At 33.2% G+C, this 117,937-nt stretch overlaps 16 protein-coding genes, 2 long non-coding RNA genes, 2 other non-coding genes and 1 pseudogene across 23 annotated transcripts; 8 read left to right on the top strand and 13 right to left on the bottom strand.

Moving 5' to 3' along the window:
• Positions 1 to 916: 916 nt before the first annotated feature.
• On the bottom strand, positions 917 to 9,170 carry LOC108808281 (uncharacterized). The gene is made up of 18 exons (XM_056987292.1): positions 9,056 to 9,170; positions 8,753 to 8,855; positions 8,533 to 8,657; positions 8,343 to 8,447; positions 7,011 to 7,229; positions 6,864 to 6,931; positions 6,650 to 6,755; positions 6,263 to 6,496; positions 6,008 to 6,094; positions 5,459 to 5,897; positions 4,849 to 5,362; positions 4,437 to 4,791; positions 3,650 to 4,298; positions 3,302 to 3,561; positions 2,906 to 3,241; positions 1,753 to 2,823; positions 1,020 to 1,643; positions 917 to 939 (listed from the first exon to the last, which is right to left on the bottom strand). The coding sequence occupies exons 1-18, from the start codon at positions 9,168 to 9,170 to the stop codon at positions 917 to 919; spliced, it is 5,433 nt and encodes a 1,810-aa protein (XP_056843272.1).
• Positions 9,171 to 10,361: 1,191 nt separating this feature from the next.
• On the bottom strand, positions 10,362 to 13,098 carry LOC108809729 (replication factor A protein 1-like). The gene is made up of 11 exons (XM_018581884.2): positions 12,946 to 13,098; positions 12,580 to 12,847; positions 12,374 to 12,470; positions 12,165 to 12,289; positions 11,990 to 12,074; positions 11,758 to 11,893; positions 11,466 to 11,662; positions 11,242 to 11,365; positions 10,985 to 11,161; positions 10,846 to 10,899; positions 10,362 to 10,765 (listed from the first exon to the last, which is right to left on the bottom strand). The coding sequence occupies exons 1-11, from the start codon at positions 13,081 to 13,083 to the stop codon at positions 10,712 to 10,714; spliced, it is 1,455 nt and encodes a 484-aa protein (XP_018437386.1). The 5' UTR covers positions 13,084 to 13,098; the 3' UTR covers positions 10,362 to 10,711.
• Positions 13,099 to 17,388: 4,290 nt separating this feature from the next.
• Positions 17,389 to 18,710, top strand: LOC108809214 (uncharacterized). Its single transcript, XM_018581359.2, has 5 exons — positions 17,389 to 17,631; positions 17,714 to 17,852; positions 17,950 to 18,072; positions 18,162 to 18,252; positions 18,353 to 18,710. Exons 1-5 carry the CDS (start codon positions 17,549 to 17,551, stop codon positions 18,493 to 18,495), a joined length of 579 nt encoding a protein of 192 aa, XP_018436861.1. The 5' UTR covers positions 17,389 to 17,548; the 3' UTR covers positions 18,496 to 18,710.
• Positions 18,711 to 22,400: 3,690 nt separating this feature from the next.
• On the top strand, positions 22,401 to 29,999 carry LOC108805898 (uncharacterized). 2 transcript variants are annotated; one of them, XM_018577885.2, is made up of 7 exons: positions 22,401 to 23,045; positions 23,245 to 23,386; positions 23,465 to 23,576; positions 23,990 to 24,032; positions 28,879 to 29,164; positions 29,243 to 29,377; positions 29,463 to 29,999. In XM_018577885.2, exons 1-5 carry the CDS (start codon positions 22,839 to 22,841, stop codon positions 29,149 to 29,151), a joined length of 777 nt encoding a protein of 258 aa, XP_018433387.1. In that variant the 5' UTR covers positions 22,401 to 22,838; the 3' UTR covers positions 29,152 to 29,164; positions 29,243 to 29,377; positions 29,463 to 29,999. The 2 variants fall into 2 exon arrangements, with proteins under 2 accessions (XP_018433387.1, XP_018433388.1); XM_018577886.2 differs by having other exon boundaries at positions 22,402 to 23,045; positions 29,269 to 29,377.
• A 773-nt stretch (positions 30,000 to 30,772) lies between these two features.
• Positions 30,773 to 31,168, top strand: LOC130495781 (agamous-like MADS-box protein AGL103; the record flags this gene model as incomplete). Its single annotated transcript, XM_056987291.1, has 1 exon — positions 30,773 to 31,168. A coding segment is annotated over one exon (396 nt), but the record flags the coding sequence as incomplete, so codon positions are not given.
• A 2,236-nt stretch (positions 31,169 to 33,404) lies between these two features.
• Positions 33,405 to 35,623, top strand: LOC108806106 (increased DNA methylation 3). Of its 2 annotated transcripts, none has more exons than XM_018578135.2 (3): positions 33,405 to 33,589; positions 33,947 to 35,068; positions 35,139 to 35,623. In XM_018578135.2, the coding sequence occupies exons 2-3, from the start codon at positions 33,955 to 33,957 to the stop codon at positions 35,384 to 35,386; spliced, it is 1,362 nt and encodes a 453-aa protein (XP_018433637.1). In that variant the 5' UTR covers positions 33,405 to 33,589; positions 33,947 to 33,954; the 3' UTR covers positions 35,387 to 35,623. The 2 variants fall into 2 exon arrangements, with proteins under 2 accessions (XP_018433637.1, XP_056843809.1); XM_056987829.1 differs by lacking the exon at positions 33,405 to 33,589 and adding an exon at positions 33,616 to 33,863.
• LOC108806108 (cysteine protease XCP2) lies at positions 35,550 to 36,608 on the bottom strand (the record flags this gene model as incomplete). The annotated part of the gene is made up of 2 exons (XM_018578139.2): positions 35,550 to 36,021; positions 36,104 to 36,608. Coding segments are annotated over 2 exons (906 nt in total), but the record flags the coding sequence as incomplete, so codon positions are not given.
• Positions 36,609 to 38,332: 1,724 nt separating this feature from the next.
• On the top strand, positions 38,333 to 38,404 carry TRNAW-CCA (transfer RNA tryptophan (anticodon CCA)). The gene has a single exon. It is a non-coding gene; the product is annotated as a tRNA-Trp (tRNA).
• Positions 38,405 to 41,868: 3,464 nt separating this feature from the next.
• On the bottom strand, positions 41,869 to 42,701 carry LOC108806107 (RING-H2 finger protein ATL80). Its single transcript, XM_018578138.2, has one exon. The coding sequence runs from the start codon at positions 42,625 to 42,627 to the stop codon at positions 42,028 to 42,030; it is 600 nt and encodes a 199-aa protein (XP_018433640.1). The 5' UTR covers positions 42,628 to 42,701; the 3' UTR covers positions 41,869 to 42,027.
• A 5,458-nt stretch (positions 42,702 to 48,159) lies between these two features.
• TRNAK-UUU (transfer RNA lysine (anticodon UUU)) lies at positions 48,160 to 48,231 on the bottom strand. The gene has a single exon. It is a non-coding gene; the product is annotated as a tRNA-Lys (tRNA).
• A 7,320-nt stretch (positions 48,232 to 55,551) lies between these two features.
• On the bottom strand, positions 55,552 to 59,256 carry LOC108812893 (U-box domain-containing protein 44). Of its 2 annotated transcripts, none has more exons than XM_018585279.2 (4): positions 59,076 to 59,256; positions 58,110 to 58,670; positions 57,390 to 57,699; positions 55,552 to 57,306 (listed from the first exon to the last, which is right to left on the bottom strand). In XM_018585279.2, the coding sequence occupies exons 2-4, from the start codon at positions 58,644 to 58,646 to the stop codon at positions 55,748 to 55,750; spliced, it is 2,406 nt and encodes an 801-aa protein (XP_018440781.1). In that variant the 5' UTR covers positions 58,647 to 58,670; positions 59,076 to 59,256; the 3' UTR covers positions 55,552 to 55,747. The 2 variants fall into 2 exon arrangements, with proteins under 2 accessions (XP_018440781.1, XP_018440780.1); XM_018585278.2 differs by having other exon boundaries at positions 58,997 to 59,255.
• Positions 59,257 to 61,602: 2,346 nt separating this feature from the next.
• Positions 61,603 to 63,084, bottom strand: LOC108838327 (putative WUSCHEL-related homeobox 10). Its single transcript, XM_018611280.2, has 2 exons — positions 62,590 to 63,084; positions 61,603 to 62,153 (listed from the first exon to the last, which is right to left on the bottom strand). The coding sequence occupies exons 1-2, from the start codon at positions 62,744 to 62,746 to the stop codon at positions 61,639 to 61,641; spliced, it is 672 nt and encodes a 223-aa protein (XP_018466782.2). The 5' UTR covers positions 62,747 to 63,084; the 3' UTR covers positions 61,603 to 61,638.
• Positions 63,085 to 63,711: 627 nt separating this feature from the next.
• On the bottom strand, positions 63,712 to 65,176 carry LOC108834073 (high mobility group B protein 3). Its single transcript, XM_056989661.1, has 8 exons — positions 65,028 to 65,176; positions 64,870 to 64,922; positions 64,668 to 64,769; positions 64,510 to 64,567; positions 64,390 to 64,434; positions 64,223 to 64,303; positions 64,056 to 64,145; positions 63,712 to 63,921 (listed from the first exon to the last, which is right to left on the bottom strand). Exons 2-8 carry the CDS (start codon positions 64,908 to 64,910, stop codon positions 63,907 to 63,909), a joined length of 432 nt encoding a protein of 143 aa, XP_056845641.1. The 5' UTR covers positions 64,911 to 64,922; positions 65,028 to 65,176; the 3' UTR covers positions 63,712 to 63,906.
• A 1,917-nt stretch (positions 65,177 to 67,093) lies between these two features.
• On the bottom strand, positions 67,094 to 69,006 carry LOC108834071 (high mobility group B protein 2). Its single transcript, XM_018607435.2, has 8 exons — positions 68,846 to 69,006; positions 68,500 to 68,548; positions 68,307 to 68,411; positions 67,974 to 68,031; positions 67,825 to 67,869; positions 67,653 to 67,733; positions 67,473 to 67,559; positions 67,094 to 67,370 (listed from the first exon to the last, which is right to left on the bottom strand). Exons 2-8 carry the CDS (start codon positions 68,538 to 68,540, stop codon positions 67,353 to 67,355), a joined length of 435 nt encoding a protein of 144 aa, XP_018462937.1. The 5' UTR covers positions 68,541 to 68,548; positions 68,846 to 69,006; the 3' UTR covers positions 67,094 to 67,352.
• A 5,746-nt stretch (positions 69,007 to 74,752) lies between these two features.
• LOC108834072 (DJ-1 protein homolog E) lies at positions 74,753 to 83,206 on the bottom strand. The gene is made up of 3 exons (XM_056989380.1): positions 82,502 to 83,206; positions 75,157 to 75,522; positions 74,753 to 74,994 (listed from the first exon to the last, which is right to left on the bottom strand). Exons 1-3 carry the CDS (start codon positions 83,150 to 83,152, stop codon positions 74,815 to 74,817), a joined length of 1,197 nt encoding a protein of 398 aa, XP_056845360.1. The 5' UTR covers positions 83,153 to 83,206; the 3' UTR covers positions 74,753 to 74,814.
• On the bottom strand, positions 79,712 to 81,719 carry LOC130496832 (uncharacterized; annotated as a pseudogene).
• A 6,121-nt stretch (positions 83,207 to 89,327) lies between the features above and the next one.
• On the bottom strand, positions 89,328 to 90,230 carry LOC130496115 (uncharacterized). The gene is made up of 2 exons (XR_008935144.1): positions 90,057 to 90,230; positions 89,328 to 89,892 (listed from the first exon to the last, which is right to left on the bottom strand). It is a non-coding gene; the product is annotated as an uncharacterized LOC130496115 (long non-coding RNA).
• A 9,358-nt stretch (positions 90,231 to 99,588) lies between these two features.
• LOC130496489 (uncharacterized) lies at positions 99,589 to 100,000 on the top strand. Its single transcript, XR_008935627.1, has 3 exons — positions 99,589 to 99,686; positions 99,767 to 99,891; positions 99,963 to 100,000. It is a non-coding gene; the product is annotated as an uncharacterized LOC130496489 (long non-coding RNA).
• An 11-nt stretch (positions 100,001 to 100,011) lies between these two features.
• LOC130496488 (uncharacterized) lies at positions 100,012 to 101,355 on the top strand. Its single transcript, XM_056988571.1, has 6 exons — positions 100,012 to 100,047; positions 100,132 to 100,267; positions 100,350 to 100,528; positions 100,643 to 100,754; positions 100,836 to 101,012; positions 101,093 to 101,355. Exons 3-6 carry the CDS (start codon positions 100,443 to 100,445, stop codon positions 101,252 to 101,254), a joined length of 537 nt encoding a protein of 178 aa, XP_056844551.1. The 5' UTR covers positions 100,012 to 100,047; positions 100,132 to 100,267; positions 100,350 to 100,442; the 3' UTR covers positions 101,255 to 101,355.
• Positions 101,356 to 106,667: 5,312 nt separating this feature from the next.
• On the bottom strand, positions 106,668 to 107,270 carry LOC108845101 (F-box protein At2g35280-like). The gene has a single exon (XM_018618368.2). The coding sequence runs from the start codon at positions 107,268 to 107,270 to the stop codon at positions 106,668 to 106,670; it is 603 nt and encodes a 200-aa protein (XP_018473870.2).
• Positions 107,271 to 108,337: 1,067 nt separating this feature from the next.
• LOC130495780 (uncharacterized) lies at positions 108,338 to 116,574 on the top strand. Its single transcript, XM_056987290.1, has 15 exons — positions 108,338 to 108,444; positions 108,529 to 108,652; positions 110,178 to 110,277; positions 110,932 to 111,009; positions 111,142 to 111,219; positions 111,313 to 111,492; positions 111,580 to 111,967; positions 112,126 to 113,057; positions 113,184 to 113,733; positions 113,971 to 114,626; positions 114,703 to 115,655; positions 115,770 to 115,776; positions 115,858 to 116,330; positions 116,439 to 116,443; positions 116,526 to 116,574. The coding sequence occupies exons 1-15, from the start codon at positions 108,338 to 108,340 to the stop codon at positions 116,572 to 116,574; spliced, it is 4,680 nt and encodes a 1,559-aa protein (XP_056843270.1).
• The last annotated feature ends 1,363 nt before the right edge of the window (positions 116,575 to 117,937 follow it).

Here is a 117,937-nt window from a genome sequence, read left to right as displayed (position 1 = left end):
GTTCAAATTGACAAAATTGTAAGTCATTAAATATCTACTATATTTAAAAGGAATGGTATGAATATAATTTATATTTGATAATAAAAGTAAACAGGTCCAGTTATACTTTTTTTATGACCCTTTATAAATCTTAAAGCGAGAATAATTTGAGTATATATAAAAACTTTCTAACTTATGATTTCAGGCAATGCAAATGATTACCAGCTCGTTGTATTAAAATAAGATAAGTATATACTTCTGCACAAGCTAATTTTTTTTTACTGTTTATGAGGTAAATTTGTCTAAGGTTCAGTAAACAATCTACTTACATGAGGTCACTCTATTACAATTACAGGATGTTGCTGAATCAAAACGACAGATTGTTGGTTGCTTGCAGTGCATGGAATTTTCCTCCAAGTACAACGGCATACAATTGGTAGCAAGTTTCAACAGGTCAGTTTAAAATATCTCGAAGAAGTAGAAATATATAGACATATTCATAATAATAATAGAAGTTTATAGAAATTCTTTAAGTTGAAATAGATAGAAATGCTTTAAGTTGATAGACAAAGATTTGTAGATAAAAAATTTGAGAAAATGCTGAAATATATAGAAATGCTTTAAGTTGATAGACACATATTTGCTACCAATTGTAGAAAAAAAAATAAGAACAACCTGAAATTGATAGAAACGCTTAAAGTTGATAGAAAAAGATTTGCTGACTGTGTATGCATAAACCATATTGCTGCTTCATGATCATGCTCACCAGAAGCTTTCTGCAAATCAAACGGTGGTTACAAAAAAATAGGAATAACTTTTGCAATACATGATTACGTAGAAGAATAAAATAAATTTCTGCAATCAATGGCTTCTCTAAGCCATTTTCAGTGTTGATTATATTGATTGACGGAGGTCTTACTTTCTCAATGGCTTCAAGTTATTCAATGTCTCGTTCATAATCTGCATATGCATATTATATTATCAAATTAGGAGAATCATTTAAGGTAGAATTAGTAAAAAACACCAAAGTAACTTCATACCTCCAATAGAACAGACATCGCATTCCACCCCTGCTTGATCTCGATTTTCAAACAGATTCTGGAAAACCTCCTTGAATACTACATTCATTGTTGAGAGTTGAGATTTTCCATCTTTGTCAGTAATCAAAATCTTCAATCCCTTTCTCGACTTGACCCTAGATACCGCCACGTACAATTGTCCATGTGAAAAAACAGGTCTAGGTAGATAGAGTCCAACATTGGCTAACGTTTGGCCCTGGCTCTTATTGATGGTCATAGCAAATGCAACTTTTAAAGGAAACTGTCTGCGCCTCATTTTGAAAGGAAGCTTAGAGTCTGTGGGCGTAATCAGAATGCGGTGTAACCACACCTTCTCACCAACTCGAGTTCCAGTAATTACTTTCGCTCCAATCAGATGATCCGCCAATTGAGTAATCTGTAGCCGTGTCCCATTACATAAACCTTCGGACGGATCGATATTTCTTAATATCATAACCGGTGTACCAATCCTAAGTCTTAGTGCATGATTAGGTAAACCTGATGTTTTGATACTGTTAAGAAATTCTGGAGAGAAGACAGAATCATCTTTGGAGTTCGTATCAGTTGGATCAATACTATCAGAGCTCAAATAAATCCTCTCTTCACCTAAAAAAATAAATCAAAAAATATGTTAATATAGGAGTAAACACGATAGAAAAAACAAACTTCCAACAAAAATTATCTTTCCTGCGACATAAATAAGCTCGAGAATTACCTTCCAGACGATCAAGCATATAATTGTTAATAACATCAACATCTTCATTGGTAGGAGACAATATAGCTCTTTCCTGGAAGAACAGTGGATCCTTGGAATCTTTGAAATCGTTGCCATATACTGCTGAGACGATTCCCTCAATAGGATCTTTGCAACTTGTAACCAGCAGATCTTTAGGAATATCAATCATAGTTTCTCCATTGTTTGGCTCATTAATCTTTCCATCACCTAGTTTCAAAATCCACTGTGAAAATTCTTTTATCTCCTCAGCTTCTCGACAATCAGGCTCAGAAAAGAGCCTCATGTTCCTTGTTAGCTCTAAGACTTTGCAATGGTTCCATAAATATGATGAATTGATAGAGGCCTTCACAATATCAGCTCGATTTCCTTGAGGAATAACTGGTAGTATTTGTCTGAAATCGCCACCGAAAACGACAACCTTCCCACCAAATGGTCTTTCATCAGTAGTCCTCATAATGTCACATATAGTACGATCAAGGGCTTCAAAGCAATGTTTACTCATCATAGGTGCCTCGTCCCAAATAATAAGTGATGCCCTTTTTACTAATTCGGCCTGATCACTACCAGGTTGTATATTGCACGTGGAGAACTGGTCTGGGTTAATAGGAATCCCAAACCGGGAATGTGCTGTCCTCCCCCCTGGTAGCAACAAAGAGGCAATACCGCTAGATGCAACATTAAGAACCACATCACCCTTTGAACGAATTGCAGCTGAAAGAATATTCCACAAAAAAGTTTTCCCTGTTCCTCCAAAACCGTAGACAAAAAATACTCCACCTTTACAACTCTGGACAGATCCTAGAATCTCATCATAAACAGATCTTTGCTCATCAGTCAATTGTCTTATCCACTGGTCGTGCCTAGCTCGTAGTTCATCTCTTGGATAGTTGAGCTCCTCTTGTAAAAGCATGTTGTCTACCAGTGATTCATCGACAAATACAGGTTTGGGCATTGTAGACCATTTATGCAGTGAACCATTCTTCGAACGCAATATCTTTTCAATTAGTACCAACGTTGCATTGAGAATTTCATCTTCACTCAAAATAAGACCTAACAAACAGGAAAAACAAATTGTTAAGAGATAATATTAGTGTAGATGGAAAAACGAAAAACGTGGGATAGAAAGACTAACCAGGATTTCGACGCTTCTTACGCTCATTAAATATGATATCTTCTGATAATATATCTTTCGTAGCATCCCACACTGATCTGGGCATAGATAAACAATCAGATAACAGCATCTTTACAAATAAGTGGCGCACAGATCCAGCAGAAGCGTAAAAACTACATTCTTTTAATCCCTCAATGTACTCTTTATCATCATCCAACAAACCAAGTGCATAACATGCATCCTCAAAGCTTGGTAAAACAATCCCGTTTACTGTCTTGATATCATCATAGGATCTAGGACCTTTTATCTTGTTAAGTAATACTCTAAGATAATATAGTTGGCCAGAACCTGGAGAAACTGGAGACAACCTTCCAATTGCAAAACCTTTCTTTCTTGGATTCCAAACCTTCAGCTTACTATCATATACAAACTTGGTGGGAAGTTCTGCATATGTCAACTCTCTAGCTTCAGGGTACATCTTACAACAATCAAACCAAGCCAAGAACATGGTCTTGGAGAGATGTGCTCGAGCCAATACACTTTCCACTGTATCACCCTCTTTGTAAACGACAGGCTGTTCTCCCTCAAGATGAAAAGTAAGGTACTCAACTGGTGTAGAACGGTATTGTGTCGGATATGCTAGAATCCTCCATGTTGATTCACAGGCTGATAAGTACCTATAAATAAAGAAGAAAGGAACATTCAAGGTTCATTATCATAGAATCATCCACAAAATATTTCCCAGATATGAATTAGTTTCAATACCTAGCATCGAAGTACTTCTTAATTTCATCAATAGTTGGTTCCACTCCCTCTGCAGCTGCCATATCGCCTTCTACTGCTACTGTGGGTCCTTCTGCAGCTGAGGCGTTAGTAGAAGTGTCTCCTACAGTAGTAGCCTCAACATTAGCCTTCTGAGTAATCGTGCCTGTGATACGGTCTTGACCCTTGTTAATGTACTTAAATAAGTACTTAATAGATCTTGACTGATTACACCATTCCACATTAATATGTGCATTGTACATTAGTGACAGCTCTTTGTTGTAGGGAACCACATAACGATTATCAATCTGAATGCCTCTCTTCTCAACAAAGGATCCATTATCTCGTCTCCTATAAACAGGATAGCCCTGAGAATCCACTGTAGTCTTCTCCACATTTTTTCTGGGAAAAAATTTAGTACACTTCCAATCTTGCATACACGGAGAATCTCTATTAACCTTTCCACATGGTCCATGAATCATCATGTCTTTCACAACTTCATATAATCTTGGTTCTTGAGCTTTGTCTGGAATTTCAGCAGATATGATCCGATCAATATCTTCAGCATTTGGAAACTTGTGCTTGGAGTCCATGAACAATAAAATATGAGCATGTGGAAGTCCTCTTTTCTGAAACTCGATAGTATAAATGGCTGTAAAAGAAGCATATTTAAAACACAAAATTACTCACACCTCAATCAGCAATTAGAAAACTATGAGCTTTCTTTCAAAACCATAAAATAAAACAACTTTTTTAAATAATAAAAGCGAGGGTGTTAGTTTAAACGTACCAGACACTGTCTTCCCGAGCAAATTTTTCTTTGTCAGATCATCCATCAAACTATCTAGCTTAATTTTAAAAAGTCTACAACACAACTCTGGTCGGTCCTCAGGTTTAAGGTTGTACTTCTCAAGATACCTCATCAGCTCAGGCCATTTAGGATTACATGTGAAGGTTATAAAGAGATCTGGAAATCCAAAATATTTGCATATTGACATTGCATCCAAATACATTTTGTGCATGTACCTTGGACCACCAGTAAATGACGAAGGAATAATGATACGGTTACCATCAATAGACACGTTAGAATTGCCATCATTTGCAGCAGCCACGAACTTGCTAAACTTCAACGTCCTTAAATTTGACTGATTCTTTCGAATATACCTAAGACGATGGCTTTCTATCATAGTATAAGCATCCACCAGAAACTGTTGGAGTAAACGGCGTGAAAGTAGAAGAGCCTGAGAACCAACTTCACGAACCATTATCCGATAAGCAAAAAACTCCCTCATACTTATATTTGGTTTTTTATTTCTGATGACTCCCGTGAAACCATTTTTGATACCTAACCGATATCCATCTTCTCCGTAAGGAAATATGAGTGGGTATTGAAGTGGAAGATAGCAAGGATGCAACTCACTGATCCTTTTCAGCTTTCCAGAATTCTTTTGCAAAATAATATCACGTTTGTCCATATTTTCGTGGAAATCTCCAACCACTAATGCAGCAACTTCAGAAGAAGTAGGTAGATTATAAACACGACCATCTCTAACTCGAGTGTTGATAAGTTTCAGAGATAATTCTTCAACTTCTGAATCATCATTGAACCTGTCCATATTATTCCTGAACGTCTTCACATGAATATTTGAGGCTCTTAGCATGTTCATCAGCGCTTCAACCAGATCTTCTCTAATCTTACTTTTCTCAGCACTCCCACTGGCCATAAATCAATAACCATCATTAACACACCCGAATCAACAAAATTCAAATAACATAGCCAGAAATATATAACGAAAAAGCTGTGTAATGTACCTCAAAGCAGATATCCGATTCTGAACTTCGTTTTCTGTATCATGGATATATAACTGGGAGAACTTAGCAGATTCATTCGGTTTAGGTTTCACACTACCAATCAAATGGAAATTCTCCCCATGTAGCTTAAAAACCTTAGGACCTTTACCCAGATTAACAGAATTATCAATCTTACCTCCGAGAGACGTAAAGGAAAACATCATATTAAAAGGTCTAATATTTTGTTGGTAATGCTTGCTAATAGCATCATCCTTTGTTAGCAGACCCATTAAAAGTTCTGGTGGTTCTTGTAGAAGTGGAAGCTTGATTTTTCCTCGCATACAGCACATGGTAAACACTGGAATACTTGCATGCCTGCTCTTACTAACACGTTCATTATACCAAAAAAGAGCTCCACATTTTGGACATTCGTGTGTTAGATCACCATCATCTTTATAATCTACACAATAAATAAGACAATTACACAACGGAACACATATATTGTGTCAATATGGATCTTCTTTCTTGTAGAACGAAGTGAATTTGCTGTAATAAAAACACCAAACGAACCTTTTTCTCTTTGTTCGTTACTTGAAACAATAGGTCTCGAGTTTAAGTCTGTAGCCAGGATAGTGTTCTTTGAACGACCTAAAATCTCTGTTGGATGACACATTTAATAACCAAAAAACAAACATTTTAGACTGAATTCGTATAATCCCTTTAATTTGCGGTTCAAAATCAATTGTAGATTAAATCAAATAACTTATTAAACAGTCGATATGCATATAGTATTCCTTATTTGAGCCGAATTCATTAAACACGTACCATTATCTTTAGTGGGATTACTGGAGATTATAGCTTTAGTTGGCTTTTGCGGAATTTGCTTCGTCAAGCGTGTCAACATCTCTGAAAAAGCTCTTTCAGCTTTCGATACCAGCAAGAATTTTTTATGGGCATCACTTTCTCTAACTTCTGAGTCGTTTTCCTCGCTTGTATCGGAATCAGAAAGAAACTCTCCACCTTCATTACTTGAACAATCCCATAAATCATCCCCACTATCTGAAATTACAATAAGATATTAACACGCGTAATAAGCTCAAAACTTTATAACTGTAAACATTAACGTGAATAAAATTTCTAAAATAACATGTAATAACAATAGGAACACCACTGATGTCATTGAAACTATAGATTATATAGCTAAGAAGTAACCTGATGAATCAGAGTCCAGAGGTATGGGTGTAGATGTAAGAACTGTATCGATAATAGAGACAGCTCCTGAGGATTCAACACCAGTATAACTTCTTTTGAGGGTAGGCTGAAATGTTAAACTGGAATAACTGTAGCTTGCCTGAGAACTGTTATTCTCGGAGTTTGTAATCTCCTTATAATTAGAAAGAGTGATATTCCGCGAGTGTTTTTTTACACTGGACGAACTTCCCCCGAGCGATATTTCGCAGCGTTTCCTCTTATTTTTGGCAGATTGAGGTTGATCTATATTGTCGAAAACATTAATAATGATGTTAATAACATTAGAGAGGTCAAAACTCACGGTATAGTAAGTTGGTTTAACCTTCAAATTGGCTGTTTTTTTCTGTTATTGTGTCTGCTACAATCTCCGATTGAGTAACCTCTGTGATTCCTGAATCCATTTTATTACGTTTGTGAAGCAATTTGAGACGCCTTTCTGTTCTTGCATCTTTTGTGACATTGGGTCTGAAATTTGTTATGTCATGTAAAACATTTGGGATCCCGACTCCACTCACGCTTATGTCTTCACGCATGCTTATACCTTCATGAATAAAAAATTGCAACCAAAATCAATCCAAAAAATAACATAATCAACAACGCAAAATAAAAGTCACATTACATGAATACCTTGCTTTCTTCTCTTTGCATCTGTATTAGGTTCTGCATTCTCGTACTTTTTTTTCTTATTAGTTGTGTTCATATTGACGAACTTGATTTCTGTTCTTCCAGAATTATTAAAAGTTTCTAGCCAAGCTAAGGCATTACTATTGACTAATTGTATTGACTATATGGTCATAAGGAGTTTACGGAAACTAATATTATTTGATTAGGCTCTGTCATGGTAAGCATGTTAATTAGGCTTGTATTATAGGAAACTCCACATCGACTTCCTTATTAAGAATATTAACTATATCTAATTAATGATACTAATTGACTTCCATTTTACTGCACTCAAATCAGCATTTTTCATTTTGTGATTAACATGCTTAAAAATGGTGTTTCTGTCAGACTCAGATAAGGAAGTCGCATAAACCATCATGATGGATTCTACAACTTGTTCTTTGCCTGAGAATAATGCAAGGAGGAGTAAAGGTGATGTGTATCCATGCCTCTTTAATCACTTCCCAAGTTCTCTATTGTTTTTTTATAGTATTCCTGTCTTTGTTATGTCAAATTGATAATAGAAACCTTAAAAGTTTGAAATGACGAAGAAGATGATTTATGCTACTGAATCCGGCTCAAACAATGGACTTAACCTCACAGGTAAATCCCCGTGGCTTCATAACCACCTAAAGCTCTCATTTTAGTTTCTGAATATTCGTGAATAAATAGACGTTGACAGTAAGTAATAACAGTACTTAAAACGTGGAGGCTTCATATTAATATAAAAATTCAAAACACATAACACAAATCAACGGAAACACAACATAAGATCAAAAACCAAAGTTCAAAGACGAAAACAACTTGAAAGCACTTTAATAATAAAAAGTGAAGCCTCTACTTATAAATTCTCCAAACACAATCCTGAAAATCCGAGTAAGTTCCTTCAGTTTCAATATGGGTTCCTTGGAATCCTGAAAAGTAATAGATAACAGAGTATATATAATTTAGTGAACAAATCCTATACACGATCATACTTCCATTTTTAAGAAACCTGTAATCCTAAAGTACCTCATACGAAACGCCTGGATTTCGGGAATTTCGGGCTCAATCAAGATTTTTGAAAACTCTTCAAGGTTAGTGACATGTTTGATTCGACCTAAGTATAATAACCAATGGTATTTATCAATAGCAGTGAACATTTTAACAAAAAAAAATAGTTTACTCTAACCAACTGCAGTTACCTTCACCCCATTCAATACACCAGAAATTCAGAACACATAGTTTTACGGCAGTAACAGAAGAGTTCCATTTTTGATAAAACTCTATAGCCTTATTTCCATAAGCCACACACTTTAATTCATCAAACCTAAATTTAGAGCAAAGAAATAGATAAAACAGGTGAAAGTAATATATGAGCTAAAAACTAAAGTATACAGAATGTGAGTAACGTCATAAACTTACTCAATGTCGATCAAAGAGAAAGTTATTTTATGGTTTATCCCACCAGTAGCTTCATCTTGAAATGGCACAAGATCGCCAACCCCAACCAAAGCTCCATACAGATCTGAAAACAAATTTTAAAAAATGGAAATTTTACTTAAGTAAGAATATTGCTGAATACATCAAAATCAATTGATATAAATGAGAAAATAAAACCGAAAATGCTCATACCTATACAGTACTTCGGATGTGCAAACCCACGTAAGACATTGCGAAACCTTTGAAAACAATAGTAGTTGCAATGTGTTTTAGGTTGAATTTTACCAATCAACGAAGAAGCTGACATCTCAATTTGGTATTTGTGCCTGCTCAACCTTGTCAAAGCAGAAGCAGGAACCACTTTGAAATTCTTGATTTCAAACCAATCACCTTCATCCATGGAGATATTTGATGATTCCAAATTTTCATATAGAGTAGCTTGTATTGTAGATCCCTGTTTAAAAATAATAAAATATATTAGTTAGATCAAGGTAATCAGAGCAGTCCAATAAAATATATAGATTGTTAGATCAAGGTAATCGGAGCAGAATTATAAAACGAATACTAAATGTCATACTATATATATAGCAATACAAAAATTATAACTGCTTTGTGAAAGTTCGCTTACTTTCTGATCGACAAAAACCATATCTGATTTTTTTAACAGTGTACGAACAGTAATGGTACACCGCTTGCTTACAACGGTAACACACACTGCAGGTGCACGGATGGAGGGATTCAATTGATGGAGGAAAGTGTTAACAAACATGGTTCGAGGTATGAGCATACGCTTAGAACACATTTTTTCGTTCATTTCTCTTAGACTGAAAAGAGATTGAGTGAGTACGCAATAGGATATATATATATGATCAACTTAGCATGCTCTCCGTAAAACCTAATTTTATCAACTCGGCTAAATGACATTTATGATAAATATTACAGAAGATTTTGTTTCTATACATGTAATATTTATATTGCCTGTTTTGTTGTAAAAATTCAAAGTCCATAATCATGTCAAAGTATATATAGTTAATGTTTGGATCCTAAGACTTCTTTTTAGCTAATTATCGTATTGTTGCATGATATCTCTTTCCTTTTGTGGCACGCACATTCAATTATTAGCTAGATAATAATAAAATGACAGATTCCATCATAATTAATTGTGTATCTCTACTATGATTCTACATTAATTTTAGAATATAGCAAAAAAAAATATTGATACAGTTAACTCCTTTCTTATTACAGGATTTTTAGTTATAGTTACAGAACCAGAATTGAGATTACTGATATCTTTTTTATAGTCTTTCTGTCAAACGGCTGTTCATATTGATTTCATCTGATTCATAATTTCAGATGACGGAGAAGATGGTTTATGCTATTGTAACAGTTAACTCATTTTTTGTTACAGGATTTCAGATTGATAATATTTTCTTCATACGTTTTTATAGTCTTTCTGTCAAACGGCTGTTCATATATTCTAATAGAAACCTTCATAATTTCAGATGACGAAGAAGATGGTTTATGCTATTGAATTCGACTCAAAGTAATGACTTTCCCTCACAGGTAAATCCCCTAACTTAATAACCACCTGTGTGATTTATGATTGTTTCTGAATAGTCGTGAATAAATAGACATTGACAAAATAATAGTATAAAAAACGTAGAGGCTTCATATTAATATAAAAATGAAACAACAAAAAACAGAACTCAACGAAAACATTAATAGATAATAAAAAAAAAATTGAAAGACGAAAAGCAACTTCAAAGCACTTAAGTCATAGATGGTGAAGCCTCTACTCATAAATTTCCAAACACACTTTTTAGCCACTTTTTTCAATCTTCTCCTTCTTGATCTTGATGTTACACGCTCCCCTGGTAACAGAAGTCTGATCAAACACATCCTCCAAGTTAATGACGGGAGTTCTAGCCCGCTTGGGAGGTGTCAGCTCAGTAGACTCGGCATGCTGGGATGACCCCCATGTAACATCAAGGACCCCTACAATCAACAAATATTAAACATCACAACTTCTAGGATTTTAATTATCAAGATATGTATAACATGTTAACTGAATCAACCTCTGGTGCATCAGACAAAGCTGAAAATGTCCCTCCCAATGTGTTCTGACTTTCCTGCCATTAGTACAAAAATTGATATTAATAACAATAAAAAACAATAACATTAAAATGAAGAAAGAGCCGCAAGTAGAATTCTAACCGCTGGTGATCCAATGGCGTCGAACTCATTAATCAATCCAATGTTTGTCATGATTTTGAGAACTTTGAAAGTGGGATGCTTATATAAATAATTCTCCCTTTCAATACCAATCTTGAAAAGAAAAGTTTTCCCAACTAAATCTTGTAAAACAGGAGGCAACACTTCAGGATCCTGGATCTTTAAATGCAAATACAGACAATTAAGTTAAAAAATGTGAAGAAACTTTGCAGAAAATATTATTAATAAAAGACTCCTACCTCATCGGTAATGGGACCAGTTAGCTCTACGCATGGTTTATGCAGTAGTTGCAAGGCGAGATTATCGAACAGCAAGAACTTGGTGTTATTGGTACTGTCAAGTACCACCAAATGCAACTTGTACCTAAGAGTAAAAACATGAAAAAATAAGCATTGCCAATTATTCCGGGAAAGGAAATTGAAATTAACTACGCAAATTAAATATATATAATCCAAGTAAATACCTAGGCAACAGTTGAGGATGGTTATCTTTGCATTTGAGACAGTAATAATTATGACCATCAACAATATCCTCCTCGCCATCTTCAATGTCATTTGGCACTGTCAACACCTTCTTCGCACACACCTTGCAACTTAGGTAGTACCAACCCATGTCAGAATCAATGGCCGCAATTGAAGCCATTACAATACACTTCCCCACCTACACAATAATTTATATTATCTCAAATTTAAATTCACAAATATCACTTCTAAATAATTCAGCAATATTGAGTATAATATTTATTTTTTTAAAACCTGTTTGGCTTCCAAAACCTGGGAAATAGTTTTCCTAGGTGTATGAAAAAAGAAGTCTTCCTTTTCCTTAACACTGGGCACCACTGTTGATGATTTGGACTCAACAATGGCTAAAGCCAAATCATCTTTTGGTAAACTAGAATGTGACCCAATACAATAAATAGTAAGACAGTAATGTATTCATAAAAAAATATGCAACGTTAAATAAACAAAATGTAAATCATAAACTCACAAACTCCGGAATGCCTCGACCTCCTCCATTTGTGGATTTAACGCCACAGTAGAGACATTATAGGCATTTGAGATACTGCGGTACTCTGTGTCAAGAACAACTAAAATAAAAATCTGCAGACAACGTATGTATGTTTATAGAGAAGGAAAATTAAAGAAAAAGCATCTCTCTTTACCTTTCCAGACTTTTATCTTTCCAAATCGCAACACACAAACAATGGACTCCTCATTGCGCAACTGAATTGCATTGCTAACATCATCAGCAAACTTTCCCCATAAAACCAATGGGAGACGGTCATCACTACAAAATAGAAAATAATATTATAATACTGGTACATGTAAATTAAACACATCATTCTAAATCGAATAAAAGAAAAGAACTTACTTTTCATTTTGTAGTTCAACAGTAATCTTCTGTGTGTCTTTTCCATTCACAGGCACTATTTCCATTTGCGTAACTTCAACAATCTGGCCGATAACATCTATGAAAAAAGAACATCACATATCAATTTTTTGAGCAAGTGTTATCGTACCAACCAAGTAACTGAACCAACTCTGGAAATATAAACTGAGATTTATAAAAACACGTACCAACCAAGAGACTATCATCGAGTACACCACTGAGTACATCACGAAAGTTAACTGGATTCAAACCAGTTAAGTTGTGAGGAAACTCCTCACAAATACGTACACGGGTCGTAGGAAGGAACACGATCTTGAATGGATGATTGGTGGTTCGATAAGAACCATTGGAATGGGTAACCGTAAAATTGATGAGAACTTTCGTCTCACCCTCCTGCAGCACAGGATCGAATCTCCCCACCAGTTCCTTTTTCACAGTTCCAGCAATCTTGTCCCCCTAAATAAAAGTACAATATGTATTTAGAACATCAGACGATATGGAAGTCACAACAAATATTTAAGTAGAAACAATATTTTCAGTATAATTGAACTTACTCTCGCATCAACAAACACCATTTCGATTGTCTCGCCACCCGCCGCAGAATATTGTTTCCAAAGGCGGACAATCTTGACTTGAACCTTCCACATGTTCTTGAAGGGCTTCAGCTCAGAGATCAAGTTCATTGCAGCCATAGTATGAAAAGTAGGTTTTGTGTAGAATGAGTGATAGAAATGAGGTACACATTGTTCTTTTATATATAGGTGTAAGAGTCAATCTCTGTAATTAATATACGATCTATCAATTATGATAGTATATTTTACTTGTCAATCACTTATGAGAAAGTAATAATAGAATGTGTAATCAACATTTATTAGACACAATCAAATAACACGTGATTGTCTCAATATTACCAAACCCGTGTGTAAACGCTCTATAAATTTACGTGAGAAAGAGGCATGGATACATATTAATCAATTTTGAGGAAGTGATAATTAAGGCGTGATTAACAAAAAAATCCCCTAACCCCAAGTAATAATCCTACATGATTGAGTTGATATTAAAACCATATATACGATTGATTTTCTAATTAATGTTATGTGAAAGTGATAATTAAGGCATTATTACATTTATTGCCCTGTAGAGCATACAATATACATGATTGCAAAAGAATATTGGTTCTGATAAAATATCTCGAAAAAAATAATTAGATTAGTCTTTGAGATTTAATAATTACATGTTGACTTTCATAATATCATATGTAGGTTGATTTTCATGACATTAGTAATGGTTTTTATTATATGATTCAGTTGCCTATACAATAAATCATAAAATATTCATGTTGATTTGTATTGCAGGCAGAAAATAATATATAGGATGGAGAGCGTTTTGCAGAATGATTATGGAGTTAATCGTGGCGAAGATGCGATGTGTATTTATGATGCAGGTGGACCATGTTCCAATAGAAAATTGAATGCAATGTGCATTTATGTTGCATATGTATCAATACATATGTTTCGTTCATAAAATGTTGGTCTAATAATAGTGGCATCTTTTGTAAATATCCTAGTAAGAAGAGGGTAAAAGTTTAAGGAGACTGAGACGCATTGTGAGACTGCCACGTAAGGGTGGCATGCCTGTAATTAAACTACACTTTTAAGGTTATGTCTTTAAAATGTTTCTGGATTAATAGTAAGGGGATTTGTTCCAATTGCAACTTCTAAATGCTAAACCTTAAATCGTAATTACTAAACCCTAAATCTAAATATAAACTATAATCATGTGATTGAATGACAGTAAAATGAATAGATAAAGTAGAAAACTTTTCAATAAAGAATGTATTTTATATCACCAAAATAGTATAGAACTCTAATCCAATATAGACAACTTATAAATACTAAACTAAAACCCAACTTTTAAATACTAAACCCTAAATTGTTACCGTTAAACCCTAAACACTAAACCCAACGATACATGATAGGGTTATTAAACCCAAACCTCAACACCCACCTACAAAATACTAAACCTAAATTCTAATCATTAAACCCTTACCTAAATATAAACTCTAAATCCAAATATAAACCCTAAACCAAATAAAATGTATCAAAATAACTAATATAGTACATTTTAGTGAAATTATGAAATATCTATGATTGCATGAAAAAATTTAATTCTGATTCCAACCATATCCTCTCATCTTCTAAATTCCAAATACTAAACCCTAAGCTCTAATCCCTAAACTCTAACCCAAAATGAACCCTAAAGCCAAATATCAAAATCTAAAGAATACATAATATTATGCAATTTTAGATTATATCATATAATATTAAACTATACAATATAGATCATAGTACAATTTTTATTGGTTAAAAATATGTATAGATAGTTAGGATTTAAGAAAATTACAAACTATATATCTAAACAAAATAGAACACCTTTTAGTAACCGTCAAATAGAATTAAACACAATAAAATAATATAGTAACAAAAGATATTACATGTTACTAAAGAAAGTTAAAATATATGATGTGATTCAAAAAGAGCTAGGACTTACTTCGAACAGTTAATAATTAAGAATTTTTATTTTTCTTCTCTCATGAGATTTCACCGGTTGGTTTTCAGGACAAAACGATATTATTACATAAAATAAAATGTGTGTATAGAAAAAGAAGCACAGTTTTACCTTATTATATTTTTTTCATGTCAAACAGCCTAATTTCCCTATAATTAATAAGATGTAACTTTATTTTATTGTTCCTATCAATTTGGAGAGCTTGGTGTTGCAAATATACTTTTGTTTGCTGTAATTAGTGTGTACAATAATTTTCTTACAAACGACAATGTTGGCCACGACTTAAGAGGAGCTACTAAAAATCAATTATATGAGTGATCTCCACTAGATTTTATAATATAAATAAAAAATCACGGATCAACCTTTTTGACAAATGCCTAATCCCGTTCTCACAGCTATCGCGACTTGTGATCTGCCGCTACCCCATCCACCAATTTTAAAAGCATTAATAATCATAAGGATGGGGAATAAAACAAATCAAATTTCTTTTAGTGTATCTTTCATTATATTCTACTCGTAAAAAAATCTTTAAAATTTTTGGAGACCAAAGCCGATGTTTTATCGGAATGTGCCCAGATCCAGCCGTGCACATATGTGAAGAAAATTACAAACTGGTTTTACGAAAACCTATTAAACTATAGAAATGATAGACTATATATTTTAATTTGTCATCAAGATATAAAAGTGCACATATGTGAAGAAAATTACAAACTGGTTTTACGAAAACCTATTAAACTATAGAAATGATAGACTATATATTTTAATTTGTCATCAAGATATAAATCTTTTGAATTACAAAAAGTTAATTGATTTGTTTTAGTTATATGAGATTAATATATAGTGAATATTAAAGGTGATTTATTGATTATAATTAACAATTTAGTTTTTTTCTGTTTTTGATCAAATTTAGTTAACTACTATATTTTGAGGCGGAAATTTTTTATAAATTTTTAAAAATAAAAATATAGATTTGTATTGATGTTTTAATTTTGTTTGTAGTTCAATTGCTTTTAAAAATTTTATGATAAACACGATATATGTTCGTAATAATGGTTTGAGATTAGATTATTTGATTTTGCTTTTTATTTGGTTTATGACAAATGTTAGTGATGACTTGTGCGCAGATATTGTTTTCTAATTATTCTATATATTTGGTGGTATATAATATACATATATAATATTTTAATGTAATTTACATGTATACAATACATGTCCGTATATATATTGAATTGTGATGGGATTATAAGTATGATGTACATGGTTATTTGTTTTATAAAAAAATTTAGAATTTTGTATATGATATGTTTTTCTTTTAGTTTTAGATGTTTTGGTTGTAAATTAATATTTTTAAAACTCGATAATTTTCAACCTAATATACCCAAATGATAATTAAATCAATTGTAAAAACAACAAAACCGACACGATATAACATATCAACAATCATATATCCAATTAAAGTATATAATATATTAATATAAACTATACATATGATTTATAAATTAATTAAAATTATAAGTAAATGTCAATAAATTATTATAATATATTTATTTAGAAAATATTTATATCCGTGCATGAGCACGGGAAAATCAGCTAGTATTTTTAAAACTCGATAATTTTCAATATTATTTTTAAATATTAATTATTAAATATTATTTATTTACAGTATTAAATTCCACTATGTATATTAATATATATGACAAATTCCTATCCTAATTATTGTAGTTGTTAAAAAAGATTAAATATATATGAACCAAAATTTTATGGATTTACTTAGAATATAAAAAGAGTTGAGCTAACTAATTAGTTTTGGATAAAGCACATGTATTAGTAGAATACAATTTAACATATAAAAGATTCAATGGGAGGTCGTGTATAGATAATTTAATTTAGTTTACTTATAAGAGATTAGATACTTGTTTAATTCAAGTTGGCTGGTTTGGTTTGTAAAAGAAGCGAAATATATGTAATGATTAGATTATAGTATATTAAACTAAATGATGTATAAATTATACACTTTTCTAACAAATTTTAAATAGTCCAAAAATTAATGACTATTTTTATGGTAGATAGGATTTTATTCTAATAGAGTAGATTTAGTATGGACGCAGGCTGCAATGCAACATGGCCAAGTTGCCAATTCGGAGCCTACATGTCTGCGTGACCGTTTTAGACTTTCTGAGTTGGTGTCGAAGGTTTTGGACCCATAACTAGGCCCCACACAACGAGGACAAAAATTTATTAGTAATCGCCCACGTGGTAGGGACACTGACGTGATGATGCTCGTCACTGGCGGTCAAGATATGTTCGTTACTTTCATTTTGTCTAAGCTTTTAAATAATAAGATTGGAATTAGAATCTAGCCCATTAGCAAGTGTAGGCCCAACTAAGAGACATAAGCCCATTAAGAGCATCGGCTCTTAACACAGCTTGCAGAGATCAACCTCCGAAGTCGCCGGAATCGCATCGGCTTTTGTTCCGTTGCTTAAAACACACAGCTTGCAGAGATCGATTGAGAACACGAAGCTGACGCTTTTAACGGTTCTAATCGGATCGATTCTTTCTTTCAGGAGTTGAGCCATCGCTCGAAGGATGCTCGATAGAGAAAAATGCTATTTGATCTTCTGTCTTATCTTCTTCATGATTGGTGTGCCTTGCTGCAGCCATGAAAGCTTGTTAGTGTTCTTAGAATTTACTCTTTTACTTCTTTTTATTGGTACAATAGAAATGATGTAATTATTATTATTATTTTTTTAGGTTTGATGGAAAAACTTTGTATGCTGGGAAGGAATTATGGAAGGAGACACTGCCATTGCAATCTGGTTCTCGAGTTTACAGATTAGAAGGTCTTAAATCAAATTCTTGGTATGAAGTCAAGATCTCGTACCCAGCTTCTGTATGTCACAATCTTGTTCTTGCTTCTTCTGGTAGCTTTTTTCCTTTTTTTGGTGTGATTGATTGTTGAAATTCTAATTATCTGTTAATGGTTAAAGATCCCAGCTCTGTTCTCTCTGCAACTATTGAGGGACGGTGAAATGGGTTTGAAGCTTAATCATATGAGGAGATTGCTAAACACTGAGAAGTTGATCTTCAAATCCCAAAGTCTTGAAAATAAGGTATTTGCATCTTCAGTCAGTGTGTTCTTTAACTTGGAAAGAAGCATGACACCAAGTCCTTTTTGTTTTTTTTTTGTTTTCTGATGTAGGAGGGATTGTATGTGTTGGTGACGGTTGAGCCTGAAGGAATCGTAGCTATACCTAATTTCAAAGAACGGTCTTTCATCATTTACAACATAGGCAAGCTTATTGTTCTTACTTAGTATCTCATCAATCTTCTTTTCTATTTCAACATAAAAGCTTATAGTGAGTCAATTGGTTCACTCTCTCTTGGTGACAGTTTGTGAAGAACAGCTGTTAGGCATCGCATACTCATGCTGGTCAGTGGTCCTTTTAGTAGTATTGTGTCTCGTGGTTGCCCTGATTCTTCCCCGGTTTCTCCCATCTCATCTTCTGATCAAAGATGGAGATCGTGACCGTTAATAATATCAAGAGGTAGCCTACGGTTTAATATCTTCTCTCTCTTTACATATGTTTTGTTACTCTGTTAGCTTCTTGATGCTTATTCATCCAACTCGGTTTGGATTTAGTTGTATTATATTGGGTATGAGGTAGGTATTTTGGATATGTATGTTTTCGGAAGATTATTTCGACATGTTTTTTGAGTAATTCTGTTTATCCAACTTATCTGTATAGTCTACAGACATGTATGTCTGAGAGAGTTGCGACAACTAGATGCCAAACGAGGTCAAAGGGTTTTAAAATCGAAGGCTTCACTATCAAGATAACATATACTATAATTAAAATCATAGGATGCCATGTTATTAGCAGCAGTTGGCATAAAAGTAGTTAAGGATAACTTGAATGTTACTCTAACAAACGCATATGGATATAATGCTGATTTGTTTTTGGTATAGCTTCTGTTTTGTCCAGAGATAGGCCAAGCCATTCAAGTTTGTATATATTTTTCATGCAGTAGGCTAAAACATGGGATCCATCCATTAACCTTTTACCCAAGTGGTTTGGGGGTGAAACTTGATCCACACCATCCAAAATTTATAAATGGAGATTCAAAATTCAACCACCGTTTAATGATTTGGCTATAGACTTCACTAGACAGAATCCTCTCTCACTTTCTTAAGTAATTTGACATTTTTCATCAAGAATTCTAATTATTGACCAAAAAAATTAAAATAAAGAAGTCTAATTTAGTTAGTTCATACATATATTTTACAATTATCTAGATGTGAAAAAGACACATAACCAGTGCCCAGGAAAGTCCTTTTTCTCAACTTACATGATTTTATGGTATATAATATAGTTGAGTAGGGTCGATGGTACTGCTCATAAGGCTTATCCATTTCAGTTGCTATCCAGCATTCCCAAGATTAAAAAGTACTCAAGTATAACACTGTGTATCATAAACCCTTTATCACAAAAAAAAAAATCATTGTGTATATCTTTTTGGTATTCTATATTATTATTTATGAATTGATTCTGCTTATTTGTCATGTTCTCTGTGATTTTAAATAATTTTGCTTATTTTTCATGTTTTTATTAGTTTTTATATGAATTATTAATTTGAGAAGTGAATTTGTTTATCCGTGATCTTCTCCATAATTTTAGTGGATTCGCTTATAAAATAAGTCATGAATTTAATTGATATTATTATTTAAATTTATATATATATAGTATATATATATAATAATTAATTAACATTAACTTGTTCTATCGATATATATATATATATATATACTATTATTTTAAAAATATATTTTAATATATAGTTATCATGATATTTAAGAAAGTTAATTAATAAATATATACTATGATTTTTGAAGTGATTTTTCTTATTTGTCATGTTCTCCACTATTTTAGATAATTTTACTTATTTTCTTATTTTATTAGTTTTTATATGAATTATTAATTTGAGAATTGAATTTGCTTATTTTTCATATTCTCCATAATTTTAGTTAATTTTCTTGTTTGTTACCTTCTCCATAATTTTAGTGAATTTACTCATTTATCATCTTCTCCATACTTTTAGTGAATTTGCTTATAGGATAAGTCATTATTATTATTACAATTATTATTTAAATTTTACTTTAATATATATATATATATATATATATATATATATATTATCATGATATTTAAAATAATTAATTAACATTGATCCATTCTACCGATATATATACTATTATTTTAGAAATTTATTTTAATATATAATTATTATTATATTAAATACAATTAATATATATATTAACAATTAGATATCAACAAAATATACTACTTGTCATTTTCTCTATAATTTTAGTGAATTTTTTACTTGTCATCTTCTTCATGATTATAGGATAAATGATTAATTTAATTAATATTATTATTTACCTATAATATTAACAAGTGATCTATCTATCTATACTATTATTTGCAAAGTGATTTTTCGCAATGGAGCTCCCACGTTAAAAGTTAGATTGGTTAATATCGGTATTACCCTTAATGAATTTTATATATAATTGAGCTAAAAAATAAAAAAACGAAAATTAATTTATTTGATTAGATAATTGATTAAAATTAATAATAGTAAGATTTATCCAAAATCTAAAAATATTCTAAAATATAAATATAAATCCTATATGTATGTTGTGTTGTTATCTGAATTTTTATTAAAATATAAAGTTGAAAAAACATAAAGTATATAACTAAATATTAATCAAATAAAATTTAATATAATTGAAAAGAGAATATCAAGTGACTTTTAAGATTTATTTCTATATAATAAATATGTCTACAAAGAAATTTTCATAAATTATAATTAATATGTAAGAATTTTCAAACGAAATAAAATAATAATTCATAGGCTTTTAGTTAGTAACACATATATTAATGAGTAATTATAAAATATTTAGTAATTATGATTTAATATGATAAAACCCAAACATAAAAACGAATTTAAGCTTTATGAAATCAGATAACTCATTAAAACTGATATAATAATTTTTTTTCAAAAATATAAAAGATAATTCATATACATATTTTGTTATTATCCAAGAATATATTTAATAAAGATTAAACAATTATATATATATATACTATCATCTAAAAAGAATATCTTTCAATCATAAATAAAATTAGTTGCAAAAATATATAGTTAAAAATATTTCTACTATATATATGAAAACTTTCAAAAAATTAACGCAATAATGAATATATATTTTAATAAATAAATTCCATATATAAATAATTTGATATTCTGTAGAAAAGCATAAAGATCATAAACAATAATTTATCATGATATTTAGTTAGTAATTGTAAAATGATTAGGCCCGCTTGAGCGGGTACAACACCAAGTATAACAATATTTATCGATAATATCATAATTATGCTTATTTTATATTTAATTTATAATTTTAATGAATAATATTTCAGTCAGTTTCTTTGGATTATTACTGGAAGTATTGATTCAAGTACATATTGTTAAAAATGTATATATAAGTATACTAATATATTTTAATAAATTGGTTTCTTCGATTTATTCGGTTTGATCTGTTAATATATTGAACCATATCCAATACACTGTGTTTTCTTAAAAATAACATATATTTGGTTTTTTCGTACTACCAAATCTCTATTTTTTTTTCTATTTCTTTTCAATTCTGTTTTAAATGGTTCAGTTTTATCAGACTGAATATCTTTAAACTATTGTTATTTTGTTGATGTTTTATAGGCTCTGACTATTTATATCTTTTCAGTGTTAGTGTATTTATTTTCTGTCCAAATACAATAAGTTTTAAATTTCAAACTCAAGTTTCCTAATTTAATTATTAATATTGAAAACGTTATGTTTCAAAATCTACATCTCATAAATAAAGCTAGGTAACAAAATAGCATAATTTAATACATTGATTATCAATATAAAAATTAAAGTTTATAATGTTAATTTGAAAAGAAAATCTAATTCAATAAAAGTGATAAAAACAAACATTAGAATAAAAAAATGTACGGTACATATGCATATATTAGTCGGCACAAAATACGGAAAATAAACTAGTTGTATGTGTTTCAAAAAAAAAACTAGTTGTATTAATCTGAAAGAAAAAAAAATAATAATACGATTTTACACAATAAACTCAGAAATTAAGATACATGGAAACATACGTTATTTCGCGGCAACTTTACAGTTTACACATTGCAGAATATGCTATAACCGACAAATTCAAGAGGGAACACATACTCTGTTCTGTAGTTATAACTTATAACTTACAACACTAATTATATGATTAAAAAAAAGATAAACTGAGCGGGACCCATTCTTACGTTATTTCGCGGCAACTCTGTTCTCTGTTGCGAACAATACATGAATCAAATAATTACGCATCATCGTCATCATAACCGACTTCTTCTTTGTCATTCATCATCAATGTACGCCCCCTTCCCCTTCATCTCTTCTTCCTGGCCTATGTTACAAAAGTTTAAAACCCCTTTTCCCTAACTTCTTTCTAATTTTCTGTTACTTTTTTCCCGGGAAATTTTATCTCTCTCTCTTTGTCTTTTTTTTTTTTTTTTTTTGAACTTTAATCTCTCTCTTTGTCATGATCATTACTTGTTAGGTTTCGTTGGGGCCGACCTCGTTTTTTTCTTCTTTTTTTTCCTCTCCTTCTTCTCTTAGTAAACCCTAAAATATCCTCTTTCAATTCCATATGTTCTGTCTCTTCTTCCTCTTTTACTAAAGGTTTAATCATTCAAAACTATGTCTAGGTTTTACTGTGTCAACTTTTAGTAGCATCACTCAGAAAAACAAAGTTGCTGTTTCTTAAGCTCGAATCATGGCGTATCATTCGATGCCTAGGTCTGGTTTACAGTACTTGTATTCTCCTTTTGGTGATACAACCTACACCAAGGTCTTCGTTGGTGGCCTTGCTTGGGAGACTCAAAGCGAGACTCTTCGGTGCCATTTCGAACCTTATGGTGAAATCCTCGAAGCGGTCGTTATTTACGATAAGAACACTGCTCGATCCAAAGGTTACGGCTTTGTAAGTCTTCTTCTATCTTTTTTCTCATCTTATTCATTTTTGCTTTGGTAATATACCATTTTTAAATGCCTTGTTTTGCTGAAACCTCTCTGGCCATCTTTGCTAATTTGTATATTCTATGATCAGAAGAATCATCTTCATCTAGTTAACTTTAATGACTCAGCGCTCTGTACTATTGATTTATTTGGAGGATAATTAGGTGATATTCCGAGATCCAGAGGCTGCTAGGAGAGCTTGCGTTGACCCAACACCTATTATAGATGGAAGAAGTGCGAATTGTAATCTAGCTTCCCTTGGCAGACCTCCCCTGCAATATGCGTTGCTACCTAATAATATTCCTGGTCAGTCCTGCTTCAGGAGGATTCATCTGCTTTACTGAGAACTTTATACTACTTTTTGTTTTTTTGTTTCTTTGTTAGGACGGATAAGACCTGCTTCTCCATATGTTGGAAGTGTGTACAGTCCTTGCGTCCATCCGTATCAGCAACCACCGGCTTATAGCTACCAGCAAGGAATGATGTATCCTTATGGGTGAGCTACCTGCTTATTATACAGTGTGTTACATAATCACCTTACTTGCTAGTGCATTTTACAATTGTGCGACATTGTGTTCAGTCACTTTGATCAAGTGGGATTTACTGATCACAGCATGGACAATCAGTTAGAGATTCTAAGGGGCTGGGGTGTGATAGTTAGCTGCTCATGGATTCTATTTGGACTTTGATAAGGCCAAAGTGATCCGAAGTTCAGGAGTGTGCATTTTGTAATGGACATTTAGGCTTATTTTCTCCTAGTTTAGTATTAATCTTTTCGTATCATGATGCATTTTAGCCATGGTTGTATACTTTCTCCTCTTCATTCTTTATATTCTCTTTTGAGTGTCTAGCAAAGACTTTACTCACCCTTGTTTCTAATTATTTTTTGTTTTTTTGGTGTTCTCTCAGGGTTTCACCATATGGACCTGAGTACATGTACTCACAGTCTCAGGTAAGTATTGTGATAATGATGTATATTATTTAGATAATCATGTAAATATTAGAGATAAGTACTCTAATATATAGATAAGGTCTATGTAACTTGTATATATTGAGCATCAAGCTCTCGATGAATGACACACACAAATATTGAGTTTACTTGCGTTACATGGTATCAGAGCATATATCCGATTAAACGATCTGTTCTCTTGTTCTTTTGATTTCTTACAAAGTCGTTTTGCTGTGAGTATTACCTGAGTCATGGGAGATGACAAAGGTATTATTGCCGGCGTGTCCGGAGAGAAAAGCGGAAGTTTCCCTTATTCTCTGTTTTCATCTGATAACCCAGGAGTTTTGATCACCTCCGTTCAGCTAAAAGGCGAAAACTATAACGAGTGGGCGACGGAGATGATGAACGCACTTCAAGCCAAAAGAAAAGCAGGGTTCATAGATGGTACTATGAAGAAACCACCGGAAGGGCATGCTGATTTGGAGAGTTGGCTGAGTGTCAACTCAATGATAGTGGGTTGGTTGAGAACTTCGATCGAGCCACGAGTTAGATCGACTGTGACTTTTATCACAGATGCACAAAAGTTATGGGAAAATCTCAAGGAAAGGTTCTCGGTTGGGAACAAAGTTAGAGTGCATCAGTTGATGACAAAACTTGCTTCGTGTAGGCAGGATGGTCAAGCAGTGATTGATTACTATGGGGGGCTTGCAAAGATGTGGGAAGAGTTGCAAACATATCGACCTCCGCCTCCTTGCACTTGCGATGCAGCGGCTCTGTATGAGAAAGAGAGAGAAGATGAACGCGTCCATCAGTTTGTCATGGGGCTCGATGAATCTCGTTTTGGTCATGTTGTTACAGCTATTATAGAAGCTGATGTGTTACCTGATCTTGGAAAGGTTTACAACAAAGAAGTTCGGGAAGAAGACCGCTTGAACTCAGCAAAGATACGAGAGCAGCATCAAGAGGCAGTTGGCTTTGCTACTCGACGTGATAACAATAATAGCGAGTCAAATGGAGGACGCGGGGGATCACGTGATGAGTCTGTTTCTCCACAAAACAGAGGAAAAGATCGAAGCTGCTCAAATTGTGGAAGGATCGGCCACGAGAAGAATACATGTTGGCAGTTGGTTGGCTATCCCGAGTGGTTCACAGAGAGAGGAGGACGTGGAACTCGTGGCGCCAGCAGAGGAGGTGGTCGTGGTGGAATGAGCCTCTGTAGAGGATAGACTAATACAGCATATGCTACTAGCGCCACACCGGGGGCGATTGTACATGAGTTGACTGCAGAGCAGTGGCGAGCAATCACTCAAATCCTGCAAGAAAGCAAATCGAGTGGTGGTTCAGATAAGATGTCTGGTAAGAATATGGGAGATGTGATCCTCGATACCGGGGCTTCGCTTCATATGACTGGTGACATTAATCTTCTTGTTGATCTTGAGGATATATCTGCGTGTAAGATAGGCTTTGCAGATGGGAGTACCACGGTTGCAAAGAAGAAAGGCGTGTTGCCTTTGTCTGATCGTATTAGCTTATACGATGTGTTATACGTGCCAAATTTGAATTGTTCTTTGATTTCAGTCTCAAAGCTTCTAAAACATTCAAATTGCTTTGCGTTCTTCACTGATACCTTATGTGTTATACATGACCGATGTTCGAGGACGCTGATTGGAGCAGGTGAGGAACGTGATGGGGTGTACTATTTTACGGATGTTCAAGCTGCTAGATTCAACAAAGTCGTGAAGATCGATGATTCAGTTTTGTGGCACCAACGACTAGGACATCCAGGGCTTTCATTGTTGTCTTCATTACCTGTGTTTTCTGGTGTTAAAGTTTCTGCAAGTTTAGATTCATGTGAGGTCTGTTTTAAGGCCAAGCAAGCTAGAGATTTGTTTCCCGAAAGTTCTAATAAAACTAAATCATGTTTTGAGTTGATTCATATCGATGTATGGGGGCCATATCGTGTCCAAGCTTCCAACGGGGCTTCATATTTCTTGACTATTGTGGACGACTACACACGTACTGTTTGGACTTACTTACTTCTCGAGAAGTCAGAAGTGAAGGAAGTAGTTCAAAATTTTTGTTCTTATGCTGAAACACAGTTTCAAAAACGTATAAAGAAAGTTCGAAGCGATAATGGCACCGAGTTTATGTGTTTGTCATCGTTTTTTAAAACAAAGGGGATTGTTCATCAGACTTCTTGCGTGGGGACTCCTCAGCAGAATAGAAGAGTCGAAAGAAAGCATCGTCACTTGTTGAATGTAACACGGGCTTTGATGTTTCAGGCGAAAATGCCAATCAAATTCTGGGGAGAGGCGGTTCTTACGACGGCTCACGTCATTAACCTTACGCCAACCAGAGTGCTTAATGGACGATCTCCGCATGAGTTGTTATTTGGCTCAACTCCATCCTATTCAAGGTTGAGAGTTTTTGGTTCTCTGTGCTTTGCACATAAGCAGTTGCGCGACAAGAACAAGTTTGTTCCTCGCAGTAGAAGGTGCGTGTTTGTCGGGTATCCATTTGGCAAGAAAGGATGGAGGTTGTACGATTTAGAAACAAAGGAATTCTTTGTGTCTCGTGATGTTGTGTTTAGAGAAGGATCGTTTCCATTCTCTGAGACAGTTGCAGAGAAAACTACTCCAGCCGTTATGGAGGTCTTTGATGAAGTGAAAGTTATCAACGGCAGGGGGAGTAGTAATGATAATACAGAACCGTTGGAAGAGACTCTGAAGTCTCAGGACCCTACAATCATTGCAGTAGAGCCAGAAGTTCCGAGTAATACTGAGACAGTTGGTGAAGAGAGTGGGATTACACAAGAAGCTCTGGCAAGTGTGGCACCAGAAACAGAGGATGCTTTGGGAAGAGGTCAACGCGTTAAAACCCCATCTGTAAGATTGCAAGATTACGTAACATACACGGCAGCTCGCGAAAATAGTACCCCTCATGTTCTCACCTCCGATCACTCCTACAGCGTCTTCTATGAACCGGTATCAGGTAACACTTTCTACCCACTTACGGAGTATATTTCAGATACACATTTCTCTGGTGGGCACAAGGCTTTTCTTGCAGCTGTTTGTGCCGATAGTGAGCCCAAGAACTTCAAAGAAGCTGTTTGATGCACTTGAAGTTGCAAATACTTGGAGTGTGGTTGATTTACCGCCTGGACGAGTGGCTCTAGGCACAATGTGGGTGTTTAAAATTAAATACAACGCTGATGGGACAGTAGAACGATACAAGGCAAGGTTGGTTGTACTTGGGAATCGTCAGAAAGCAGGTTGCGATTATGACAAAACGTTCGCTCCAGTTGCAAAGATGACTACAGTACGGAGTCTCTTAAGATAGTATCTACTCAGAACTGGGAAGTGCACCAGATTGACGTACACAATGCATTTCTTCATGGTGATTTGGATGAAGAGGTGTATATTAAGCTTCCGCAGGGCGTTAACAGCTTAGATCCAACTAAAGTGTGTCGGTTGCACATGTCTTTATATGGGTTAAAGCAGGCTCCTCGCTGCTGGTTCGAGAAGCTTACAAAGGCGTTGGTTAAGGCCGGGTTTGTTCAGTCTTTGTCCGACTACTCCTTATTTGTGTACTCTCGTGGAGGTGTTGAGATCAGAGTACTAATCTATGTGGATGATCTGATAATTTCTGGTAATGATGGTGAAGCTATTAAGAAGTTTAAGTGTTATCTTGGTAAGTAAGTGCTTTCATATGAAAGATTTGGGGAGATTGAAGTATTTTCTTGGCATAGAGATTGCTAGGAATAAGGAAAGGTTTGTGCTGAGCCAGAGAAAATATGCTCTGGATATTGTGAAGGAGAATGGTCTTGTGATTCCGAATCTGCTGCGACACCTATGGAACAAAACCATCACCTAGCGACTGATGATAGTCCGTTCTCAACCGATCCAGCTCGCTATAGAAGACTTGTTGGGAGGCTCATTTACCTTACGAATACGAGACCAGATATCTCCTACTCAGTACACATTTTATCTCAATTTATGCAGAAGCCACGACAGGGTCATATGGATGCTGCTTTACGAGTTGTACGGTTTCTTAAAGGGACAGTTGGTCATGGTATTTTGCTTAAGACAGAAACAGATTTGCAGCTTTCTATTTACTGCGATGCTGATTGGGCGGCGTGTCCGTTAACAAGGAGGTCGTTGACTGCTTATGTTGCCATGATTGGAGGTTCACCAGTTTCATGGAAAACGAAGAAACAGAAGGTTGTGTCGCATTCCTCTGCAGAGGCAGAGTATCGTGCCATGTCTGTTGCAACTCGAGAAGTACAATGGCTGCGACAGCTTCTTCGTGACTTAGGATTCCCGCAGAAGACTCCAGCTCGTCTCTATTGTGATAGTAAGTCTGCCATTTATATAGCTACAAATCCAGTCTTTCATGAACGGACTAAGCATGTTGAGATTGATTGTCACCGAGTTCGAGATGCACTGAAGTCAGGAGTGATTACGGCGGCGTATATTGGAACTAAGGAGCGACTGGCGAACGTGTTAACAAAGGCCTTAGGAAAGTTTCAGTTTACTCATCTTATGTCCAAGTTGGGCATTTGTAGTACGCATACTCCAACTTAAGGGGGAGTATTGTGATAATGATGTATATTATTTAGATAATCATGTAAATATTAGAGATAAGTACTCTAATATATAGATAAGGCCTATGTAACTTGTATATATTGAGCATCAAGCTCTCAATGAATAACACACACAAATATTGAATTTACTTGCTTTACAGTAAGCTTCTGAAAATTTTGCATTCTCTTATTGGTTTACTTGTGCAATTAAAACTATTTTGACTTCGGTTATATAACAACTCATGTCTACTCTTCATGGTGTTATAGGGCTTGTATGGTCCTTACATAGGGCAACAGAACCTTCAGGTCTATGGAGTACCTGGGGCTGTTAACTCACCGGGCTACCAATACGGGCAATTGAGTCAAAACATCCTCGTTGGTCAGGGTTATACAGCGGTACATGGTTATTCAGCTCCAGAAAGTTATATTCAATCTCCCTACCCTTCAGCTATGGCAGGTCCTGCCCCTACGCAGTCCCATATCATTATCCAGACTCCTCAGTATATGCAGAGTAGCGGTTCTGATCATACAACAGGGTGAAAACTCGATCAACGTGAGTATAAATTGATTATTTCAAGGATTTTAACTTGGCTTGGAGTTGATACACACTTACATTATCTTGATTTTTCAGTTAATAATTCTTGAAGAATTTTTCAGTTAATAATTCTCGAAGACTGGAGAAAAGGTAAAGAAGTTAAAGGGCAGCGGCAATGTGGCAAGCTTCCTGTTTAAGCTTTGCGCATTATTTATTTTCTGCATATTAGAGGTAAAGCTTGTTTTGCCTACAAATGCTTCTTTTGTTTCATTACTTACAAATATTTTTCATCTCACTACATTACTGGTTGTTGCAGGTAGTAATTTAAGTAGTCCTTGCTCACTGAAGAAGTCAAAAAGGTTTGCTCCTGGAAAAGTGGATTTTAGGGTACAGGAGAAGGGAGGTTTTAAGATTGTTATCTTAAACCCTCTCATCACATATATAAGAATGGTTTCACCCCGGAAACAAGGGTTTTCGCGGTAAACTGGTAGTAATAAAATTGGTGTACAAAGAAAGAAAGCATATCATAAAATGGTAAAAACACATATAGATGCATATAGAATGGTGGAATCAAAATCTGATTCTTTTGAAGTAGTCTTGTTCCTAGACACTTTCTAAGGCATAGGACTGTTGATAAGAAGATTTACGTGTTAGTGTAGCTTTCTATATCCTCTTTGAGTCGAGTCCTCTGCATTGTAAATAAGATTAATGTCTACTGAGCTCTCGCTTACTTGTTGTCTGTGCATATATTTTTAGCTCCAGGGGCTCTTCTCTTTCCATATCTGTACAAAACAATTCCTAGACTGAGAAATTGTTATTTCAGAAATCATTCCTTCCTCTGTTTTCTCCTTCATTTTCTTGTTAAAATATCTTCGTTGGCTACATGCTAAACTTGTTTGGGAAATGAGAGACTAAAGTTAGTTAAACCCAATATCACATAAACCATTTTTGTCTAGTCACACGTTACAAGAGAAACCTTTTGTTTTGAGTAAACATTGGTTTTCCCTCTCTCGAGGTAATTTGAACTTCATTTGGACCTATCAAATATTACAAGCATCAACAAAAACTTAACATCCATGCATCCCCATCATTTTGGATTCTACTGTGTATATACAATATAATTTGATCGAAACGGGTTTAGATAAATGCGACTATGGGGATATTTAAATGTATCAAGGTAATGGCAACGTAATGAAGTTTGGATACTCGAGAAAACTGAATCTGAAGATCCAAGTTTGTATAATCATCGTGGTAATATTTTATTTTTCCATTTTCCTACCACTACCTTCTTTTTCTATTTCTTGTTTGTCACCCCATTCCTTTTCAACTTCAGACTTTTATAAACATCAATTTTTTTTCCAACGTCTGCAAACATTCTTTGGACTTCGGAGAAAAACACTCATTAGAAAATCCCTATATATTAAAGGAGAAGCATTTTTAAGGCTTTCCTTAAACGATTTTTGTGAGAATGCATGAGAAGGCTCCATTCCACGTGTCACTCTGTGAGCGATTTAAAAAAAAACGGATCATTAAATGCTTTGCTTTCTTTCCTTATTTGCTTCAATGACAAGAAACTTAACGATTTTTTTTTCATGCTCGAATAGTTTCTCTTGACATTCTTTTTTCATATACTACGGATCATACGGAGAGCTCAAAACATGGCCTGCAGACAGAGAGAAGGTCAAAGACATTGCTCGAAGGTACAGTGAACTAAGCGAGACGAAGCGAAGCAAAAAACAATATGATCTTCGCAAGGTTCTTGAAAGTATCAAGAAGGATGATGATTCCAAGAAGGAAAATAATAATAAGAAGAAGAGAGCGAAACTTGTATCTCATTACAAGTATCCGGATTGGGATCGGAGGTTTGATAATTACTCTGCAGAGCAACTCGAGGAGCTGATTATCTCCTTGGAACGTAGTCAGACCATGATGCAACGCAGGCTTGGAGCTGTTGTTGAAGCTCAAACACAGAGGAATATGCATTACACGAATATGGCTCGTCATGAACAGATGATTCAATAGAGAGTGAAGTCGTTCAAGCTTCAGAGGTAAAGAGGGGGGAGGAGGGCGGAGGAAGAGAGTGGCTGGGTCTTCTTCGCTTACTGAGGACAAGAAGCTCGCTCTTCTTGATCGGAAGATGGCTACCGCTACGGAGATAGCGAAGAGGATACATGTTAAAGCGAAGATGAAGCATATCACCGGGACGTCGTTGTTGTTGCTGTCTCTCTTTGAGAAGAGTAACAAATGAAGTCTTGATTCGGGTTGGTTGTGTTGAACCCGTAGACTCTGTTCTTGACCCGACAATCTCTGCATTTAGCGAAGTACGGGTCCCGAGACATTGTAGCATTTGTTTTCACAAACAATAACAGTTTGACACAAGTGATAACACATTCTATACAAACTATAAGAGTTCTTACTACAGTCTCCCATTGTCAAGCATGCTTTACGAGTCATTCTCACGTAGTACACGTGAATTTTAAAGCGAATGAAATACTACAATTTTATTACACGTGAATTTTAATAATATGGTTATGATTTTTAAACCGATATCAATGAATTCTATCCATCCCGAATTAAACCGGCTAGCATTAACGTTTGGACAATATTTATATTTTTTGAGTGATTGGCAAGGTAAATTGATGATACTAAATGACATATATTTCACATTTTTTTGTTATGGAAATTTATATATCTAAGAGTGATTGACAATGTAAAAATATTTTCCATTTAATATGATATTATACCAAGATACCACATTTATTGAATTAGGTTTAGTAAACCTATATAAGACTCACTGCTCCACATAATTTTATTCATTCACTACACCCAAAACATTAACAAGTTTATCTCATTCTCCTAGAATGGTTGCGGTAACTTATGTGTCTGATTTGAAACTATTCAAGTCAATGTGCAAGATTATGGTTAAGATCATTCGTTTGTGGAAGCAGTATTCTACTGGTGGTGATCTAACTATTGAAATGGTTTTTATCGACTCCAATGTAGGTATCTTTACTCTTCACCTGAATAAATTTTATAAATTTCGTTTTCTTTATTTAAACATGTCTAAGTTTCGAGTTTTTTTTTATTTCGTAGGTTGTGAAGATGTTTTACGGTGACCAAATTAAAAAAATAAATGTTAAAACATAATGCTTGATTGTTAAAATTTATTGGGCTTATGTTTAATACATTGTAAGAATTAAACTCAGCAGGCTCAATGTGTAGATATATTAATGTTATTGTTTATGTATATATTTTTATACAACGATTTATGTATATAATTTAATTGTCATTATTTTAAAAAATATTTTGTAATGACTAAGTATATTTTATATTTAATTAATTTTAATTTAAGAATGGAAACTTTCATTTGTTATATGAACAAACATTTCTTTCAATATTAGTTAACGCTATATGTATATAGCGATGAAACACTTTTAAAAAAATTTACATACACACAAATATGCACATTAAAGTTAGTACTTATATAACAAAATATTCACCTCAAGCGAAGATTCTAAATCAGGTGTAATATAGAATATTATTATTTTAAAATCTTATTTCACCATTAACCAAATTGTAATGAAATGAATTGGTTTATATGCATCTTTGTTTTCTTTAACAGTTATATAAATTTGATTTTATTATGAATTTTTCATAATTTATAAGATGAAACGATTGATTTATATTAGAATTGTCTAAAATTCAAAGAAACATGAAACCAAACAAATACAAATAGTCTTTAATTTATCACTAAAAACCCAAAAATCTCAACCATTTTAACCGAACAAACGAAAATAAATATGAATTTAGAATGTATTTATATCATAGGATCTTAAAATCCGAAAACAACCCAAAACTAAACTGATATCCAAAATAAATATACCTAACATTTTAATATCTTAAAAATAATCTCATCCCGTGCAAGGCACGAGTTATCATCTAGTGACTTAATATCTGAGGTTTAATACATCATTTATCTCAAATTTTAGTGATACATACCATTCATTAAAAAAATATTTAGAACGATTGGCATAGATTTTCTTAAGAAAATTTGACTTCACTTAATCTAACAAATAGATGATTACTTTGTTAGTAGATTTCAACACTATTTTCTTGTATATATAATTTTAAAATATTTTAATTTACATAATCTCTACCAATTTCGAGGAAAAGACAAAGAAAACATTTGGGCCTGAGTAAACTTTATAAAAGCCCAAAATGTTACAAAAAAAAAACGAAAGCATAGGAGACTCAGGTGACAGGCGATGGCTGTTATCTGGGACCCACGTGGAAACCACGTGTAAGAAAGCAAAGGAGGCGCGGCCCCATCATCCTCTTCGCATTTTTCCGTTCCCCTTAACCAAAAATTCCGTGCTTTACTTTTTTTTTTTGTACCACCAAACAAATCTCATTCTCCTCCCTTCCTTCTCCTAATATCCAAAGGTAAAAACAACTGTGTTTTCCGATTTCTTCTCGTTTTCAGTTACAATGTTGCTTAATTTCTGATACTTATGTGGCCTCGTAAGGTTGCAATTGCAAAAAAAAAAAAAATTGATGCTTGACATAGAGAGTAGGTTTAGTTTCTTCTTCAAGCTGTAATGACCTTTGGATTTGAGTAAAAAAAAAAACAGATAATTCTGAATCCTTTTTGAAGTAACACTCTGCTCTCATTCATTCATTCATGCATGACTTGTGTGTGATTTATAATATTTTCTGGGTAAAATCGGATGCTTTTGACTCAAAAAATGTATTATTAGCTTTCTCGGAATTTATAATATTTTTTTGCTGGATTCAACACAGGAGGGAACATGAGTCTGTGTAGCGACGGATTATCCAGCGATCCCTACTTCTTGGTAGATTTCATCATGAGCAATTATCTAGGTCCTGATGTCTTTTCCGATATCCCAAGATGCTCTGCTTCTCAAAGATTATCCAAACGCTTGCCTCCTTACACCCCCAAGCACATTGGCTCTTCCTCTCTAACTCTTTCTCAGCTACAGAACTTGTACTATTACCTACTCAGACACGCCGACTCCACTCTCCTCCTTCATCCCGATATGGTTCTCATGTATCTCAAGGGTTATCTCCCTATGGAACCTAGCGGAGAGCTTCACCAGTTCACTCATTATTTCCCCACCAGCCTTCACCCTCAGAAAAGGTATTCCCCGAGTCTCGAGATTGTGAAAGGTATTCTTGTTATTGATGATCCAGAGTCTCTAGCGTTTATAAGCAAGGAAGATCTCCAGAGATTCAGATGCTTGTCACGTTTGGATGACCTTAGAATCGACCCTGTCCTGTCTCTGTCTCCTCCTCGACCTGTGAAGCTGCTTGATGAAAGCCCAGGAACCGAGCAGGACTGTTTAAGTAATGGGAATGTGACTTCAGATGGAGTGATCACTAACCAAGAACTTGAAGACACTAGCAAAAGAAAGAAAGTGGAGGAAGCAGTTGCTGGTGATGTGTATGAAAAAAACTCAGAATCAATTTCAGAAGACATACCACAAAGAAAGGAGAAGGAGAACGAAAAAGAATGTTCAAGAAAAGAGGAAGAGATGTCTAATGGACTTGTCACTAACTCATCTGCAGAGCCTCTAGAAACATGCAAGAGAAAGAAAGCTGAAGAAGAAGAAGAAGCAGTTCCTGCTGCTCATGCTTCTTGTGGAATAATCAGTAAGACCCCAGAAAAATTTCGAGAGACTTACAAGAGAAGACGGTTCAAGAACTCATCAACAAACAAGAATGGCGAAACTCTTTTGAAAACAGACAAAACAGATCAACCCACTTGTGATGCAGAACCGGCGGTGGTTGTAACAAGTACAGGAACAGCCAGTAAAGGAACATCAATTGGTGCTGTCGACATTGGTGTCAACAAAATTGCTTACTTTTTTCAGGTGGCTCTGCCCGGTGTCAGCAAAGAGAACGGTATCACATTCACTTCTCTCATCGTGTCTAAATGATCAGCACATGAAATGGTTTGTTGTCATTTGTGCAGGTCAATTCAGCTGTGAGATTGCATCAGATGGGAAGGTTATACTGGAGGGATCAACCACGACAGGACAGAAGACAATAGAGAGGTTTTCTCGTGTTTACAAAATGAAAAGCGGGAACCTATGCCCGCCTGGACCCTTCAAGCTGTCCTTTAGCCTCCCAGGACCAGTTGATCCTCGGTTTGTCTCTCCTATCTTCAGATCAGATGGTATCTTCGAGGCCGTAGTCATCAGACAGAAACACTCTACCTGAACCAGAGGTTCCTTCAAGCTAAGTTAACACTAGGATCTCTGTAAATCTTTTTTGCTAAATGGGTTATAGAAGCTAAGGCACACCAATCAAACAGTATCTACTGACATTATGTCTCAATTTTTTTGGACATGAAGCTGTTGCTTTTGATCCCATGATGTTTTCATGTTAATCTCACCGAAGCACTAGGGTTTGTTACTAGTTAAATCTGTTAATAAACCGTAACCAATTTAGAGGCTAGATACTCAATAGTGTACTTACGCCGCTATAGAACTGGAACTCTCTACCAGAAGCATCAATGGCAACACTGAGAGGCTGATGAGCCAATGCCTTCAAGAGACTCTTCTCGTCATTGGTAGGTACATCTTGGTGTCCGTTGATAGTCACCGTTTCAGATTCATCCTTTTGCGTCTCGCATGTTCCTTCTTCCATGGAGTAAGGATAATCCTCTTCCTTGCGAAGACCTCCGTTTCTGACAATGTAGTCAAAAGCATAGTCCATCAGACCACCGTTGCAGCCATTGTTGTAGGTTGTGTCACAGTCTATGAGTTCTTGTTCAGACAGTGTTGTCAGGTTTCCAGTCACAATCTTGTTTATTCCTTCCACTGCAGCTACTGTCGAAAACGCCCAACAAATTCCTGCAGAAGCAAACGAAGATTTTAATAAAAAAAAATATCCGAGACTTTAATAACACATCAAGAGTCCAAGATTTGAGATTACCGCAAGAGCCTTGGTTCTTGACATAGCTAACGGCTCCTTTCTTTCTCCAGTCAACAGATTTAGGCAAAGACTCGACGTCCTTATAAGCAAACTCTTGGTAAGATCTTTCATTATCTTGGCGTTTTACTATATCAGTCTCGAGTCCCAAGTACTTACTCTTGAACTCTTCGTGGCTCAAATCAGCAAACTCGTTGAGACCAAGCCAGTAGCTTTTGGCTTTCTTGTTGGTCTCATCGATGTGTTTCAGATTATCCTTGAAAACTTCGAACCTAAGTAACTTCTCTTCTACGGTTTCGTAAGCTTTCTCGAAGTTGGAGAGCCAGTTTTCGAAGAGTTCAATGAGTTTTTCGTGAGACTCCAAATCCTCAGGGGCATATCCAACGATGGAGAAATCGTGGGAAGCAGCCAAAGAGAGGGATAGTGATGCTGCGGATAAGGCAAGAAGAAAGCAGAGGCAGAGGATCAAAAGTTTGTGATTTGTAAGTTTATAAGAGTTGTAAGAGAAGGGTTAGTTTATATAGGCTCAAGTTTTTTATAGAGGTTAATCTCTTTGCTTTAGAGTGAAGTTGTATGAATCTGAATCTTGTGTAAAGTCCATATCTTTAAGCTTGGTTTTGTTTTCCCTGAGGTTACTTTGACTCCAAGTAATAATTGTATATGTTTCTTCAGAACCCTCTAGTTCGGCCAGAAGCTCTTAATTAAACTCATACTAGGCAGTAGGCCCGCATACTTGGAGGTAGGTGATCAATCTGGATCTTGTGGCCCACAATCACACATCCCGATGATGTCTCAAATTCATAAAACATGAGAGTGTTTTTGTACGATGCTATCTTGTAAAATGAACAAACTTTGACCTGTCAATCCAATAAGGTATCTGATAAGTGACCAAAAACTTTTTTTCATTTTTATGACCACTAACCAGTATAAAGTAAATAAGCATCATATGTTACATGAATCATGCAAAAGTTCAATATGAAAACTCACTGGTTATATCTTTACAAGGACACCTACTTGTATAAACGATGTAGAGACAATAAATAAGCATCATATTTTTTTCATAAACACATGAATCATGTAAAATTACAATTTCATTTGGTTTTATATCTTTACAAGGACATCTACTTGTTCAATGATCAGCATTTACGCTGCGGTTTGTGTGGATCTTTGTTTACATGAAAGTGCCGGAGACTAGAGGTATGCCTTTGGAGGTTATCACAGACTACTTTGCCTTTGGAGCTCAAGCTCAAGCTTCTCCTCCTTCCAACGATCTATATAATCTCTCTGTACCTAAAAGGTTTTGCTTCATATCCTGAGATACCTTTATTCGGTTTCTCTTTTTCAATTCCTTTGTTTTGTTATCGAAATTAATCTAATAATTACTCAGTTTTCTCTCTTGCTTCGCCACATTTTAGATTCAAGCTCCTTATCTCTCCATGGAAAATAAATGGGATCCCAAAACATAGATTTAGGGTAATATATCCAGTTTCTCGTGTGGCAAGTTTGATTCTCAAGGCTATATATATACGTTCGAAGATTAGTCCTCTCCTCTTCCATTGGTAAGCTCTAGACCTTCTTCTAATCTTCTCTGGTGAACCGTTGTTTCTTCTCTGTAAGTGTGACCGGAGCTAGACCATAAACTTTTCGCACATCTCTACAGTAGAGCTTTTTGTACCAACTTCAACAAAAGGGTTGTTGAATGGGTTTTCGTCTAATTAAAAGAAAATGCATACGTACGGTGGGAACGCCTTTTACGTCGACATGGTGAACAACCAAGAGATGTGAACTGCTTGATCAAAATTGTTGAAAAGATACAATGAGGCTCCGGTTACTGTCGGTTCAGGGGAAATGACACAAGCACCTCGATGAAGGGCTGATCACCTGGTTCGGAATCAGACAAGGCTCATGAAGAAACTTGGCAAATTTTTCTTTTATTAGTTCTTATTCTTTGATTCTTTAATTAAAAAGGAAAACAGCTACACTAGATTAATTCATGTTTTGATTGAATAAACTTTATATATTCATTCAAAAAAACACCTTGAGAAGTTAGACCATAAGCAAAATATATTCATCTAATTAGAAGTTTTGGACTTTTAGACTGAGAGTCAAAAACAAGATGAAAGAGTGTTGGACAGTTTCATACATACCTCTTCTTTTACGAGATCTCAGCTGACGTTCTGGTCAACCTAATTAATTAAGTTATATATCTTTAATTGTACCTTTCAAGCATGGGGATCCGTGGCGCAATGGTAGCGCGTCTGACTCCAGATCAGAAGGTTGCGTGTTCGATTCACGTCGGGTTCAAAATCCCGAAATAATTCGGCTATCCCCAATTTTTTTGATTTTGTGGGCAACTTGGTCGCGAGGTTGGGTCGTTATAAGAATCCACGAAAGACCCAAAACATTTATTCCTCAGTCAAACTGCTACGACACAAAAACAATTTGCAATATATGCTTTTTAACACCACAATCAACAATATTCGCAGAACTTTTATAGGCATTCATAAGCGATCAACTAAACTGTATATAAGGCAAAAATCGTCGGACCACAGGCACAAACTAGTAATGAAACTTTCTGACTGTGCGAATAATTCCGACGCTCAGTACAAACTGCAGAGTTTGAAAAAAAAAACTGCAGAGTTTGCTGGATTTTATCTCTTTTTTATATGCATGTGTGTTTATGTTTATATACACACACGTAAACACTGGATATAAAATTCATCCTTTGCATATAAATCACTTCAAAATTAAATTTAGACTCCTAACCAAGGTCTTAGTCTAGTGATCCGCCTCTGGGTTCGATTTCTCTTGGCCATCCGAAACGCCTTAAGTGGTAAGAAAATGCAGATTTTGCGAGTCTCGTGGTAGTGATTAGTCTTAGACCTAGAAAGCTTTTGAGATTACACCATGGTTATCCAAAAAAAAGTAATCAACTTTAGACCATTTACATGTTATTTTATATATGTAGCAAATATAGAGGCCTAAATTTATATAAGCAAGCACACTGGTGTAAGAAACTAAGAATATTAGCTACACATGATATACTGTTTTATCTTTTTTCTTTTGTAAAAAAATGCTGATATATATATATATGTATATGTATATGTATATGTATATGTATATGTATATATATCTTTAGCAAATATCCATTACAAGAAAACACATTTATAACGATCACAGTTTTGGTCGTTAATTCACTGTTACTTACATATTACGACGAATTAACATAAACATGATTTGTCGTTAGTAACTCGTCGTAAAGGATAAATCGTCGTAAATTTGTCGTAATAATTACGACTAAAAGAATTTATCGTAACAGATTACGACTAAAAGAATTTGTCGTAACAGTTACGACTAAAAGAATTTGTCGTTAATTCGTCGTAAATCAGACATAATGTTACATCTTTTACTACAATTCATATATTGGTCGTAAATAGTAGTTGCTAAGACAATGTTAATTGGTTGTAATATTTACGACCAATGAACATCGTTTCACGTAATTTAGGAATTTTTTTAAAATTTAAAAAATTTCTATTTAAAGTTTTTAATTTAGAAAATTTAAATAAAAATCTAATATATAACATATTATAATATCCGAAATACAAACCAAAAAAAAATCCTAAAGGTTATTAAGATCCTAAACTCATACTCATCGCAGTGTATTTTCTTTGTCGTTGCGGCTAGCTGGGCGTTCACGAGAAGAACATGGCTATGCTTTCAATAAATTTGAATATTCGCATGCACTAATTTTTTTTATCTCGTAGTCCACTAAATTGCACTTTAGATAATGGTCATAAGTTTTTGTTGAACATCAGGTTAATGGTCATAAGATTTTGTGGAACATCAGGTTAATGGTTATTATTTTCTGTCGAAATAAAATATAAATATGCATAAAATATGATATTAGTAGCACTAAGCACAAGGACGCACTTTCCGTAGTGGAAATATTGCTTGTGATTTGTATGGTGGACCAGCCGTCGTATTTTACTTCAATGGCTTCCCTGAGAAACGAATAATAATCATTCTAAATATATGACTAAATCACTCAATTGTTAACACTAGGGGTGGGCATTTTACCCGATACCCGAAGTGGTACCCGAACCTGACCCGAAAAATCCGAATCGAAATCCGAACCGAAGTAACAAAATACCCGAACTGATATTAAATTATGAGAGATCGGATATCCGAACCCGAACGGGTAATACTCAAACCCGAATGGATATCCGAAGATAACCGAATTTATGTACCATTAACCATATATTCATAGTTTACTTCTTTAATTTTATTCAAAATATTTATATTAATTATACACATGGTTTAAAATTAGATAATATACATATAATTGTAAGAAAAGTTATTTTTTACTCACTTAAAATGCTTAAAATGTATGTCTAAATTTTTGTTTCATGCATTAACAAAAGCTACAGTTAAATTTTTTAAAAAATAATCAAATTAGTATCTTTTATTTTTAAGATTTTATCTTCAAATCATTCAATATATTAAAAATAAAATATCAGTTAAGTAAAATTATATTTTTAAATAGAAAAAAACTTGAGAAGTGAAGAAGTTAATTTTTTCGCAAAATCTAAATATCTGAAAACCCGACCCGAAATAACTGTAACCGAACTAAAAATACCCGAACCCGACATGAAGTATAGAAATGCCCGAATGGGTTTTATACTCCTATACCAAAATATCCGAAAATCTGAAATACCCGACCCGAACCCGAACGGATATCCGAACGCCCACCCCTAATTAACACGCAAAAAAGATTAAACTAAACCATCAAATTTTAAATATTTACAATTACTTTCTTAAAACATTGACCTAAACTCCTAACACATATTATATATACAGGATGCGGCAATCTATTTGTTAGGTCAAAACTCAAAAAGGTAGAAGAGGACACCAAAATAATTTCTTGCAGTCATCTTGACTCTTTCAGTTATACTTACCTAATACTATAGATATATAGTCAATTGATATATATTCCGACAGTCATTTTGACTCATTCTAATATATGATTATGAGATTTGCAAGTATGGCTGTATGAATCTACATATAATTCACGTTTTTCATTACAAAATTCACTACAGAATTTTAATTTTCTTATAAACTTTATTTGATTTAGTGGATCATAGGCTCGTGATCCCAAAATTCTGTAACCCCTAAAAGTAGTTGAAGAAACACGATATTTATTTATTTTTATTTTATAATTAAAATAAAATGAAAAAGTAAAACTCAGCCTATACATTACATACATTTGTAGCACAAACAATGGTCAGATCTTTCCCATTTATTAGAGGATGTTCCATAGTTAGCAGGAAATTATAAAACTCAAGTAACCAACTGATTCAATGGCCTCTTGGTGCTCTGTATTTAAACATAAGTAATCAAAATTTCAAATGTTTTTTTTCTTGTTTAAAAGAAATGTTTTTTGTCGGCGTATCAAATGATTAATTATTGCATTCGGGCTTTTTTTTTTTTTGGAACACCGCATTCGGGCTTCATAATTTGAAAAATTGATGTACACTCCAGTTTCGTATATATGTGAGTTATTATTTTTAACCAAGTTTAACAATGTAGCTAGTGGTTAAAACCAGTGAGTAATTTGTTATTTGTTTGGATACAATATTATCTACTAACTGTGGTTAAGACATTTTCATATATTAAGATGCAGATCTCCTGTAAAACTATAATATATGTTAAAACTGGAAAACATAATATTGAAATATTTCGGATGCTTCTCCAATGCTTAAACTAGAAAATAGCAGAGAGAAAAAACATTTCATAAAACATTTACAAATTATAATTAACATGTACATTAAGAGAATAAAAACATTGTCCTGTAAAAATAATCTGCGTCAAAAAAAAAAAAAAAACTATAGAGACATCTAAAATACGGATATAAAACGAAATAAATAAAATCAAGGCAAGAAAGAACAAGGATCATCATCGCCTTGCTTGATTCGGATCTCAATTTCGGGTTCGGGTCCGGAGCTAGAACTACCGGGCAAACCGCCACACTTATGACACCTGGCAACCACCAGGATCTGACGGCAAGAAGGGCAAGATGAATGAGACCCGAGCCACGTGTCAATGCAAGACACGTGGAATCCGTGACCACACTGCGGTAGTACCCGGAGCTCCTCGCCGTTGGAGAATTCCGTCAGGCAGATCGCGCACTCGGAGAATTTCTCCGACGACGGTGATTCCGGGGAGAAAGTCAGCTTAGGGAGAGACTGGAGTACTTTCTTCTTCAGTCCTTTGTTTGCAGCTGCCACCGGTGGCGGAGGAGGAGATTGCCCGGAACCACCTTGAGATACAGAGGCGGTTCTGTTTCCGGCGGCGAGACGACGGAGCCAGACGCATCGAGAAACGGCGATTAGACCGAGAACGCAAATCAAGGCGCAGAGGAGAGCAGCGAGGGTGACGACGAGATCGGAACTCACAGCGGCAGTGGAGGGATCCGGCACCGGCGACGGAGAGTTAGATTCGCCGAGAAGACGGAAGAGAATGCGAGCCATTTCGAGCTAGAAAGAAGTGTGGAAGGACTTTGATTTGAGCCTGAGGTTTTTGGAGAGGTGAAGAGGAAGAGGAGCAGAGCTAGCTTTATAGAGCAGAGACTTCTCCTCGTCTTAATAATATATCGCTGTCGGTTCTTTTGGTCATTTTCAAATTTTTCTTTTTTAAAGAATTATTTAGCACTACAGTCTTTAGAGGTTGTTCAGAAGTAAAATTCAAAAACATTTAGTTTTGAGTATTTACTCTTTAGACACTAAAATTTATATGAATTTAAGGACAACAAAATATTATAACTATAGTTTATGAGAAATTTTTAATTTTTACTCCATAAAAATTGTATTTTCTTAATCTACGCGAAAAAACCTTAAAAACCACTTATATTGATAATTTGATACAGAGGGAGTATGTTTTTTACAACCAACTACATAAAGCCAAACGTGAATGTATTTTTTTCATAATACTAATAATTTATTCCTCAGTTAATGAACCAAACTCTAATTTATTAATATGAACAAATGGGTATTGTTGGTAAATATTCATTTTAATTATTTAAACAGGAAAAATATCTAGATTAATAGTTTTATAGAACGGGAAAACAATATTATGACACAGTATATCATCTTTAGATATTCAGTCTATGAAAAAATTGTTATAAATATTAGTCTTTCTATTTTATAATAAGTGTCATTTTATACTTGTTTATATAGATTAAAAAATTATTTAATCTGCAACAAAAAAAATTATCTACAACGACACTTAGTATGAAACGAAGGGAGTAGTTGGCAAGAGATTGTATGACTAGTGGTGTGAGTTTGACCATGTTTATTTTAACAAATGTATAAGTGTGTTTTCTGTTGGACAATTGGAACAATAACCGGAGATTCTTTGATCATTTTCTCAATAATTGTCTGCTTTTGATTTGTAAAGATCACTCACATAGTCACAGAAACATGACAAAGTATTAATTGTTAATTTTTTGATTCACTTAAACAGAGTGTACGTATTCTGTTATATTCATTAATCAAATTGAGATTAAATAATGCAATTACTTTAGCTAACATCGTTATAATAGACGAATCACATATGTTTTTTTATTGTTAGGATCGAATTTGGATTTTTTTGTTGGTCATGGTCCATTCAAAGTACAAAGGTTAATGTTCTCTTGACCTAAAAGTATTATAAATAAAAATCCACGGATGGTTGTAAAATGCTACGGCTATGAAAATGAACAAAATAGTTTTATAAAAAGGTTGATTCTTTGTGAAGATCGGAAATGCTATCGGTAAAGAAGGGCACTGCGATGTCTTATTAGATGCTGAATTATTTCGAACCGCCCATAGTAAGATCCCACAATTTGCACTAAGAAACTTTTTAATGTCTACTATTCTATAAGTTAATCATTTTCTTAATATGGACATTAGTTAGGTTAAACTAATTATTCGATAGTTTAAGTATCTGCCCAATTGATGATTTCGGTAGTAGACAACTTCATGACGACTCTCCTTGTAGTTGTACGTGGAGGAATATAATCGATTCTTAATCGTTAATTCTAGATGATTAAAGTTCGCAAACCCCCAAACTATAGATATGTTTGTTAGAAAATATCTTAAGCTCTTTAATAAAAACAACTTTCAATGTAGTTAATTACTTCGTTTTACTCCTAAGTTCTTAAAGAGATGTCATAGTATATATCTCAACTATCTTACCTTTGATAGTCTATATTACCCAAAGGAGAAATAAAGCATGTATAGGAAACATTAATACGGAATAGTTTTAAAAACATTAATACGTTAGGGCAAACACATTCTGCTATCACTGGACACAAACTAGACACATGTCGATATGAAAAAATGAAGATTGCGTAGCTTCACCGTTCACGTAACACAAAACCCTATAAAATTATTTTTTTCATAATACAAATTAGTGATTAGAGATGACTATACTGTTACATAAAAAAAGATGACTGTGCACGTAGAAGTGATATGAAATAGTGATAAGAAGAGACGTACCTTAAAAGAATGGTGATACCATACTACTATATATTTTTTTAACACTATTTTCATTAGGACTAAACAAGTTACAAAGACCGGCGATTACCACTAATCCCGGTAATAAAGTCCGACGAACCAAAGAAAAGATTCCCGGAAACAACAGTCCACACATGGGAAACAAGATAACACATTCTTAACTTGACAATCTAAACTAGAAAAAACAGAAACCAGATCAAGAGAAACCAAAAACAAAGCATTACAAGTTGACTACAACAGAGCTCCTTTGAACGAAGACAAGGCGAGGACTTCAGACTTGGAAGATACCTCCGGCTTGCGTCTCCTCCTATAGAGAAAGCACATGCAATGTATAGACCAAAGCTTCATACACCAGGAGACAGAACAATTAAGTTCACCAGTCGTCGACCGGATTGGCAGAGACGGAGAAAAGAGAACCCGAAACGCCTTGTGAAGCTTGACGGAAGATGAGATTTCGATCAAATCTTAAGGGTAATGACAAGGAGAGAAACAACTCACTTTCGGGTTCAACCTTGTTCGATAAATCGAGAAGGTCGAAGATCGAAGCCAGAAGTGAGCCAAAGGAAGCTCAGAGACGACATGCAACACCAACAATTCAACACAGGATTTTAAAGACAAAACAAGATCTGAAGGATAAAAATACCCAATCTGCTTCAACTAGCTAGAACAAACATTGAGATCATCATAAAACAAAATCAAAGACCCGACTCCGGCTCTAAAGGAGCAACCGGAGTCGGAGATGGAGCTGCAATGGAGGTTTGAGGAGAAAAGGGAGAGGATTTGATGAAAGAGAGAAAAAAGTAACGCGAGGGATATTTTTCTTTCGCTTTTACCATACTATTATATATATCACTGTTTTCTTACTAATCTATTACGTAGTGTTGCGTATTTACCAGTGGCGGAGCCACGTTGGTTGGAAGGGGTCAGTGACCCCAACAAAATCTATAAAATTTTAAATTTAGGCTTGTTTTTCATGTTATTGTTTTGGTGAGATGGTTAAAATCACAATCTTTTGACCCTGTGCCTTAAGTTCAAGTCCTATGTATATCTTTTTCCCTATAAAAAAAATAATTATGAATTTATGATCTCCACAAGATTTATTTTTGCCTCCGCCACTGGTATTTACTATACGTGTAACATATTTTTTTAGCAAAAAAAAACATTTTTTTACAAGTTTTATATGATTTGAGCTGAATTATATGTTGTGGAGATATTTATAAATAATGACAGAAAACATTTATGTGAGGAATCCTACCAGAATCGGTATATGGTCGTCCTCGTGTTACTTGTCAATGTTGTTTATAAACTTTGAAGGATGATGAATACATTTAACTAAATTCAGAATAACAGGTGTAACAGTAACACTCAACGATTTGGTGAAGAAAGTGAAGAGACACATGTCAAATTTTCGTTTAAAGTTTTTTTTAGTTCAGATTTTATGTATGTATTTGTCATCATTGTATAGAACATTAGTACTTTCTAAAAAATCTCTTTTTTTTTTTGGTAAAACATCCTGTCCAAGTAAGGTCGTATTTCTAAAAAATATTGTTGTACAAACAATGGAGACACGTACCATACATAAATGCTATATAACATTCCCAAAAAGGTACTAAAGGAAAAAGATACTAATACGTATAATAATGCATGCTAAGAGAGGTATGTGAGGAGGAACCGTGTGAATTTAGAAGTTTCTAAATATAGTAACTCGATAAAAATTAAAATTAGTATTAGTTTTCTGGTTGACTCTTTCTCTTCTCAGTGCACTCTCCACTTCCTGTATTTCTCACGGCCCACTTCTTCTTTCTCCACACATGATCTCTCTTTCTCTCGTTAAATTTATTAAATTTTGGATAATTAATAGGAAGATCACATCTGTTCATGTCACTATATAAACCCTTTTCCCAGACCATATTTAAATGATTATGTGTAAGACTGTATAATCATCTCCCATTACTAGTATATAGTCAAAGTGAGGAGGAAACTTCGTTTCTCCACTAATCAATCAATAGCGAGTTTGAAAAATAATGCAGCCTCCGGGAAAATGCTTTAAAATTGACCAAATTCAATCAGTAGTGGGCACGAGATTGCTCTATGCCACATCTTCGGGTTATGACAATGACTTTGGCAATTTCTCACATCGAATGCATTCAACTTTTCAAAATGGCCTCGAGAATTTCGACTCTTCAGAATAATAGACCCGACTATGTTGGAAGTAAACAGTTGCTTAGGACTTAATATGCATATATTTCACGTGGGAGTTTAAGCGAAGGCGCCAAAAGTAACCAATAATATGTGAAGTTGTTAATGTTTACTCGATGTACGTACTCTTAATGATATTGAAAACCATGATTTTTGATTCTTGATTCTCGTAGTTGATATTGAAATAAATGATATTTGATTAATGATCATCACAAGCAAATCTTTAAAGATCAAGTTTCACCTGTGTGTGACTTTGTTGTCGATCTGAAATTGATGGTGATGTTTAGGGTTTATGTTCAGGTTTCTTTGGGGCCATCTGATTACTTTGCTACATATATAGCATCCTCATGTCTAATAAGTTTTTTTTTTTGATAAAGTCATGTCTAATAAGTTTTATACATTTCTTTACTCATTTTTCAAAACAAAGCCACATTATTTGTAAAAAAATTTCCTTCATCAAATAAATTTAACATTCATTAATAAAAGAAGATAAATCAAATTTATGAAGTATGGTATGTTAATCATTTTTAGTAGCTAGGTACATTATAAATGGATTGTTCGGTTTATTTTGCCACCGATTGGTTTGTCTGGTATGTATCATAGTTGGACATATACATATAGCTATCTATCGTTAACTAGGTGTTTTTCTTAAATTCAAATTGTATTTAAAAGTAAATTTTGTTAATATTTTAAAAATAGAAATTTGTTAAACATAAAATTAAGATAAAATAAATAATTTGATTTACTTAAAATTATATTTAAGTTATATTTAAAATCATAATTTAGATATATTTTCAGTTATTTATTTTTGTTAAGATATATTAAATTAATTTGTATAAAATAAATAGATACTATTTTTTATAATTATCAAAATATAAAAATAAACAAAATTCTAAAATTTGTAGATATCAAAAAGAAATAAATGTTATTACGATTGAAAAAATTCAATTTTAAAAAAAAATGCTTTATAAATTTTTGAAAATCTTGTTTAATTATAAAAATTTACTTAAATAATATTTCGAAAATTTTAAAATATTTATATTTCTATTATCATATTACTTAATGACATATTTGAATAGATTTATTTTAATGATGATTTATGAGTTATTACCATATAATCAAAAGTTACTAAAAATTTGAAATTAACATTAAATGTAATATGTCATGTCACTTTTAACCATAATCAGTGACATCAATTATAGTAAGCTATATCACATTTTTTAGTGAAAATGATTGTGTAGATGACATATGTGAAATTATTTTTTTTTGTAAAGCAAAAAATAGCTTTTGGAGAAAAACATCTAAAGCCGCCGTCTGAGGGGATCGAACCCTCGGCCACGGGATTAAAAGTCACGCGCTCTACCACTGAGCTAAGACGGCTATGTGAAATTACTTCACAAATAATATCTAGATGACATGGATACTTATTAGCTAGTTTTTTTAGAAAGACTTGTTAGATAGTTTGTTCTAAAACTTCTACAGAAGCATAGCCAATGTTGTGCAAAGTTTTTATTATCATACTACCCAACAACAAATCAAAAGCCCACAAATTAATACATAATGACCTTCTTTTATTACTTTCACGTAATTTTTTTTTTACTTTCACGTATTTTGTGATTCTTTGAAAGAAATCATGTCCAGAAAAACAAAAACAAAATCGTATGCACAAAATATTTACAATTGTAGTCACTTTTTAAGATTCAACGTACCCGTTTCGGATTGGTCTCACAAAACATATATGCCATTGAAGTGAACGAACCCAAACCGAAAGAAAGAGAAAAAATCGAACACCTGACTGACAGTGAAAAGAAGATAATACATTCACAACAAACGTGCTCATTTTATCAAAAAAAAAACAATCGTGCTCATTTTTATTTGATTCTATTAGAGTGTTATATCGTGTGGTTAACTTCGGTTTAGTACGGTTAAATGTTCTGTTACATGTAAACCGGAATCAACTCGTTGTATAAGAGTTGACTTCCTTCTTCATTTCTCTTTAATGAAAATAACAGAGTTAGTTACAACTTCATCTTCTTCACTTTAACTCTGCAACACTAACATGGTATCAGAGCCATCGAAGCTCAAACTTCGATTGATTCTGCTCATTCTTCCGCACCATTGATCTAGATTCTTCGTCCTCTTCGACTCGATCGGTTATTCCGCCGGCGAATCGTGTTCTTCTGAAGATTCTGTTCATTCTCTTCTCCGATGGTGATCAATCGCAAATCTACGCGACGCCTTGGACGTCCTTCTAGCTCCGCTCGTCGCGCTTCTATTCCTGAAGCATCTCCGACGAGATCATCAGATCTTGACGACTTAGCTCCTGACAGCATTCATTCACCGTTCTTCCTCACCAATAGTGACAATCCAGGTCTATCCATCATTTCTGAATCTCTTGATGGAACGAACTACGATAACTGGAGTATTGCGATCACTATTGCTTTGGATGCTAAGAACAAAATTGCTTTTGTTGATGGATCTATCGTTCGACCTGATGAATCTCACCATAGCTTTCGGATCTGGTCAAGATGCAATTCGATGGTGAAATCTTGGCTTCTCAATTCGGTTTCGAAGCAAATATACAAAAGCATATTACGCTATGCTGATGCTTCTGAAATCTGGAACGACTTAAAAGCTCGTTTCCACATCACGAATTTGCCAAGATCCTATCAATTATCTCAACAGATCTGGTCACTTCAACAAGGCACAATGGATTTGGCAACATACTATACAACCTTGAAAACTCTTTGGGATGAGTTAGATGGAGCTAATTGTATATCGACTTGCAGACATTGTGACTGTTGCAAAACTATTGAAACGAAAGCAGAGCAATCAAAAGTGATAAAATTTCTGGCTGGTTTGAATGAATCCTATTCTACTATTCGCAGTCAGATCATCATGAAGAAGCATCTCCCGGACTTATCTGAGATATATAATCTGCTGGATCAAGATCACAATCAAAGAAATCTAGTTCCAGTTCAAAATGCTACAGCGTTTCAAATCTCTGCAGCGGCTCCTGTCATCTCTGCAAACGCTACGCAGGCCAAGTATCCACCGAAGAGTAACAGACCTATATGTACTCATTGTGGTTACAATGGTCACACGGTTGATACATGCTATAAAATCCATGGATATCCAGTCGACTTCAAGCATAAGAACAAACAAGCAGCAGAGAAGCCTTCTTCTGGGTATTCTAAAGCAAATCAGACAAAACCGGTTGTAGCTCAGCTAGCTCTTGGAGATTCCTCTGCAGATGATATCAACAATCTTTCAAAAGATCAAATTGCTGAAGTCATTGCTTACTTCAACTCTAAACTTCATGCTCCCAATGCTCAAGTCAACTATATGGCTTCGTCATCTGGTGGTACTATCACAGCTCTACCGGGTATAGCTTTTTCTAACTCTACATTGCACTTTGTTGGCATGTTGAGAGAAACCAGAAAAACGCTTTCATCAGGATCTTGGATCATTGACAGTGGTGCAACGCACCATGTTTGTCATGACAGACGTCTCTTTGCTGATCTATCAGATGCAATGAATACATCAGTCACATTACCTACAGGTTTTGGAGTGAAAATTGCAGGGATAGGCAGCATTAGACTGAATGACTATATTCAGTTGTCTAATGTTCTGTTCATTCCGGATTTCAGACTTAATCTGCTAAGTGTGAGCCAGTTGACTAGGGATTTGGGTTGCCGTGTGAGTTTTGATGTGAATTCTTGTCTGATACAGGATCATACCAAGGGCTTGACGATTGGGAGGGCTGAACAAATCTCAAACCTATACATACTTGACACAGAAGATATTGCAGATTCTAGTTCACTTCATCAGTTTGCTCTCTGTTCAAACGTTGTTGTTGATACTTCTTTGTGGCACAATAGGCTAGGACATCCATCTATTTCTAAGACTGATGCTATAATAGATGTACTTGGATTGAAAAATAGAAATAAAGGATCTTTTCACTGTGAAATTTGTCCTCTTGCAAAACAGAAAAAGCTTCCTTTCATATCCAAGAACAATGTTCGTGACAATGCCTTTGATCTTTTACACATTGATGTTTGGGGACCTTTCTCAACATCAACTGTGGAAGGATATCGGTACTTTCTCACCATTGTTGATGATCATACGCGTGTTACCTGGATATATCTTCTGCGCACCAAAGATGAGGTCCTCACTGTTTTTCCTGAGTTCTTGAAGATGGTTGAAACACAGTATAAAGCAGTCGTCAAAGCCGTGAGATCAGACAATGCTCAAGAACTGAGATTTGTGAAACTGTTCAAGCAGAAAGGGATAGTAGCTTATCACTCCTGTCCTGAGACACCTGAACAAAATGCAGTAGTCGAGAGAAAGCATCAACACATCTTGAATGTTGCGCGTTCTCTCATGTTTCAGTCGAATCTACCATTGGAGTTATGGGGCGACTGTGTACTAACTGCAGTCTTTATCATCAACCGCTTACCTACTCCACTTCTCAAAAACAAATCACCATTTGAGGTACTAACCTCTAAACGAGCTGATTATAGTGGATTCAGAGTATTTGGTTGTCTTGCGTACTGTTCTACATCTTCAAAAGGCAGGACCAAGTTTCAACCTCGTGCTCGTCCTTGTGTTTTTCTTGGCTATCCTGCTGGATACAAAGGATATCGAGTCATGGATCTTGAAACAAACAAGACTTTTATCTCAAGAAACGTTACATTTCATGAGGATATTTTCCCATGTACTAAAGATGATGATATTTCTTATTCAGAATTCTTTGCTTCTATGACTGATGAAACACAGCCTGACAGTGGAATTCCTGCAGCTGAGGACACTTCTTCTCCTGGTTCTCCTGTAGTCGTGAATGCTCCATCTGATAAGGTTGCTAATGCTTCACAGTCAGTTGCAAAAGAAGGCAAACGAAAGACTAATCTTCCAGCTTATCTTCAAGACTACTACTGTAATATCTCAGAGTCTGATACAGAGATTCCCTATCCATTAGCATCTTACATGTCGTTTGATGGCTTGTCAAAGGAGTACAAAGCATATATTTGTTCTGTTGCTCTGCATCCTGAACCTACTTCATTCAAGCAAGCCAAGCAGTTTGCCGCGTGGTTACAAGCTATGAATGAAGAACTCAAGGCTCTGGAAGCTAATGACACTTGGACTGTGTGTTCTCTACCTCCAGGGAAGCATGCTATTGGATGCAAATGGGTATACAAACTCAAGTTTAACGCAGACGGGACTTTAGAGAGATACAAGGCTCGTCTGGTTGCTAAGGGTTACACTCAACAGGAAGGAGTTGATTTTGCCGACACTTTCTCTCCAGTAGCTAAAATGACAACAGTTAAGACCTTACTTAACGTTGCAGCTGCTAAGAACTGGAGCCTGACTCAACTTGACGTTTCTAATGCTTTCTTGAATGGAGATTTGACTGAAGAAATCTACATGATGTTGCCTCCGGGTTACACACCACGACAGGGGGAAACTCTTCCACCTAATGCTGTATGTAAACTTCAGAAATCTCTTTACGGTCTAAAGCAAGCGTCTCGTCAGTGGTTTCTGAAGTTTAGTACAACATTGAGGCAACTAGGCTTTAAGAAGTCTCATTCGGATCATACTCTTTTCATCAGGAATATTAATGGCATCTACACTGCTGTTCTAGTATATGTAGATGACATAATCATTGCCAGCAATGATGATAAAGACGTCACTGATCTCAAAGAAGCTCTCAGTCAAGCTTTCAAACTTCGGGACTTAGGACCTCTGAAATATTTTCTCGGTCTTGAGATTGCTAGATCAAGCAAGGGTATCTCCGTGTGTCAGAGGAAATATACTCTGGGTTTACTTGAAGATACTGGCTTACTGGCGTGTAAACCTTCATCTGTTCCGATGGATCCTAACGTCAAATTGGTTCAACACTCTGATGAGCCTTGCCTTGAAGATCCGTGTATGTACAGACGCTTGGTTGGCAGAATGATGTATCTTACCATCACTAGGCCGGATATCACATTTGCTGTCAACAAGCTTTGTCAGTTCACGTCGGCTCCAAAAAAGTCTCATCTTCAGGCCGCTTACAGGGTTTTGCACTACTTGAAGGGAACGATTGGTTATGGACTATTTTACTCTGTTCAGTCTGATCTAGTGTTAAAGGCGTACACTGATGCAGACTGGGCTTCATGTCCAGACTCCAGGCGTTCTACATCTGGGTTTTGTATGTTTCTTGGGAATGCTCTCATCTCATGGAAGTCAAAGAAACAACAAACCGTCTCACACTCTTCTGCAGAGTCCGAATACAGAGCCATGGAGTTTGCTTCACGCGAAGTTGTTTGGCTGTATCATCTGTTGCAGGAGTTTCATGCGCCTCAATCTGGTCCGGTGCCTTTCTATTGTGATTCAACAGCAGCCATTCACATCGCCAACAATCCCGTTTTCCATGAGAGAACTAAACACATCGAACTTGACTGCCATCAAGTTCGTGAAAGGATCGAGGTTGGTTACATCAAGACTCTTCATGTTCGAACTCATGATCAAATAGCAGACATTTTTACTAAACCTTTGTTTCCCACTCAATTCTATTCTCTAGTTGGCAAGATGGCTTTAAAGTCTCTGTATTTGCCATCTTGAGGGGGAATATTAGAGTGTTATATCGTGTGGTTAACTTCGGTTTAGTACGGTTAAATGTTCTGTTACATGTAAACCGGAATCAACTCGTTGTATAAGAGTTGACTTCCTTCTTCATTTCTCTTTAATGAAAATAACAGAGTTAGTTACAACTTCATCTTCTTCACTTTAACTCTGCAACACTAACAGATTCAAAGTATCCATTTTGCTTTGATCTCACATAATATATGACAGTGTAAAAGGAATAAGAAAAATCAGTCTTGCCTTTTTCTTCCTTTTCTGATGAAACAAACGAGCAAACTTGGCTTTTATTATTGAGATTATCTTGCCAACTGTTTACATTTTCTTTGTAAGTTTCTTTATTGAATCACGTCTATATAAACATATTTGCACTTCAACAAATCATAGAGAAATAATCACATAAAAGAACTAAATTAGCTCGACCATTGATATTTTACCTTTTTGTCCCCTCGAGGAAAATCTCTTAAAACTGCACTGCATGTCGTTGAAGATGATGAAATGCATGGGTAGATCCAATTTATTTCACATCCAAATATTTATATGGCTCGTCTGATCCAATTTATCTCACATCTCCACCTTTGGCTCCAAATTCTATTGATGAGAAACATCCCACATCGGAAATATAAAAATTATTCTACTAATATATAAAAAGGTTAGGGCCACTCCACTAATAACCAATTGGTTTTAAGTTGGAAGCCCATAATAAACTCGATTCTAACATGGTATCAGAGCGATAAGATCCTTTGACCTAATTTACTACAACTACTACTACACCGATGTTGGGCCCTCTGTGGATGTTATTCCCACATTGTCCACGCTTCAGATCTAGATATTTGAGCGTGAGGGAAGGTATTGATGAGAAACATCCCACATCGGAAATATAAAAATTATTCTACTAATATATAAAGGGTTAGGGCCACTCCACTAATTACCAATTGGTTTTAAGTTGAAAGCTCATAATAAACCCGATTCTAACAAATTCCTCGTCAGGTCAACGAGAAACAAAGATCCCTTAAAGCGTGTCTCGCAGATTCAAAGCTCATGTCCCGTCCTTCACATTCTCTTTGTTAGTGGTCTCTACGTCACAACGTGTCTTGAATCTGTTTCACTCTAATTAATGCTTCTACTGAGATAGAAGATACATAATCTAAAACCTGAATGGGTTAAAACGTATCACACCCAGGCCCGGCACTTACCATGTGCCAAAAGTGCATTTTCACTAGGCCCAAAAAAATCTTACAAAATTTTAGTTAGTATTCAGGACTTTTTTTCAAAAAAGTTAGGGCCCTTACTTATAAAATTCGGAGTCGATGGAATCACGCAGAGGAACAAAATTGGCTAATGTAAATCAAGGGTTTGAATCCCAACAAATTCATGTATCGGTTCGAAAATGCTGAATTACACCCTAACTTGCTAGACAAGTAATCTCAATACTAGACCTCTAGTTTGCATAGACATAGCTCTTTGCTGGTTGAGAAATGACAGAACATCGAAGCTTTCAATCCCGAAACAGAACTGACTACAATCAAGTTCCCACAAGAACTAAGCTCCAAGCTGGTGCTCGCTGCCGCATATAACAAACTAGGGTTAATATTCATGACGAGTGATGATGTAATTTGTGTCTATGCCTTTGAAAATATTTTTGCAGATCCAATATGGGTCCTAGTGAGCATAGCCGTGCCTGTGCCTGGGTGAGGAAAAAAGAGGCATTTCTCTAAGCCAGCAATTTTTTTTAAATAACGTCAAAGGCATTTTTTTACTAATCTCATATACTATAATTTTGTTTTGGTAAAACTCATATAATATAATTCATAATAATATAAGTACAGTACGTTCAAAATTATGTGGTAATTATGATAGTTATATATTACAAAGAAATTTTTGATATATAATATAAGTACAGTCGAGTTAATTAGTCCGGTGTGACCTGAAATTCGTAAAACTGTAGATATTCAAGTTAATTCTGGTTTTGGACCTAGTTGAAATTGTCTTTACTGCTTTTAAATCATAATCACCACAATGTTCACTATAATCTAAAGAACTAACGAAAGTGTTTCCGCCACAACAAAGCCTTTGTCATCTGAGACTGAGACCGATCAAATGATTCAAATCAAATACCTTACAGCACACGCAAACAAGAATATAAATTTACAATATATAACCCGAAAGAAAAAACTGGATGCTATTAACAAATAAACCCCCTCAAAACCCCCCATTAAAAGTTTTATAAAATCAGTAAAAACTCACTGGACAGATAATAGGACATCATCTCCCACTACGCCATGGTTGGTAATATAGCTGAGAAGTTTGGGATCTTATCAATGTGTTTCAACGCGTTCTCAGCGATCTGTCTTGTTCTGAAGTCACCGTTTTGAAAAGCATCCACAAGCGCAGCGCTCACGTTCGGTTCTTTCGCCACCTCTATTGCTATTTGTTCAATCCTCAAGATCCTTTCCACCACCCAAACCGCTCTCCTCGTAAGCCTCTCTGTTCGTGTCTCAGTCAGAACGTTTAGTATATGTTTTATCCCGTCCGCTTCATCAAGTATCTGGACACCTTTCTCTACTTCTAACCCGTCTTCTAGTAAGCTCGAAAGAGCTGCAAGAGAAGCCTCCACCACTTTATCATTCTCATGATCCAACAGAGCCACCAGTTTCTCCACAGCTTCGCCTTCAACGAGGCAAAACGTTTCTCTTAAAGAACATATCCCCTGGTGGATCTTGCACAGCCCGGTTACAATGGGCGGTTTGCTCATACATGAAAAGATGGAGCCACAGAAGTTTGGAGGAGGGAGATCAGGTATCTGTGAGAGTCTTACAGACTCTAGCGAAAGATTCTCTAAAGCCATGGCTGAAACCATCTGAATGTTGTCTTGACCGTTGGACTGAAGCAAGTGAATGAAGAGCGAAGCAACGTTGTAGTCACGGCAAAAGGTGACTGCTCTAGGCTCATTGTTGAATGCAAAAGTGATCCTGGAGAGTATACGCACAAGCCCTTCAAGAAAATTCATCGTAAACCGCATCCCTTTGATCTCCCCGTGGCGGATTCCATTCACTTTGGAGATGATTTTCTCAAAAGCACCAACTACCAAGAGCTCCCTAGTGAGACGCAGATCCCTCTCTGGCAACTCAGCCAAGAGTCCAGCAGCTGCAGCTTGTTCTTCAGAGATTGGGGTCTTTTCTGAGATGATGGCAACAAGGCTCCCCAGTTGTCCAGAAGTACCTTGCAACGCCCCGGCTAGCTCTTCGCTCATGAACGGGGAGAGGTTATGAAGAAGCTTTATGGAAGCCAAACGCAGAGCATCATTCTCTCGGACTTCCACGAACTGAACCAAACTGATGATTGCACCTGAGGTTTTAATAGCAGAGACAACATGTATGACCGCTCTAGGACAGCTGGTGAGTCCAACAAGAACCTCCAACAGCTTGCACTGGATCGCTGGACCAGTGTTGCTTATCAGATACAGAAGACTCTCCACTCTGTTCTCCGAAACAAGAGTGGCTTTGTCAAAGTCATATCCAATGTTCACTATGTTAGCGAGAATAGTGGCCGACACTTCTTTCAACCGTATTGGAAGGTTGTTTGGGCCTACATAGAACAGATCTTTGATCAGTGGAGGGAGAATCCCTATCCCGATCAAAACCTTAGCACTCCCTTCGAACGACGAGATGTTGTTGAGAGCTTTCAGGGCGGCTTCACGTTGGGGCATGTCCCCACTTCTCATAAGATCAACCAGAGAAGAGCCCACAGTCTGAGCCACAAGAACCTTCGTATCATTGTTTAAGGCAAGGTCCCCAAGAAAGTTAGCCATGGAGAGTTTTGTTTCAAGTGAACCTGCACATCAATGTTTCACATTCTCATTTCATAATCAATAAAAGAAAGTAAGGGAATGAATGAATGATCAAGAAGCCAATCACCTTCAAGGATTTTGCCTAGAAGAGGCTGGAGTCTACCATAAGAAGCCATCTGCCTAACAATTTCCTCTGACTTCTCCATATTCTCTAATGTTCTATCAGCTTTATCAACAACGGAGACGTTTACTGAGTTGCTGCTCGTCAGTCCGACCAATAAAATAAGTGCTCCATTAACCGAACCAATCTTCTCGCACAAAGCTTCAGACTTGGAGAGCTCAAATAACAAAGAAACAGCTGCTTCCTTCCCCTTTGATGGCTCATGAGATAAGAACTTAACTAGTGTACGCACGGTATCCCCTTCAGCTACTATCTCCTGCAAGATTACTGACACTTTTTCATTAGCACTTGAGTAGGCATGGACACATTTATCCGAACCGAAAAACAACTTTCGGTTCGGGTATGAATCCTATCAATTACTCGAGCGGATCTTATATCTCTAATACCCGAACAGAATATAAACCTCTTTAATCCTAACAACCTAAATAACTATTCGAATCAACCTGAATTTTCTGAATTTTAACTCCGAAAAATCGGAATCGAATAGATCAGAACTGAAAAACCGAACAACTTCATCCCGCGCAATGTGCAGATCTTATCCTAGTTCTAATAATATAAGTGGAACCAAACCGAAACCGAACCAAGAACCGAATGGCTAGGGGTAATGAGTTTACCGTTAGAATGCAATAGCAAAAGATTTAAACAGAAGTAATTAAGAAAACAAACCTTGCTCTCATCATCTCCTTCAACAACAACTTGAAGAGTCTGCAAAGCCTTATACCTCACTTTATGGCTATTACTTTTCAACATATCAATGATCATACGGATAAGCTGAAAGTTACGCACAACCTGCCGATTGGATCGGATACTCCTGCAGATCTGCCTCACATGCATCAAAGCTTGCAAAACATCAGACTCATCGTTTCCTATAAAGAGCGCCTGACGAGCAATGTCGAGCTTGGCAGCGTCGTTCCTTGATCTCCACTCTTGGATAGTGTTACGGAGAGCGATACTGGGGCTAACATCAGCGGTAGTGAGCGTCTGAGAAGTGATGGGGCAAGAAGGAGGTTTACGAGCGTCTGAACATTCCTTGAACCATTTCTCAATGGCATCGCGCTCGAATGTTCGACCGTTCTCCAGAGTGACGGGGTCGTGCATGACTTCCTTTGTTAAAGGGCAGATGAATGCTTCGTAGATGTGATCGACGCCTCGCTCGAAATGAGAGCTGTCGTCTGACTGGCTTCCATCCCAGCTTCCAGCCATCCTTTAGCCTAGCTACCTCCTCTCCTGCTCAAAGTCAAAGCAGAGAATGAAAACTTAATATGAGATCCCACAACATATAAATGTTTAGGGGGTGGTTTCGAACCCGGGGGGTGGTTAAATGCAAGAGAGTTTGGTAGAAAGAACATGTACAACAAATTCGATAGTAAATGAAAGCAAAGATACAATATTTAGAAACAAACAAAAAGAGATTTAGCTAAGAGCCTTCCTAGTTTGGTTTAAAAGAATCTTCCGAAAATACGTAATTATTCGAATCAACCTAAATATAGTAAGATTACCGAATTTAGCAATACTTCTAACATTTAAGGAAACAATTTTTCAAAGAAGCATACCAAGCAATTGCGATCGGAGAAGGAAAAGCCTAAAAGTCTTCTAAGCTGACAAAAATCGAATAGAAAGATGATGACGGACTTCTTGTTAAACTCTGGAAAGTGTGATTTCCATGGATCCTATTTAAAGCAGTCCAGGTTGCTCCACCGTGCGAGAGAGAGAGAGAGAGAGAGAGAGAGAGAGAGAGCTGTAGAGGAAGGAAGGGATGAAGAAGAGAGAAGGGTTTCGAGAAGAGAAAAGAAAAGAAGGAGAGTCGCTGACTTAATTCGAAAAGTCATCACAGAGAAACGTGGAGCCACCAAACGCCAACTTGACATTACAGCCTGGCTCTGTTCACACTTGACTTACCCTTACTGACCGGTTTACAAGCGGTTCCGGTTACTATCCATCCCACCCACCTGAAGAATAATGATTTGGGCTAATGGGCTTTTATAAGATTCATAGCCCATCTTAATATTACGAAAATAACCCCTCTCCCTCAGGATTTTGCTTGCTTGCTATGATTTTGATCTGTTGGTTCGTTCATTTTGATCTCAAAAACCATTATTTCTAGCTTTGTTTTACCTGTTAGAATATTATACAATACAACTTGAGCTAATATCCTAATATAACAATGGAATCTGATAAACTAATCTTACATTTCGTAATATTTATCTGAAAGTTTGAAAATGAAAATGTTCACTAATATTACCCATTGTCTAAAATAGAATGATTCGTCACTGAAGCAAATAAATATTAACAAAATAATGATTTTTCATTGATTCCTTATTTTGGATTAATTGTTACAGCAAAAGTGATATCAATAAAATTCAAAAACTTACAAACACATATGTTAAATAAAAAGTTTTAATTTTATAAAAGTAATTTTGTAAATCAAAATAATCCAACGCATCAAAATCTAGTCATTTATTAATACAACGAAATATTGCTTTAGTTAACAGAGAGAATATAATAGATAGGAGCTCTTCATTTTTTTTTGTTTCTAATACGAATTTATATCTCCTTAAATTTTCCTCCATCTAGCAAATGCTCAATCCCTGAAACCACAAAAATATGCTTCATTACGATCAGTACCGTCTCAAACTTTATACGGACCCTGTTCAAAAAAGACATTTTTTAATAATCTAAAATAATTTAGATTTTTTTTACAAAATATCATTATAATATAAAATAAATACATCAATTTAATTATTTTATATCTTAATAACACCATTTTCTAGATTTTAATGCAAAATCATTGATCAAATTATCAAATTTGATCATTTTTCTAGCCATTTTAGTTTTTCAGTTTTTTTTTACGTTTATTATATCCAAATTAAAAATTAATCTATAAATATAATAGAGTAACAAAATCTAGATACTAGTTAGACAAAAAGACAAGGCACCCTTTTTCTTTCTTGTCTACAAAAGTTGTAGGCTAGATTTTTTTGCTTTGTGTTTGCTACTTTTTTCTTAAAAAAAACGGTGAAGAAAATATATATTTTTCTCCTTATCTATAATCACTAATTGATATTTTTTTTCTTAAACATAATCAGATTAATATATTGACTTTCTATACTACAATTTAATATTCAAACACACATCAACAACTATTTCTTACTTTCCAAAATATATAAGTGATATAAATACTAATAATTAACTTCCTAATTTATTGCATTTTTAGTTGGTTAGAGAAACAAAATATAGAAACTCCAAAACTACGAGAAAACCCTAGCCGTCAAAAGAGAAAAAAAGAGTTTTTTCATAGTTTCAAGTCGATGATCGGAGGTTTCTTCAGCTCCGACATCGGCTTGTTTAATTCGTTTTGCATCTCTTTTTTTGATCTGTTTTGTTTCTAGTCGCTGTTTTATTGCCAATTTATTTTGAATCTGTCAAGGTTTGTTATTGTTCTTTCGTATGATTCTTCCAATTGGTTTGGAAAGACAAAACTTTCGGTTCAGTTGAACTGTTTAAAAAAGTTAATTGACAGATCTACTGCGGATGGTGGCGACGGATCTTACCGGCTTCAATCGTTGATGGTTCTTCATTTGATGGTGATGGAGTTCTTCCTGCAAACTATGGTTACTTCGAAAGGCAGCATGAAGTTCTATGGAACGGTAATCTCTTTGACTCTGATAATAGAGCAAAATAGAGAGTTGTCTTATCTCGGTGGCTTCTACTGGAGTAATAAAAAGAGAATGACAATCGTTTTCAACTCACTCTGAATCGTAGTGCTTTTGGATTAATATGAAGGTTATCTCCTTTGAGGTTCGTCTATTCCAGAAGCAAATATGAATCTTTTATATGAAAAATCTTTAGTCATCCATACGCAAAATAGATGTGTTAGTTTATTTTGGATCCCTACTGGTGTATCCCTTTTCTATGTTGTTTTACTGGTTCTCATTGTTTAGAACTTTTTGCCTTGAAGGCTAATAATATAATTCAGTGACAAAAAAAAAATTGTAATTTATATTTATTGGTTATAACTATGAAAATCAAATTCAAATATAGTTAATCTTATATTTTATAAATATATGCTTTTAAATTTATAAAATTATAACTATTACTTAAAATAATTATAGACCCTCTAAAATTTTAGACTATGTTGGACCGCTCCACTTGCGCGTGTTAAAAGACGGCCCTGATTACAACGTATACAATAATACTAATTAAATAAAATTACCATAAACCAACCCAGATAAAATTTCCAAATTCCAAAAAAAACGATGCAATAGCCAAATGCACAAAGTAAAATCATATGGGAAAAGCTCAAATTATATTTTAAGATATTACTGAAGTCATTACTCGGAAAGAGGAGATGATCATAAGATTCAAACCCTCCAGAATCTCCATAACTCCTCTCCTCAGTTGTCACCGTCGCATCAACGGTCTGAACAGTCATTGTTGTCATAGCCTGAGGCTGCTTTCGTTTGGACCGAGCTCGTCGGTTTTGAAACCAGTTATAAACATTTTTCTCCATGACCTGTCCGTGTTGAGACAGCTCCAACGTGATCTCTTCAATCCTCTGTGGTTTTGGTGTTCCGCTTCCTTCCTCGTAAATGCTTTCAAGAATCTGAAGTTGCATCGATGTTGGTGTCCAACGATGCCGATGAGATATTTTATAAGTGCTTGGTGATGCCACCATTGGATCAAAGTATCCACCTCCTGTTGGATGCATTCCTAGTGTATTTTCTCATATCAACAACAACAATTTACTTGAGCTATAAGTTACTTCTGAGTAGAAATATGTGTTATTCTTAGTCACTAGACCCCTCTTGTGGCGATTACTCCCAAATCAAATAATATTGGATAAAACTCATATAAAATACTAACCCTCTTGGAATATAGTTTATTTATATAAATATGTTTGGTCTATGCGGATTTATATAGTATACAGCATTTGTCTAAGTGTTTTCGTTAGGAAGCTAAATGATATATTTACTTTAATGCCTAAACTAAAGGACACATGTTGAACATTGAGTTAAGGTTATGCAGTGAACATTGAGAAAAATGTTTGATATCTTGGGTAACGTGTTACAAACGCAGACGTAGTTTTCATATTCTTAAACGAGACTAACATCTAGGTTAGTTTGGTCACAATGTTTTCACGTAGTACCTGATGAGAGAGGAAATTTAGAAGATAAAGACTCGTGGAGGGAAACGAGCTGGCCACAAATGACGGCGTAAATTGCGATCTGCTTACGGAGAATCTCCATTTGCTCCACTGTCATAACTCCGTCATCATACTCATCGTTTTGGCTGCCTCTCTCCATCTCTCTTTCACCACTTTGCGTTCTCCTCTTCCTTTTTTCCACAATACATAAGAATTGAAGAAGACATTATGAGAAGATAAATTGTTTTATATAATCCTTTTTAATTGATCAAATAAATCTTTAATTTATTTATCATCGTTAAACGTAAACACCTTTTAGGAAACAGCTCTAGACTAGAGATCAATTTGTCATATTTGATTGATCTCTCGGTTAAGAGTTTAGTAGAGGTGATTCCAAGATACAATTGGATTATAATTGATCATAATACTGATCAACCCATTCATCCGAGATATTCTATTATTAGAGCATCTCCAATGGTTCTCTATTTTTTCCTCTATAATTTACACTATAATAGTGTAACTCTATTATAAAGTAACTTTTGTTCCAATGGTATACTCTATAATAAAGAGTATGAGATATAGAGAAATATCACTTTTTCACTCTATATTTGGAGTAGAAAAGTGATATTTCTCTATATTCCACTCTATAATAGAATAAACTCTATTATAGAGTATACCATTGGAGCAAAAGTTACTCTATAATAGAGTTACATTATTATAGTGTAAATTATAGAGGAAAAAATAGAGAGCCATTGGAGATGCTCTCTTAGATGCTAAAGACAAAAGGTCAAAACGAAGATTATAATAACTAAAGCATCGGGTCTGGGTTAGCTGTGTTGACAGTGTAGTGTTGGAATTTCAATACTTTCGTCGAGTTTACGGGTTAATATATGTCAACCAGAAATAACTATCTTAGCAACAAAAAAAAAGAAAAAAACGCTCATCATAGGTGTTGGTCTTTCGAGAGAAGCCACTCAGACCGGTTTATAACCGTTGTAACTAATTCTCTAAATCAAACTCTATCATATCAACATTTAATCAGAGGTAGAAGCAGATGTTAAGAAGAGCATAAAGAATCTATGATCATAACAAACATAGAGCCTTAAAAAAAAAATTAGCTGCAAATATCAAGATACCACAATTTTTCCATTACCCGTAGAATCAGAATCAGTGGGAGATAGTTGATAGCTTACTAAACAGTAAGCTGAGTAAAAATAAAACCAGCCTCGTTAACATTTAAAGAGAAAGAAAAGAAGATAAAAACATGAGAGAGATGGTTGCAGCGTCCTCTATATAATGCTGCCAACTTCAACTTGTTAGTCAATCGTCTTCCTCCTACACATGAAACAGAGTCAGTACATGATATAGGTGATGCAAATAAACAAAGAAGCAAACAAAATCATGAAATTGAAATACAGTAAAGAAGCAACTAAACAGAGTCACATACAAAACAAATAAAAAGAACGAACCTCATCACTCTTATCATCAGCATCCTCCTCTTCACTAACGTCAGAGACTGACTTATCATCAGATTCCTCGTCCTCCTTTGGACCTTCCTCCTATATATATATAAATGTTGGTCAATAAGAAGGAACCATCATTATTGAATAACAAAAAGAAAAAGAGAAGAAGTTACCAGCTTCTTGTTGTAGGCCTTCATGGTCTTCTCATACTCAACCTTGCGCTTATCAGCCTTAGCTACATAGGGAGCCTTCTCCTACAAAATATTGCAGGAAAGACAAAGGGTCAAGCATGTAAGATTTTAAGAGAGAACAAAGAGCAATAGAAGATTAAAGAACGCACAGAGTCAGACAAGGATTTCCACTTCTCTCCACCAGCTTTTCCAACCTGTTGTTATCCATAGTTAGTAAGTATAGCTCAAAAACCAAGCAAGCTTATGGTAAAAGAAAACAAGAGACTCACAGCAGCAACAGATTTGTTGTTGGGATGCTCCTTCTTATAAGTCTGACGGAAGTCCTCCCTGGCCAGAAACAGTATTAGATCGATTAAAGGATCACATCCAGAACAAAGCTATGAACAATTAAAACCTAATTAAAATTGGAGAGGAAGATGAATTTTACATGAAAACGAAGAAAGCACTGGCAGGCCTCTTAGGTTTGTTAGGATCTTTACCAGCAGCTGCTCCTTTGCTCGCCTTCGTTGGCTTCTTGTTCACAGACAGCCTATCAACACCCCCCAAAACAAGGATATTATTATGAATACGATCTCCAGATCCAGGAGGAGCTAACTAGGCGAGACAAAATAAGGAGCTGAGAGACTTACTTTGAGTTTCTGGAGTCGGCCTTTGAATTACCTCCTTTCATTGTCTCTCGATTCTGCAGGTTGAAAAATCACACTAGATCAGCCAACCAAAACTAGGAAACCGCAATTACGAACCAACAGAGATCGATCGATATAAAACAAAATCGAGAGGAAATAACCTTTGATGAGGAGGAGGAAGAGCTAGGGTTTGAAATTAGGGGAGGAGTAAAAGGGAATACTGCTTGTTTGTGATTCGAGCTGACTCAGAGGAGAGGCTATTATTAAGAGAATGAATGACAAAGGGGTTATTAGTGGGGATGTGTTTGTAAATATCTTCTACCCAACAAAATTAATTCTAAATTGAAATTCAATTTCCCACGAAATCCATACAGAATAAAAAATAATATCCGCGACGGGTTTAGGCGGGATTTCTAATTATATTATATACTGGAATTAAACGTTCTGGTGCTCCTGCAGAAAAAAATGATATGAGATACTCCTAACTGAAACTGACCAGATTTGAAATTAAATATATCTTTAATTAAATCAGAAAAATTATTAAAAGATCACAGACCCAACAGAAACTTGCATAATTACAACCCAACCAGGTGCAATTCGCGGACCATCCAGGCCCGATCCATGAAATTCGAATATTTTTCTCTATAACTTCTGAAACCTTTGTAAGAATTGGTGTAATTGTCAATATTGGTGAAATTGTACATCGTTATTAATCTTCAACAAACATACACACAAGTTATTCTAAATTGAACTAATCGCACTTTTAGATTTGGAAAATTTTATTATATTGTTGTTTGGATACAATTGTTGTTATTGACATATTTATTGATTTTGAAATAAAAAAATAGTTTATATAAATAGAGTTGGGTCAAAATGTGAAGAGTTAGCTACAGAAATTTAATAATTATAACTATGTATAAGTAGGTGAAACTCTGAGATTTATATTGTCCAACTATACATTACATTATCTGAAAACTAGTAAAACTAGACATTACATTATCCGAAACTTAGTAAAACTAGATAAAACTACATGTCATAACTAGAAAAACTAATCTTCAATTGGCCAGTGAGCAGCGGTCATGTGAATTTCATGGCAGAAGTCCCAAACTGCACATTGCCAGAAACAACGATCGCATATCCACTGTGTTCTTGATCCATCTAAGGAGATTACAAACACCGGTTCTTCTATTGCGGAGTACAGACAATCCTTTGAGACGGACCAAGGCTTTATTCTTTGCAGTAGAGACGTAAACACCTCAGATTTTTCATAACCCTAATAGGCTGAGCATATATTATTCCTGATCATGTAATACAGCCGATCAGCAAATTCACAAGTGAAGTTAGGATAATTGTGAACTAACCCTCCATCATCAACGAGAATCAAGTGAGGAACGATCTGCAACACTTAGATCTAGGAACTAACTAGAAGACTAAAAGAAAAAAAGAGGAAGAAGTGATCTATTTAGCTGAGACTTACTTGGAGCTCCTGGTTTGAGTCTGTAATTTAGCAACCTTCATTATGGATTCTGCAGGAATATCACTGGATCAACCAACAGAGTAGAGAGAAACAGGAAACGCAATCGAACAGAGAAAAACTAAGCGGAGAGGAATAAGCGCAGAAACAGATATCACGAGATCACAATCGACAAGAATTTGAGATATTATCAGAAGAAATCACCTCGAGGAAGATCTCGTAGGGTTTGAATTTAGAGAGAAAGAGGAGACGATGGTGAGCTCAAAGGAATAATACTACGTGTTTGTGTGATTCGAGTGAGGGTTGAAAATATCTTGTAGAAACTGATACTGAGATTCGATTTCACGCGAAATGGATAAAAATATCTGACGGGTTTAGGCGGGATTTCAAATATGTTTCGCCACGTCAACCATCCGAGATATTTGTATTCATTTGCTAGCTCACCTTCTCCGCTTTAATCTTATAACATTGCTTATGTGTTTTCTTCTGTGCTTGCTTGTTGGATTTTTTTCTTGTAAAGAAACGCAAATGATGATATATAACTAGTACAGCAAAACGTTATCTATGAACTGGAAGGGATTTGTTAGATCAATAAGAAATGGAGGCTTAGTGACAGACTAATACTCGAATCTTTAATTAAACTTGTGTGTTAATTACGCAAGATGAGAAAGATGAAACATTGATCTGTCAGAGACATTCATTTTCTACAACTGGAAGGAAAAAGATTTTAACCAACATCATCAACAGAAAAAATAGACTGAGAAAAGGTAAATCGTTTTATAGAACACAAGAGTACAGAGCTGCAAGTCTCTCTTATCACCATCTAAACATTCTACATTTCACTTTCACCGTACAAAGGGCTTTGGTAACATGGGATATAGGTTGTGGGAAGTACCAAAACGAAAAGAAAGATAAAAGACACCTTTTAATCAGCCCCATAAACATTTTAAGATTAAAGAAAACAGAGAGATCTTTGCAGCCATCTATACTAATGTTACAAACTTCCAACTTATTAGTCATCATCCTCCTCCTGCATCAGGTAAATACACCAGCCACAAAAGAATTAAAACAAAGATCTTTGTATGCAAATGATGATATGCATAATAACTAAAAAAAAAGATCAAACACTAACCTCATCACTACCATCCTCAGCATCATCTTCATCATTAACTTCTGAGACTGACTTGTCAGATTCCTCATCTTCCTTCGGACCTTCCTCCTAAACATCAACAAACAAACAAACAAAAAAAATCAAATGATTGATCATCGACTCAAATAACAAACCAATCTGTAACAAACACTTCAATATTACCTGTTTCTTGTTGTAGGCCTTCATGTTCTTCTCATAGTCGACCTTGCGCTGCTCAGCCTTAGCAACGTAAGGTGCCTTCTCCTGAATCATAGATTAAACACAAGTATTAGACTTGCTCAAGAACATGACTACTGAGATCATAACACAATTTCGTATTGAGAGGAGAACATACAGCGTCTGATAGTGATTTCCACTTGTCTCCAGCAGCTTTTCCAACCTGTTTATTAGTTCAAATTCAACGTCAGTACACCTTTGAAAAAGATAGCAAGATGGTAAGGTACAAAAGATTATTATTTTTTAAAGTGAGAAGAAGACACTGACAGCAGCAACAGATTTGTTCTTTGGGTGTTCCTTCTTGAAAGTCTGACGGAAATCTTCCCTTCATATCACAAAAAAAAATCAACGTCAGTATTAACACACATAGTTCAGATACAAACAAACAAACAAAAAGGAATAATTAACAACAACTGTAAGAGGTTCATGGAACTATCTATTATCAGATACGTTTGAAATCACAATAGCAGACAGAGGATTCTACTCATCTCACCTTTGAAAAGAAATGGTAGTATAGCCAGATGAAAAAAACTTTTGAAGGGCAAAAAGTTTCTTTATCAAATGGAAACTAGAGAAAATGGAAGAAACGGTTGGGTTTACATGAAAACGAAGAAGGCACTGGCAGGCCTCTTTGGTTTGTTTGGATCCTTAGCAGCGGCTTTGCTACGGCCTGCTGCCTTCGCAGGCTTCTTGGTCACAGAGAGCCTATCACCATAAGTAAACAAAACGTATTAGATCTAATGACCTAGCTTAGACAGACAATTAATAGAGAAAATCACAAGCTAAAACTTACTTAGAGCTCCTGGTCTCGGTCTTTGATTTACCTCCTTTCATTATCTAATCTGCAAAACGTCTCAATGGATCAGCGAATAAGGTAGACAACTACTACATGTATGGCTAACATCCTGAACCAAATTAAAAAAAAAAAGTAGAGATTATTCGGTTCTATTAACAAAAGCTAAAACAATCACCTAAGGAGATGGATTCACCAAGTACAGATTAACATCGCAAACATACAAAGAGTAGATTCGGATCAAACCACACAAAAATCACCGAAACGAATCGCGAAACACAGAATCGAGGCGAATTCGGGATAAAGCAGGAACAATAATCAAACGAATAAGATCCAAGTAAATTACCTTGAGGAAGATCGTAGGGTTTGTGAGAGAGAGGAGAGCAAAAGGAGTTCCACGTGTTCGTGATTTGTACGCAGATTCAAGTGAGAGGCCAAGAGATTAGAGGGGTGGGGTGGAGGAGGTTTGTAAAATATCTTTTACGTCAAAAATTTAATTTCGCACGAAATGTTAAAAACTGAGGGGTTTAGGCGGGATTTCAAATATGTTTCGCCACGTCCTCGATCTCAGTGACTTCTCATCGTTGGCTGTCACTTCCTCAAAGTTTAATCCTTGGCCTCGTTTTGTGTTTTCTCATGTGCTTCTTCTCTGCCTCGCAAGTGATATGACTAATTGCCCTTCCTTTATTCCACTCCTCATCATTTATTCAATCCCGACGGTTTACTACGTCAGTCATCCGGTTTATAAACTCGGCTCGACTCAGTTCGGTTTGGGTCGCCTTTTTATTTCTAATTTCCTAGGTTTTCTGATAAATTAACGATATAATTTTTTAAAAAAATATTTTTAAAAATTTAAATTAAACCTAAAAAAGGAAATATTATAAATAAAAATATGTACATATTTTATATATTAATAAAAATTCACAAATAGTATCATAATTTATTTTATAAAAAATATAATCTAGTTATTCATTAGAATTTTTAAAAAACTAATATACACACATATATAAAGATATACACATAAATAAAACAAAGCAAAATATTCTTTTAAAAAGCTTTAATATAAATCTAAAAAAATTATTAAAACTATAACTTTCAACATCTAACTAAAAAATTAAATAAATAAACATAATATTATTATTAATCATATTATATTAATAATTATTATATTCTATTACAATAGTATGTTTATACTTTTATAATGTTATAATATAGTTATATTGATAATTTATTATTAAACCGTTACAATATCTCATAATCAACCAGTCACAAATATACTACGCAACAATTTTCAAATTTTGTGCCAATAGTACAAAACGTTAAATAATGCTCAGAATTGACTTGCATCCGCAAATTCCTACACCCGCAACTGCTGTGTTTGAACCAGTCGGATCCTAAGTCCAAAAACATTTTTTACACATGCATAAACCCCTGAATTATGAAAAAAAATATTTGTTAAAATTCTTAAAAAATATTTCAAACCCTGATATCTCAGATCCGGCCTTATGTATATATGAGTTCTTCCTTCGTCGACTCATAAACACATTCATTGATCTTTCAAATAATCAATTGATAAATCTTTTATATAGCCTCTTTTGTTTATCGAATGCGTTTGAAGTGAGATTTTTTCATTACGTTATAGTTTTCTATTGGAAAAGTGTTGATGAATTGATTAGAGTGTTGAGATTAAAATTAGGGGCTTCGAAATTTATGAATATCTGATTTTGTGATTTGTTTTACTTCGAAAAAATACGTATATCCGGTTTTCCGGATTTCTAAGAAATTATAGATATTTGTGAATATTCAAAGGTATTTACGGATATCTTATCCACTTTGTTTAATAGAAGTAAATCTATAAAATATTATAAAATTTTATCTTTTTACAAAAAATTACATAAGATAAAATATAAACTAAAAATTAATGAAACTATTTTATATTTTTCTTAATTTTATATTTTAGAAATAATTTTATAAATAAAATAAATCAAATTATATGCTAAAATAATTATTATATAAGATTATACATTTAAAACCCAATATTTAGTTATATAGACATCTATATGTTTATAAGTCGGAGCAGATCGGATATCCGCTTCTAAATTTTTAAATATTTGTGATTTACTTCGCTTTTAGCGAATATTAATTTTTGATATTTGTTTTGCTTTAGACACTTATGGATATCTGAATTTTTAGAGTGAATGAAAATTGAAAATGAATAACTAATATAATCAAATTTAATGGATAAACTGTATTGTACGATGTAGAGAAAAATCAAATGATTGTTAGATATGGACCCGATTAATATCATGGCCCATGAATTAACTCGGCTCAGCAATCCCGAAAATTATGAGAAGAGACGTGGCCCATTATGAGTCCAGTCGTATCAAGATGACGACTCACCAACTTATTAGACGTGGCCCACTATACCTTCTTTTCCAACTATGATACCAAACTTCGCACTAAAATTATTTTATAACGTTATATGTATTTATCTTTTTATTTTTCATTTATTTAATAATTGTATATTTTATTAATAAATTGAATAAAAAGTATTTTAGTATAGTGAATAGTATTTTAGTGAGATGAATAGTGTCATACCAAATTTAATGTGAAATTATAGTGTTGCAACTAAAATAGTGTGATTTTTACATTTGGGTTAGAGATGGTTTTGGTGTAAAAACTACACTAAAATGGTGTTTTTCAGTCGGGTTAGAAATGATCTAAGATAATATCAAATATTTGTAAAGATGATAATTATCATATTTTTTCTTAAAACTATTTATTATCTAATATAAATATTATTAAATTATTTATTAAAATAATTGACTCACCTAAGAATTTTTTTATATAATAATAAATAATATAATATAAAATATTTTTATAAATGAAATATTGCAATTATAACATTTTCAAAACTGTTTATTTATGAAAACAATATAAAATTATTTATAATAACTATTGATTAATCCTAAAATTGTAGAGAAATTGTAGAGAATATGACAAATCATCAAATTCACTTCTCAATTAATATTAACCTCCACTAGCTTAAACTACAACATCTATCTATACTATTATTTGCGAAGTGATTTTTCGCAACGAAACTCTCACGTTAAAAGTTAGAGTGGTTAATGTCTTTGTTACCCTTAATGATTTTATATATAATTTATTATATAATTAAAAACGAATTTTAAGTTAATAATATTATTATTTATATGTTATATTAGATTATAAGTTAATATTGTCAAAAATATAAAGATAATTCTTATATATATTATGTTGTTATCTAAAAATAATATTATTTAATTTAAAAGTTAAAAACGAATTTTAAGTTAATAATATTATATTTTTTATGTTATATTACATTATAAATTAATATTGTATTTGCAAAGTGATTTTTCGTAACGGAGCTCGCACGTTAAAAGTTAGAGTGGTTAATGTTTTTGTTACCTTTAATAATTTTATATATAATTTATTATATAATTAAAAACAAATTTTAATCTATACTATTATTTGCGAAGTGATTTTTCGCAACGAAGCTCTCACGTTAAGAGTTAGTAATTTTATATATAATTTATTATATAATTAAAAACAAATTTTAATCTATACTATTATTTGCGAAGTGATTTTTCGCAACGAAGCTCTCACGTTAAGAGTTAGAGTGGTTAATGTCTTTGTTACCCTTAATGATTTTATATATAATTTATTATATAATTAAAAACGAATTTTAAGTTAATAATATTATTATTTATATGTTATATTAGATTATAAATTAATATTGTCAAAAATATAAAGATAATTCTTATATATATTATGTTGTTATCTAAAAATAATATTATTTAGTTTAAAAGTTAAAAACGAATTTTAAGTTAATAATATTATATTTATATGTTATATTACATTATAAATTAATATTGTATTTGCAAAGTTATTTTTCGTAACGGAGCTCCCACGTTAATAGTTATAGTGGTTAATGTTTTTGTTACCCTTAATAATTTTATATATAATTTATTATATAATTAAAAACAAATTTTAAGTTAATAATATTATTATTTATATGTTATATTAGATTATAAATTAATATTGTCAAAAATCTATCTATCTATACTATTATTTATGAAGTGATTTTGCTTACTTGTCATGTTGTCCATGATTTTAGTTAATTTTGCTTATTTGTCATATTTTATTAGGTTTTAGCAAAATCATTGATTTTTTATTTGTTTTGAGCTGAGTCACTAAATCATTAATTTAAAATAATAGCTTTGATGAATATTCTATGTAAATAAAAAAGAATTTTACTTTATTAATATTAAATTTATATGTTATATTAGCTTTTTCTATACTATTATTTATGAAATGATTTTGCTTACTTGTCATATTCTCCATGATTTTAACTAATTTTGCTTATTTGTCATATTTTTATCAGGTTTTAGCAAAATCATTGATTTATTATTTGTTTTGAGCTGAGTCACTAAATCATTAATTTAAAATAATAGATTTGATGAATATTCTATAAGAATAAAAACGAATTTTCTTGTATTAATATTAAATTTTATATGTTATATTAGCTTTTCTTATTTGTCATATTTTTATTAGGTTTTAGACTTTTAGATAGGTTATTAATTTATTATTAGTTTCTAACTATTCACTAATTCATTTTAATGATATAAAGTTTATATGTTATATGCTATATTAAATAATTGATTACAAAATAATATTTTAGAATTATCAAAAAAGATAATTCTTCTATATATATTCTTTTTTTGTGCCTATCTGAAAATAATATTTTTATTATAAAAGTTAAAAAAAATTAAGATACAAAACAATTTATTATTAAATATTAGTCAACCAAAAAATATAAATATATTTTCTAAACTATCTCTAAGATATGAGTGTTTTAAAAAAACTTAACACAATAATAAGTATATATTTTGATTAAAAGTATATGACATATATAAATATCTTGATGTTTGATTTAACTATTTAAAAACATAAATAATAATTTATTATGCTGGTTTTAGATTAATAAGACTTAAACTAATAAGTATGTATAAGAAATTTATGCCCGAGATTAATAAGAAATTTAACTTAATACAAGACAATAAAATCGAGGGTGTTGCTGAAAGTGTACAAAATACTAGAGAAGATGTAGGAGTTGAAGCGAAGAATAATGATTCTCATTATTTTCTCATATTAAAGTGGTTGTTTTAAATATTGACTTATAAGTACTCTGCTTACGTTAAAGGCATCTGATACTCGTACTAAATCAAGAGCAATGACAGTATTCCTGAACAATTGAACATGTACTTTTCTCCTATGCTTTCATTATGCCTTCCAGTGGTAGATTATTCAGTGTTATTAGTCAATGGGATCTCAAGTCTCTTCATCTTCCCACATTGTGGATCTGGACATGACCATTGTTTCTCTGTTAAGAGAGCTGGGTCACTGACTCACTGCGTATATCTAGGTCTCTATAGACATCACAGTTGGTGCAACAAGAAAAACAAAAAAAAATAACACTAGGGGTTTAAGGCGTTTTCCTGTTCTTTTATTGTTATAAAATGCATCTGCGTGTTTGATATTGTTGTACAGTAGAACTGTAAGCGATGATCATAACAAGAGTGTGCCAGGAGGATGTCTCCAAAGCAATGGGATTTTCGTTTTCTAATAAGCTAGTGGCCCGAAGAAAACTCGACTTCAAGAAAGCTATATTTATCTATTAACTAGAAGTCGCAAACTACCCACAATGCATATAAGCTGAATCACGGGAATCGAGCTTTTTTTTTTGGTCAAGTATGCAAGCCACGTTATGTAAGATGAAGGATGGCCCATGATCAAGAAATTGTGAATCCATATGGTTTATCAAATTGAACCAGCGTCAGGTAAAGATCGGAGTATATACCAGAACATCTTGCTGAACGTTTTGGTCGAGAGCCATAACAGCAGATATCATTTGTATAAGTTCCAACGTGTAATCTCCTTTGGGAGTTTGAACAGAAAACCGAGATGTGGCTCTGATATCTTCGGACATATTAAAGTTGTTCTTAGCTCTGTGTTTTAGGTGGAAGGATGTGTCGTCGATTTGAAAATTTAATGATTTAAATTGCTCAAAATTGAGTTCAAGTTTTTGTTTACTTTTTTTTGGAAGTTTTGAGATTATTTTGGAGTTTTCTCGTTTCCTATCTAATGATTTTTCTCTGTGACCATGTGTCCAACAAAACGTTAGCCATGACCATGTGTGCGGAACTAAACGCGCTTAGCTTGTAAGTTACGTTTTATTATCCAAACTATCTTTTATGGTTCCCTTCTTAGAAAATCTTAGAACATGACAGAGACACCAAGAACAGTTGATAAACCAGACAAAAACGCTGGCAGATCTGAGGCTGATGCAGCCGTCACAAACTTTCCGTCAGTCACACATCCCTTTGACATAACAGCTTCACCTCCAGCCACCTTTACCATGACCTTCATCCCCTTTCCACTAGCGCATCGCTTCCCCTAGAGTTTCATTAACATAAATGTCACATGAACAAGAAATGATACTAGATACAGGACTTGATACACACATTCATGATCATATTGTTTCCTCCATCTACCAAAAACTAAATCACATTTTCTATTAATTACAATTCACTAGATAGTGCAGAAGTAGTGACTTACCTTAAGAACACCGGTGGCTGCAAGTAGCAATTTACCCTGTCCAATAGCTGCAAAGACCTTATCTTTCTCAGCAAACTTCTTGACCAAAGCAACAGCCTTTGGATTCATCACTAGTAGCTCGGGTGATCTCCCTCCTGGAACCACTACACAGTCATAATCATCAACACATACATCGTCCCAAGACGCAGTCACAAGGAAGTTGTGCCCTCGCTTCTCTGCAGGAAGCTGCCTTCCCTCCTCAAGGTCATAAACCAATGTTGCACACATCTCTCCCTTCTTCTTGTTCGGTGTCACTGCATCCACTTTACATCCTAAAGCTTGTAGTGCTCTAAACGGTACATTGATCCCATAGTCCTCTACATAGTCCTTCAAAGCCAAAACACAACACAAACTATAATTCAAACCAGCCTTAGGATTTTATCACCCGAACCAACCAAACCGAACAAAAATTTTGGTTTTCGGTTAAGAACCGTTATGAGTTCAGTTCAATTTGGTAAACTTTTGAAAAAATCGGTTAGTTCGGTTCTTCAGAAAAAAACATGTTTATGTTGTAAGTCAGTGAGAAAACTTATATTATTAATGATCAAAGAGATCTATATTTATACATAGTTTAGACCGTCATAAATAGACCGTCATAAGATAAATGGAAAACTATCTTTTCCTTTTATAATAAGGAAAAGGTAAATACAATAATGGAAAGATAACAATATAATAGAAATATGGAAACTATCTATTTGTTGTTTCTCTTCCTCTTTGGTGCATCGGTTATGGATCGTCCACCAAATGATTTATAACACTCCCCCTTGGACGCCATAACCGTTCAAGGTTCGTAGTATGCTTAATGTTGCCTCGTTAAAACCTTACCAAGAAAACCCAGTGGGACAAAACCTGGTTAAGGAAAAAGAGTACAACACACACTACTCCCCCTGAAGAATGCATCACTGAAGGTCTTTCAGTCGACGCATCCCAAGCTGATGTATGAGCTTCTTCAGCGTCGCAGTAGGTAAAGATTTAGTGAATAGGTCGGCAGAATTGTCACTGGATCGGACCTGAACCACTTGGACGACACCAGTCTTTTGCAACTCGTGGGTTGAAAAGAATTTGGGCAGGATGTGTTTCGTCCTATCTCCTTTGATATAACCATCTTTGAGCTGAGCAATGCAAGCTGCATTGTCCTCATATATCACGGTTGGATCCTTATCATCTGTCATCCCACAATCTGATCTTATATGTTGAGTCATAGACCTCAACCAGACACATTCTCGGCTGGCTTCATGTATAGCCACTATTTCCGAGTGATTAGAAGATGTAGCTACGAGTGTCTGTTTCATTGAACGCCAAGATATGGCTGTTCCACCATGTGTAAACACATAGCCTGTCTGAGATCTAGAATTGTGTGGATCCGAAAGGTATCCAGCATCAGCAAATCCAACTAAACCATTTTTGTTTTCGTTGGTATAGAACAGACCCAAATCTTTCGTTCCTTGTAGATAACGAAGAACATGTTTTATCCCATTCCAATGCCTTTGGGTCGGACAGGAGCTAAACCTAGACAGTAGGTTCACGGCAAAAGCGATATCAGGCCGTGTGTGAGTTGCTAAATACATCAATGCTCCTATGGCACTGAGATATGGCACTTCGGGACCAAGTGTATCCTCACCGTCCTCTTTAGGACGAAATGGATCAGTATCTAGGCCAAGGGACCTCACGACCATAGGGCTAGAGAGTGGGTGTGAGTCAGTCATATTAAATCTCTTGAGTACTTTTTCTGTATATGTCATTTGATGCACAAGGATTCCATTATTTATGTACTCAAGCTGTAATCCCAAACAGAATCTTGTTTTTCCAAGATCTTTCATTTCGAATTCTTTCATAAGATATTCGACTGTTTGTGAAATCTCTCCAGAGGTTCCAATGATATTTAAATCATCAACATACACTGCTATAATCACAAAGCCCTTATTTTCAAATTTCTTTATGAAAATGCATGGACTAATAGGATCATTTCTATATCCTTCTTTGATTAGGTACTCACTTAATCTGTTGTACCACATCCGGCCAGATTGTTTCAGTCCATAAAGTGATTTATTCAACTTTATGCAGTGTTGTTCACGAGAGCTCTCTTTATTTTTCATTTCTATACCCTCTGGTACTTTCATATAGATTTCATTATCCAGTGGGCCATATAGATATGCTGTAACGACATCCATCAGTCTCATATCTAGATTTTCTCTTATAGCCAGACTTATTAGGAATCTAAAAGTGGTTGCATCCACCACAGGGGAATATGTTTCCTCATAATCGATTCCTGGTCTCTGTGAGAACCCTTGTGCAACGAGTCGGGCCTTATACCTCACGACTTCGCCATTCTCATTTCTCTTTCTCACAAAGACCCATTTGTATCCCACTGGTTTTATATCATGTGGTGTTCGGATCATAGGGCCGAAAACACCTCTCTTCTTTAAAGAGTTTAACTCCACGTTTATGGCTTCTTTCCACTTAAGCCAATCTTTTCTTTGCATGCATTCATATATAGACGTGGGTTCTTGATCCTCATTATCCATTAGTTCGAGTGCTACCTCATATGCAAATATATCAGTGATGTCGACATCTTTTCTATTCCATTGTTTTCCAGACAAGATATAATTTATCGAGATCTCGTTATTATCTGGACCGTCAGTACCATGAACCTCGGCGTCCCGAGGGTCACTGTCTGGTACGCCCGGCCCCATGTCCATTTCTATGGATTTAGGCGTGGCTTCATCTCGGGTAAGATCAGCCACGATCTTGTCTGTGGTTCCACTCTCGGTTATAGCACCTTTCTTTGTTTTCCGAGGTTTCTTATCTAGGGAACCAATTGGTCTACCACGTTTCAAACGTGTTTTGGAATCTGTAGCAACTTGATTGTGTCCCTCTTGAACATCAATCCGAACTGGTGCATTAATAGCTGGTATATGTGACTTAGTCACTCTTTTCGGGTCAGCAAAGGAATCTGGCAATTGATTAGCTAGCTTTTGTAAATGTATTATTTTCTGGACCTCAAGATCACACACTTGAGTCCGAGGATCTTGCCAATTATAATTTATGGATGTCTGATTCCATGAGATTTCTTTTACCAGCTTAGTATCTCCCCCTAATGTCGGAAGTTCGGATTCATTAAAATGACAATCCGCATACCTGGCCTTAAATAAATCGCCCGTAGTTGGCTCAAGGTATTTTATAATTGTGGGGGAGTCAAATCCGACATATATTCCCATCCGTCTTTGAGGTCCCATCTTTGTTCTCTGTGGTGGAGCAATAGGAACATAAACCGCACAGCCAAAGGTTTTAAGATGGGCGACGTCTGGCTCATGACCCGTAAGTAATTGGGATGGGGAATATTTGTGTTCACTAGATGGCCTGATGCGTATAAGCTCAGCCGCATGGAGGACCGCATGTCCCCATGCTGAAACCGGCAGCCTGGACCTCATGAGTAATGGTCGGGCTATGAGTTGTATTCGTTTTATAAATGATTCAGCTAAGCCATTTTGTGTATGTACATGTGCCACGGAGTATTCCACTGCTACCCCCATGGACATACAATAATCATTAAACGCCTGAGAAGTGAATTCACTTGCATTATCAAGACGTATCGTTTTCAAAGGAAAATCTGGAAAATGTGCTCGTAATCGAATTATCTGAGCAAGCAATCTTGGAAATGCCAAGTTGCGGGTCGATAGGAGACAGACATGCGACCATCTGGTCGATGCATCAATAAGGACCATGAAATATCGAAATGTCCCACAAGGTGGGTGAATTGGTCCACAAATGTCTCCTTGTATTCTTTCCAGAAAATTTATCATTTCCTTTGTCACCTTAACTGGTGATGGCTTAATGATTAGTTTCCCTTGTGAACATGCTACACAATTTAAGTGTTTAGGGATAACTCGTTTCTCTTTAAGAGAATGGCCGCTGGTATTATCAATCAATTTACGCATCATGGTCGACCCGGGATGACCCAGCCGGTCGTGCCATAGAGTGAAATTTTCGATGGCTGATTTGTTAAATGTGGCATTTACTTCGATCATACTGACTTTAGCATGATAAAGACCAGTAGATATTGCGGGTATTGATTCTACGACCTTCTTTTGGCCTTGGGCAATTTCAATGATCTGAAGGAATTCTTTATTTCCTTCGCCCTTAGTCTCAATATGATATCCATTCATTCGAATGTCTTTGAAGCTTAATAGACTTCTTTTAGAGCTGGGAGAATACAAAGCATCCGAAATTTCGAGATGTGTTCCCAAAGGCAATAAAATGTTGGCCTGGCCGTGGCCCTCTATGAGACTGGCTGTACCCGCAATTGTGGAAATGTTGGCGTTTTTAAGTGTAAGATTTATGAAATATCTCTTGTCTCTTAAGATCGTGTGGCTCGACCCACTATCCACCACGAACACATCCTCTTTCATTTCTAAAAAGAAAATAGGATGATACTTAGAGACTTAAAATTATAATCCATATAGAATATTTATAAGATTTGGTAATATAATTTATATAAGTAATTCTTATAAGATAATTCATAAAATAATTTATTTCATAAATAATAAATCCAATGACAACATAAAATAAAAAAAACACCAATCATAATATTAAAGTAAATAAAAACAAATTCAAATGTCGAATTCAATCCTTTAGAACATCAGATGTTTCATAATCCATGAGATCATCTTTTTCATGATCGAAATCATTTTCATTATCTTGGATCACCATATGAGCTTCAGGATTCTTCCCTTTCATACTTTCTTGGTATAGCTCAACTAGATGCTTAGGAGTCCTACAAGTCTTTGCCCAATGGTTACTCATTCCACACCGATGGCATACGGATTTGGTCGAGTTTGTGTGCTGCGGTTTGAATGATGATCCGCGCCCTCGTCCATGACCTCGTCCGGACAAGCGTCCCTGGTTCTGGTCTCGACCAGACTGGTTGCCTCGACCACGGCCTGAGTTATGACGACCGCGGCCCCGTCCATTGTATCTTCCACGCATGTGGCTGTGGGATTGGACGTGGTTAGCCTCTGTGTCAGCTTCAGTAGCCGCATGAGCTTCTGGTAAAGGTGTGGCACCTGGAGGTCTTATCTCACTATTTATCATCAGTAACTCATTGTTTTGCTCAGCAAGTAATAAGCATGAAATCAAGCTCGCATAAGTCTTGAATTCTTTTGCACGGTACTGTTGCTGTAGCAACACATTACTTGTGTGGAAGGTGGAGAAAGTCTTTTCAAGCATATCTTCCTCCGTTATATCCTCACCACATAGTTTAAGTTTAGAAACGATCTTAAACATTGCTGAGTTGTATTGATCCACAGACTTAAAGTCTTGGATCCTGAGGTTTTTCTATTCGTATCTAGCCTTTGGTAATAGCACCGTCTTTTGGTGATCATATCTTTGTTTCAACTCATTCCAAAGGTCTAGAGGATTTCGAATGGTTAAGTACTGATCTTTGAGACCCTCAATCAGGTGATGGCGAATAATTAATATTGCCTTATATTGATCCTTTTCATCAGCCTTGTTTTTCTCGGTAATACATTCACCGAGACCTTTAGACTTTAGGATGATCTCTGTATCCAATGCCCATTGGAGATAATTGTCTCCAGAGAGATTAAGGGCAGCATACTCAAGGTTATTGATTTTCGACATCTGAAAACGAAACATATATATACTTTTAGAAATTTTTATAGCATTATATAGCTTTATATAAATTCTTTATGTCACAAGGACTAAAAAAAATTTCTAATAAGTATTTAGATGATGTTTTGATGCAATCCGAAATTATACTATATGATGCATATAATATAGTTAATGATGCATGCCATGTAAACCGGATTCATAACTTAGTAAAAAGAATCTAAGTGTTTTCATGATGCAGCCGATTTATAATGGTTAATAAAATCGATTCATTCTAGCAACCTAATGATCATGATGTTTCAATCAAAATCTATCAACCTAACCGGATTAGTTTCTGTGAAAATCGAGTTAAGGTTTAAAAAATCGGTTTTATACTTTAACCAAGTAAGCAATCAAAAATCGGATTAGGTTTTATAAAATCGATCTTGATAAAATCCAATTGTAACCTTTTGAAATAGAATCATAATACTAATTTGAATTTTTTTTTTTTTTTTTTTTTTTTCCACAAAGTTTTAGATTTAAAAACAATCAAATTCGATTTTTAGTTAATTAAACAAGCAATTGGTTTCAATATTTTAAATTAGGAAATTGATCAAATTTAAGTTTCAAGGGTTGATCAATTTCTAGGGTTTTTCGATTTGATCAATAGATCAAGGGGATTAAGGACACGATATGATCATAAAGATTGGGATGATCATAGGAATTTGTGAGATTCAAAACTTTTTAGGGTTTTGATTTTAATTGTTTAAAACAATCTCTATCGAACTTGAGAGCTCCGATTTACTCAAGAAAGGGTTTTTGGGATCTATTAACTTAGGGTTTTCATTAGGAAAAGAGATTCAATTTTAGGGTTTAATCCTTATCAATCAACCAATTCAATTATGGGTTATTAGGATGAATTATACCTAAGTTTTGAAGTGTTGAATTCGGACCTCCTTAGAGAGAGAAGCAAATCGGCAGCTTTTAGTTGGTTTTGAACCTTTTGACGGCGCTGCTTGCACTGGGAGGTGACGGCGCGTCTGGAGTCGGATCGCTGCGTGGTCTGCGGCGCTGGACTCTCCTCGTCAAGGGCTTCGTTTTGGTATGTCGCACGTCGTCTGCTGCTTCACGGTTCGGAAGTTACGTCGATTTCAAGATTCGCCACGGATTAGGGTTTTGAGGGTTTTTAGGTTAAAACGGGAAAACGGGTTTTAAGAAGTTAGGAGCAAGTCGTGCTGATAACGTGTTGTAAGTCAGTGAGAAAACTTATATTATTAATGATCAAAGAGATCTATATTTATACATAGTTTAGACCGTCATAAATAGACCGTCATAAGATAAATGGAAAACTATCTTTTTTATAATAAGGAAAAGGTAAATACAATAATGGAAAGATAACAATATAATAGAAATATGGAAACTATCTATTTGTTGTTTCTCTTCCTCTTTGGTGCATCGGTTATGGATCGTCCACCAAATGATTTATAACAGTTTAAACAAAAATTTAACCGAAACAAAGAATATCAATGAAATTCGCCATTCGGCATAATTTTCTAAAACCGACCGACCGAACAAACTAAACTAAAATTTGTTTCGGTTCAATATGGTGAGATTGAACGAACCAAAGATTGAATTATCCTAACCGATTTAGCTGAAACTGATGTCTAATTCAAACATAACACAGAGTAAAACTTGAACTTACCCCAATGAGGAAAAGAACAGAAGCTTGATTCTCCTTCAAGCTCGAGACTTGTCCCCCAAGAGACTCCAGCAACACCCTAACCCCGTGACCAAGCGTTGGCCAACCAACCGTACTCACGATATTCCCGTCCTTTACGCAATCAGTGATCTCGAACATGCTCTGTATCCCAGGCTGCTGCCACCACGCGCCGCCGGAGAATTCGATCAGAGTCTTCATGCTCTCAAACGCCGCGCACTGCACACCTCCGGCGAGAAGTCCGGCAGCCATCAGCATAACCTGGCTATGGCAGCTGGTGAAGATCAGCTTCTTGGACTCGGCGAACCGCGCCACGAGGTCGACGCATCTCTCGTCGGCGCTGAGAATCTCCGTGAACCGTCCGCCGGGGATGATGATGACGTCGTAGTTATCGGGAGTGACGTCATCGAGGTTGGCGGTTAAAGTCAACTGGTCAACGACTAGCTCCGTGTATAGCTCGAGGCCCGAGAAATCGTGGGCCGCCATAACGCAGCGATCGCCGGTGGTGCGGTCGGGTGAAACGCAGTGAACGCTAACGCCAAAGGATTGGAGGATGTAGAGAGGAACCAGTGTCTCGTAGGCTTCCATGTAGTCTCCGCATAGCAGTAAAGCCGATTTCTGAACCTCCGATCCCATTCTTCAAGTTGTCTGTAGTTCTGTACCCAACAAAACACTCTTAAGGATTATTTTGTTTATATAAACACATAATATTATTAATTGTTTTTGTTTTTTTCGTTCATGTTGTATTTATTTGTAAATGACATGTGGGGATTTTGCATATCCACCAACTCGCTTTCACCAACTTTTTTTAGCTGTTTAAAAGTCCAAATGTTCAAGTTCAACTTAATATATTTCTATTACTTGCATTCACGACGATGTTTCTTTGACTATTAATAATTAATTAGATTCGATTTCCGCGCTACACGCGGATAAGTGTTGAAATTGTTACTTCCTCCGTTTTATATTAAGTGTCGTTGTAGAGAAAATTTTTCATTGTAAAATAAGTGTCGTTTTAGCATTTCAATGCAAAATTTATTAACTTTATTCTCCATTTTATTTTTCTATTGGTTGAATTGTATCAGTAATGATGTTTTTATATCGGAAAAATGCAAAATTAAATAATTTCTTAATCTGTGTGTACAAGCTTAGAGTGACACTTATAATGAAACATAGGGAATATTTTTTTTAGATCATAAGTTTAAATTTTATATGGGATTAGAGTAATATTTTTCCACCAAATAAATGAAAGCAGATAGTTACTAAATGCACGTAACTAACAAAAAGAGTAAAATAGTTGCTTAAAGTAACGTAAATAATGTAAAAAGACTTCAATTATCCCGAAGAATAAAGTCTATAATGTGGTCCATATTAAAACAACTTGAAATAGACAAAAATCAAGAGAGTTAATCTATTCTATTAATTCTTCAACATGTCCAGTTGATTAAAGGTTGTGTCCAACATAAAATATAATGCATCTAAATAATTATCTAGATATATTATGTAATTACCTTTATTATAAAAATTGTAACTTCCACGTTGGTTTCCTAAATCTGTAACTTCCACCTATATATTACGTAATATGTGGTTATTTTTTTCTTTTGGGATCCATCAGAATAAATTCAGTTCCAGTAATTATTATTATTCATAAAATAATTTTGTAATGCTTCTAAGATGTATGCATATTTTGTAAAGTCACCCTTTAATTCCAAAATATTAGTGGTTCACTACTTATTACAAACTGTGGACAACCTTACGTAGTTCAATAAATAAAAATTATATCATTTGGAAACAATAATATTGATACTTTACATTAATAAATATTATGTCCACTATAAAAATTAATGGAAATGAACTGTGGTTTAATTAAGATAATATAATACAATTTAGATTCTGATCAACATTTCAAAGAGTGAGTATATTTTTTGTTTTACATTTTCTAGAAATTCAATTTTTATATTTGTATCTTTTTAATTATATTTGTGTTTTTTTTTGTAATCATATTTGTGTAGAATATTTTTCTTAACTGATTAGTAAAAAGTTTTAATAATTTTATAAAATAGCTGGACTATTAATAGGTCATTTTTCTAATTTAATAATATAGTTTATAAATATATCAGTATTAAAAAGTAATTTTTAAAAATTTAGAAATTTTTAAAAATTTAAATTATTTATATTTCATTTCACATAAAATATAATTTAAACATTTTCTACAACAAATTAGAGTTACGCTATATAATTCAAATACAAATAGATTCTGATCCGCTCTTAAAAGGGCGGTTTATTTTTTGTTCTATATTTAAAAAAAATCTGTGTTTTTTGTATAATATTTCTTCTAAATAGTTAATAGTTTTTAATCTATTTTATTAAATAGTTGGACCACACTTATATCAATAGGTCATGTTCATGTTTTAAGATCCGCGGGTATAAGTTTTGTTATGTTTGGTATAGGTCAATAGGTCATGTTCATATGTTCACCTATACCAATAGGAGATAAAAATACTTATGATGGACATGACTTTTATCAATTAATAATTATCTAAATATCTAACTAAAACATTGAAATTAAATTTTAAATTTATAAAAAAATAACAATTTAAATAAAATTGAATTATATCAATCACCTATAGGTTCAACATGCATCCTCTGGTTTTAACGGTTTTTGTGGGTTTTATCAAAATTTTAGTTGATGAATATCTCTTGAAATCCAAACCGGATTACATATTGAATCACTAGATCTATAGATTTGAAAACATATCCGAATTTTCCTGTTTCAAAATAGACAAAATCTTTACGAATTTACATAATTTTTGTAAAATTATTAATGAAATTTTACATCATAAAATATATGGTGTTTTCAAGTGTGGGTCGAAAAATTGTTTATGTTATTAATATTTGAACACAAATATTTTAAGTTGTTGATATTTTAATATTTATTATTAATAAATTAAGAAGTTTAATTATATGATGAGATTTTGGTTTAAGTCTATTCAGAATTCAAATTTTTGTTTCAATTCATATTTTATGGGTTTTAGTTTGGGTTTGACTATACGTTTAAATCATATAAAATTCTATAAACTAAAATATATAAATTTCAAATTAAAAATAAAAAAAGAACAAATCACATATAAATTTTGTAATACATGAACAAGTATCTAAATTTAACATAAAATTACTTATGTTTAAATCTTTGGTTAAAAACCCAATAAATATGACATATTGGTGATCATTTATTTAAAAGACTATTATATCAAATTAAATTAGTAACTAACACAAATATGATTATAAAATAAATCAAATACAAACAAATAATTTTTCAAAAAAAAATTAAAACAAAAAATATACCCGCCCTTTGAAGGGCGGGTCAAAATCTAGTTTTATTTAAATGGGTAAGAAACAATTGCTATTAGAAGTTAAAGATACATACTTGATATATCTGAATAAGAACTCTATAATATGATTTCTCAAAAATAATCACAAATTTTTACTACTTAGTTTAAAGAGATATTAAAGCTAAAAATAATTTTTAACAATAAACGTATTTTGATCAAATAATTTAAAAATATTTATAAATAGCATAACATTATATACTTGAATGAGGTAAATCTAATTTATTTTATCCTTATTAAAATTTTTTTTTTTTAATATTTGATTTGCTTTTTAATTTTATGTTTGTGGAACTTATTATAACCATAATAAAAACATACCCAAGAAAATCTGAATTCTCATTTTAAGGTTATTTAAAATATCTATATGTGTTCATATGCTTCTAAATTTTTTTCAGTTACTCACGTATATTGATCATCGCTTTATTTTCTAACATTTTTAAAAACCAACATATAATTTGATAAATATTATGAAAATACATGCACATTTAGACGATAAATAAAAATAATTTTATTTGACGTGTTTATAATCAAAAAACAATTATACATCAGTTCAAATTTGAAAGAATATATATAACTTAATATACTCACAACATGAGTTACTCGACTAATCCAACTTATGTCTAAAATCATAGAATTAAATACAATAGAATAATAGTTTATTTACTATATATATCGTAGGATGACTCAAAACATATTAATAAATGAAAATAAAATATATAACCAACTGTTACAATTTAGTTATTTTGTAGAATTTATATATATGCATGAGACTTCAGAATACTATCGTTATATTGATTTTCGTAATTTAGATTCAGACACTTTAGTTTTTTTTTTTATTTTATTCTAAGCACAATATATCTTAAGTTATATATAATCTTACTAAAATACATTTATATTTCTAAGACAACAACCATCCTAAATGCAAATAAGAAAGTTAATCAATATTTTAATATATTTAGAAAAATACTCTAGTTGAATTCATAGAAATAGATGCAATCTAATATACACGAATGATAACTAAACTCGCTGTAAAAACATCAAAACCGACTAACTATAACATATCTAAAATCATATTTCTAATTAAAGTAATATAATATTATTAATATAAATTATACATATAATTTATAAATTAATTTTAAATTAACAGTAAATGTCAATCTATTATTATAGTATATCAGTTTTAAAAATATTTATATATGTGCATGGGCACGGGAAAATCATCTAGTATCTATACTATTATTTATAAAGTGATTTCGCTTACTTGTCATGTTCTCCATAATTTTAGGTAATTTTGTTTATTTGTCATTGTTTTATTGCTTATTGCTTATATTTTCCATATTTTAGGTAATTTTACTTATTTGTCATTGTTTATTTTTTATTTATCATATTTTCCATAATTTTTAAGTAAATTACGTATTTTTATATTTAAATAATTTTAGTGAGGTTTATTTATCACATTTTCCATAATTTAAGTTATTTATTTAATTATTTATTTGTAATATTCTTAATAATTTAATTGTAATTTTTAGATTTGCTTACTTGTCATACACTCCATGATTTTAGGTTATTTTACTTATTTTTTCATGTTTTGTTATTTTTACAAACTTATTTGCCAATTTGCTTAGGGATCATGTTCTTCATAATTTTAACCAATTTTTATTTATTTTTCATTGTTTATTACTTATTGTTTATATTTTACATATTTTTAGGTGATTTTGTTTATTTGTCATTGTTTATTTTTTATCATATTTTCATAATTTTAAGTAATTTACTTATTTTTAATATTAATTTTTAGTTTTTTTATTTGTCATATTTTCCATGATTTTAGTTATTTATTATATTTTCATATCTTATTAATTTTAGTTGGTAATTTTATTTAGTTGTCATACTTTTAATAGTTTTAGGTGGTAATTTTAGATTTGCTTAGTTGTCATACACTCCATGATTTTAGGTTATTTTGCTTATTTTTCATGATTTATTATTCTTACAAACTTATTTGCCATATTCCATGATTTAGGTGGACTCATTATTTGTAATAAATAACTTTTTGAATTGTCAGTGTTAAAACATTTTTAGGGATTATTTTAATATATATTTTTGTTATACTCAGGATAATTATTATTGTAGTTTTGTTCATCTTATGTTTATTTTAGTAATATTAAATCATTTAATATTGTTTATTAACTATTTTTTAAAAGGAAGCTTGTTTCTCTTTTATATCACTGAATTATCGTACCAATCAAAAATCTGAGTCTAGAGAATATAATTTTCTTCGTTAAAAACTAAATAAATCCAGCTTTTACTAGACATATCATTTATTACTTTTAGCTTATAGATTTTTTGTTAAATAGAAGTATGTTTTTAATTATTATAGATTTTGTTAATAGTTGTCAGGATAAACTCTGATAAAAGAAATTCATAAAAATGCAATTAAGATTTTGATAAAGGGAGGAATGATTTGATAGGTTTTTATAGATTTATCTTTTATGTTTCCTATTAGTATTAACAAAACTTTATTAAGTTATTATGTTTGATGATATCTTTTACAAGTGTGGTTTGATGATAGAATAACTGAAATATTTTGTAAGTACCAAATTATTAGCTATGTTGTGTTGTAATAAAAAAAATTATATATTCTGATTAATTTAATATTTGAAGCCAATTAAATAAATTAAATTAAAATATTAAAATTTGAATTAGTTGGATATATATTAACCCGCACAAGTGTGCGGACCATCATCTAGTATATTTATAAAACATACAATATTTTTTCGTAGTACGATTTTATCATTATTTAATTTAATTTCTAATAAATTTTAAACTGACCAAAAGTATTATAAATTTATGAAAATATTTTATTAAAACATAGCTAAAATGCGATGTCTAGTTTTTTATTCTCGAACAAAATATGATGTCTCGTTTTCTTATAGTTATGCAAATTTTTAATAAAATACAGATTTTGTTTTAAACTAAATTAAGCATTAAAATCACATGCATTAGCTTATTATAAGATCACATGCTTGGAAAGTGGGTAGAGTATATGTGTCAATCAATAGAAAGACTAATATTGTACCATGTGACACATATTCTCGGCTTATTCATATTAGGTCTGTAGAATATAAGGTAGAAGCTACCAAGGCATAAGAGAGAATACTAAATGAAAAAAATGTAATAATGAACCTTTTCCCTAGTACACACAGACTTCGTACTTCAGGGAGGCCTGTTAACTAAATCTGAAGATGTAAGCTAGATGTCATGTAAAGACGCAAGGTCAGACGACAACAACCAAACTGCTGAGGGGATCTACGTAAAGCAAGTAATGAGTTCAGACTTGAGCCATGAGGCGTCCACTGGATTGGTTTTTTCCGGTGTAAGTGGTCCTTATGGCCCTCACCTCCCCAACAATTTATGCAGAGAAACATAGGGATAATAAAAGTTTGAACTTAAAACTGGCGTCTTTAGCATAATACAATGAATATTTTTGTTACATGGATTAAAGCTTAGGGTTTTGATACACACAGAAACACATATCATTGACAAAGGAAAAAAACCTTCGCATATGCTTGAACATCATGGAGATCATATCTTCTCTGTTTGATGTACTCTGAAAACTCAGGAGATGGAGCTTTCAAGCTCCTACATCAGTCGCTGATGAACCTGGTTTAAGCCACGCGAAGAGTCTTGAAGAAAGCTTGTTTGTCCTGTTAAAAGTGAGAGAGAGACCATCTTTGAGGTCTTTGACAGCTTCAGTAAGAGCAATTAAATTATTAAAGCCAGTGGTTTCAGCTCCTCTGCCAAGAGCTTCTGCCTGGTTAACACATCCTCGCTGTTTGCTATAAACCTAGCTGTTGTACCCGGATTAGTGATTACCAGCGCAGTGCAGGTGGGTTGGAACCACTTGTGGCATTACCCCTGAAACAGAGGGCTGTGTATACCTTGGGCCATGCTTGATGAGATCATCAAGTATGCTCTGCTGAGCTTTCTTAAGACCTTGCATCGACACCACAAATCGGTAGGAGTTAGTATCCAACAGTCCAAATATTTATATAGACATATCTATGTGTTAAAGATGGTTCCGTGATCCTATTCATCTAGACCAGTCATGTGAGTATGTAACATGATTTTCAACCAGATAATCTGAGTACTATTATCACCTTGAGTTTAATGATGTGCTGCAACTCCATGGGAGTTCCTTCTGGAAACAGTGCATGATAACTGCCTACCACTGAATCGATTAGGGATAGAATGACCTTAAAGCACTTCTTATTTCATGGCTCACAAATTTATAGTAGCTAGCAGCAGTTCAAGTCTGCAATGATATCACAAACTTCAGATTTAAAAGACTAAACTAGATCTTGACCCGCACAACCGTGCGGGTATTTATTTTTATTTATTTTCATTTATTTTATATAAACATTTTATTTTTAATTCTAAATTGGTATATTTTATAATATATATGAAGTGTGTCTATCAAATTTTCACATATATTTGTATCTTCTTCTATATAATATATATTTTTGGATTATTATCTCCTTATTTAACTTATCAATATATATATAAAGATTGAGCATGACCCGCCCTCTCAAGGACAGATATATTTTTTGTTTTATATTTTTTAAAAACTTTTTAATTTCCATTTTTCATTTATTTAAGGAACTATTATATCAATTTAACTTAATATTAAATATAAATATAATTAAAATTTTCAAATATAAAAATTAATTTGTTCAAAAAAATAAAACAAGAATATATCCACTTTTTCAAAAGACGATCAGAATCTAGTGTATTATTAAAAGTGTAGATTGTAATGCTATGTTAAATTTTATTAGGTATTTAAAAAAAACATTAGTTCAAAAAATAAAACACAGTTTTTAATAAAACACATTAAAAAACTTAGTTAAAATAAAATAATTTGACATAAACCGTCCACTAACATATGTATTCTATTTACCTATATTATTATCAAGTGTTTGACCAAAATAAAATTATTATCAAGTTCTAATATAAAGATACTATCATGATTCATTTTATTTGTCTATCTTATTAATCATATATATAACCATCGACTGATAATTAACTCACAAAAGTGGTTCTCTAGAATTGTGGAATTATTTAAATTACACCAATATGAATCATTTATTAAGTATTAAAATATGTGTTTGTTAACTAATCCTGATTTTAGGAATAATATATTATTGAATTATATGTTTAGTAATTAATGAATGGTAAGTGAATTCTAGTTAAGGATCCATTTTTTTAAAAAATCACACATGAATCAAGGTTGTGACTTCTTTTTTAATATAATAGATTGGTATCATACTGAAACAAAAATACTTTATGATACCAAATGTTTTATGCTCAGATAACACGAATAACAAAAAGTTTAAAATACAGAGACACCAGCAGATGCACATATACATAAATTGGTGATGATCAGATAGCTAACCAGTCCGGCAAGGGAAGGAATTTCTAGACGAATTGTCATCATCGTTTGCGTATCTACTAACATCTGTGAACCAAAAAGAGAAAAAAAAAACAGATAATCATCTTCCAACTCTACTTTTGTAGCTTTGACACCTCAAAGATAGCTACATTTCAAGCTCCCTTTATATAACATTACCTTCTGCTAACAGAGATGCAATCCGAGATTCAGCTTGGTAATAATATGTACCTAACCTCAACATATCCTGCCAAAAAAAAACTTAAACCAAAACTCTGTTTGATCAGAACAATATTCTGATTGGTTTGTTAATCAAAACGAAAAAATCTGAAGATTCACCTGAAGCTCAACTCCATAGTCTAAACGTGACCAATCTCCAAGGATGGAGCGTTGGACGCTGCATTTTTGCAGTCGCAAGAAACATCCGTGTGAGATTATCGAATCTATCATTTTGTCTTTAATAGTTTCAATAACTTCCAAATAGTCTCAGAATATGTATCCATAACAACAAAATTGCAAAGGTGTTTGATTAATATTGTCCTCGAAGGATAACAAAGAAGAAGAGGATTTTATTCTTACTTAAACATCGTGATCTCTTCTGGTAGCAGGAATAATTTCAGCAAAGTCATTGGAACTCGAATACTGTTTGGTTTATTCGTCTTAGGATCGTAGGAGACTTCTGAGGGGACAAGGTCTTTTCCATTTGGTTTCTTCGCGGTAAGATCGCCGGAAACAGGTTTTTTACTGTTGGAATTCGTCGCCTGTGAGTTTTTTTGTTTGTTTGTAACAAATCTGTGAGAAGAAGATACTTATAAGGAGAGTTAGAGATAAAGGCGAAAGGAATCCATTAATGAGAACCCCAGAGGATTCATTGCACACTAATGAATTCGGTGTGGATTGATCCGTTGAGAAAGGGGAAAAGGCGAAGAAAGGAGCTGTCGAAGAGATTCAGAACACTGGTTCTGGGCTTTGATACACATGATTAGAAACTGCGATAGGTTGACAAAGCCCATATACATGAATTGCGATTGAAGTCCAGCAGAGCTAAATGACGGATCTGACGTGGACGAAAGATCATTTCCTATTGGTCTGAATTAAATTGCTGATGTGGAGGCATTCTCCTTTGATCTTATTAGCCTTTTGGTGTACTAGGGGTTAACCCGGACTACGCTCGGGACAATTTTGATTTTTCAACTATTTCATATACAATTACTTCGTTGAATGTTGTATTCCGAACTATATATTTTTGTGAATTTATGAATACTTCATATTTATAGTATGCATAATAAAGAGTTTTAATATTTTTGAGTTTGAAATTATTTTATTTTACATTGACGTAAATATTTTTGTGATAGTTGAATTTTGTTGTTTATAATTTTTTGTGATAGTTTAACCTTTGAAAGTTTTGTATATTTGAACTCTTATTTCTAATTGTTTATGGGATCTAATATTTATTTTCCAACGGAATTTTATATTATATAATCAGAACATTTGATATTATATATGTTTTTTATTTTGACTTAATTTTTTTTTCTTCCTATCATTTTGTTTTTGTTTCTGAAAATTGGCTTCCAAATTAACCAAATAAAATGTCAATTAAAAATCAAAAACATAAACCGGATCTCAATCTCATATCCACATTAACCTAACCAAATCAAGTGTCAATAACCAAAAACATAATCCGAATCCTAATCTCATATCCACGTTAACGGAAACGAATCTTGACCGTAAATTAATTTTATATTTTTATCACGTCAAAAAATTTCTATTATTTTATAAATCAAATTACAAATGAAAAATATAATTAGGTTTTTAAAGCTTTTTCTAATTTAGTTTCTAACAATAAGTCATTTCGATTATTTTTAACAAAGAAACATCTAACTGATAGTATTGTATCCTTAATATAAATATAATTTAGTTTTTAAAATTTGTTTTTCACTTTTATACACAGTCACATACAAAAAGTAAAATAATATTATCATAAACTAAGCTTGCCATGATTTTCCTCTGTCATGGAAAGTCAACCTCCGTCGATGACTTGAAAAGACCATTTTTATAACAAATCATTTTCTCTTCTCTTATGTGTTTGCTTCTTGAAAATTTCCGCGAAAAAATCACCAATTTCATAACAATCAAATTTTGAATTGTGATATGTGTCAAAAAGGGTCTCTCTGATTGGATTAGTGACTTAAGGTAAAAAAATATTGGTGTAGAGAAGCGGTTTCAACGCATAGTATGCTCTTCTCCTTCACCCTTCTTCTCGTTCTCAAGCTTGTTCATGTTCTTTCTCAATTATGGTGATCAGTTTCTTTCTTTTTCGTAATTGTTACCTTGACTTCTCTTTTGTATAGTTCAAATTGAGATAATTATATGAATCAGTTGATGGGTTTCTGTGATATTGAGTTTTGACTAAGTTTAGTTTGGGTACAACTATAAAAGTTGGATCCTTGTGTGTTTAACGATGTCTAAAGTAGAAACTTTTATCATCCTTTGACTTTGATTTTTGCATATTTTATATTTATATTTATACCCTTGTAGCAGTTTCGTGCCGTGATTTCTCGTAGTAGATTCTGCTATGTGCTCCATCTATGACATATTTTGTGATTATCACATTTGCTCTTTGTTAGCGTTATGTTATTTTGTTAGTAGTTTTTATATTTCCTATATTTTATATTTACTTATTATTCATTTTTATTTATATTGAATATTTACTTTTTTTAACAATGCCATGTGGAATCTTTTGGGAAATATTACATTTAGTTTTTTTCTATAATTAGAATAAGAAAATATTACATTTAGTTTTTTTTAGAAGTAATAAAAATGTAAAACTAAATGTTAAAAATGTAATACTACCATTTCTTATATTTTATATTTTATATTTCCTTATTCTAATTTTCGAATTTTTTTATTTAATTTTTAAATATAAAATGGTAATAACACATTTAGTAATAGTGACATGTGGCATCATTCTAACGAATTTTTTTCGCTGATGTGGACGCTTTCTGGTGCTTTTTCTTTTTCCATTTCTTATATTGTATTGTTTAATTATTATTTATTTTTATTATACTGTATATTTACTTATTCTAATTGTTTTGTTTTTAAATCAAATTGTAATACTTCTATTTATGATATATGTTTAATGTAATATTTATATTTCTTAATTGTATATTTTACTTATTTTAAAAAATTTCTTATATTGTATATTTACTTATTCTAATTTTCTTGATTTATATTGTATACTTGTTTTTAATATATTGTATATTTACTTATAAACATATTTGGAAATAATAAAAATGTAAAACTGTACATTTTTCATATAGGTGTGTAATGTAGTTTTTAAATTTTTTATATTGTCTATTTACTTATTATTTAATTTTCTTATATTTTATATTTACATATTCTAGTTGTTTTGCTTTTATATCAAAATGTAATATTACAATAGATGGTTAATGTAATATGTATATTTTTAATATTTCATATTTAATTATTATTTATTTATTATATATTTTCAGATATATATTTAATATAGTTTTTCTATCTCTTATATTGAAAATTTAATTTTTTTATCTTGTATATGTACTTATTTTAAGTTTCCTTCTTTTATGTCAAATTGTAATATTACGATAAATGTTTAATGTAATATTTATATTTCTTATATTTTATATTTACTTATTATTCATTTTTATTTATATTGCATATTTACTTTTTTAACAATGCCATGTGGCATCTTTTGGGAAATATTACATCTAGTTTTTTTTTCTATAATTAGAATAAGAAAATATTACATTTAGTTTTTTTTTGGAAATAATAAAAATGTAAAACTAAATGTTAAAAATGTAATACTACCATTTATTATATTTTATGTTTTATATTTTCTTATTCTAATTTTCGAATTTATTTATTTAATTTTTAAATATAAAATGGTAATAATACATTTAGTAGTAGTGACATGTGGCATCATTCTGACCAAATTTTTTCGATGATGTGGACGCTCTCTGGTGCCTTTTGTTTTTCCATTTCTTATATTGTATTATTGAATTATTATTTACTTTTATTATACTGTATATTTACTTATTCTAATTGTTTTGCTTTTAAATCAAATTGTAATACTTCTACTTGCGATTGATGTTTAATGTAATATTTATATTTCTTAATTGTATATTTTACTTATTTTTTTATTTTTTCTTATATTGTATATTTACTTATTATAATTTTCTTGATTTATATTGTATACTTGTTTTTATTATATTGTATATTTACTTATAAAAATATTTGGAAAAAAATAAAAATGGAAAACCGTACATTTTTCATATAGGTGTGTAATGTAGTTTTTACATTTTTATATTGTCTATTTACTTATTATTTAAGTTTTCTTATATTTTATATTTACATATTCTAGTTGTTTTGCTTTTATATCAAAATGTAATATTACTATAGATGGTTAATGTAATATGTATATTTTTTATATTTCATATTTAATTATTATTTATTTTATTACATATTTTTCAGATATATATTTAATGTAGTTTTTCTATCTCTTATATTGATTTTTTTTTATCTTGTATAAGTACTTATTTTAAGTTTCCTTCTTTTATGTCAAATTGTAATATTACGATAGATGTTTAATGTAATATTTATATTTCTTATATTTTATATTTACTTATTATTCATTTTTATTTATATTGCATATTTATTTTTTTAACATTGCCATGTGGCATCTTTTGGGAAATATTACATTTAGTTTTTTTTTCTATAATTAGAATAAGAAAATATTACATTTAGTTGTTTTTGGAAATAATAAAAATGTTAAACTAAATGTTAAAAATGTAATACTACCATTTATTATATTTTATATTTTATATTTTCTTATTCCAATTTTCGAATTTATTTATTTAATTTTTAAATATAAAATGGTAATAACACATTTAGTAATAGTGACACGTGATGTCATTCTGACGGATTTTTTTCCGCTGATGTGGACGCTCCCTGGTGCTTCAAAAGCGAACTTTTAATAGCATAGTCTTTTGGGAAATATTACATTTAGTTTTTTTCTATAATTAGAATAAGAAAATATTACATTTAGTTTTTTTTTGGAAATAATAAAAATGTAAAACCAAATGTTAAAAATGTAATACTACCATTTCTTATATTTTATATTTTATATTTTCTTATTCTAATTTTCAAATTTTTTATTTATTTTTAAATATAAAATAGTAATAATACATTTAGTAGTAGTGACATGTGGCATCATTCTGACGAATTTTTTTCGCTGATGTGGACGTTCTCTCGTGCCTTTTGTTTTTCCGTTTCTTATATTGTATTATTTAATTATTATTTATTTTTATTATACAGTATATTTACTTATTCTAATTGTTTTGCTTTTAAATCAAATTGTAATACTTTTATTTATGGTAGATGTTTAATGTAATATTTATATTTCTTAATTGTATATTTTACTTATTTTTTTATTTTTCTTATATTGTATATTTAGTTATTCTAATTTTCTTGATTTATATTGTATAATTGTTTTTATTATATTGTATATTTACTTATAAAAATATTTGGAAAAAATAAAAATGTAAAACCGTACATTTTTCATATTGGTGTGTAATGTAGTTTTTACATTTTTTATATTGTCTATTTACTTATATTTAATTTTTCTTATATTTTATATTTACATATTCTAGTTGTTTTGCTTTTATATCAAAATGTAATATTACTCTATAGATGGTTTATATTTCATATTTAATATTATTTATTTTATTACATATTTATTTTTCAGATATATATTTAATGTAGTTTTTCTATCTCTTATATTGAAATTGTAATATTGCGATAGATGTTTAATGTAATATTTATATTTCTGGTTTTTTTCTATAATTAGAATAAGAAAATATTACATTTAGTTGTTTTTTGGAAATAATAAAAATGTTAAACTAAATGTTAAAAATTTAATACTACCATTTATTATATTTTATATTTTCTTATTCTAATTTTTGAATTTATTTATTTAATTTTTAAATATAAAATGGTAATAATACATTTAGTAATAGTGACACGTGGCATCATTCTGACGAATTTTTTTTCCGCTGATGTGGACGCTCCCTAGTGCTTCAAAAGCGAACTTTTAATAGTATAGATTGATTTCAGAATAGTTAGAGAACGACCATAGTCCAGTTTAGTTTTTGGTTAAATCGATTATGGATTGGATTCTAATATTAATATTATAAAAATTAGATGAATTTCCAACTAAAACCAATTAACATTAACTAAATTGACTCTTGTATTTCTTAAGAGAATATATGAGATTTTGTCTATAATATTAAATGTTAACTAGACATTGATCCGTGCGTCCGTACGAATATTTATTTTCATTTCTTATACATTAATATTTGTTTAATATAATTCATGGCAAATAAATTAACAATAATCATATAATCAATTGTTAACATATGTATTTTAAACACACTAATTGTATAATTTTGATTTGTAAAATTAATAAATTTGTTTCAAATTGTTATTTATATTTCTTGTTCCTGAAAAACATAATTTGATAACTCTAAAATAAGAAGACACATTTTTTTTGAAGTTAGATCACACGTCCGTGCGAATACTTTTGATGTTTGATTTACATAACAAAATTATTAAATATATTATGTATAATTTAAAATATAAACTATATTATATTACTCTGAAAATCTACCTCAAAATATTAAACTTTCTCTAATCTTCTATAGTTCAAAAACATATATCATTTTAAATTGTATTTAAACACTAACATAAATTGCATAATTTATGTATCTTTAAAATAAATAAATATATATTTCTTTATATATTTAACATATTTTTGAATTTCATACTTGATATATATATGTATATATATATGAAGTTAGTTCGTTATTATTATTATCTTTGACGAAAAACTTGTTCAAAGAGATAAAGGACATGTCAAAGCAAAGTTTGAACCTTTAACGTTTGCAATCAAAAACTCGTACACACTATTATGTTTTTATTATTATAAAATTTTGCAATATAAAAGTTCAACTGTAGAGATGGAAAACCTGATCAAACAACTTATATTTCTCTTGTTTTATATATCCTCCTATATATTAAAAGAGAAGTACAAACGCCACGTGGCACTAATAGAATTCTTCTTACGAGAATTCTCGCGTTTCTATTGGTCGAGTTTTTCTAATTTTTCTTTTTGATTTATTTTTTTCATCGACCTTTTAATTGGAAAGTGACATTAATTAGCAAACGCACTAATTATTTTTTGCGCAAGAATCGTAATCAATGGCGAACATTAATCATAGCTTGCAGAAGAAATTTTAAAAATGTCAACTAATCATTAAATCTCTTAATGGCAAATTCATTTCATATTTTATTAGGAAACTAATTATTATCAACATACCTTATTTATATTGAAAACTTGCGCAAGTTTCGCATCGTATAAAATGCATATTCGTGATTAATTTTACAAATTTATTAGGTTTCCTGTAATCATTAGTCATTTAATTTACATACCTTATTATATCCAATTACTTGCGCAAGTCTCGCAAGTAATATTTCTTGCGTCGTTAATACTCTACACCATCAAAGGACTATATATAGAGTACAAAGTGGCCTTGAAGCAACTCAACCATTCTTCTATTTTGAAACAAAAATGGCGATGCTCGCAAAGTCAAAAAATATAGTATCTTTGGTCCGAGAATTAAAACCCCGTAAAGATACGTCCCGTATTGAAGTTAGGATTATTCGGTTGTGGAAGAACTACAACAAAGAATCAGGAAACACTATTGAAATGGTTTTTGCTGATAGAGAAGTAAGTGAAGAACACACAGTTTTATGTTAAGATTTTGTTTATTGTTTAATACTATTATTATTTTGACTGGTATTCAGGGGACAAGAATTCATGCTTCAGTTGGAGAACAACTCATCAAAAAATATGGTGAAAGGCTACATGAGGGAGATGCAATTGTCGTCCAGTTGTTCAAGGTCTTCGATGCAATTGGTGAATATCGTACAACTCCACATCTGTACAAAATTGGTTTCTATCCAACCACTTTTGTTGGAAAAGCTTTAGATTTTCCAACTGAAATTCCTGAAAAGAATTTTGCCGATTTTACCGATATTCTGGAAGGAAAGATTGATAACAGCTGCTTAGTTGGTGAGTCATTTTAGCACACAATTAATGCTCTGTCATGTTATGTTACTTTTGTTCTTATTTTTTTAATGTAATAAATTTAGATATAATTGGACAAATCGTCAACTTTGGGTCGCTGGAAAACAAAAGCATTAAAGGCAAAGATAACATGAGGCTTTTGATCGAGCTACGTGACCATAGGTAAGCTGAAATTTCAATTATTATTTGTTATATTTGACAAAGTTAAAAAACTCTACATTTTATCTACGTTTTCGTTTCAGTAATGTCAAGATCATGTGTACTCTGTGGGGTGGTTATGCTAAACAAGTATACGACTACAGTATGAGTAACATGTCCATTATGATAATTTGTATTATCAGGTTCTGTTCCATTAAAGAGTGGAAAGGTATGTAATGTGATTTCTTAAGGTTTCTAATTATTACTCGCAGACAATATAATATGATGAATGTTCTCCAGGGGTTTACTCCATATCTAGCGGGTTTAATTCCACCCAAATTTCGCTAAACCCAACGTGTTCATTGGTTGATGAGTTTAAATTGTGGTACGTAATAAAAAATTCAAGTTTTTTTAAAATATGTTATTAAATTGGACTCTAAAGTAAAATTATGTCTTTTTATCTATGTAGTCTTCCTGATGATTCACTTGCTATTACAAACAAGGATAGTAGCCAATGGAGTGTTGCTAGTGCTACATCTGTTCGTGCCCGGTTTTTTGTTCTTAATGAGAGGCTAACAATAAGAGATATCGTTGACAGTACTCTGGTTAGACGTACACTATTTTTTTTTTATTAAATGTAAATTATTAATTTTAATAATCCTACTAACATGCTGTTGTCTTGAGTAGGTTGGAACTTTTGTCACCTTGGGGACTATTGAAAACATAGATACTGAGCGTGGTTGGCAATATCTAAGTTGCAAATACCACAACAAAAAAGTTATGCCTACAACCAATGTTGATGATGACAACCGTCCCTTGTTCTACTGTAATACATGTGATAAAGAACACATTGATGTCATTCCGAGGTATTTCATTGAACGCGTACATAATTAAGTATTCTGGTTTTTGTTATATGATGTATAATTATGGTGTACGTTATCCAGTAATTACTAAATATTAAACTTTTATTGGTAACTCAGGTTTAAATTAATTGTCCACGTTAAAGATGATACCGGTGAGGCAAACTTTCTTTTGTTTGATGGCAATGCTCAAGTGCTTGTGCGTCGTTCTGCCGCTGAACTCTATGATGAGGTACCGTCAAATTTAAATAAAAGAGGAAATTATTACTATATGTATAAATTATCATCCTCACTTTTCCCTTTTTACTTGTAGAATCTAGATGAAGACTTGTTACCAGAAGCTGTTAGCGACCTTTTTGGCAAGAGAATCCTTTTTGAGGTTTCAGTGGATGCTGATAACATCAAAGGAAAGAGCTCTCATTATGTTGTTCGAATTGCTACTGCTGATCGTGAACTGATTGAGGAATTTGCTGCTTTGCCAGTTAAACAGGTATTGTTTTCATTCGTCTGTATAGTTCAGCTAATTCTTACATTATCGTAATACTGATCGGTTAAACTTTTTCCTTCTAGGTCCTAATGCTGCAGTCTTCAGATGATATTTCTTCTGGTTCAGGTGGTTTATCAGGAACTCCATTGTCTAAAAGAAAAAGCCAAGATGAACAACAGAGTAGCCTAGAGGATCAACATTCCGTGAACAAGAAACTTTTTCTAAAGAAAGTCAAGGGAGAGTAACATAGCTAATGTTACCGATACCTAATCAGACGTATCTTTCTACTATCGTGGCTTTGTTTTTCTTTTTATTTTTTATGAAACTGTTTTACGAATATTGCATTATATCATTGAGGTTCTTACTATTTTTTATGAAACTGTTTTACTATTCATGGTTTAATATTTAGTTAGTACGAGATTCAACTTGAAGATTGAAGATTTACAACGCTATTAAAATATGAAATTTTTGAACTTTTGTATGAATTAATAATGCTATACACGGTTGTTTCAATCTAAGTATCCATTGTTTACACGGATGTGATCATATAAATGTTTGATGTGAATTATATTTTGCGGTTGATTACATTTGCATATACATGCGTTCAAAAGAAATTTAATCGATTGACATTCATAAAGGTTTAAGAAAAACTTGAACCGGTTTAGTGTGTTCATTTTTTCTCAATATGAAATCTCCACATGAGTTATATCGCCCTTACTACAAAATAAAGCTCAAATAGTAAAAATGAGAAATGACAAAAATTAATTTTGATAAAATTTGATGGGGTCCAGTTGTCATGTGAAAAGTCACGACCCTTCGATTCTCCTTCTTCTATATAAACTGTACACTGGCCGAGAAACTTCCCAAATCTATCATTTCTCTTCTTCGTAAGCTTTTGTCTCGCCAACTATTACTCAAGTGAGTTCTCTTTCTCTTTAGGGTTTCGTTTACTGTCTATGATAAACGATAGATCGATTTTTAAATATAGTGGTTTTGCATTAGGTTTTGTAGCCATCATTTCTATTTACCATTATATTTCGTTATTTATTTTTCGATTATAGGATGTATATATCGTTGGTAATCAATATGAAAAACAGTAGATCGATTCACAAAGAGAAAGGAATTTAGATAGGTTTTGTAGCCACGATATACAGATTTCTTCTCTAGATTATCTATGTTGATCTTGCTAGGGTTATTATAATCGCTATTTGAATCGGTGAAAAATTGGAAAACACATCCGGTTTATTTGTTATAGTATTTTTTGAATTTTGGATTAGCAAGTAATCAAATGGTTATTATTGGCTGTTTCATTTCTCATCCTTTTATTTTTCTAACCCGTACTCTTTAAACCTAACATGCAGATCAAGATTTATATCATGGCAGGAAACAAGGATCTCAAAATGAAGGCTCCAATGGTGGAAGACTATGGTTCAAGCGTTGAAGAGGCATTCAAGAAAGGGCGTTTGGAGACAACTCAGCATTACCGAGCCAAGCTGTTCATGTACAAGCAACTCCAACAGGGTCTCATGAAGAAACATGATGCAGAGCTTGAGGTCGAAAGGGTTGCAGGGAAATTGGAACTCATTGAAGAACTCTTCAATGAGTCTGCATTCACCGAACTCAAGGAGAAGTTGGAGTCTGATCTTGTGCTTGCTACGGCCAAGGTGGCTGATGTGGAGGTCCCGTTTATTGATTGGTACAAGTTGGGTGAACCACAGATGTTTGACTAATCTGTGCGGTTCCTCAATCTGTCCAATTTAAAAACTTTTTATGTTGTTTTAATATTATGTTTAAATATTTCTGAACTTATTTACTGGTTTGTTAAACCATTTTTCCCATCTTTATGGTGGGAAATTAAACTTAAGTACTTATTTATAAATAACCTATTCCGTTTTATATTGTTTGTGTTTGTTTTGCATATATTACTTGTTGGATAGTCTGTTTTCAGTAGAGTTTAGTATAGGTTATTTTTATAGTTAGAAGAATATATATCATTTTAATCATGACTTACCCATAGAAAGGATAAAGATAAGCGTGAATAGTTAGATATAGTAGTTGGACACATTGCTGCAGACTTTCACATTTCTCAAGATTTTTAAGCCAATTAAACTTAATAATTTGATATATTATGAAGTTGATAATTGATTAGAATATATATTCTTGACATACTATAAAATAGAAATTGGTTAATTATAAGTTTCCGTTTTTAACATATCAAATTTTTAGTTGCATTCGAATGAAAGATTTAATTGTCTTTAGGAAGCCTTCGATAATTGATTATTTTGTCATAATCATAAGTTAATAAATTTTGAGATATTAGAATATAATGCGAACTATAAATACAAAGCTTTCATAGCAATTTTTGTTATCTCAAGTTTCCAGAATCTAGGTGATTGTATTGTCAAATATGCAATCGAGTTATTGTAATGATGATCTTTTTGATATTTTTGAACTTTATCTGCAGACATGGTGAAAGACTTTGACATGTCAGTATGGACAATTTTCAAGAGTTATTAATATTTTCCAAATTAAATCGCATGCAAAAAAATAGAAACCTATGTACCTAAATTTGACAGCCAAAAATTTTAAAATCCTTTTACATCAAAATTATTATATCCTTGATCATTTCTTCTTTAATTCAAATATTACATTGTTCTTTTAATAGTGTCTAACTATATATAAGGAAATATTTCATCTTTGTAAGGAATATCTTTTTTTTGTCAACTGTAAGGAATATCTATATATAAGGAAATTATAGTTTGATTGGACAAATCAAATATAATCCATTCAGTTTCAACCAAGATTTCCATTCGCACCCTGTGGTTTTGTTTAAATATGATTATTATTTTGTACTCCAAATATCTCAAGTTTATTAAATATCTTTTTCTGTGTATAATAAATTAAACTTGCTTTTTTTACAAAAAATGCATTAAATAAATATTGAAGTAAAATCTAATTGAATGACTCTTAAAAGGGCAATGGAAATGCATTTTATGGGAATCGGTGATCTTTCAATAAACATATTGTTTACTTTATCATTATCTTACCAAACCTAATATCTTTCTTCTTCTCCGACGTTTTCTCTACAATATTCTCTTCACCTGCACCTATTCTTTGGTAAGATTTTATTTTCTATCTTATGTTATGAACACATGTAGATCAGCAGTTACTTATTCAGGAATCGAATCATGTTTTATTAGAATCATAATAGAAGTTCATATGTTGGTTCTAGAATACATTAAAATGATCCAAATAGGTTACTTGTTACTATAGTTAGAAGAATATATATCATTACAATGATATAATAAGGATTGGGATTTAGTTCACCCTTTTAAACAATTCTATAAATTTGCGGATCTGACTAAATAAATTTGTTTACTTGTTACTTTAGTTTTGTCTTTTATTACATCTGAATATGTCTGACCTTTATGTTAATCCAACATGATTCGGTACATATGCAAGACAAGATCTCTCCATGGCTTTCAACAGCGACCTAAATCTAAATATACCGACGGCTGAAGAACACGGTCGCAAAGACCTTGAGGCAGCTTTCAACAATGCAATGATTGCCACTAGGGAGCGCTACCGAGGCCTGCTGTTTGTGTATCAGAACCGATTGGAACAAATCATAGCAAGGCATGATGAAGAGCGTGAAGTGTATCGCATTCTAGGTAAGTTAGAGTTACTCAAGGAACTCTTCAATCTGGCGGCTATGACGAAGGAGAAGAAGTTACTTGAGAACCAACTTGTGCTCGCAAAGGAGAAGATGGAGAGTATTAAGATTCCTGAAGTTGATTGGATCAGATTGGGTGAGCCACAAATGTCTGATTAAAGAATTTGCTTCAATAATCTTCCATGTTTCCAATGTTTAAGGTCATGTGATCTTTTGGCTACTTATTTCGGTTTTTATCATCTGGTTCTGTTATCCAGTTTATCGAATTATCTTATTCTGTTGAACTAAACTTATTGTTCATTTTGCTAAATTTATTTTTCATGGACATGGATCATTGGAATATTTCAAATATGGTTTAGCCTCTTATGCAATTATTAAAAAGTTACTTTACTTTCGATGTATTTATAGGATGGATTCGGTTTGGTTGGTTTTGTTTCGATGTCCTTTAAGATTTTTTAGAGGATTGATGATCAGTTATACTTGGTGTAATGATAAAAAGTTCTACAACTTCACATTAGTATGCTATTTTTGTAGTTATAGAATTAATTATACAACACATGAAAAACATTAGTGGAATTATATTTACATGAATTTGTTACGATATTTGATAAAGTAAAAACAATCTTTTTAGTTTTCTTCAATATACAGAAGAAATACGAAAACTAATTGGAATATTGTATCGTTTTTAACTGGGTGGTACTAGAATGTTTTTCAAGGTCCTTTGATTGTATTAAATAGTCTAATGTGATGGTCAACTTATGAAGGTCAATTTTAAACGGAACAATAAGAATCGGATTGTCAATTTTAAACTATCACTTAATGCGAAGTAAATTTGATCTGGGTCTTAAATATACAAGAGGCCCTTCAAAATATTCTTTTCAATGTTACTAATTACTTAATGCGAAGTAAATTTGAACTGGGTCTTAAATATACAATAGGGCCTTCAAAACTGAAAACCCTAAGGTCCCATTAGTGTAAACCTAACTCTATAAATCAAGAAATTGCAAATCCTTAATCAAACGTAGCAATACTTGTTTCTTAGCTTAACATGCAGCCGGGCAAGTATAGTTGGTCAATTTCTACACAGGTTTGCTCTCTCTCTCTCGAGATCCAAACATTAATGCTGAATATTACTTTTGATAATTTAAGGATTTATGCTTTATTTTCTGTTAGGAACTATGCACATTTGATCAAACTTCACAGTCTTCGTATTGTTATGTAAGTGATTTTTATTTATCACATAAAATATTTACATGACCTTTTACGTTTGGAGTACTTCTAGGGAATAACATGTGGTATTATATTTTGCAGGTTTACGAAAAAGTAGAGAATCATACAGAGATTGAATTCCATCATAGACATCGATATCACAATATCATGACATTTATACACAGAGACCAATATTCATTCGAAATCAACGAAGACCAAGATAAATCCAAGTTTGTGTATTGGATGGAGAATAACAAACAAATACCTCAGGTAGTAAATGTGAAGTCTGCATTTGACGGTGGTGTTTGTAACTTTGTTTGGGATTCAAAAGCTAAATCATGGGCACCAAATATCCAGATTTGAAGTTTGCTACTATATTAAGACCTAATTTGTACAATTTATTGAATAATTGGTAACATTTTATTTTATTTTAGAAAAAAATTGGAGATTTCTAAGTATATAATTAGAGATACAACATCGGTAATATTTGGTTCCACCTCCTCTAATATCCATAAGATTATTGATTTGTCGTTTACAAAGAAGGTGAATAACTTGACCTCTATATTATGTACTTGAAATATTTTGAGTGTTTAAAATAAAAGGAAAAATAGTTGTTATCAATTAATATGATATGAATTTTGGAGATTGTGTCGACCTTCAAATAAAACAAACAAAGTAGCAACTTAGAAAATTGAACGAAATATATAAATAATCATGTAAAAACATAAGTACTTTTACATGCGTTTATAGATAATATCAGATGAAAACTTGAATCTTTAGTTGTTTTTACTCATAGCAAACTCAACAAATTGATTAAGCCTTTCATAGTAGTAACCATGGTTGCATACTCGACCACGTCTTTTCCTTGAGCGGCAACCACAGAGTGTCTCAAGGTTGGCACGAGCTATATAGTAGCCTTGGTTCATGAAGTACGGGATATCAGTCAGAGATTTCTTGACTCTTTCCCAGCATTGATCGGAGGTTGAACGATTTTCCTTCCATCCCAGTTTATCCAAATACTTCTGACCTTTATGAAATCGTTCTACAGCAAGCAGTGACAAACCATAAAGATACGTACCGTCTATATAACCTCCATCCGATGATTGGCGTAAATGATATAGGCCTGCCTGCTCGTCTTCCTTTACGAACAATTGAAGAATGCCCTCAATATAGTGTGCCTCAGGGTTCCCACTCTCCAAGCATAGTTCCTTGAACTCTAAGTGTTTAGACAGCATTTCGGTTGGTTGGGCAGCAAAATATGACAAGGAAATGTTTCTGAAGTAGTTGGTGCGATATGAGTTGGAGTGATCGTCATTTGAGGACGCAGAATCATCGATGGATATGATGTCATAATTGTTTACCGATGCATCTTCTCCCATCTTCAAAGTAGTGTCTTTCTTCTCGGGAAGTATATTTTTTAATTAAGGTATTGTTTAGAAACAATTGATAATGAGAATGTTGTGAAAGTAATGTAGGAAGTTGTAGGATAGTTATAAAGAATAATTTTATTTCTTACATGATGTGATTGAACGTGCCAAGAATGCTGTTTACGTGGAAGGAAAAAAATGGTTACCAAGTTGTTATTACCAAGGATGCTAGAAGTACGTGCTAAAAAAGGAGAAGGGACACCACATGCAGAAGGGTCTACACCTTCTAGGCTAAAAGGCTGTGGTAATTGTATTGTCATTTAATAACATGATATTGTCGTTGATTTTCTTGGCATGCACCAATAGTTAGCATCAAAATAAGTTATGTTAGTAATAAAAAATGTAGAAAGTAAAACATCAATTAGACCAATAATAGTAACCATAATATATTTATGTAGTTCTATAAATTTGCTTATTTAAATTAAGCTGTCAATTTAGGAAATGCAGTAATGGTTGTGATAGAAATAAATTTAGGAAGGCATATATTTTATGCCATTAACTATAATAAATGTTTCAAAATTACTTCACCATTACTCCTCGCCAGTCTCATATGTATAAGAATATTTTGTTGCTCAAGGAAAATATTTACTTGACTTATTTATTTCATATATGCTCTTATAAGTATGAAATTAGTTTATATGCTCGACCCTTGTGTAGATCATATTGAGCACAAAGAGGTTATAATATCCACTATATTTATTCTCTGTTATTAAGTTTTATAAACTCCATGAATTTTCATATTGCTTTTTTGTATACAGCGAAATGGCAGTGACAACCATGAAGAAATCCATATCTGAAATGATTGAATCAAATTCGGTAAATATTTCGTCCTTTTGATAAATTGACAAAATGTATTTTTGTATAAGGCAAAAGTAATTCTCAGCATCTAATTTTTTTTAATATGATTTGCATTTCAATGTTGGTTCATAGTCTGGAAAGTTTATGGTTGTTGCTAAAATCGAGACCATTGATTTGGAGAAACATGGTATTACACGGCCTGCAAAATTTGCACAAGAAAAATGGATAGACTGTTAAATGGTATTGAGGGAGTCAATCAAAATATTCACCAGAATCCTCAATACAATTGCAAAAGATGTGGAAAGGATTTTGATTATGGTATTAACTGGTAAGTTTATAGTTTTAAATCTTCATACTGGTATACTCTTAATTTGTTATAAGTTCATATACTAATTAGCTTTTATATCTTTAGTTACCACTTGGTTGTACGTGTTAGCGATGAATCAAATGTTGAAGCCAAGTTTGTGCTTTTCAACAATATCGCGGAGAAGCTAATTAGAAGACCTGCGTTTCAGTTGGTCGAAGAGGCTCCTCAGGTATTTGCTTAATTTTTAATAGGGGGATTAAAGAATATATTATTTCGATACTTTACATCGTAAATGAATACTTATGTTTTATAGGAAAATCCACATTTTGTACCACAATCTCTAACTGAATTGATTGGGAGGAAAATTTTATTTATGCTAACAATCGAATCTAATGGTCAAAAAGAACAAAATTCAGCATATGTTGTTGATTCAGTTGTTGACAATGCAGAAATAATCGAACTCTTTCATCCACATGTAAGTTTTGTTTTTACTCTTATATAAACTATTTTTAGTATAGTTACATTTTCTAACAAAATTATTTATTTATGCAGCCACATGTTGTCATATTTCATGATTATGACTCGAATGACGAGTGAGTATTAAAAGAATCATTGCTAATACAAAATGAAGGAAGAAAGTTGAAGTCATTATGCACTTGAAAGTACAAGCGTTTACGCAATTATTTGTTATTGGCATTATTTTAAACAATTTCATTATGTTTTCCATTATTTTCCTTGTGCGTTTTTGTTTTTTAACAATGAATAATAAATTGTTTTAATATAATTGGTTTATAAAACAACTACTATACCACTTTGGGAGAGATCATAGCACATTTAATCTTTAAAATTTTTTCAAAAGAATAACCCAATCAGTTGCAATTTAGATCCCAAAAATAATTTTATATCTAAGGTGAAAAATATGGGGGTTCTATATATGGTAAACTTACAGAAACAATCATTTACAATAAATGTACACAGCTAACAACAGATGATTCGTCCAATCAAAAGAAATATCAACTGTTTTCCGAAAAAATATCATATTCACCTACGCAAGGAATATAAACACGGTAAGAAATTAATACCAACTTTAGAATTGGCAACAATTGATTTTGCATATATTTCAAATGATTGTAAAACCTAATGGTCTTCAATCTATCTTTATTATATTGATTAAATATGTCGTCTTCTGAATTCCATAGTCTTCATTTTCTGTTAAACTATATAAGTTTGTTGAAGCCTTTTTTCTAACTGCATTCGGAAAATTCTATAGCTAGAGTCCTGTTCTTACAAAAGACACAAGCAATATCTGAAAAGTCTGACGCATGAAGAGAAGTAATCCACTGGGAACAGACAGTGGGAAGAAACCACCGAAGATTAAAAAAATTGGTATGTTTTCCTTAAAATAAATATAAATCTTTATGAATATATTATAATTTTCGTACAACCGTGTATATATAACTGAGTATATGTAACCGATTCGTATTGAAAATTTATACAAAGAAAATAAAATTCTCTAAAACAAATATATTTCATAAGAATTTGGTAGACATTTTTAAGTGACACACTTTTATTAATGATTGTTTTTGCTGCCACACTTTGATAACATAGGTATCAATGACAAAGAGAATACTCCAACGAGGAATGTAACACAAAAGTCATCCATCACAAACGTTTCACCAGAAACAACAATCAATCCTTTTAGAACCCCCTTTCATAATGTTACAAATCAAGTGTTTCGACCCATTAATCCACAGCCATCGGAGCCTAAACCTGGATTAACACAGCAAGCTAGAAAAGCGAGAAAGGAAATACTGAATAACAAAAGAACAATAGGCCTTACTACCACAAATAGAGGTTACTCTCTTCTCGGTTTGATTTTGCGGACGTTGATTTTTGTTAATCTGCCAAAGAACAAAACATTTCTGACCATGATCTACGTTAAATTAAACAGTGACATGGATTTTCAAGCCAACAAAGCCATCAGTTGTACCAAATATCGGTAATACTTTCTTTTCCAGTGCTACTTATGCAAACATTTCTCGATATTGCATTTCTTATTTTCAAAGGTTATTGTACTTACGTCTGCAGGTTCCTGTACTTCAACCCAAACTTCACTAAATCTCTCAAATGGCAGTGGCTCTGTAACCAACATGGACCCATCGAGTATAGAAACCGGTAACTAATCACGGCCGATAACATAAGTTATTTTTGAAGTAGTATTATTTTAAATTAATAGTAAAGACAATAGTAATAATGTACTCTGATTGAGAGAAAGTTTCTTATAATAAAAAAATGTTATCTTTTAGCTTCAATTGGTAATCAAAAATATATTATCGGGAGTACCAACATTTGCTTCAGGAAACGTAAGATAATTGGATCACCTCCATCGGTGAATTCAAAAACTAAACAAAAGAAAGGTAACAACGGGGTTTATATAATAATGAAGGCATATATATTGTATGGTACTATATCTAAAGTGCGATTAAACTTATATTTTTCCAAAAACAGCAAGGCCAGGTTCGAACATTACAGGACCATCGAGTTCTGGTCTTCCACCATTGTTTGAAACAGATTCAAATCCTGAAGGTATTACTGACCCTGTTTTAATCCTAATAATATGATGATCCTCCAGCAATTTAAATGTTGTAGATGTTTACCAATTTCAGGAAATTCTAACATACTTACATTCGTTTACATGTTTAAATCAATCTTTTCCAGCTACTCAGTGTCCAAACCAAAACAAAACAAATGAATTCATTCCTCCACCAAGGTTCATCGTACAGGACCATCCTGAAGGTATAAAGTCTTTTCCATCTATATACTTAGACATTTATTTATATTCATTGATGATATTCGATTTTATATGTTGTGATTTACTTTTTCACGCAGCTTATAATAATCGATATGAAATGGAGAGTGAGTCTGAAAATGAAGATGAATATGACGACAATCAGACTTACAGTGGCTATCCTGGTGGAGAGTCTTTGATAAACCCATCACCACAACATATCCCACAACAAGAAAATCATACCGTTACTTCATCTATTACTATAGGGTTACAAAAAAACGGTGATGACTTCAAAATTGTACAATCTCTTGATAATAAATAACAATTTATTAGTTATTTTTATCCTAATGAGAGCATTTTTTATATAGGTTATTACGACGAAGGGGATCCAGTTTGGAATTGTAGGTTTTGTCAAGCATACATGTGGTATGGTGAAAGAATTGGAAAACGCCGTCGTAGCAAGAAACCTGTCTTCTCAATGTGTTGTAAACATGGAAAAGTTGTGCTTCCTCGCCTCGCGAATCCTCCAATGGAGTTAATGTATTTGTTATGCAAAGGAGACGAATTAAGTAAACATTATCGAGAGTTTATACGAGCTTACAATATGATGTTCTCTTTCACATCACTTGGGGGGAAGATAGATCATTCTATTAACAATGGTCGTGGACCATTTGTTTTTCGAATGTCCGGTGAGAACTATCATCGTATTGGTGATATAGTTCCCGAGCCTGGACAAGCTCCAAAATTCTCCCAGCTGTATATCATTGATACTTTAAATGAGATAAAAAAATAGACTTGACGCTTATGCCGGGTAATTTTGTAGACTTTCTGAACTTATTATGACTATATTTTAGGAATTTGCAAGTTTGTCTACAATTTTTGAACTTATTTTTGATTCTTAATATACTGGACAGGTCGGACGGAGCTAGCGCTAAGAAACTAAGAGAACCACTTGTTCTTCTTCTGCAGAATATGTTAGATCAGTATAATCCTCATGTTAAGGCTTTTAGATCTGCAAGAGATAGGTTCGACGTGGAAGGATCAACAGGTTATAGGATGAGGTTGATTGAAAGTCGGCAATCTGATGGACGGACCCATAATCTGCCCACTGCAAATGAAGTTGCTGCTTTGATACCTGGAGATTTTGTTTTAAATATGGAGCCCCGAGATATTGTTCTAGAGAGTACAAGTGGAAAGTTGCAAAGGATAAGTGAATTACATCCGGCGTATTTGCCTCTGCAGTATCCACTATTGTTTCCATATGGAGAGGATGGTTTTCGATTAAATATTCCAATTGGTTTTGAAGACACGGCTGGGAGAAAACGCAAAAATGTAACTATGCGTGAATACTTTGCATTTCGCATTTTAGAGAGGAAGGGGGAAGCACCCACGATTACGAGATCCGGAAGATTGTTTCATCAGTTCCTTGTGGACGCCTACACAATGATAGAATCGAGTAGACTGCGTTACTTATGGCTGAATCAGAAAAAACTCCGGTCAGTTAGTTATGATGCAATCCAGAAGACAGCTGCAAAAGGCGGAGCTAAGATGGCTGAGCAAGGGAGCCGAATTTTCATCCCAGCAACTTTCACCGGAGGAAAACGTTATATGAAGCAGCATTACTACGATGCCATGGCTTTGTGCAAGTACTATGGATTTCCAGATCTTTTCATCACTTTTACGTGCAATCCAAAATGGCCTGAAGTTACAAGGTATCTGAAAAAATATAACCTTACCACCGAAGACAGACCTGAAATTTTGTGTAGAGTTTTCAAGATGAAACTCGATAATCTTATTGAGTTTTTGACAAACAAGGACGGCTCCTTATTTGACCCAGTTTCTGCAGGTAAATCTCCTAACAAATTTGTAACATTAATGCCGGTGTTTTTTTATTTGTTTTTCAAGGAACTACTTTAGATAGTATTTTCATCAGTTAAAATGTCTGTTCTTGTTTTCTTTTCTGTTTTGTCAGTAATGTACACGATTGAGTTTCAGAAAAGAGGAATGCCACACGCTCATATTCTCGTCTTCATGCAAAATGGAGCCAAATTTCCAACAGCTGATCATATAGACACTATTATATCGGCTGAGATACCTGACAAGACGGTAGATCCAGACCTGTATGCAATCGTTGGGGATTGTATGATGCATGGTCCTTGCGGTCCAGCAAAGAAGGATAATGTATGTATGGTTAACGGTAAATGCTCTAAGATGTTTCCGAAACGACTGAACATCAGGACATCGATTGACGCAAATGGATTTCCAGCTTACATGCGTCGTATTGATGGTAGGTTCATTGAGAAAAATGGAATCAGATTAGACAATGGATATGTTGTACCTTACAATAGAAACCTCATGCTTAGATATCACGCGCATATGAATGTCGAGTGGTGCATCCAAACGCGTGCTGTTAAGTATCTTTTCAAATATATCCATAAGGGACCTGATTATGCTTCAGCTGCAATGGATAAAGAAGATGAAGATGGCGTCATCGACGAAATCAAAACATATTACGACTGCAGGTATTATTATATTTATTATTATTACTTAGTTTCTATGTGTGCATGAACCGAAAATAACTGCATAATCTATTAAAGTATATCCTTAGACAAATATATATACTATCGTATAGAATAGTAATAAAACATTGTTTTTACAATTAAATTATTACATTATTTAAAATTAAATACTACTTTCTTTTACATTTTAAGGTCTACGATTGTTGTTTCTAATTTATGTTTATCGTATTTCTATATTAGATATATAACTGCATGCGAGTCATCGTGGCGGGTTCTTGCTTTTCCTACACATTTTCGTACTACTTCTGTAGAGAAACTTGGATTTCATCTCCCTGATCAGGAGCTGGTGTTTTTTGATGAAGATGAACCTATTGAGAGTATCCTCAAGAAAAAATCTGTCAACCAATCCATGTTTCTGGCGTGGTTCATAGCAAATCAAAAATATCCAGAGGCAAGAGATTTGACATATGCCGAATTTCCAACAAAATTTGTTTGGAAAGCAAGTATGAGAGAATGGGTACCACGTAAACGAGGCTTTGCGATAGGGAGGATTGCACATATTAATCCAGCACAAGATGAGCTATATTTCTTAAGAGTAATGCTAAATTGGGTAAGAGGGCCGAAATCGTACGAGGATATAAGAACCGTTGATGGTGTTGTATATTCTACATACGAAGATGCTTGCTATGCTTTGGGTTTGATGGATGATGACAAGGAATACATAGAAGCTATCAAAGATTGTAGTGATAATAGTTCTGGCACGTATGCGAGGAAGCTTTTTTCGAGAATGTTGGTATCCAAAACATTATCTCAGCCTCATGTTGTGTGGGAAGCTACTTGGGAGTATCTAACCGACGATATTCTCTACAAGAAACGACGACAAACTGGAAATCTCGGTGAGATTTTTTCTTATTAAACGAAATATGTTTTAAATCAGGTCTCTCTTATGTAATTAATTTTTCAAATTTTCAGAGTTGAACTTGACCATAGATCATATCAAAAACATTGCTCTAACCGAGATTCAAAATCATTTGCTTAGCAATGGTCGTAGCCTCCAGAAATGGCCCCTAATGCCAAAGCCAGATGATTTTGGTTGTTACAACGGCAATCGCCTTATAGATGATGAGCTTAAGTATGTTGTGGAAGATCAGCTAAAGGAAAATGAAAGACTTATGGCGATGATAACAGATGAGCAAAGAGGGGTTTACAACGAGATTTTGGATGCAGTTTTAAATGATAGCGGTGGAGTGTTCTTTCTTTATGGTTATGGAGGCACATGTAAAACCTTCGTATATAGAGCACTCTCATCAGCAATCCGATCTAGATGTATGATTGTTCTAAATACCGCATCCAGTGGAATTGCTGCATTATTGTTGGAAGGAGGTAGAACCGCACATTCCAGGTTTGGTATTCCGATAGATGCCGACGAGTTTACTACTTGCAAGAAAATGGAGCCAGGATCAGATCGTGCAGAATTAGTTAAAGCAGCAAAGCTCATTGTATGGGATGAGGCGCCTATGATGAGCAGACACTGTTTCGAGACTTTGGATCGTTCTATGCGTGATATTATAAGATCTTCTGAAGACAAACCTTTTGGAGGTAAAGTAGTTGTTTTCGGTGGAGATTTCAGACAGATTTTACCGGTCATACCTGGAGGTGGTAGAGCAGAGACTGTTTTGCAAGCTCTTAATTCGTCATATCTTTGGGAGCACTGCAAAGTTCTGAAGCTAACAAAAAACATGAGATTGCTCGCTGGGCTTACTGATGATGCAGCAAAAGACCTTCAATCCTTCTCAAAATGGATTTTGGATGTTGGAGATGGAAAAATAAATTTGCCAAACGACGGTCAGGTTGACATTGACATTCCTTCTGATCTGTTGATCAAAAATATTGGAGAAGATCCGATTCAAACTATTGCAAAGGAGGTTTATGGACAAGCTTTTCAAACCTCAGAAGATAAGGATTTGTATAGACATCGAGCCATTCTCACACCCACAAATGATGAAGTTGATAAAATAAATGATTACATGCTTTCGCAGTTGCCAGGTAACATTTGATTCTGTTTACTCTTATGTTCGACTAACTTTTTACATTATTCTAGAGTAAAGGATTTACACGTGCTTTCAGGTGAATACAAGGTTTACCTTAGCTCTGACAGTATAATCCCATCCGATGTTGATGTAGAAAAAAATGTTACCTATCCAACAGAGTTTTTGAACAGTGTTAGAGTGGCAGGAATGCCTAGACATAATTTGAAGCTGAAGGTTGGTGCTCCTATTATGTGTCTCCGTAACTTGGATTTGGTAGATGGCTTATGCAATGGTACTAGGCTAATTGTTACTCAGTTGCTCCCACATGTTATAGAAGGTAGAATTATAACTGGAAACAGTACTGCTGGAGACAAAGTCTGGATTCCTAGAATGTATGTCAGTCTACCTGACACAAAATTTCCCTTCAGAATGCGTCGAAGACAGTTTCCCGTTACACTGGCTTTCGCGATGACCATCAACAAAAGTCAAGGTCAAACACTAGAAAGTGTTGGTTTGTTTTTGCCTAGGCCAGTGTTCTCACATGGTCAGCTCTACGTTGCACTTTCAAGAGTTAAGTCGAGATCTGGATTAAAAATCCTAATAACTGGTAAAGAAAGGAAGGCCGAGACAAAAACATTGAATGTTGTCTACAAACAAGTTTTTCAAAATATTCCGTAGGAAGGGTACGTGATTGTTACCAGTTTTTTCCAATATCTTTTTTAAAATATATAAATTGTTACAATTGTTTTTTTTTTGTATTGGCAGATGGGTGGTGATGACTACGAAGATCGATACTATTTCATTCTCGGAATAAAGTGTTCTCACTATTTTGATCATGGTATGTTAATTTAATATTGTGCCCGGAGAAGATAAAATTTACAAATTTGTAAATCTTTCAAATTATACAAAAATACCCGTCCAATTTCTTACAAAATGATTTTTTTTTCAGGTCTCTCCTTGAAGTTGTTTTCTTTATCGAGAATTGTACTGAATACTTTATACAATTTATGGATAATATTTTCAAATTTATTATCTTCTCTTTTAATGTGTCTACATACATTTTACGCCTCAAATTCATGCATACAAAAATTTTCACCTAAAAAACTCATCATAGCATATATACCATCCAATTCTAATTACTGATAATGTTAAAATATGTAGTCATCTCTAAATATATACTATTAATTATCGATTTCGAAATAAAAAATTGATGCCTAAACAAAATATTTTTTCCGAACATTGCAATTATACATATACACAATAACAACCTCTTGAGGCCCAAGTTACTTTGTTCCATCTCCTCCTTTTAAAATATTGACTACCATCATATACACTCAGCCTAATGCTTTATTCCAAAATAGGTGGTCTTATGATATATAATCCGTTACTTCCAACCCCGACCAGTATTTTGACCATATTTTGAAATTGTACATTGCCCGCACAGGGTGCGGACCGGTCACCTAGTATATAGTAAAACCGGTATTTAATTGTTGTATATAGTACTTGATATATTGCAGGGTTGTTATTAAGAATTGAATATACCCTTTGTTATAAAACAAATCAATTAGAATAAAGAGGGTTAGTTAGGAGTGTATCACATTCACATCAACGTAAATTAGCAGACGACATGGTCAAATAACCAAGAGATTTAGTGGACAAATTGAATATTGTAAATGTTAGTTTCCATAAAAACTAATCGGTTACGTTTAAAACAATAATAATATATAATGTGTGAAATTAATGATTGTAAATCCAGTAGCGTAAGATTGTAGTTATTGAAAAAATAAAAAGATATTTCAAATACTTAGTCAGAAACATACATTAATATATAAAATTGGAAAAAAAATTTCTAGCTACACGAAATTTACACTAATACGGTGGAAACCATCCAAAATATCAAAATGTGTCAACAACTACACGAAGTTGGTGTTAATACATGCCACATGTACGAAGTAAATGATAATATGTTAGCAACATCACAATCGAGTCTATTGATCTTAAGCTAAGTTAATGGGGGCAATCCGTAATTTATGAAACTTGATAAATTTAATTGATTTTATTAATAAACTTAATAATTATTAAACTTAATAAAATTACTAATTTATTAAACTTAATAAACTTAACAAAAATAATAGTTTTTAACTTGATAAAATTATTAAACTTAATAAAATTACAAA

Source organism: Raphanus sativus, chromosome 6 (assembly GCF_000801105.2).
Source record: "Raphanus sativus cultivar WK10039 chromosome 6, ASM80110v3, whole genome shotgun sequence".
In the NCBI taxonomy this organism is placed as follows: Eukaryota; Viridiplantae; Streptophyta; class Magnoliopsida; order Brassicales; family Brassicaceae; genus Raphanus; species Raphanus sativus.
This window is presented reverse-complemented; position numbering and strand designations above follow the sequence as displayed.

Excerpts from the sequence above, each read along its gene's own strand:
- LOC108808281 (XM_056987292.1), bottom strand. The coding sequence starts at position 9,170 with ATGGATGAAGGTGATTGGTTTGAAATCAAGAATTTCAAAGTGGTTCCT. Across the intron at positions 5,363-5,458 it reads AATCGGATATCTGCTTTGAG|TGGGAGTGCTGAGAAAAGTA; the intron begins GTACATTACACA and ends ATTTATGGCCAG. Across the intron at positions 3,242-3,301 it reads CACCAAGTTTGTATATGATA|TTTCTCCAGGTTCTGGCCAA; the intron begins GTAAGCTGAAGG and ends GGTTGTCTCCAG.
- LOC108809729 (XM_018581884.2), bottom strand. The coding sequence starts at position 13,083 with ATGGCTGCAATGAACTTGATCTCTGAGCTGAAGCCCTTCAAGAACATG. Across the intron at positions 12,290-12,373 it reads GTTGAACTACAAAATGAAAA|TGATGACCGTCTCCCATTGG; the intron begins GTAAGTTCTTTT and ends TCTATTTTGTAG. Across the intron at positions 11,162-11,241 it reads CTGGTCCCATTACCGATGAG|ATCCAGGATCCTGAAGTGTT; the intron begins GTAGGAGTCTTT and ends TTGCATTTAAAG.
- LOC108809214 (XM_018581359.2), top strand. The coding sequence starts at position 17,549 with ATGCTCGATAGAGAAAAATGCTATTTGATCTTCTGTCTTATCTTCTTC. Across the intron at positions 17,853-17,949 it reads AGATCTCGTACCCAGCTTCT|ATCCCAGCTCTGTTCTCTCT; the intron begins GTATGTCACAAT and ends TAATGGTTAAAG. Across the intron at positions 18,073-18,161 it reads CCCAAAGTCTTGAAAATAAG|GAGGGATTGTATGTGTTGGT; the intron begins GTATTTGCATCT and ends TTTCTGATGTAG.
- LOC108805898 (XM_018577885.2), top strand. The coding sequence starts at position 22,839 with ATGGCGTATCATTCGATGCCTAGGTCTGGTTTACAGTACTTGTATTCT. Across the intron at positions 23,387-23,464 it reads GCTACCTAATAATATTCCTG|GACGGATAAGACCTGCTTCT; the intron begins GTCAGTCCTGCT and ends TTTCTTTGTTAG. Across the intron at positions 23,577-23,989 it reads GGAATGATGTATCCTTATGG|GGTTTCACCATATGGACCTG; the intron begins GTGAGCTACCTG and ends GTGTTCTCTCAG.
- LOC108806106 (XM_018578135.2), top strand. The coding sequence starts at position 33,955 with ATGAGTCTGTGTAGCGACGGATTATCCAGCGATCCCTACTTCTTGGTA. Across the intron at positions 35,069-35,138 it reads CGGTGTCAGCAAAGAGAACG|GTCAATTCAGCTGTGAGATT; the intron begins GTATCACATTCA and ends TCATTTGTGCAG.
- LOC108806107 (XM_018578138.2), bottom strand. The coding sequence starts at position 42,627 with ATGGCTCGCATTCTCTTCCGTCTTCTCGGCGAATCTAACTCTCCGTCG.
- LOC108812893 (XM_018585279.2), bottom strand. The coding sequence starts at position 58,646 with ATGGCTGGAAGCTGGGATGGAAGCCAGTCAGACGACAGCTCTCATTTC. Across the intron at positions 57,700-58,109 it reads AAGGAGATGATGAGAGCAAG|GAGATAGTAGCTGAAGGGGA; the intron begins GTTTGTTTTCTT and ends GTAATCTTGCAG. Across the intron at positions 57,307-57,389 it reads TCTAGGCAAAATCCTTGAAG|GTTCACTTGAAACAAAACTC; the intron begins GTGATTGGCTTC and ends ATTGATGTGCAG.
- LOC108838327 (XM_018611280.2), bottom strand. The coding sequence starts at position 62,746 with ATGGAGAGAGGCAGCCAAAACGATGAGTATGATGACGGAGTTATGACA. Across the intron at positions 62,154-62,589 it reads TAAATTTCCTCTCTCATCAG|GAATGCATCCAACAGGAGGT; the intron begins GTACTACGTGAA and ends AAAATACACTAG.
- LOC108834073 (XM_056989661.1), bottom strand. The coding sequence starts at position 64,910 with ATGAAAGGAGGTAATTCAAAGGCCGACTCCAGAAACTCAAA. Across the intron at positions 64,770-64,869 it reads GCCGACTCCAGAAACTCAAA|GCTGTCTGTGAACAAGAAGC; the intron begins GTAAGTCTCTCA and ends GGGTGTTGATAG. Across the intron at positions 64,146-64,222 it reads AGGCCTACAACAAGAAGCTG|GAGGAAGGTCCAAAGGAGGA; the intron begins GTAACTTCTTCT and ends ATATATATATAG.
- LOC108834071 (XM_018607435.2), bottom strand. The coding sequence starts at position 68,540 with ATGAAAGGAGGTAAATCAAAGACCGAGACCAGGAGCTCTAA. Across the intron at positions 68,412-68,499 it reads ACCGAGACCAGGAGCTCTAA|GCTCTCTGTGACCAAGAAGC; the intron begins GTAAGTTTTAGC and ends TTATGGTGATAG. Across the intron at positions 67,560-67,652 it reads AGGCCTACAACAAGAAACAG|GAGGAAGGTCCGAAGGAAGA; the intron begins GTAATATTGAAG and ends GTTGATGTTTAG.
- LOC108834072 (XM_056989380.1), bottom strand. The coding sequence starts at position 83,152 with ATGGGATCGGAGGTTCAGAAATCGGCTTTACTGCTATGCGGAGACTAC. Across the intron at positions 75,523-82,501 it reads CTGTTCTTTTCCTCATTGGG|GACTATGTAGAGGACTATGG; the intron begins GTAAGTTCAAGT and ends TTGGCTTTGAAG. Across the intron at positions 74,995-75,156 it reads CAGCCACCGGTGTTCTTAAG|GGGAAGCGATGCGCTAGTGG; the intron begins GTAAGTCACTAC and ends ATGAAACTCTAG.
- LOC130496488 (XM_056988571.1), top strand. The coding sequence starts at position 100,443 with ATGCCTACAACCAATGTTGATGATGACAACCGTCCCTTGTTCTACTGT. Across the intron at positions 100,529-100,642 it reads CACATTGATGTCATTCCGAG|GTTTAAATTAATTGTCCACG; the intron begins GTATTTCATTGA and ends TTGGTAACTCAG. Across the intron at positions 101,013-101,092 it reads CTGCTTTGCCAGTTAAACAG|GTCCTAATGCTGCAGTCTTC; the intron begins GTATTGTTTTCA and ends TTTTCCTTCTAG.
- LOC108845101 (XM_018618368.2), bottom strand. The coding sequence starts at position 107,270 with ATGGGAGAAGATGCATCGGTAAACAATTATGACATCATATCCATCGAT.
- LOC130495780 (XM_056987290.1), top strand. The coding sequence starts at position 108,338 with ATGGATAGACTGTTAAATGGTATTGAGGGAGTCAATCAAAATATTCAC. Across the intron at positions 111,968-112,125 it reads GCTCCAAAATTCTCCCAGCT|GTCGGACGGAGCTAGCGCTA; the intron begins GTATATCATTGA and ends TATACTGGACAG. Across the intron at positions 114,627-114,702 it reads ACGACAAACTGGAAATCTCG|AGTTGAACTTGACCATAGAT; the intron begins GTGAGATTTTTT and ends TCAAATTTTCAG.